Here is a 143,614-nt window from a genome sequence, read left to right on the forward strand (position 1 = left end):
AACTGAAAAACGGAGCTTCCCAAATTCCACCAACATGTTTCCTGCAATACAAGAGGGAGCAAAACCCTGGACCATGTTTACACAAACATCCGGCAAAACCCCGCCCCCACCTAGGACAATCAGACCACCTTTCTTTGTTCCTCAATCCCAAGTATTCATCCCTCATCAACCGGGCGAGGCCGTCAGTGAAGACCATCAAGGTGTGGGTGGCAGGGGGAGACTCTGTAATCCAGGAGATGTTTCAACCAACAGACTGGAGTATGTTTACTCCCCAGGCCAGCTGTGGCTTACATGCCGACATTGACAATCTCACCTCATCTGTTTTGGACCACATCACCACCACTATAGACGGCAACGCAACCACGAAGCAGATTAGCACATACCCCAATCAGAAGCCATGGATGAACAAGGAGGTGCGTCTCCTGCTGGGGGTGCGTAATACTTTCCAAGATGGCGCCGCACGAGTGGCGGCTTGTTACAGTAGCTCCGAGCGTGTTTACATTTTTTAGTGTGTTTTTATACTTTTTTCGTGCGTCCTTTTGTACCAGTCTCGGTCGGAAGTGTGCACCTTCGGGTGTACAACTTGTGAGACTATCTTTTTGTCTTTTCATCCTTCTGGGACTATTTAAATCTACATCGGCTGACCCCTTCAACCATGACTCCATTGTTTACACCCGGGAACAGCTGTTAGCACTGAGCAACATGAGGGTACTCCCCGCGGAAATACCGGTGATCCCCACGGAATTAAGGAGACGGAGAAGGGGATGCAGAGCAGGGACGTTGCGTCGGGAGAAGAAAAGACGGTATAAACCATCTGTACCATCGGTCATCATGGGCAACATAGATGAGCTGTCGGCGCTAACCAGGCTACAGAGGGAGTACCGGGAGTGTAGCCTCATGTGCTTCACAGAGACCTGGCTGAATGGACTGTTGTGAATCTTCTCCTGGTGGTTGCCGAGATGTGTTGATGAGGAAGGAAACTTCGCAGACACCGACTTGGTTATCAAAGATGTTTATTGGAGAGAACAGTCAGGCATCAATCGAACACTGCAGTTTGTCCGAGGGAGGTCTCGAGGTCCCGATGGTGAAGAACTCCGGGGAGTCAACCTCAATTCCCCCTTCTTATAGAGCCGAGTAAACACATTCTTTTCTGATGACCTCACACTATACCGTATGGTCAACCCAATGGTCTGGTGTTCAGTTATGACCAAAAAAGGTAATACTTGAAGATGCTTCATGATATACATCCTCCTAGTGAGGAGTATCAGGGGCCCCCAGGCTCCAGTGTTGTCCTTTAGCAGCTCCTATTACCTAAAGGAACCAGACACCGGACACACATGTGGAGGATGTCCTGATATTGTGCTTAGGTTGGCAGTTAAACACATTAAGGCCTTACAGACGTAAAGCCTGCATAGAACAGGTCAGATACTACAGGACTCTCGCTGGATTCACACGTAACCCTGGACGGTTTTCAACTCGTGAGAGCGGACAGGAAAGCTAATGAGAGCGGTAAGAGGAAAGGAGGGGGCATTGTGATGTTTGTGAACGATAGATGGTGTAACCCAGGGCACATCAGGGTGAAGGAGCAGTACTGCAGCAAAGACATTGAACTGCTAGCGGTTAGCATTCGGCCATATTACCTCCCGAGGGAATTCTCGCATGTTATCGCGATAACCGTTTACATCCCTCCATCGGCCGATGCCGCTGCTGCCTGCGAGACTGTACACACCATAGTTTCAAAGCTTCAGACATCGCACCCCCAGTCCCTCATCATCTCTGGTGACTTTAATCATGCTTCTCTGTCCTCCACTCTCCCAACCTTCACCCAATATGTGAAATGCCACACAAGAGACAATAGAACTTTGGATTTAATGTATGTTAACACCAAGGATGCATATACCCCCTCCCCCCGCTTGGCCGTTCTGATCACAACCTGGTTCATCTGTCCCCTGCATACATACCTATGGTGAATAAACAACCACCCACCAAGAGGTATGTAAGGAGCTGGTCTGAGGAGACCAGCATGGCTCTGAGGGACTGCTTCGACACCACAGACTGGGATGTGTTATGTGAACCACACGGGGAGGACATCGACGGCCTGACAACCTGCATCACGGACTACATCAACTTCTGTGTGGAAAATATCGTGCCTACCAGGAAGGTTCGGTGTTTCCCCAACAACAAACCCTGGGTGACCCCTGATCTAAAAGCCCTGCTGAATGAGAAGAAGAGGGTTTTTAGATCTGGGGACAAGGAGGAGCTGAGGAGAGTCCAGAAGGAGCTGAGAAGGGGGATCAGGAGAGGCAAGGACAGCTACAGGAGGAAGCTGGAGGAGCGCCTCAAGGGGAGCAACGCCAGGGAAGTCTGGAGAGGCCTAAAAACCATCTCAGGCCACACAAAGGACAGCGGGAGGGGCCCTGAATCTGGGGGCCTGGACTGGGCAAACGAGATGAATTCCTTTTTCAACAGATTCGACTGTGCTGCCCCTGCCTCTCCCACTCATCAAAGCCCAGACCTGACTGTGCTGTCACATCACCATCCCCCCTCTTCCCCCATAACACCTCCGGCACCGGCAGCCCTCTCCTCACACCACGCCACCTCCCTCCACCCCCTGCCAGATCGACCCCCACAGTCCAACCCCCGTCCATACCAACCAGGAGTCACACCTCGCCTCTCCATTACAGCTGATCAGGTGAGGAAGGAGCTGAGGAGGACCAAGACAAGGAAAGCTACTGGCTCTGATGGCATCAACTCCAAACTACTCAAGGACTGTGCAGATCAGCTCTGTGGAGTACTCCTGCACATCTTCAACCTGAGCCTCAGTCTGGAGAGAGTTCCACTACTGTGGAAAACATCATGTGTGGTTCCGGTTCCTAAGACTGCGCACGCCAGGGAGCCCAACCACTTCAGGCCAGTGGCTTTAACCTCTCACCTGATGAAGACCATGGAGAGGATTGTTCTCACCCACCTCTGACAGCTGGTGGACAGCAAGATGGACCCTCTACAGTTTGCTTATCGACCGGGCATTGGTGTGGATGACGCTGTCATCTACCTGCTGCACCGGTCACTCTCACACCTAGAGAGCACCGGGAGCACTGTGAGAGTCATGTTCTTTGACTTCTCCAGTGCCTTCAACACAATCCAGCCATCATTGCTGAGAGGGAAGATGGAGGGAGCCGGAGTCGACTGTACCTGTACCTCACCAACAGACTACAGTACGTGAGGCTCCGTGACTGTGAGTCCGACGTGGTAGTCTGCAGCACGGGGGCCCCGCAGGGTACAGTTCTCTCTCCCTTCCTCTTCACTCTCTACACATCGGACTTCAGCCACAACTCGGACAGCTGCCACCTCCAGAAGTTCTCCGACGATACAGCCATCGTTGGACGTGTGTCGGAGGGGAACAAACTGGAATACAGGGAGGTCATCACCAACTTTGTCGCCTGGTGTGAACTGAATCATCTGCGCATCAACGCCAGCAAGACAAAGGAGGTGGTGATCGACTTCAGTAGGAAGGCTTCTCACATTGCACCCGTGAACATCCAGGGTTTGGACATTGAGATCGTAGAGGAGTACAAATACCTGGGTGTTCATCTCAACAATAAACTGGACTGGACTCATAACACAGACGCCCTGTACAAGAAGGGCCAAAGTCGTCTCCATCTGCTGAGGAGACTGAGGTCCTTTGGAGTGTGCAGGTCACTGCTTAGGACTTTTTATGACTCTGTGGTGGCATCGGTGATATTCTACGCTGTGGTCTGCTGGAGCTGTGGAAGCTCAGAGAGGGACAGGAAGAGACTCAACAAGCTGGTCAGAAAGGCTGGCTCAGTCCTGGACTGTTCTCTGGACTCCATTGAGGAGGTGGGTGAGAGGAGGGTGTTGGCCAAGCTGACATCAATTATGGACACCCCCTCTCACCCCCTACACGAGACTGTGGGGGCCTTAAGCAGCTCCTTCAGCAGCAGACACCCACGGTGTAAAAGGGAACGTTACCGCAGGTAATTCATCCCAACTGCAGTCAGAATTTACAATATTCACAACTCTTAATGTAGCACCAATAACCTAGGGTTGGCATATTTGCACTAACAAATCATCCTACCTCTGGTATGTCTTATTTGCACATCTCATTTGCACCTTATTTTTTTGTCTTCACACTGTCTGACACTCCTCCTGTACATAATTTTTTATAATTTCTGTATATACTGTACAATGTACATAGCAATGTACATAACATACAAGTCTTTTATTTTTATTTTTTTCTTTTAGTACTTTTCTCTATTGTACACCACGGTCATTTGCTGACTTCAGCTCAGCTTTTAACACTGTCGTCCCTCCAAGCTGAACACCAAACATGGAGACCTGGGCATCAACTCCTCCTTATGTAACTGGACTATGGACTTTCTGACCAACAGACCACAGCATGTTAGGTCAGGTCACAGCTGCTCCACCACATCACACTCAGCACCGGTGTGCCACAAGGCTGTGTGCTGAGCCCATTCCTTGTGCTCTACACCCACGACTGTGTTGCTCCTCAACACCAGCAAGACCAAGGAGCTCAAAGTGGACTTCAGGAAGGCGAGAGGAGACACATATGATCCCATCCACATCAACGGGTTGGCCATCGAGTGTGTCTCCAGCTTCAATTTCCTGGGGACCCATATCTTGGAGGACCTATCCTGGACCACAAATACCTCCAGCCTGATCAAGAAAGCTCACCAGTGCCTCTTCTTCCTGAGGACACTGAGGAAGAACCACCTCTCTTCAGCCATCCTAGTGAACTTTTATCGCTATGCGATAGAAAGCATCCTAGCAAACTGTGTGACAGTCTGGTAGGAAGCTACACTATTTCTAAGCGCAAGGCTCTGCACGAGTGGTGAAAAAGACCCAATGAATCACAGGGACCCCACTTCCAGCCATCGAGGATGTCCAGAAGAAGTGCCGCCATCATTGAGCACGCAGCATCCTTAAGGACTTCTCCCACCCTGCCCACAGACTGTTTTCCCTCCTGCCCTCAGGTAGGCGCTTCAGAACCTTCAGAACCAGGACCAGCGGACTGAAGACCACCTTCTTCCCCAGAGCTGTGTCCTTGCTGAACTCCAGCTGATGGGGGGGTTCAGCAAGGACACAGCTCTGGGGATGGAGTGCAGTGAGATGTGAAGTGGTGTATCCCCCAGTACACCACTTCACATCTCACTGCACTATATTTACACAACTACACAATAGCTTAATATCCTACATAGCTACAGTTTAAACTTATTTATGCACATTTCTGCACTTAAGCCTGACTTTTCATCTGTAGATTCCTGATTTATCATTTGCACATTCCCTCTAGCCTTATGTAAATAGTCTCTGCACTTATAGGCATTTAAGGTACATACCCATCTGTAAGATACAGTATGTCCATATGACAACCTGTAAATCATTGCAAAGTACCATAACATTACACAGCACATAATTTATTTATTACTCATTATATCTGCACTTGCTGCTCTTTTTGCACTTCTGGTTAGATGCTAAACTGCATTTTGCTATGTACCTGTACATGTGCAATAACAATAAAGTTGAATCTAATCTAATCTAATCTGAATCCAACCCCCACCCCCCACTACCCCACCCCACCCCAGCCACACAGACAAGGAATAACTCCCTGTTAACAGGTAAAAACCTTCCACAGAACCTGTCTAATTCAGGCCAGCTGCATTGGGAGAGACAGAAAAAAGAGAGGAAAACCCAACAAATGCAGCACATCAACAAGAGAGGTTCAGAGACACCAACATGGGATGACCTCTCTTGCTTATTCCTGTTAGCTTGTTTACAAAGACCTTTATTATGCAACTCAGTTTTAAGTTTGAGCATGTGATTGTAATGACAGCATCTCTGGAATGGGGTGACCCACTTTTTATCAATAAATCATCTGTGTGCGGCCCTGCAACCTCTTTGTCACAGGATCTTTGAGTAAAAGTGATTGTGCACAACTAGAAATAGTGAATAATTACTCTCCTGAGACCTGAACGTGTTCTGTTGATGCATAACCTGAAACATCTAGATTTGGCAATACAAAAAAAAACTTGAGAAAAGCAGCTATTTTATGTATTTAGACAGCCCATTTCCCTTTAAATGAAACACCACATTATAACTTTGAAATATCTAAAAGGAATTTTAAAAGCAGTGCCTCTAAACGTTTCTGGTGCATGGTCAAAGATCAGAATCAATAAAGATTCTATATTCAATAATTTACATTGGTGCTACTGAGGTGCTTGTTGCCACCAGTGATTCCAGTTCTCTTCTGGAGTTTTGGCAGGCTTTGCTGATTTTGGGCTGGAAGTAGAATTAAAGTCAACTAAAGATAAACAGTCAGCGAGGCTTTATTGTCGATAATTTGTAGTTTTTGCTTTACCTTGCTAGCATGGAGACTTTGCATACATTTGGGATTTGGAAACATCTGCCAATAGATTATGTTGACGTGGAGAAGCTAACATTCCCGAGGCTGCTAAAATTCTCCTGTAGTAATAAATATATATACAAAAGCCCAGTCTTTCAAAAGGCTCACTTATTAAAGAGAAATACACCGAGTGCATGTGACAGTACACCCAAATGCTGAGAACAAGAATGTTCTCAAGGTTTTTTTCTTCGAACACATCATGTGGTTCACGGACTCAGTGACTGAAATTATTCCCTCAGAACATCTGATTACTCCTCTGGCAGTTTCTGCTGCAGAGATTCAATAGTTCCCATTGTGCATGTTGACGTAGCAGCTGGGGAACTTTGACATCCATCAGAAAAGGCCAGTGACTTGGTTTTACTAGGCAGCATTAAAGAGATTAGGCCAAATGGACCAAGACAAAGTGTAGACAAACGTTATTAACCCTCAGACATGAGGCAGATCTTTTTCTTACTTATTCGTTTCGAGGTAAATTCTCAGAAGTCGAATTTGGTTAATCTCCATCCATATATTGCAGTTCGGTAGCTGAGGTCCTGCTGTGACGCCATTGTTATGATCCTCTCTGAATTAAAGCCATCCAGAATCTCCATGAGCCCTTTACCCCAACAACCTAAATCTAAACAAGGTCAGCTATGTGGCGTCAACCCTCCTTCCTCCACAACATCAAAAATGAAGGATGGCTACACGATCTCCACCTGTGCACAACTTACTGGTAAAAATGGAGAGTTTACATCATCGCTTACGTAATGCACACAAATCTATAAGCAGTCCAAGGGAGTCTCTGGATAAAAATCCAACCTGATTTCATTCCAAGCGTACAACAGCCATCCAGGTGCATCCTGTCTGCATTTGTGACTCCTGTTTCCTGGATGCAGTGATGAAGAAGTAGCGGGTAGAAGTGGTGCCAACCTTTCCTCCATTAAAAGCGTCCTGCTTTGTCCTCCGTCTCAGACCTGTCCACACCCTTCGCTTCCTTTCAGCCGGACCTTTTGGTTCCACACCCACATTTTTAACAGCTCTAACAAATTGTGCTACTGGTGGCCGAGGGATCAAATACACACTAAGTCCTGATTCTATTTGTGTCAAAACTAAATTAAATTCCACAGAATCCATCGGACTCTGCATGTGCTGCATGAAAAGAGTTTATCAATGAGATGTCTGTGTAAATTCAATTTATCAATGAGTGATTGAGACTCATCTTTGTGGGTAAAATGGAGCATTTCAACAGTTTAATGTCGACATCTGTACGGCTCTGAAAATGCAGGCTGGGATTTTCAAAGCAGAGCAGATTGCTCCAGTAAGACCAGATCATGCCAGTCCCAGGAGACGGGTTAACAACACAAGATGCTCCTCAGAGCGTGCGATGCTCTCTGTGGCTCTGGCATTAGCGCAGCGTCAGCTGTGATAAACAACAGCAGAGCGCCACACATGCGTTGGCGGCACCCTCGACAGCAGCGGCAGCTGAAAATGGAATTGCACCTGCATTTAGCATGTTAGCAATAACAATATATTCGTGCAGAACGTGTTGCTCTGTAAGTTGACACAGGTGCTGTTGAAAAACTTTCTACTTCAAAGTCACGGTTGAATGCGCCGAAACTTCCAAATGACGAATGTTCTAAATAGTGATTATTTAAAAACGGTGTTGCACAAGGTTCTGTGCGGGGGTTGAGCCCCATAGCGTGCAGGAACAAGCTCCCAAGGCCATTTCTCAATATGTGTACTTCTTGGTCCTTGCGTTCTAGTGCCCAGTCGGGTTCCATTTCAAAGTTGGCACCCTTTCAAGTACTCTCTAAGTTTCCCTAAAACTTGTACTTGCTCGGCCTATTTGATCAAGTATGCATCAGTTGTGACTTGTGTGGACTTGGGACAGCTCGGTATCCCACAATGTACGTATTTTACCTGTTAAGCAGAAGAAGAAGCTGCAATGGCACAAAGTGTGTACTTCCAAGTAAAGTGTGTACTACAGCTGTTCACAAAACCATGCCTACTTACTGTGAATTGAGAAATGGCATTTTGTGCATCCTACTCCTACACCTTTTCCCTGGAACAGGTCATTGCTGGGCTGACATGGGTCTCTAATGATCCTGGTGGTTCTGGTCTCTGGTCTTAGATGGCAGTAGCAGCCCAGTGCAGCCATTTGTTTATCTTCAACACGCAGGCACAGTCTTGTGAACTTCTGTAGTTCATAGATAATTGTACTTTGAAGTAGAGACCTTTCACCACTGCTGCTGCTCCCACTAGCCAATGGGAAATTCACTGGGGTATAAATATTTGTCCCAGGTCCAGTGAATACTTGATAAAACAGGCAGAGGGAAACTTGGTGCGTACTTGGCTGGTTGCCGGAGATGAATTGGAACCATACGAGATCGAGAAGTACGCATGTGTCCTGACCAGAGCTGTTCCCAACCAGGAGGTGAACGTCTGGGTCAGGACATTGTACAGCACCGGTGTAGAACATTCAGCATTCAGCATTTTTTACAGTGAGCGTAGTAAACACTGGGGCACGGCGCACCTGGCAACAGCACAAGGCTCAAACACATGCACAGTCCACGTCTAAAAGAAGACGTTTTCCCCCTGATGCCCTTTTCTCTTGCCGGGTTCGGTGTTCAGAGGCCAGCGGACTGGGTCTGGGCAGATCTGGGTATGTTTAAGGCATGCTCAAGGATAAAAACGCCTGTAAAACCGATGGTCAGTTTGGATCAAAAACAGCAGAAGCAGTGACAAAATAATGGTTGTTGATGCCATTTGAGGCCTTCGGTACCAGGACCAGGAGTCTTGGGAGGTGGTTTGGAACAACATTTAAGAATTTGAATTGCTTTTCATTGGTTAAAAAAAAAAAATCTAAAATAGTTATTTGTGCATTTTATTCCACTTGTTTCCGCAGTAAAGAGAACCAGCACAAACTGGCTCTTTAATAGCGATGCATCAAACTTTGTGTTTCAGACGAACTAACCATAAAATCACACAGACGTCAAGCTGAGTTTTCAGAAATTCCAATTTTTTGGATAACTGTAAGTGTAATAACCGCTGTGTGGCGGACTTTTGGAGCTAGAGACCTGCGGTCCACCCGCTGAGCTTCTGGTAATTCCTCCCATAAAACGAGCAGCACTCAATAGCCTGACGATTGAACCTGAGGTGTTGTGGACTGACTGATGTGCAGCTCTGTCTGCAGGAACTTTGTCACTTTTGTTTGTTGCATGTGACGTGTTGACAGGTGGCAGGGGGCAATTATGGATTTGACACACGATTAGTGAAAGTAGATTAAACTGAAAGATCTTGAGTTACTTTGAAGAGCCCAAGCATTGATTTCCTGTACATCACTGTCTCTGCCTTCAGTAGCAGCAAGAAGCTCCAAAAGAGGCCACAACGTGATTTCCTCTATCATGCTAATTTCTGGGAACCGTATGGATCAAATCTAAGCAGAAGCAGCATAGGCGTGTCTGATGTGTGGATCAAGGACATAATCTGTGCAGTGAAACTTTATTTAGGTTTGAAGATTTTCTTAACTATATCTAACCAGAATAAAGCACTAAACAGCAGCGACATGGGCAGTAGTAAAACAACGTTAGCGTAGTAGCTTGTCTTTGATATTTGTAAGGTCTTTCATATATTTGGAAGGGTTGGAAGGTCAAAGTCCCTCCAGAATCCAGGATGTACTGTGATGAAAATGTAATCATTGTTTTCTTGGTCCATGATCAATATTTTATAATAATTTCATGAAAATCCGTTTAGAACCTTTTGAGTTATTCTCATATCCTTCTTGGTGGAGGCAACTATACTGTCCTGCATTACACCATACTGTGCTATACGATATGAGGGAGCACCTAGGAAATAATCATACGCATCTTACACACATACACATCAACACTTGCTCTTTTACCGCTGTTTACTATAGTTTAAACTGATTTAGTTGTTGGCTTTCAGTGGTGATGTCATTTTCAATATGTGTCTAATAACTATAATGTTAACTTTTATTTGCCTAATCAACAACTGCAGCTCACAACTGGACACAAGCTAATGCTGCTGCATGTGATGGTGTACTGCAGGCTCCCTGATGCTCCCTGATATCCACCCTAAACAGGAACGCCCCACAGGTGAACTCCATGCTTAGAAAACCAACCTGTTACATGCGGCGGCGGCTCTAAACATAGGAAGACATCAACCAATCCCCCCCCCACACACACACATGCACACCCTGCATGTAAAATCACCTCTTTAACAAATCAGGTTCATGCAGGCTCTGTTGCGTGTGTGCTGAAGTTGGGTGAATCATTTGCACTGACATCTTCACCCGTCTCTCATTTCCAACAGCAACAACTGGCTCAACTGTAACGTGATAAGAGATGGTAATGTTGGCTACAAAAGGCACAGCATTCCAGTCCTGGGGGAGGGAAGATGTCTGGTTTGCTTTATACAAAACTCCTTTCTGGTTTGAAAGTGGGACATCTGGTTATGTGGAATAACCCAAGATTAGATGTTTTCGCTAATGCAGCATTGCATTCATTTGGCACTTAAGTGGTTCTGTTGCGACAATGATTATTTACACAAATTAATGGAGAGTTCTGATGACATTGATGATTAAATGAGCCCAATTGGGAGAGAACGTTCTCCATTAAGGTCAAAGTGGATGGGGCTCTTGCTGCTGGCCGACTTGTCCTTAAAAAACAACGACTAAAGGAATTTTCCTTAATCTGCGAGGTCGGCCTTCATTTGCATGGTGCCTATCTTCAGCTCTAGTCAGATACAAATATATTATATTGTCTCAGTACTTTATATGTCAATGTATTCTGCGACAGCAGCATCAATTACATCTTAAAGCACTTGTTAATGACTGGACATTAATGGGTAAATGTTTAATGATAAACTAGTGTTGAGTGAGCTTTAAGCTGCCCAAAACAGTCAAGTCAGAGAGGCGTGTGCTGTCTCTTCCTCTGAATCTGTGATCAGCAGCTTTGACGTACAGACAACTTATGCAACATTCTCTTGTCTTTGCTTTTCATTATTCAGTTCGGATGTCGGTGCTCAGGCAAGCGTGCAGTTGGTGCCGACTGAAACATTCAACATTGATGAAAATGACCTTCAGGCTTTCTCTTCTGTATGGGGTTTTTCATACCGCTCCATACTGGCTCGGACGCTACGCTCCTGAATTGCTGGCTGTCTGTGGATCTTTGCACGTGGCTGCATCCATCTGAAACATCAGAAGTGCAACAAAAGCCACATGTCGAAATACTGCAAATTCCCTTTTGGCCATTGACATGTGCAAATGAGCAGGTTTGCTTCCTCGCACATACACACTGGAGTCCTGGATAAATTAGTGCAGCTGCTGTTTAATCACAACAACAGCTCGCAGACAGTGGTTTTATGGATCCCCTCCAATCATTGCATGTGTGAATACTCTTAAAGGCTGTTAATCAACAGAGAAGCTCATCACAGGGGGGGTAAGCCCTCGAATCCATTAAGGAAATTTGGGGCCCCTGCCCTTCACGCCACGCTGGGCTGGTTACATTAACGCTATTATATCTTCTGGAATGCCCACGCTGCTGTGACATAACGGATAACTACTCAGAGGATGGTCCAGGGATTAGCATCAGCCATCCAAGCAAAGTGATGAAGCGGCAGGAAAATGCTGGTTCCATATTTGGTCGGCCACCAGTTGCTCCAGATCAGGATGGGAAAGCTGTCCCAGAACTCACTGGGAGAGGCCATTTACGTACACCATCATTTCCATAAGCATGCACGTGTGTTTGCACCATAAAGGAAACATAATGAAACTTGCACGTCCATCCGACTGTCCTCGTCATCCCTCAGCAGGGATGGAGGGGGGCCTGGAGCCCAACTGTCCTCAGGCAAGGGGACGCCCTTGACAAGTGTCCAAGACGTCCCTGATAGTATTCATTAAAGGGAGTACATGTAGAACAGGTCTTAGAACCACCTGTTGAATGGTGCACTCCCCCAAACCCACCCCTAAGGGTTTCCATTGAGCCCCTTGAACACCAGCGTAGGGTAGTAGCAGAGGGTAAATACTGAGGGGACGTGCTGGAGCTCTGCCAAGGACAAACCGAAGTAGAGGTCACACCATCGTAACCTCCATCTCCATCTGAGTGGCAAGAAGCTATTACTGGGCTGAGAAGGCGGACGGTTCCCGGTTCTGTTCCCGGTGTGGACAAAGCTTGGGAGATGTTCCGGTAGCAGGTGGAGGTGCCAGGAATACCTCAGAGCGCTGCCGAGGTACACTTGAGCAAGGTACCTCAAGGTGCTCACACAGCACCCTGCTTAAGAAAAAAAAGATTAAGAATGTTATCAAATGTATGAATTGTGCAGTTGGACTACTATCATTGTGAGGACTTCCACAGACATAATGCCCCTTAACTTAACATCACAACTAATGCTAAACCCAGACCAGCTCCAAGCTCAACCTTAAACCCAAGTCTTAACCATTAAACGGGCCTTTAAAGATTTAAGGACCAGGTTAAAGGTCCTTGTGCTCACTGTAGCATGAACAACACACACACACACACACACACACACTCACAGATTGAAAAAAGAGCCCTAAGCCAGAATCCTGCAGATTTCTTGTATCACCCTGCAGCAGATAAAATGCACATGGGGAAGCAATTCTTCCTTCATCGCCATCCTTCCAAATCCTGGTACAGCTTAAAGATCTACATCTGACCAGTTAGAAGAATGGCCCACCTGGGTGTCTGTGCATCACCTATCTGACAGTCCTCAGCTCAAATGAATGGGCTGAGGTCTGCGGCACCACGCTCCCACTCAGGCAGCATGAGGTTCCCACCAGGCCCATCACAACTGCATCACACACTTATACAGACGACCATCCTGACAGTCATCCGCAGGGAGCCGCCGGCGTTTCTGACACCTCTGCCCGGCACCACAGCCACAAACCCGTGTGCTCAGGAAGGAGGACACGGTCACTAAGAACACCACCTTTCAGGACTGGAACTACAGGATGGGTTCTGCAAAGTCCCATTTGTCTAAAGGATGAAAATCTTGTCTTTTTATGTTCTGCATGGCAAAACAAAGAGGCGGAGGTAGCTCAGTCTGTTGAGAAGCGGAGGGTTCTCGGTTCGAGTCCCGGTGTGGACAAAACGTGGAATGCGTTCTGGTAGCAGGAGGAGCACTGCCGAGGTACCCTTGAGCAAGGTACTGACCCCCCACAATTGCTCCTATAGGGCCCTTCCAGGTCTGAAAACAGGCACCCAATGGAGAAATTAATTTCAGCTGATTTGCAGTCGCATTCCTGCCGTCACTAGAACTCATGACCACGAGTCAGACATGAACTGGAGTGATGGGCGGAAAGGCTTCCCCTCCGGTCCAACTGTCTGGTGCCACACCCCACAGACAGGAGGCCGATACAATAACACACACCGCACATCATCCAGAACTCCACTCAAGGCAAAAGGATTTGGTGGAAACCTTCTCTGAAATGATTTTCAGTACTCAATATTACTGAGAATGCTTCGCATTTTTTAGGAATGGGAGCATGAAAACAGGAAAACCGCAGGGTTGTTGGGCAAAAATCCACGAGAGACGGACAGTAAATAAAGATTTATTTATGTATTTGAGAAATTTCTCAGCTCATGCATGGATACAGCTTTTGTAAACAAAAAAAAAAAAATCACTTGAAAATATAGTCTAAATGTGCACAGATTTATTTATGGTGTCAAACTCTGGAATGTGGAAGATTCCTGGTTATTTCTCCAAACTGGTCCCACTTCCCCTGTAGATTGATCCGTTTTTTAAGGGCCGCTGTGCTTAATGCAAGTTTACGCCAGGCACATTGTAACAGCTGGTCAAATAGAGACACACTGGAGAGCAGACTGCCCTCTAGTGGCGGGCTGCGGCAACAGCATCCATGCCTGTGCACCCTTGATTCATCTTTAAATGGTCCAAGAGTTAAATAGCACAGCTGCAGCAGAGGACAACTGGGTCTAAACACTCCAGAACCAGGCATCATGGATGCTTTTTATACTTGTATTACAAGTAAATACCAGAAAACACGCAGCTAAGAAGGACTGGAATGCATCATTTAGGATGTTTGAACATATCGGATAGATACAAAGAGATGATTTAGAGTAGCCAGTAGTTGTGGTATGCAGGACGCCGTGTGATGCACGTTTCCCCCCTTCCAAGTACACAAAATACTGCGTGAGAGCTACTTGGTTGTGAACACGAGAAGCAGCATCGACTCCACATCTGTGCCGAATGAGCTGGGCTGCGTTTTAATCAGCGAGCCAAGATGTCAAAAAAAAAAAAAAAGTCGTTCAAAACAATTGAAATCAAATTCTTAGATGTGCAGGAGTCAGGACACACACTTGAGTGTGTGTGTGCAGTCAGCTCTGGGAACGTCAGGGTGGTGCAACTATGAGAAACAATAGTTGCAGCTCCAGACCACCGTCCTTCCAGGTAAACACTAACTGGATTTTAAAAAATGCATGACCAGCTTAATTTTAATTTGAACCTGGGGCAGGCTCAGAATCCCAAATCACTCCCGCAAGCTTCTTTTAAACTTAATTTAGATAATTATTGGTGAAACCACCAAGGCTGATTGGGAATGTCAGGATTGGGTCACATACTGGGGAGATCAGTGTGTTGCTGGGGAGGTCTCCTACAGGTGGAGAATATGTGTCCTGACTTCACATTCAGTAGATGTTGCTCAGATGTGCACGGGGGAAACTTGGTGAGGCCAAGCTGAGGCTCGAGTGCTTGTCTGGAGAGCCAGGCGATCATCGATAAAATGAGAACAATTCTCTCTAAGGACATAATTACAGATGCTTGACTGGGTGGTCAAAGTCGTTAATAATCACCGATTCTACGCAAAGCTTTCAATCCAATCTTTATCGATCCATAGTTTCAATCACCATTTCAGTCCACATTCCCAACAGGTTGACTCCCATTTCCAGTCTATGCTTCCAGTTAAAGGTCGCGGTTGCTGGGAGACCGACCAGAGATCCTTCTGCAGCTCTGCCCACTTGCCTGAATACAGCCATGTTTGCTGTCACCTACCCAAACAACTCCAACATCTCCAGAGCTCTGACGCAGATTATCAGGGTTCCAACAAAGCCCACCACCACTAACCCCCCCCCCACAAAAAAACAACAAACCCCAGCTAAACATGGATGAGAGAGGGGTGCGAGTTGGAATTAAGAGAAAGCTTATTTAGTCCGATTGATGGCGTGTTTCTGTACGCCAGGCCTTGGAATGCAGCGAATAAGACGGATGCGAGTTTGGAGGTGAAAATGAAGGCAGGACAACAGATGAGTGGAGCGCAGGCTCACGCACACAGCAGCACACATGCAGCTGAGGCGGGGAGGAGCCCCTCTGAATGACGTAGCGGGTTACAACAGAGAAGTGGAGCTGGGCTGCAATTAGAAAGGTGTGCTGTCAAATTCATTCCGACAAAAAGAAGAAAAAAAGTGTTGCATGTGCACAAAGCTGCAGACATGTTGGTGAGCGCGTCATGGAAGATTGCAGCCCTTTGCCGGGGTTTCTGGAGCTTTTTGCGTGTGTTACATTCCCTGTGGGTCAGACAGGTTCCACAGAAGAGACCAGCACAATGAGAGGTCCTGGACTGGTTTCTGTCTATTCATGTCAGTAGATTTGAAAAAGATTTCCATGTTTCCAGACACCAAACAGAAGCTCTCATTCGAAACAAATAATATCCTTTGACTTATTTTTGTTATTCTCGAACAGGCACAGTAGTGTTACCCTGGATAGCAAAGCTCGTATAAAAGACAAAAGAAAAGGTTCTCTCTGTAGGAAATTCATTTGCTTTAACGATTTCGTACTATTAAAATCAAACATAAAAAACATGAGAAAGAAATCCAGGCGAGGAAAACAAGCGCCCCCTGCTTTATACAAAGTCAGTAGTACTGAGGGTGACCCCCCTCCCTGAGGGGTTCGAAGAGTGAGCAGACTTGTCCTGTGCAGTAGTTTGAAGTAAGGCCTCGGGTTTGTGGAGTCGTGTTGGCAAAATAAAAAAAAAAAGGAACATATACATCTCCAATTAATTACATTTAGAAGACAAAATGCATCTGTGCAAATGGAAAACTTACAAAGAAGAGAAGGATTATTTCTGAAGGTAACTGTTAGAGGATTGTGCTTGAGGTGGATCATTGCAGCCTCCCCCCCACCCCGCCCAACCCCCGTCTGCCCACCACCGCCCTGGTTGTGCCCCTGGTTGATTGACAGGCCACCAGCCGAAGGTGAGGCTTGCTGTAGATGGAACGCAGGGCTTCATAGCGCCTGGATGGTCCGCTTCAGCTTTTCTATTTCGCTCTGAGGGGATACAAACACAAGACTCCATTACATCACAGATCCAAAATGCCAGTTTACAAGTACAAGTTTAAAAATGGTTCTCTGTGGCCTAATGGGAACCACAGGGCAGCTAGAAGGAACGGCCACTAGGAAAGGTGGGGAGAATATCGGCTGAAGGGTCAGAACGCCACTGGAGCCGTCAACACCTGCGCTTTGCCATTGATGAAACACCCAGTAGGTGAAATATTAATAACATTTGACATCTCTGTCTAAAAGAGAAATCAAGCCAAGTTAGTGCCCAAGACCCTCAGGGGACCTGAGAATATACAAAAATAATAAAACAGAAATCATGTTAGCAGTTTTATTTGTTCTCCATGTGTTTTTGTTATGGTCGTGACACTTATTTTGAGTATTGCAACAGCAGAAGGTGATTCCGAAGGAGGGTAAAACTCTTATTGTGTTTGGCTGGGAGGCCGAAAGTGTCATGTTTTAAACACACAAGACAGCCCAAGTCTGGATTCAGCCCTTTATTCTTTCAGCAGGAGCCAAATTCCTTGGCGTTCTGAATGTTCCCGTTTCTGTAATTAGCTTAGCTCAGTTAGATTTGTGTAATTAGAAGTGTGTCGGCCCATCCTGATCCTCCTCTTTAGTCTCATATTTCAAAGCAAATCAGAAGTACAGCCCTCATTTCCTTAAGGGGGAAATAAGTGTGATTGAAATCTCAAGATGGTCTTCATCATCTCCTAGTCGCCATTTAAAAAAAAAAAATCTTTTTCCACGTGATGAGCAAGTTAAGTGTAGGGGGCTTTAAGAAGTCTGTGTTGGGTCTGTAGATGTGTAATCCCAGGGCACTCCGCGGGGGGCTGCCTTCACATCACAGCATTTGCCAGGAAGGATACGCTCACGGAGCCAAACCAGCAGGTGGCTCCCAGCTCTGCTAACAAGCCAGCATGGTGGGCGGCCACCTCTTTGGGCGTGACGATAAGATCTTGGATGGAATGAGGTTTAAAAACAGAACTGAAAATACAAAAATGATCCAGAGCGTTTCAGGATGCGGCGGGATTCTTCGCGGCGGATGAATCGGACAATGTACATGTTGTTCAGTCCTGGGCTCATCCTACTAAGGAAAGAACCTCGGAACTGCACAGACGCCGTCGAAGCCCTGAACAGGCCGGTTACGAGACGTCATCTGTCTCTTCCACAGTGTGACGGTGCTCCGCTCATCAGGCCTAAACACAGAGCATCGCTACGTAGCTAAACGAATAACCAGCGTTAATAATGGGCATTACCTGCAGCGCCACACGCTTCATCTTCTCCTCGTCCAGCTCCTCTCGCAGCTCTGTTAACTCTCTCCTGCAGACAAAAACACACAAATGTGACCCCGCCCCCTTGAGAAATGATGCATATATGTATACATTACTGTCAGCTGGGGACATTTTCAACTAAACAAGGACAAGAAACAGTGAAATTTCTGAGTTAAGTAATTTCTCCATATACAGAAGGCGAAGTACCAACATAGATTCTAATGTAATCAGTGTTCAAAACAGGTTTTATTACATTTGCTGAGTCTTCAGCAGCTCCACAGTCAACACGAGCTCCTTCATCTGGTTCCTCAGCTCCTCCAGCTGGCTGCTGGCCTCATCATGCTCCAGTCGGAGCCTTCCCCCGAGGAACGCGCCCTCCGGGTGTGGCGCCGTTGTTGCCAAGCTTGGCTTGGCCTCTGCGGCGGGCATCGTGGGCCTGTGGAGCGATGGCGACGTGGATAAGGTATTCATGGAAGGCTGCAGAAGAGAGAGGGAGAAGAGAGATGGTCCTGCATGACAGAGCGTCTCCAGGGACTAATCATTGCACAATACCGATTACAAACTTTGGGTTGACAGCTCCCCTCAGGCGACAGATATAAAAATAACATACATGCTGAGAAATGATTTGATTATATGTTTGAATTATTTCCCTCAGCTCTTTTTGAGCAGTCTCTTTTCTGCACCGCTTCTCCTTTGAAACCAAGTCGAGTTTGCATGAGCAAATCCCAACCATTTGCATAACAGTCTTCTCCTTACAACCGTATGTGAGATTTGACTTGAAGCAGCCTAAAACGAATGGCGAAAGGGCCGAAGTGTCAGGTGATACATCCCCAGCCACAGCTATGGGTGACGTTGAATATGTAGGTGGGGTCGCGTGTGTGATTAAGGTGAGCGAGCAGTTGTTCAGGTGTGAGGATGTGCGGCGCGGCATGTGTGACTGAAGCAAATTGCCCTTTCTACTTGATAATTAATGACGTCCACCAGTGGACAGTAGGACAGTGTGTCCACGGCGTGTTGACATAAGGGCAGTTTGGCCCGACGCTGCAGGTGTGACTTCATCCCTGGGGGTAAATAAATCTGTCTGAACTGGTTACATTCAACTGTATTCTCAGTTGTATGAGCAACAGGGGTCAAAACTTCTTGGAAGCTGGAGGGTATTTACTCAACTGTATCACGGCAAACTGGGAAATGAGCAGGTTAAGAGATTTTGTTGCGTTCTTAAGCTTAAATAATAGCTGTGACATTATACAACTTCATCACATCGCCTTGCTATTGTCGACAGGTGCCAGTTTTTTTATGTTACATAAGCAGCGCCGGTCATCCCATTTCATGCAGAATGAGCCCTTTGGTTCCGGGGGCCCGCATTGGCCCTCTGATCCTCCATGGGTCAGGAGGGATTGGAATCTCATTCAGAAATTAAGAGACAGTATGAAAGACAATATTTTGAGCTGATACTGAGAGCCCCAGGCTGACGTCAGGGTTAAACATGCAATTTGCCTCCCACTGGGGGGGAGTTTGACAAGTCATGACCATGACCAATCAGGACAAGACTGCAATCAGCAGGATGAGTGATCAGCAGGTGGGCGTCCGTTTCCATTGGGTCAGACACCAACTCAAATCTCGTCAGAGGATTTGCACAGTTTAAGGTCCTCAAACTACAGCAGATGTAGGCTCACAGTTCTATTTGAAATGTTACGCCAACTCATTTCAGTGCGGATGTCTCTATTAAAACGGTTTTAGGAGCTGACGGGCTGTTGTCCTTCTCTTGATTCCTGTATTTGTATTTGCTGCACCAATAAGAGCAAATGGCCTCTCATCATCAGCCTGATAGAGTGAAGACGATCCCTTCTGAGGGCTTGTCACTCAGGCAGAGGTTATGAAAATGAATATTCTCCAGTCCGCTACCGTCGCAAACAGCCGGAGAGAATCTCGCTTGTGGTTCCTCATTTAAAAAAACACAACACAGATGAAAACAAGAATAATCACTGACAGGAGTTTCTATTGACAGTGGCGAGATGATATTTTGCGGTCAAGATGGTTTCATTCTCACTTGGCGAGGAGACTTCAGGCTGTTTATCTTATTTATTTAAATATCTGAACAACAATGACATTAACAGCTCTCATGTGGACCCGCGGCGACCACAAGGTGGAGCGATTTAATCCGTTAAATGCAACAACAGGATGCTTTTCCATAAGATTGGACACTGAACGACCCTCCAGTGTCAGAAAAGTGAAATAAGTTATCTTCCTAGTTTTAACTGGCACCTATTTATTTAGTTAATAACACACCGCAACTGAAAATAAAGTGCTGAAAATAGAAACTAATGTTTGTTGTAATACTGCATAAAGCGGTTAAATTGCAGCACTGTAATATTTGTTATCTTGAGATAACTAATAGCCGTGTTGAGCTCAGTAAATTACTACTAAACTGTGGAGAGAGATTTGAATGAGAGGATAAACAGTAGCCACAAAGGTCAGTAGTGAGAGCTGCTCACTGTCAAGCTTCTTTTCGGTGTGGGACTTCACTGTTCCTTGATATACAATATTCTTTACATCCATGCTGCAGTTTAGACTGCAGAAGCTTGGAAACACCAGTGTTCCGAGTTACCTTCCTGGTTTCTGTTAGCTTTGGTTTGGCTCCATCCTCCTCATCTGTCTTGTGAGTTCTCTCGGCACTCACGTCTTTGTTGGGCTGCAGAGGGAGATGGTCGATAAAGATGTATCAATGTTTGTGCTCTGACTTTTCAGCTTATACCTTCTCTGACTCACCGTCGGGTCAAATTGAGCGAATCATCCACAGAGAAAGATATTTGAACTGTGACTATTGTGACAGTTAAGTGGAGGAGTGCTGCCGACTGGAAGCCTGACGCACTCAATCCTCTCCCCGCTGATTAGATGAGAATGGGGGTGAAGGTCACAACCGCAAGTGGCGTAGTTCATAATTCAAAAAGAGAAACCTCTTGTTCTAATTAAAGCAATCACGGCCAAAATGGGGGAAAAGGGGACGAAAGAAGCATAAAGGAGCAAGTAGGTGGAAAAGACATGGGCGGGGCTTTGGGATCTGTAAGCTCCTTTAATTATCTTTATATTTTAGAAGTCAAGATCTTCTCAGCTGATACATTTTTTAATTTAATATGCTTCGAAGTTCCTGCTAGTATTTGAGATTCACAGGAAAATGAAGCAGTATTATTTAAGATTTATTAATATCCCTGAGTACATCTTATGAATCAAGCCACACCTGAAGTTAGTGGAGGATAATCATACATTAAAAATAGAGCTGTTGCACTGTGTTTACTAACCGATTGTCCACCACCAAACTGGGCAGGCAGCCTCCTGCCGGGCATCTTTGGTCTGTTGGCGGTGGGGTGACAGAGCTTCTCAGAGGTAGACGACAACTCGTCAAAACTCATCAGATCTGCAGCAGAGACAAAGTGAAGAGAGTTACATCCATGGCTAAAAGTTTGGATCATCCCAGCAATCATGGCATGCCGGACGTTGTGCACAGTATAATGTAACTCTAAAAGCGATTTTAACAAGTCAAATATCTTGAGAGCCTTTCCTACTTTTAAGTATCAGCTGCTGGGAAGCTTCTGAACTTGTTGTGTAACAGCACTTAACAGCTGCTCGCTGGTACACAGCCGCAGCTGCCACTGACCAGGAGGAAAGATGGAGTTTTCATGTTTCCCGGCTGTCTGGCACACTGACTGTCCGATGAGAGGTGTGAGGATTTTAGCAGCTCTTTATCATCTCTCTCATCTGTGATGTCCCCTCAGAGCAGCTCTATTAAACACACCGTAGGCGTCTTTACTTCGTGACCTTCCAGCTTTCCTTTGCGTTCCCATGTGGCCGCTGTTCCCAATATAGTAACATAATAGTTACTATATTGTTATTTTTATTATATTTAAATTATTTTTGAAGGAAAAATCTTTCCACATACTTCCATAATACAATTTAACAAAATTTCAGACTCGTCGCAGGGCCCTAAATGAGCAGCCTTGTACCTTGGTACGTCAGCAGTGCTTTGAAAGTATCCGGGCTCCTTCCCCTGCTAACAGAACAACTTCCATGTTTTGTCCACACCGGGACTCAAACCAGCAACCCTCCACTTCTCAGCCCAGTACCAGACAGACTGAGCTACCAACTACTTAAACCAACACAATTTCCTGTCATTGGACACAAAAATTGCTATAAAATCAAACAATTCTACACCGACATACACTCACCGGCCATTTTATTGGGTACCTCTGTTCAGTTGCTTGTTAAGACAAAAAGCCAATCAGCCACTCACATGGCTGCAGCTCCGTGCATTTAAACACGTAGATATGGTCAGGAACACTTGCTGAAGTTCAAACCGAGAATCAGAATGGTAAAAGAATGGGATTTAAGTGACTTTAAACATGGCCTGGTTGTTGGACGGGCTGGTACTGGGATTATTACACACCAGCATCTCCAGGGTTTACAGAGACTGATACAAAAAGAGAAATATCCAGTTAGCAGCCGATGAAAATGCCGTGTTGATGTGAGAGGTCAGAGGAGAATGGGCAGGCTGGTTCAGAGGCTGGCTAGTGTAGTTTGCATGTGTGGGAGCAGTCAGGTGTCACGTACCATTATCTGCAGACTTCTCTCCATAGTCCACAGATGCTGTCTTGACTTTGGTAGGAGGTAACTGGTCACTTTCTGACTTTGGTCGTGGTGAAGGCACCTCCCCATTGTACCTAAAGATGCGAAGGAACAAAAGTCATCAGAAAGAAACGCCTCTTGAATAAGAACAATACAACAGTGAGAGAGAATATATGTAATTTAGGGATCGCTGGTGTAACTGAAGCTGAGTCACAAGTGAAAGGGCACTTGGGAATGTGACTGCTGACAGAAACAGCCTGATAAATTGTCGCATGTGCACACGATCGCTCTGTTCATAGTCAGGCTAATAATACCAAAGTGACTCGCAGGTGCTTCCCAGTGCAGAAGGTCAAGTAGTGTTTCCTCTGAGGGATCCTGCTCAGTTCTGCACTGGAACACATACATCTGGACCACATACATCTACACGCATTAGCAATATTGTTCATTATCCACCCAAAGGCAAAATGTCCTTGTATTTGCACATGACGGCATCTTTTTAGAGAGGGGCTCACTTGAGGCTTGGTGAGGGAACGAGAGGCTTATCAGGCCTTTTTGGTGGGAAACCTCCTGGTTTGCTTTTCCCCGGCGGAGGAATGGGCTTCTTGGGCGGGACCACTGGCGCTGCGGGTTTGGCCGGTCTGTGATCCAATGACGGCCTCTCACCTGTGAAGAGACAGAAGATCTGAGTACCATAGTTCCCAGAGTAAAACCTATTACACATATTATTCACAGGCCCATCCAGTTTTCTCAATGCCCACTCACCATGAAAAGGTTGATGCCCTTAATGACTTATATGAAAAAACTTTTAATTAGCTTTTTAAATGAATACTTAGCAGTAAAATTACTTAGTTTTGTTCTGCAAACTGCAAACCTTGCCTGTACCAAGGCTGAAGCCAATGATTAACAAATAAAGCCAAGAAAGCTTAAAAAAAATCCCATAATTCAGTGACACGGGGCACTTCATCCTAGTTCAGCTCGCTATCTTCGTCCCAGTCTTTAGAAACATTTTCAAGTTCTCCCCACGATTCACTGATGCCGTTTCCTTCCGTCAAAGCCGGATCGATCGCATTTAGCTTAAAAGCTGCATCAAAGGAATCTCTTCCTTTATATTCCATGATGAGGGTGCGCGTGCACAAAGCAACAAATTAAGGAAATAATTGACCGTACCGTTGTGTGAGTGCGTTCGATTGGCCCATTGTGACCGCATCTGTAAATTTATTGATGTGATGTTTTTTGGAGGCATGAAACTCCTGAGCGGAAAAAACACTTAAACAAGCCGCAGGGTTCGACGTGTAGGTAGCGGCTTATACACCGGAAATTAGGTTAGTTGAGAGGGAGAAAAATAGGAGTTCGTGAGAATATATCGATAAAAGGAGACAAAAACAGCAGGGACGTTCAGCCATCCTGAACAATACTTGATAATTAGAGCGGCCAAATGAGTGACTTCCTGGTAAATTCCAATGTTGTGTATTCAGAACAGAGGAAATTAAAGCACACTCATCATATCACAACTTTAAGCTCATGTTTAATACTGATTCAAGGGTCCTTCTCTTTTCTTACACCTAAAGCCATAAGGTGCACCAGCTGGTTGTTTTTCACATTTTTGTCCCTCGGTTACAACGTGATCAGCCAGGCAGCACCTGCAATAACTGTGTAAATTAATGTATTCTTGACACAAAGTCAGACCTCTTATCTTTGGGAGCCCTAATATAAAGTGTAATATAAAATCACTGGTGGCAGAAACATCAGTCTGAGTTTTAAAGAGTTTAATTACGCAAAGACACAGTTTTTTTAAATGATTCATACCGACTTGTGACTGAGCCTTGGTTTTTGCTCCGTGAGACTGAACCTGCACTGATTGAACTCGTGGCTCATTTCACTTTGTGATGTGATCACGGCCAAAAAACACCAACCGTCAAGATGAATCAAATGCACATAAACCGTATCAAATTTGTGCCCCATTGTTTCTGTGGTAACTTAAAAAGGTGGTAGAGGTTTGTTCGCCGATGCTAGAATGGCCTGACTCATTATGCAACCTCTCAAAAACTTTCCAAAAAAGTCCATAAATCCATAAAAGAAAATGCAAATTGACCCAAATACTGGCAGAGTGATGCATTTAAAGGTCTTTATGAAATCATTACCACTATGGGTCTAAAATTACAAATTATCATAGCTTTACTACTGATAACGTTCTCTTTTGATGGGCAGAGCACAGATATGAGGACAGTTTCAGTTAAAAATGGCAAGTAAAGCTGGCAGAAGGAAGGCGACTCCTATTACCCTTGTCCTCTGTCCTGGGGGGATGGGGCTTCTTGTCTGCACTGGGGACATCAGGCTTGAGAGCTGGAAAAACAAATCACCATCCACATAAAGACACGGAGTGACAGACTGGCAGACTGTGCGTGTGGAAGAGAGCTGCGGCTTCCACAAGAAAAAGTACCTCTGCTTGGCCTCATTGGATGGAAAAGTATTAGATCCACACACCAACGTAAAATGTCTCCACGTAGCTCTCGATGTGTGTGTATTAATGTATATAATGTTCTCTGGCGCAGAAATATTGACAAAATCCTTCAAGTCCTTGACAGGAAGTCTGAGAGGCAAACGAGCTGATGTCTCGAAAAGAGCAAAACCAACAAAACCCCTCGGCTGTGAGGTTCAGCGCTGATCTCTGCTGTGCTTCCTGTGCATGTGCACATGTGCAGGTAAGAGCAAGACTTTTGCACACCGAGCAACTTCTACTGTAACCTGTACAGACAGTTCCTGCAGGCTGAGAGACAGCGGGCCCGTCCACAGGGACGTTGTTATAGACCGCATTATTAATATTGAACGTACATAAAGGAAGGACTGGCAAATGCACGCAGGACCATTAATAACCGACACCTCCCACGGATTTTAGCGAGATAAAGAGCATAAAGTGTTCCTTACGTATGTTCTTTGATGGTGGAGGCGGCTTTTTCGGCTTCTGACAAGAGAAGAAAGACAAGAATAAGCAGGTGTGGGTGGACGTGGTGTAGAAATCATCAAAACAAATCATTAATCTGGAATTATTCTGCTGCCTTAAGGGAAAGAAGTAAAACGGACATTGAACGCAATCACAAGCCAAACTATACTGTATAACTGTAAAAGATATACAATTTGAGAGCAAACTCTTGACATCATACTAATATAATAATAATAATAATAAAGATTTATTATTCTAAAATACCCATCACTGACTCCCAGACACCCATGGGGCACAATTACCTGGAACTACTCAGTGGCTTAAAAAATGAATTGTCAAATTTCAAAAGGCCTATAGGGACTCAGCTAATGATAAGTCTGATATTTGTAAAAAATATGATTTCACAACAATGAATCATCAACTCTTTAGAATTAATAATTAATTTTTGTTGTATACAAGTTAGAAAAACCAATAAATTATTTCTCATCAGTATGCATCCTCCGAGGACGCTGTGATCACAACGGAAACTAGAAACTGCAACTCAATCCTGTGTTATCGGCAACAACTGCAAATTAAAGGATCATCGAATTAACACACCAAACCACATCAACACACCAAACCACACAGCTGAAGCCTTGAAAAGGACGCAGGCACCTTCACTGCCACATGCGTCGGGAAAGTCATTCTCCATCAAAGATTTGAGGGAATATAAATGACAGCTGCCATCCTAAAATTAAACAGGAGGAATCCGACTGTTTTTGACAGCTTACCTCCTCCGAGTCCAACTTGGTTGATAGCCTCAGAGATCCCCTGGACATGTGAGTCTAAAACAGAAGCATAACAGTACGCTATAAAACGAGTATCTGCGACCTCAGAGCTCAGGAGTCCTCTGGAGGGACGACATGTCAGTCCCAACTCCCACATGTCAGACACAGAGGAACGTGGGACATGAGGGAATAATCCTGACACTTTTGAAGGTGAAAGGTCAGAAACCCTAGAGGTCAACATCCAACATAAGAGCACTTGTTTCACACTTTGAGAATTTTGACAATGCCATCTTAGCAATTTAAGGTTTCAGCAGTCGTATGATTCATTTTTGCAGGACAATAGTAACACTTAGTAGCACACTAGTAATAGTAACTAACGGTGTCACAACCTTTATTACTTTAAATATGAATCAACTTACAAAAACAAGTCAAATGCAATAAGAAGTGACAGTCACAATATGCAGTTCTGTAATGGTAGCAAGCACAAATCTCTACAGTACATTGGGAAAAGCGGAATTATTAATAATCCAGTTAATAAGCGTGTGACCTCACCTCTCTCTCTGCTTCAGACAGCTTGACGACAAAGTTGTCAGGAAAAATACCTTGTCTGCCCCCGATTTCCCCCCTCCACCAGCCAGGCTCTCCCGTGTCCTGGAGACAAATTATCAGTGTGTGATGGCAGCAAAATGGATCACAATAATCTTGGTGCACTTCTCAACAGTCTCCACTAGATGGCGGTAATAATTCTTAGTAGGATTTGTCATTGTGAAGAAAATATTTAAACATTGTCAATCCACAACAAACAATGTGAATTAAAAATATTTTTTACATTTTTACTGTATGGCACAATCTGAAATATTTGTTTTTGCTATTCTGTTGAACACATGCACACAAAACACACTTTGAATACAGGATATCTGAGTATCACGTGTCATTTTGTCAGTGTCATGTCTGCGCGCTGCGTCACCACTCAGTTTAACCTAATAGTTTTAGTGAAGACTTCAAACAGGCGGGGTGTTGATCACTTTGCTTCATGGGCTGAAATTTAACGCGTCAAAGGTGGAGCTTTGCACACATACGACTGCCAGAATAAACCGTTTTAAAACGGTACGGTGAGCTGCGTCTCGCACACACACACACACACACACACACACACACACACACCTCAAAATCACAATTTTTTGCAGCAGGTGGATTTATGAAAGATAATAGGCCAATGTGCATTATTGGACAGACAACTATGCAGATTTAAACTCTACTGGGTGGATGCCAACAAACAAAAGGGGTTACATTTTATAGAGCGCCTAACTTCTGTAATCTGTGCACAGGAAATGTTCTGCAAACAGTGAGGTGTCAGAAATAGCAACCCACACTGGACGACGTCGTCTCCGATTCACTTTTGGTTTCCTTATGTCATAACTTTAACGCACTCAGTGGTGAAACTGTACCTTGCTCAGGATATGGACAATGTCACCCTCTTTCAGATTCAGCTCATCCTCGTTTGTAGCATCATAGGTAAATGTGGCCCTGCAGTACTCTTTAGCTGGGGAAATATTGGACATCAGTTAGAGTCAGAAACAAGGAAATCTAAAATAGTTCTCAAAATCCTCTAGAACACATCTCAAACTTTATTTGCAACATGTCCAAATCTAAATGTGTCTAAATATCTAAATATTCTGGTTAACATGCGAGATACAAACTTTAAAATCAACCATTCAGTACATCAGCATGGTGCATTACCTTTAGATCTGCTGTCTCCCTCTGTCCTCTGAGGGTCTGTCATGTTGGGAAGGGCGGGCTTTGCAGTGGATGGTAATGATGGGATTGGCTAAAATGAAGCAAACCACACAAATGGAGATGATTTATCGCACAAGTGGAACTTCATGTGGAAGCTCCCCTAGAACGCCGTTCATGGCTGTAATGTTTATGAAGAATGCTGTTAATTATGGTCCTAACAGAAGATTGACTGGTGGATAATGGAGTGAAGTAATAACTACTGAAAAAAAGCAAGTCTGGGCCACAAAAGGGGCGTCAGGAGTGGCTCGCTATAAGTCCAACACGGAACAAGAGAAAATCATTAGAAGAGAAGAGTGATTGAAATGTCCTAGAGAGATAGTGAGAGCATGCAGCGTGTCGAGGGGTATGAAGAGTGAAGGCAGCCCTGTTAGTAGTGAGGGAGTCTGAGTGCTGGGGAGAGAGGAGAGGAGGGACAATCTCAGAAGAGTGACACTGGGAAATCACTCCTCCAACTGCATATGAGCCTCTGAACAATACATGTAGTCACAGGGTCATGAGGAGGGCAACTACACACAAAGATGTTTTCAACACCTTTGGCAGTGGACTGTGCTTATATTGCTATTAATGTGACTGATCTTTCAAGTATTAGAGCCTTTTTGAACAAATGACAGCAATTTTGAATGACTATTTCCCCCAAAATGTGTCTACTAAATGTCTGTTAGGTTGCTGCACAGTCTCACCTGGACTGAAGCTGCTGTGAGGAAGGTTACCATTAATCCCACAGGAGATATTGGAATCAGCCCATTTAAAAAAGATCAACCGCACCTGTTATCAGTCAACACTTTTCACGACGTTGACTCGCAGGAAACATGAAAATGGTTGATATTTGTTTGACGCAGTCCCAACAGCAGAGGTTAAAGAGACACCATTGAGGGTTATGGCTCCCACTTGTATCATACACTCACTCGCTCCTTCTTCTCCTCGGTGTCGGGGCTCGGCAGTCGGACCTTCAGCTTGAGCGACCCTTCGCTAAAAATGTCTCCGAAGCCTATACCCCGGACCTTTTTGGGCTGAGTGATGACTCCGTTTCCAGAGGCCGGTGGAGGTGACGTTGGGGTGCTGCTGCCATCCATGTTGCTTCCATCTGCAGGTGGGGAGTCGAGAGAGTCAACAGAGGCGTGTGAGATCGTTCCAATTGTGACACTTCTTCAGTAGATACACATCTGATCAGATGTCATCAATCAATACATGTTATTAAACAGTAATTACATCTTGAAATGTGTCTCATTGTATTGTTCATATTCGAGCATTCAGAATTTATTATTATTATTTTTTTAATTAAAGCACAACAGCTGTAGCTGTCGAAGCAGGAAGTCAAAGGCTGACAAACACGTAGTTGCGTGTTCAGGCTTGTTTCACCTGGGATGGGATCACATCTCAGCAGCTCTGGGTGTGGGAAAAAAAAACTTCTACAGTGTTCCAACATGTGAGGTGGATTTTACTCCACGTAACTGCAGTTGAGTCTGACAGAAACTGACATGTGCTGTGAGCTATATTCTTGTATTCCCTCTGAGTAAACACACACAACAAGGCCCCCGTCAGCAAGGCTCTGCCGCTCCCTTACCGGCCTCATCTGCTGCCGTGCTGTTGGACTCCTGCTCGTCTCCAGCTGCGTCCAATTCTTTGACAAAGTTTGAGGGAAACACCCCTGACTTGCCGTTGTAGCTTCCACTCCACCAGCCTTCTTCAACCTGCGAGGAGAGCTCGGACGTTACGACAGCACATCTGGTGTGAAAAATACCCACTCTCTACTGATGCATGATGAATCTAGTTGCAAAAATTGTCTGCAGTTATAATTAGTTTCACACGGTCTCCATGAAACCTGCAGCTTCTGGTGTTTATCTGAAAAACTGAGCCAGCTGACCCACAGTAAACATGTTTGGAGTACCTCTTCTAGAATGTCCACGATGTCGCCCACTTTGAGCTCCAGCTCATCTTCGTTGACAGGATTGTATTCAAACAGCACCTTACACTGTCGCTTCTTTGGTTCTGTGGAGGGGAGAAGGGAGTGAATTGCAAGCAGCAGGCGCTGTGCCCTCCAAGTGCTAGTGAACAGGGCTACGCTGAGCTGCGTATACCCTCCTGGGCCGCCATACGGTTTGACAGAGCAATAACAGTCGAAAAACCAGGCAAGCTGCAAATCCAGGAAGTGGGAGGGAACTCCTACCGATCAGGTGACACACCCAACTAAACAAGCAGAGCCGCTTAGGTAGAAATTGGGAGACGGAAGTGCTGCCATGTTCGCTTAAAGCAAATGAACCAGGCATGTGAGAACACAGAGCATATTAGTTTAGGGCTTGGTTAACAGCATCTGAACTAGTAAAGCTTCTATAGTCCCTTAAGATCAACAACCAAAAGCTCAATAAGTCATCTATAATAATCCTACCAGTCCTGCTCCTGCTGAGCTCAACACTGAACTTTTCCACAAACGTTCAGAAACACAGTAACGCCGTCATGTGGCTGAAGACAACGTGCGGCAAATCCAAGAGAAAACACTGTCTGTCACACAACAGGACCATTACAATCTTCCAACGGTCACATGACAACTCAAAATCCATCACGACAGTTTCAATTTTAATCATGTTCACGGTCTCATTATGTCGGCACGACTTTTTTCTTCTGACGTTTCCATCCGTAGACACAAACGTGCACATTAGGTTGATTGGGGCGCCTAAATTGCTCCAAGGGCTGAGATTGTCACAGTGCCTTATCTGATACATTGAGTGCACTAAATAGGGTAAAGTCACGCTCCAACACACAGAATGGTACACAACCTAGTGCACTATATAGGGAATAGGGAGTGATGGGCACAGCAGTTGTTTACAATATGCACAGTATGTATAGTTAATTATTCTGATGGTCATATATATATACAGTGGGGCAAAAAAGTATTTAGTCAGTCACCAATTGTGCAAGTTCTCCCACTTAAAAAGATGAGAGAGGCCTGTAATTTTCATCATAGGTATACCTCAACTATGACAGACAAAATGGGGGGAAAGAATCCAGGAAATCACATTGTAGGATTTTTAATGAATTAATTGGTAAATTCCTCAGTAAAATAAGTATTTGGTCACCTACAAACAAGCAAGATTTCTGGCTCTCACAGACCTGTAACTTCTTCTTTAAGAGGCTCCTCTGTCCACCACTCGTTACCTGTATCAATGGCACCTGTTTGAACCTGTTTTTTTAACACTATGGCCAAGACCAAAGAGCTGTCAAAGGACACCAGAAACAAAATTGTAGACCTGCACAAGGCTGGGAAGTCTGAATCTGCAATAGGTAAGCAGCTTGGTGTGAAGAAATCAACTGTAGGAGCAATTATTAGAAAATGGAAGACATACAAGACCACTGATAATCTCCCTCGATCTGGGGCTCCACGCAAGATCTCACCCCGTGGGGTCAAAATGATCACAAGAACGGTGAGCAAAAATCCCAGAACCACACGGGGGGGACCTAGTGAATGACCTGCAGAGAGCTGGGACCAAAGTAACAAAGGCTACCATCAGTAACACACTACGCCGCCAGGGACTCAAATCCTGCAGTGCCAGGCGTTTCCCCCTGCTTAAGCCAGTACATGTCCAGGCCCGTCTGAAGTTTGCTAGAGAGCATTCGGGTGATCCAGAAGAGGATTGGGAGAATGCCATATGGTCCGATGAAACCAAAATAGAACTTTTTGGTAAAAACTCAACTTGTCGTGTTTGGAGGAGAAAGAATGCTGAGTTGCATCCAAAGAACACCATACCTACTGTGAAGCATGGGGGTGGAAACATCATGCTTTGGGGCTGTTTTTCTGCAAAGGGACCAGGACGGCTGATCCGTGTAAAGGAAAGAATGAATGGGGCCATGTATCGTGAGATTTTGAGTGAAAACCTCCTTCCATCAGCAAGCAGCATCACTGCTCTAGAGGAGATCTGCATGGAGGAATGGGCCAAAATACCAGGAACAGTGTGTGAAAGCCGTGTGAAGACTTACAGAAAACGTTTGACCTCTGTCATTGCCAACAAAGGGTATATAACAAAGTATTGAGATGAACTTTTGTTATTGACCAAATACTTATTTTCCACCATAATTTGCAAATAAATTCTTTAAAAATCAGACAATGTGATTTTCTGGATTTTTTTTTTTTCTCATTTTGTCTCTCATAGTTGAAGTGTACCTATGATGAAAATTACAGGCCTCTCTCATCTTTTTAAGTGGGAGAACTTGCACAATTGGTGACTGACTAAATACTTTTTTGCCCCACTGTATATGACTTATAATAAATGTCCTATGATTGAAGGATGAAGGTTAGGCTGTAGTGATTCATTTCTGGGGGTGGGTTTCCCTACAACTATAAAAGGCATAAACACAGCAGGCAGAGGAAATGCTGCCATCAGCAGCATGTGAGCTCCACAAACAGCTTGGAAAAAACAGGAGGAAGTCAAATATTCCCATAATCATAATTACATGCACACTTTAACCTTCTGTCACCTGGAAAAGGAAGAGGGGTTGTTAACTGAAGATGGTAAGACAAGCAGCTTGTTTGTGATTTTCATGTAGCCATGGAAAGATAATAATCTTTTCAAGCCCACCCTGTAAAAACACTTACTTTTTGATGCTGGAGGGGGCTGCGGCAGAAAGCCCCCTGTAGGGATGCCGATTGTACTCATCCTCTGAACTAGGTTGGCCACATTTCCTGAACTCTTCTCCCTCTTTGTGGCCTGAGACAGCTCTTCTCTATGTTCATTTTTTGTTTCCTTCACCTCTTTGGCATCCTTCTTTAATTCCTACACAAAAAGAAAAGAAGCAGCTTAATGAACTGAGACCATATAAACTATTACTCCATGTATAGGGAGAGTCAAAGTATTAATAATAAATGCTGTCTTCAGTCTCCCCTCTGTTCCTCAGAAAATGGGTTTCGGTGTCACGTTCGTGTCTGAATCAGAGGCGATGGTGCATGCACCTCCATCCACCACTAGGGGCAGTCCTTGTACCACAAGAGGGAAGTTCATACAGTGCAGCATCTATTTTCTATTTTTTTCTTTTGGAATCATGAGGAAGCATTATGATCCCTGTCTAAATCATCCCAACCAGAAAAAAGGGAACTCCCTGACACCAGCCTAACACCCACAATACACATTTACTACATGGCAAAGAAATATAGATGAGAACAGAGTTAGTCATTATTTCATTTTGCTGATTTTTACTATGATAAAAGTTTCTTTTTTTTCTCTGGCGATACAAACATGACTTTTTTGTATTTGTATACTTTAAGCACAAGTGTGTGTGTGTGTGTGTGTGTGCGTGTGTGTGAGAGAGAGAGAGAGAGAGGAGTACGATGACAGGGTTCACAATTCATTTCCTGGTTGGTGTGAGCTGATTCAGCAACTCATTAGCAAAGTGAGGATGTTTGGAAACTGAGGAGACTTTCAGAAGTGATTACCTTTAACCGGCTCCTGCGGGTAAAGACGTGTTTTTATCAGCAGAAATCAAGAGAAAAACGAAATCAAGATAAACGGTTCTTAAACATAAAAGGACAGAAGTGAGAAGCTTCACAGCTCAGTTTCTGTTTCTAGAAACTAACAACACGTTAAGCATCTGCTATGTGAAATTCCCAAACAAAGCTAAAGAAACTGACATTTTTCTTAACAAGTCTTTTTCTCAGAGCCTCAGCGTGAAGGCCCTTATTTCCATGCCTCACAACTCATTAGCAGTTTCTTAGGATGAATATCATCTTGGCCATATCCCCAAATGTCCCTATCACAATAAGTTCCAGCAGATCCTGCGATGATTCATTAAATAAAAATAGCATTTACACAAGCTAGGAGTTGACCGACTGGCTCGGAGGCAAGCGATAACTATTCAAAACAGCCTGTCGAGCAGCTTTCTCACCGTGCAAAACAAGAAGAGTGTTTCCTCACGGGCATCTGTGGCTAACACTGAATATAAGGTAGATGACAAATGTCAGCCAAGCCCACCTCACCAGGAAGTCAGTAAAGTTCAGGAACAGCTGTACAAATGTCTCTCCTTCCTGACCAATTCTGCAAGGGTTTTTTCCTCGACTATCCTCGTTATTGCTGCTAGCCTCATGAACCTGCGGGCCTGCTCCACCTCCTCCAGGATGGCACATGGATGAGTACAGTATCTACTCATGTACAGAAGAGAATTAGAAAAGCCCTGCAGGATTCCTCAGGAGCCCACCGGCTCCCTGACTGGGACCCTGCCCAGATGTTGGACGGGAGCGTCCGCAGGCATGTAGCCATTCCAGATTTTTATGAAGGGCCAAGGTTTAGTTGAGCAACTCCACTTCTAACAACACAGCAGGCTACACAACACAGACAACTCCTTTTGTTACAGAATCCCATAGAAAGGTCAATGTAAGAAGGCACCAAGAAATGACACCAAGAAATAACAATGACCAGGGTGTCATAAACTATCACACTGTCCTTAAATTTATGTACATTTTCATAAGAGGTAATATCTAATGATAAAGAACATTGAATACTTTCCTGCTTCTGTGCTGTAGCCTTTAATCCCAATTTGTCAAATCCAAAAATGTAATGTATACAGAAATAAACAAGCAGGACGGTTATGCAGCCAAGGGAAAAAGACATTCCAGCTCAAAGCCCTTCGTGTCTTCCTGATAAGGTTCCCCTTGAAGACACATTCCTGTAGGTTGAGAGGAAACGAGGCACAGAAAAATCCTCAAAAACGCCTTACCCTCTCACTACCTGGCATGTTGTCCAAGTGCTTCACTTAAAAACACCATTTGGAAAAGCTCAGACAGCAGGAAGGCTGTCGGGAGCAAAGTTCAACAGGCAGCAGGCTATTCAGAGGATTAAGTCAGAGAGGCTGCTTAGCTGATTATCTATCTCAACGCAGATGATTACAGAGTAAAGGAAACGCAGGAAGCAGACAAGAGCAACGTGACATCACCGGTGAAAAGGAGAAAATTGGAGAAAGTCCTTCCATTAACAAAACAGGCTTCAATCTAGCCACTATAACAGATATCAGATGTAACCTCAAAACCTCTAGGTTTAACTTTTCATCCCCTGCCACCTCCTCAGCCCACAATTCTGCAGGAACTCTGCAGCCTGTATCACACCATACAGGAGGGAAGCCCTATAGAAAATAAGGACATCTATAAACCTGGCAGTCAGCTGAGTCACCGGGCTTTCGCCACTCTGGGGCGAGGGTGCGTCCTGCCGCTATCAGTGACCACATCTCTAGCAAACACTCAGCAAGATACTGCTGTGGTTTGGTGACGTTTCTTGCTTTTACGCAATTATTGCAAATGGACCGGCCGACAAAATGCATCAGGGAGCTGGGACCATGAGCAGAGGGGTGACGTCCTACTTCCAGCACTGGCAGAGTCCCAACCATGACTCAGCACTTCTGCACCACGACGTAAAGGTGTGAAGGCCATCGTATGTATTTCCACCTCATCCTGTCTCGGTGGAACGGTGCTGACATTCACACATGGATTAGATGAATAGTCATCAGTCGTTTTCATCAATCAGCCAAAATACACACGCAGAACTTTCCAGAATTAATCTCTGTCATCCACAAACGGGGTGACATGGAAATTTCCACACACATTTGAAATAAAATGACACTTTCTTGTTGATCCAAGGTAGTTTTCTCTGTCAACTGGACTGGGTTTCTTCTCTTGAAGACGTTTCGCCTTCTATCCAGAAGGCTTCTTCAGTTCTGAAATCGCTGGGGAGAGAGCTTGAAAATATATAGCCCCTGTGGACCATTAGCATGCTAATGATCTGGGTGGTCACCTGAGAGTCGTTAGCAGGGTCGTTCGTTGGGTCGTTCACCTAGTTTCTGTTGAGGTGTCTCCCCCTTGTCTGCTGGATCACATGGTGATGAGTCACTGGGTCTCCTGGAATGGTGTGAATGTTTGTTTTGTTGTTGGAAGGAGTGGAGGACTGCATTGTATGTGGGTGACAGGAAGTGCCTCAGGCCACCACCTCTGTTTAAGGATGGTTTTTCCAATTTAACATGGACAGCTTCCTTGACCCCCCTTTCAAACCAGCGAAACGTCTTCAAGAGAAGAAACCCAGTCCAGTTGACAGAGAAAACTACCTTGGATACAATGACCTGGATGACTGAGAATTTACACAGATTTCTTGTTGATCTTTTCATATTTCCATTGTTGTCATCCTCATCTTCCGGTTTAATTACAGATGACAGCGTCTCCAATAGGTGCAACAACACAATTCCATCAAAATTTCTATTAAAATATCAGGAAAAATTCATTTATGTCCAATAGTATCCTTGATAAAGCCTAATAATTGTAATTACTAAAAGAGGAAAAAAAGAGGACGCTTGTTTTGTCATTTGATTTTAGTTTGTTCTTGGTTTTTTACTCGAGATTCAGTCAAAATGTAACAGTAATTGTACTTTTGCTCCAGTTTTACCTTAACAAAGTTGTCTGGGAAGAGGCCCCTCTTCCCGTTCAGGTCTCCCTCCATCCAGCCGTCCTCCTCGATGTGCCGCACGTTCTTGATGATGTCACCAGGCCGCAGCGTCAGCTCGTCATCGTGGAGCGCCTCGTACTCGTACTCCACCAAGACCTCTGTTTGGAGGAAGAAAGGGGGGAGGAAGAGGAAGAGGAAGACAATGATCAGCAAAAATGGCCCAAAAGTTGAGAGAGAGCGGGAAAATAAAGAGACAGGAAAAGACGGTAACAGGAAGGGCAAAAGGTGACGCCAAAAGGAAGCACGCGGAGAAACAACAATTAGCACTAAATTAGAACTAAAGAATCTTTTAAAAGACGTCTTTTACATGAAAGTATTTCTGACAGCCGCTCCTTTAAAAGTGAATAATAATAATTAATATTACTGTGAGGGAGCTGACTGCTCTGCTTCCTATCAATCATCTAATGGTGTTCTTCCTATTTAGGCTACATCTGATTTAGCACTGGGCTATATATGAAACATCGTTTCCAACTCAACCGAATCTAAAGGTGTATGGAGCAAAACTACAGTGCAACATAAGAAACCACACCTGCTTCTCCCTTCTTGCATCATCAGGCTTCACAGTGTTAAACTAGCGCTGCGAAATGACACAAAGGTGTTGTGTTCTCACGATTAAGGCTAAGCTGAAGGCTGCAGGAGTGAAATTAAAATCACCATTTCCCAGGAGTTCATCTGCTTCTGTGCAACATGTGAACAAGTGGCGATGAGAATAGTTCAGAGGAGGAAGTGGAAATAACACTTTTGACCACATGGCCCGATAAACATCTTGTCCCAGACACACTGATCAAGGTCGCGTCTCAACGCGAGACGGTAAATACAGGCTCCAGAACTTCATGCCAGAACTTCTGGCACTCCGGGGGATCCTTTGACGGCCTCTGTGGCTGCTTCCTGCACCTCGAGGCCACAGACCATCCTCACGGTCACAGTTAGTGGGTTACAAATCCCAACGGAACCCAGCTGAGACCCCCCGGACAATCATTTGAGTCTGCCGCTGACACCTGGGCCGGACCTGAGGGTTTATCGTGAAGCAGAGGGACGTTCAGTGCCACACACACCACTGGGTCCATTATTCCACACACACCTGTATTTGGAACTGATCAGCAGTGAACAGAACACGCCTTCGGGGGGGGGAGGTTAATGTTTAAAGCTAAATGTCACCGTTCAAGTTTAGAGTGTCCACTGAAAATTGGATTTTTGCTCATTTGGAATAAGACAGGAGTCGAGTTCCTCATTATCAAGTCCAACAGACCCCGATCCAACCTGGCAAGATCACCACAGACACAGGTCAACCCACTCGCTCCTCAGGATCAATCACCCACAGGAAGGGCAGGAGAAGTTCTTTTGTCAGATTATTGATTGGTCGGTGGGGTTAAATGCCCCGCTTCAACCAGCCAGGCTCGGAAGTGGACTTTGGCGTCTCGTCATGCTTTTCAGGTGTCCAGAAACTCCTCCATAAAAGCATCCTGACCCAACAGTTCTGCTCTTCATTCCCAGCCAGGACACAAAAAGATATTCACTGAAGTGAACATTAAAACACTCTTAAATGGGATAATAAATTCCACCCGTTTCCTGGCGGCGCTACTGTCCTCCTCCAAACCCTGAAACAGCTAAATGTCTCATAGTCATGGTCTCATCATCGAGCATGGTGCCACACTGAGTCGACGGGAGCTCCTAAAATACCGCCACCAGCAGCATCGTTGGCTCTTTAGCCGGGACAGCGACTGTAATCAGAGCCTCTGGAGGCCGCACGGCTCCCCCAACAGTCTGAAGTCGGTCTCCATGCAGCTCTGTCCGTTCCTCATTCCTCTATCATGCCCGGTCTTGCTCAGCTTTGTTTGACTCTTATCAAATACTGGAGACTTTCCTGAGCTCCCCTCCCGACAGCCACTCCAAGGAGCCCGACTATGAGGAGGAATGTTGAACATTCCCACCCTCATTCACAGCTTCCCAGAGAGAGAATGGAGGAAAACTCCAACACGTGGGGACTGTGTGTGTCTTATGTGAGAGAGGAGAGGATGTTGGGTGGGGAGGGGGGGGGGGGGGGAGGAAGCGGAGGCCGCGCAAGGCTGACTGCCAGGCAGACACTCGGAATCTCTGCGCTCCTGTCGCACAATCAGCAAAGAGGAAACTCATAACTGTACCTCTGCATCGACGTATCAGCGCTGGCTGATATGAGGTGATAACTCGGGAGGGAAAACAAAGGTTCCCGTTGTTATGGACAGCTCCAGCTGGGAGGACAGCACATCCTGGCCCACGATCAACACAGCCCACCTTTCATTCGGTCCCCATAACTACACAACTTTTTAATTTAGAATTTCTGAATCACAACTTGGGAGTATTTGGCCGTTAAAGCCTCCTCATCTTAAACACAGGGGAGTTTACTAGTTTAAAGTACGTTGTTATGGTAGCGTTAGCGCTCCCCAACTCGCCCATCTGCAGCTGTGTAATTACCAGTTAGTTACAACATGACCTGCCGGTGATGTGCTGTGCAGGCCTGCGAGGTCAGAACGTGGAGTCACGGCTCGGCTCAGCGACACGTGCAGCTGTTTGGAGGCGCTGCATCCATACGACGTCCGACACACCCTCCGTGCAGGAGATCCTCCCGACTGCTGATCCCACCCACCCAGCACGTACGCACTGACATGACTGTCTCATAAAGCCAGCCGTGAACCCACCACCTCCAAGTGCAGCAGGATGTCCCAACATGTCCAGAAGGTCCATTTCTCCAGAACCCACTGCTCAAAGAGACAGTTGACCCTCTATAATCTCTCATCTGATCCACTTCCTACTGTTGTAGTGGTTAGTGAGCACAACCAACTGTCCTTTAACAGGTGTTACTGACTTTTCCAGGATATGAGGGCAAAAAGGTGATAAAATGTTGTGTTTACAGTCTTAGATAATCCCAACACTTTTGATGATGGAAAGCTGCTTCCAGGATCAACATCTGCACTGATTTAAACCTCCTCTGGGGCTTCAGACTACTTTCCCCACTCGTATCCTGTTCGGCTGGTGGAACTCGAACCTAGCTCTTAACAAGTTCCTGGATAAACTAGATGGGAAGTAGCTCTGGTCCTAGGCCATTCCTTGTAAGTCCCATCTTTTTATGTACAAATTCCAATGAAAATGGAGGAAAATGCTGATTATTTGTTGTCGTAGTTTTTATTTAACTAAAGGATTCCACTGGTTGTTGACAATGCAAACACAGAGGTTTTAACCACTTAACACCAAAACAAAATCAAAGTTTGGCGATTTCAGCCATTCGGGCAGTAGCGGGCTGAATGTAGGCGACGTTGTGAGAAAGCAAACAGCAAGAGGGAGAGCTGGGACATGTTCAAACAAAGCTTAGATCCCCTCGGCAGAGAGAGATCTGCAGGAAAGTAGAAGAAAAGATCAATGTGCTGCACACAGGAGAAGCTAATGATTATACAACACACTTGTCAGGCCTAGCTGGCTGGATTCTAATCTGGATCCAGCAGACAACTTCGATTTTGAGTTCCAGCGCTGCAGCTTTTGCTGTCAACCTTGCGTCTTCTCCCCCGTTCCGACGCTGTGGTCCTGGGCGAGGGTCCACAAAGCACCGTCTGAGGCAGCGACCTCGCCTTCAGAATGTCAAACCAAGCCACAGCCTGCAACCTTCCAGCCCAGATGACTGAAACCTGTTTTGCAACATAGCAGAAGTCGAACTGTGCGCAACCACACAAACACCAGACTTTACATGAGAGCTGCACGCCAGGCAACCTTTATTCTGCAGGTTTGTCTCGTCCACAAGTGTGACCTTCCTCCAACCACATCGGATTGTGCTCATTTGTCGTCCCATTTTACAGTCAGAGAATGGGGCTTATCAGACATCAGAAGCATTGTTGATGTCGCAGAAGAAAATGTGTGCAACGACAACTTTGGCTTCCAACAGAAGCTGTCACACTGTGGGAATGCTGAGGAGATGCTAGCTCTAAATGGGAACTTTTAGCTCGCCTGTGAAGTCCCGACGTGCAACACCAAATTACATCCCTTGGAGAAAAAGCAAGCCAGGAATATCAACCTCATAAAGTTGTTTACGGTGGACGGACTGTTTTTTTTTAAACTAGCCCCATCGAGTCGTGTTAAAATTTGAAAGAAGTGGAGCCAAATCCAAGGATGGATGTGGCGTTATCCTGTTAGGCAGCCAGCTAGCTGGCTAGGCTAACGCGCTAACTACCTGGAGTGCTAACTTTAGACTCCCTGCTGGCTAAAGCTGACACCATGACTTCGGTTCCTGACACTGTTTTTAGGATATTCCAGACGGATTGTCTGTCAAGTTTTAGCTTCTAAAAAGAAGGTGTTGCGCCCGGCGTATACATACACACATATATATCCCAACACAAGCGCCACATCATGGAAAACTCACCCATTCCTGTCCTTCGCCTCGATCTCAAACGCTGGGAATGTCTTATCCAGCAGCCTCGCTACTAACCGCGTTAGCCACTAGCCAGGTATGTAATCGGTCGTTCTTGTCCCCCTTTACGGCTATTCAGTGCGGCGTGAAAGGTGCCGTGGGCCGTGTGTCCATTCGCGCTCGGCTCGGCTCGGCTCGGCTCGGCGGCTCGGCGGCTGCAGCCTCCCGACTTTCTCTCGGTGCAGCTTCAAGATTAGAGTGCAGGAAGTTGAGCAGGAGTCTCCACCTTTCTTGGACCTGCCTCAGCGGGTTCCTCCTGCTGCTGCAGCTGCTGCTGCCGCCACCCAAACTCCCCACCACGCACGGAGATAGAACCAGGGTTTGGGTTCGAACCCTTCAACTTTAGCCTGCAAGCCCCCCTCTCCAATAACTACTGCACCACAACTCACGCACGGCGCATTAAAAAGGAGATAACTTGATGTAGATGCGCCGATAAACACTTGTTTATCATTTATCCTGCATCATGCGTCTAATCTATTTCTGTTTATGTTTGAAGAAATGAATGAATCCCGCTGACATGTCACGGTTCGAGTGGTCCAGTCAGCGGAAGCAGTTGGGGGGCAGTTGAATCTGATACGATCCATTTAAACCAAACGTCAACAGCGCGTTTAAAAGCAGCCTTTACACAAATCTATGCAAAAGCAGCCACAGGCGGCCCGCAGACCGTGTGCGCGTCCCCATTTAGTCTCATTAAATCAAAAGCCGCCTCCTGGTTGTCATCAGTGCAGGATGGAGAGATGCAGAGTGCGTGTCGTCAGCACGCACGCACAGTCGTGTCACTGCAATGCTCGTATGTCGTCTCTGCCCATGCTGGCCCGATTCTGCAGCAGATGTTTGGGCCTTTAAAGATAAACGCTGAAACACTCCTGGATACGGGGGAAGGGGGGGCATCCCATAATAGTCTTCACTGTTCCACAGGGATCCGTTTATCAGGTGTTTTAACTTTGGATGGATGGATGGATGACGGATGGATGGATGGATGACGGATGGGTGGATGCATGATGGATGGATGCATGATGGATGATGATGGATGCATGATGGATAGATGATGATGAATGCATTATGGATGGATGGGTGGATGCATGATGGATGGATGGATGGATGGATGCATGGATGATGATGGATGGATGATGGATGGATGGATTGATGGATGGATGGATGGATGATGATGATGGATGCATGATGGATGCATGATGATGAATGCATTATGGATGGATGGATGGATGGATGGATGGATGGATGATGGACGGGTGGATGGATGGATGCATGCATGCATGCATGCATCCATCCATGCATGCATGATGGATGATGATGGATGCATGATGGATGGATGCATGCATGCATGCATGATGGATGATGATGGATGGATGATGATGATGGATGCATGATGGATGCATGATGGATGATGATGATGGATGCATTATGGATGGATGGATGGATGGATGGATGGATGATGATGATGGATGCATGATGGATGATGATGGATGGATGGATGGATGGATGATGATGAATGCATTATGGATGGATGGATGGATGGATGGATGGATGATGATGAATGCATTATGGATGAATGATGGATGGATGATGATGATGGATGCATGATGGATGCATGATGGATGATGATGGATGCATGATGGATGGATGGATGATGCAGATATTATGTGTATATATAATATTCCTTTGTTAACGGTTCCAGAAGGCTTATTTGATACGCTCTTTTTTCCTCAGTAATGGTATTTCCGCAGCACAGATTCATGAATTAGTGGGAAAACTGGAAAAACCATTTAGCTGCCAGCTAATTAATGGAAAATAAGAAAACCACTGGTGAAGATTAATTCCCCCTGCATTCGCAGTTGTGTGTAATTGATTTACTCATGACATTTCTCGTTTAGATTGAGATTAAAATTCCCATTAGCGCGTTTTCCTGTGACGTGTCTGGGAAAATAATCACTCTAAAAAGGTGGAGAATGAGGAAAGAAGCCGTGTGGCGCCCCCTGTTGGCCGGACGGCGCCACAGTCCGACGCAAGAGTTCAACACAAGATGGAAAGTTGAAAGAAAAATAAACCCTACAACTGTATTGTTTCTATATTTACTGAAGTGATAGTTGCTATTTGGGTGCTAAATAATTCACTCATACATGTTGTCATGGCAACAGTGAAATGTAAAAGAAACTATCAGCTGTCTGCATTATCATTCAAACAAAATAAGTGGACAGTCTGCCAACATCTAACATCTATAGACGTCCTACTAAGATAAAGATCAGCTGTAATTGTCACACGCACAGTTATTATACACGGACCATGTACAGTGAAATGTTTGTTTTTGTGGTAGTTACACGTGTTATTTTGTTCATTGAAGAAATTCATTTGTGCAGGGTAGTTTTAAAATGAAAACAGCTTGATTATTTACTTATTTAGTCCATAAAGAGTCCAGTGACCCACTGCTGGTCGGGAAGAAGAAAAAACTAACAATATTTATGGATCACAGCCAAAATGAATGTAGTTGGTCTCAAGTTCTATTGACCTGCAACAAGCGCATTTGTCCACTAGAGGTCAGGCTGGTGGCGTTTCCACGCATCATTCCTTTTGCTCTCGCTGCCCGCTAAAGCCAATTTCCATCGTTCGGAAGCCAATGCAAACTCTTTCTGTAAAGTTAATTATTTAAACATGTTGATAGAAAAGAAATTCAGTGACTTGGCCGCCTGAATTCTAGTTTTAATTTGTTTTTGTAGGATTAGTTGTCGAAAAAAGTGGCAGGAGGGTAAAGCCAAAAAGAAGTTTAGTTCTCACACAGGATGGGGACATGTGGTTAACTGCAGTCACACGAAGGCGGCAGATGCACAGATGCCTACTGAGAACAACAGGAAACTGATTCTGCTCTCTCACGTGTGGATAGAGGTGTCACTGAGCCCCCTCCTCAACCAAAGGAGAGTCCCCCACTGGCTCAGTTGGTGCCTCTGTGCTGGATAATGTTGTGTTTAGTTTGTCCTGTTACTAGGAGACGTCACTCAGCAGCTGCTCTTGAAGCCTAAAATCTCCAGCATATTTATGCTAAGGAGCTTCACTTAGGTGCTCTGAGCGGCGCCATTAAACAAAAAAAAAAAACCAGAAAAAAAACAGTGAAGGAACCAGGTTTTGAACACACCACACATCTGGCAGCTGAGTGGCGGACAGAAAGAAAAACATTAAAAGATTTTTTTTTTTAAAAATTGCTCTCCTCCAGCTCTGTCCATACATGCCTGCCTTCTATCGGGGGTGATTACCTTCACTGACCCATTTATGCTGGACCCGTGTCCCCTCAGCAGCAGAGCAGAATCATCCCCCGTGCGTCCACTCGCTTCTGCTTTGGGCAGATGGTCGTCCAGTCTATTTACAGCAACATCAGAGGCTATCACCATGTTGGTGTGTGTGTGTCTGTGGAGACTGTTTACAGACAGGCTGCCCGGTCAGCCAACACCCTGCACGTGTGTTGTGTCTGCATATCTGGACTCCTCTGAACAGATGACTAAGCAACTCAACCCTCATGTTTACTCCATGTTATTGTTTATCCAGCTGGTTTGAAACTTCAGAATTGCCCTAAAATTAATTAGACCTTATTTAAGCGTGATGGCATGATAGGATCAGTGAACACCCCACAGTCATTACATTTTAATAGTAATTCAATTTAAAAAACAAACAAACAAGAAAACTGTGCTGGCATCTTATAATACAGGCCTTAATGCATCTGTGTTGCCGTTCCAAAAAATGAAATAAATAAATCCCCCACCCTGGTGAAAAGCTGTTCAATTATTCATGCTTCTGAAGATTACTCAGCACTTTCTAAAAACGGAAAAATGCGAATGGCCTCTTGACAGACGAGAAAAAGAGAAAGAAGCCAGGAATGGAAGCCAGACTGATGATTGAGGCCTGCTTAGCTCAGTTAGGCCACTTGGTGGGACACTGACAGGGGCCTCGAGGTCACGTGACTGGCAGCTCTAGGCTCATACAAACAGCTCAGACAACCTGTGTTTAATGGAGGAAATCATTCAAGCGCCTTAATCAATAAATGCAAATAATTCTTCAAACCATAGTCTAAGAACTGTCCAAACACTTACAATACAGCAAATATATATATGTTATTATTAAGTTTAACTTTTGCTCATGAATATTATCTGACATGCCATTAAGATCTGTATTGATTATCTTGCATCACTGATTCAAAACACGGGGATCAAAGCAATTTAGAAGCCTGTTAAATGTGTTGCATATTTATATGTATTTTCTACGTCGTGTGAAATAAACAGTCAAACAACAACAAGACGTCATTCTTTATTTGAACCAGTCTCACCTGTAAGCCACGCCCCTCCTCCTTGGGCCCGCTGGGCTTCCATACACGTGCTCGCTCTTCTGCGCATCGTGATTGGCTGCGGCGCGCCACTAAGGTCCGCCCATCTGCCTGACGTCACCGCGGCAGTGCCTGTGGCGCTCGGCAGCGCGACAGCAGAGCCGCACTGACGAACCTGGTCTGGGGCGAGGCGGCGCAGCCACCGTGGCCCCTCATCTCTCCCCGCTATGGGAGTGAAGCGAAGCCTCAGCCCGGACTCTTTGATCGCGGTCCGCCCGGAGACGCGGACGATAAAAGGCTGCAGTTGAGAGCGAACCTGCTCTGCCGTCTCACCTCCGATAAAGCTCAGGGAAGAGGAGGAGGAGGACCATCTAGAGATGAGAAGTGGTTCTCCAGAGGGCAACTTGGTCAAGGACGTTCGCTCGAACCGCGTGCGTGTTTTCTGAGCCGGGACAATGTCTGCAGTGTGTGCGCGCGCAGTGGTGAGTCCATCACAGTTACCTCAGCCCCGCTCACTTTGCCTTCTTTATTCTAAGGACTCCTCCAGCAGGTTTTCTATTTAAAGGGACAGTATCTGTTTTTTTCCTTTGTGCCCCAAAGTAAACTTCCCCAACATCAGATCATATGCAACCATCCTTTAAAATATACTATATATATATATATATATATGTATGTATATTGTTAACCTAAAACAGACTTCATCAGTTCGTCCTTTCTGAGTAAGTAGGAGGAAAAAATAACCTCCACTAGAAGGATGGAGCAAGAGACGCCCAGCAGTCTTTTGTTGCCAACACTCTCAGAAATGTCATTTAACTAACTCTTGTTTGTTGTCAGTCAAATGCACGCTTGGCTAACAGTAGGAGAAAACAGTATTTTAGATGTAACTCCAAGTTCAGCCACATTCGGGGCTTCTGGGATGTTGGGTGGGCTGGTTTATACCAGGAATCATGGTGATGCAAGGCAGGGTTTCCTTTGTTCACGCGATGGAGGTATCCTTCTGTTCCTGCCAGTGACGTTTCGGAGCGATGCCTCATACCGCTTCATCACTCTGAGTCAGATGAGAGTTTGGCTCCATGCTGAGAACTTTCTGTATTTTTTTATATTAAGTTCAGATTCTGTCATCAGCACTAAAGGTGACTTCTGGAATCCTGAAGCTTGTCCGGTCACACTGGCAAAATAGTGAAGAACATAGAGCAGTATTCTCTCTGTTTTGAGGTATTGATGACTGTGTCTGTCAGCCAAATTCCTGAAATGAGATATATATTTTTTAATGCTTGCAAATCTTTACATAGATAGCTCTTTAAAACAACAAACAAGCAATCCATGAGTTAGCCATAACTTGTGTTTTGGCCCAAAGGACATGAGTTAGCAGTTAACGGGACATCTGCCCTCTGATGGCAGGCTGCTGAAATCAATGAATTAATTTTGATTGACTCTCACGCATGGTGTCTCAGAAAAATATTAGCTATACTAATGAGGACTACGCATTTAAAATACATTTTAATTTTCCTTGTGACAAACAGCCTGAAAAAGCTTTGACAACTGAAATGATAGTAAAGGATCTCATAGAAGCAAGCTGCAGTTTAAATCTTAATGTGCTTTTCTAAAATCCACCTCTAATCAAACAAAGTGGCCTGGGCTCCAGTCGATGAGCCAGAAGAGGGGGTTGCAAAAGCTAAAAGACCAAGCTCTCTGGATGAGATCACTCATGTTCCAATCAAGTTCACTGGGTTTAGCGTTAACAGAAGTATGAAATTGTTCTGAGAACATCTTCATCACAGCAAAACTGACCGGTTGTGGCTATTTTAGCCACCTTTTTAGACAGAAAGGTTTGAATTAGCTTACAGGCGTCAGAAAGAACAAGTCTGTCTTATGGTTCGCCATCAGATATGCAACAGAAAAATGTGCTTAATGGAGGCTTTAGGGATGTTGCAATCCAACAAGGATCAGTGTGTGTGTGTGTGTGTGTGTGTGTGTGTGTGTGTGTTGGTCATTAGCAGCTAACTCCTCTCAGTTCTCTGAAGGTCATCACGCTATTGTCCGTGATGCATTCACTGACCCAACAGAGCCTCTTTCTCTGAGCTGCAACATGAAGACACGCAGCAACAGGTGCTGTGGCTGTGTGTCATCATGTAAACATCCTCATGTAAACGTATGTGTGGCACAAGAGTTACAGTAATAGCCTGGAGAGTGTGTGTGTGTGTGTGTCTGTGTGTACGTGTGTGTGGTGGGTACAGCTTAATATCTGGCCCCCACACATACATTCCACCCACACCCACACACATGTTTACTGTCATAAACTACAGGGTTTATTCATTTCTTAACGACCAGAAACTATCGTGAAGGACTGAGACATCTGATGCTCCTGCTGTGCGTCCTGCCTTCACTGTGGTGGAGCTTGATGTTGCAGGAGCCTGAAGTCTTTTCACAGAGAGCGTGAGCGGAGTCCTTGCCAGCAACCTTCCCTGATGCTAACCTAATTCATGTGCTAGCAATGTGTCCATCTGCCCGCTTGCTGCTTACGTTAGCGCCACGAGGTAAAACACAGAAGAAGACAAAGGTGCCGATGTCTCAAAATCAGCTATCAATTGATTTTCAGTTCAGTTCAGTTCAGTTCAGTTCAGTTCAGTGGATGGATGGATGGATGGATGGATGGATGGATGGATGGATGGATGGATGGATGGATGGATGGATGGGTAGATGATGGATGGATGGATGGATGGATGGATGGATGGATGGATGGATGGATGGAAGGTTGGATGATGGGTGGATGATGGATGGATGTTTGGATGATGGGTGGATGATGGATGGATGGATGATGGATGGGTGAATGGATGGATGATGGGTAGATGATGGATGGGTGAATGATGGATGAGTGGATGATGGATGGGTGGATGATGGGTGGATGATGGGTGGGTCATCTGCATCATGATGGACACTAGTTGTGGACTGACCAGTGATTGTTTCACTTGCCAGTACTGGCTGGGTAAGATGTATTTATTGTAATACAGGAGAAGCTTTTTAATGAGGGTCGAAGCTTTTGGCAGGTGAACGACAGCAACACAACAAAAACTACAGCAGAGAAACTGTTTGTTTGTGTCTGGTTTGTTCCGTAGCTCTTGGTTTACTGAAAAAACCCTCTGAATAATCTGTTCCAGCTGCTCTGCATGTGCAGAGATCAAAAGAGATCTGGCACCGTTCAAAGAAATTATAATGTTTCATTTCCTTGACGTTCAGAACTGCTTCAAACCATCTGAAATCAAATATGGGTCCGATTAAAAGCACAAAAAGTTATCTGACAGCTTCATTTGCAACAGCAGCCCTGAAGCACGTGCTATCTTCTTTAGAAAGTTATATAATATATATCCTTTTCTTATTTAATATGCTTATTTCCTTATGTGGCTGAAAAACGCGTATTCTGCCATGTTCCAAAGTCATCTCAGAAAAACCTGCTGTAACAACTGCAGTAACAAAATAAGTCTGATTGCTCCTTTTGAAAAACAGCCATGTTCAGTTGTTGGCCTCAGTGCTAGCATAGCTTTAGCTTGTATCTGGGTACTCGTGCCACGGCTGTGACTTACTGTCACATTACTCAACCATCACAGCGTGTTTAATATTCTTGGAACTGTGGCTGATAAGCACTCCCAGGCCAGCTCCTTTGTCATGACATGCTGAGTTCATGCCAGTCGGGCAGTGGAGGAGCAGCTTCTCGTCTGCATGGGCAGGAAATTAAATCTTTATATGCCCATCACGTAAAAATGTCTTGTTGGTTTCTGGTCCCTGGGTGTGTCTGCTGTAGCCACTGCAGGGGGTGGAATTACAGACTCATCCAACGGCTCCGTGCGTGTGTGTGTGTGTGCGTGCACTTCTCCAGAACCTGCTCTGCACCACACTGGGGCCCATTTGGAGTAAACAGCACTCCCCCCTCAGATTTCTCCCTTCACTCTGTTGCTCCCTCCTTGTATTTGTTACTGACTCGCTGAAGCAGCAGCAGCGAACTCCCCTCAGATCTGCAATGGGAGGAAACGGTAGATTCCACGGCTTCATGTTCCTTCGTATGGGCGGAAGCAAAGCAGCCATCTATGAGAATTTAGGAGAAGTTTCATTTTGGTACACAGATCGGCTTTCAGCATCATCATGTTGGTTTAATCAAAGCCTCAACACCCGCCGATGAGCTGGCCTACTTTGACGAATATAAGATTGGTCCATTTTTTACCCTGACTTCCTTCAGAATATTAATAAAAGTTGTGACCATCAGACTGGAGGGGCAGTGCTCGATGAGGCTGCATCTGATAATAGAGATGAGTTGAACAGCAGATGCACGCCCACCATCGGTTTGGCTGCCCTTAATGTGTAACGCAGTCATAATCCTTATTGGTTTAAAGCTGCAGCGGCCCACAGAGCAGCTGCCCAAGTCAGGTGAGACCCAGTATGTTAAAACCGGAGGTAAACACAGGCGCAGAGCGGACGTCCCCTGGTCCATAACACAAATCCCCATGACTGGAAATAACTGGAAGGTCAGCCGTGATCATTCCCTTCACCGCTCAACCAGCACCAAACAGAACTTTTAGAACTTTTGCATGCCTTCATTTTTGCTTTGTATCATTCAGTTTTCCTCAAGCACAATGTGGTGTGCAGTGTAAACAGTGTAAACAGTAAACAGGGAAGGCAGCATGCTGCAGAATGACCTGTGGATGCTCTCATTCTGACGGTCATTATGCTCTCAGGAGATGCTCGGTATTTTTTAATGAACCAGGTTCCCCGACGGAGAAGAATAATCAGCTCGGCGGGTAAGGGCATGAAATCCACGACTCTTCCATACTCAGCAATCAGAAGGCTCGAGGGTAACGCCACAGCATGCCTCCTCTTCCACAGCGTAACATTAAATAATGAGCGATACACCTCAATTACTGTATTGTAATGTTCGGGCCATGCTGTTTCTATAAAGTTCCACAAATGAGCAGAAAGAGCCAAAGGAGGGAGCATCTTTTGTCCTGTAAACGGCAGAATGTTCCCATTTGCTGCTGCCTCCACTGCCCCCCCCCCCCCCCCCCCCCGCTGATGTGAATGAATGCATTGATGCCACTGACGCAACAGTTATGTGTTGACAATTCACTCTGATGTTTATGGATGAGGTTCTGGGAAAAGAGCAGCGAGAGCTGAATGGGTGGCGTGGCGAAAGGGCAGGGGGGCAGGCCAAGAAAGGGCTAAATGTGTAGTTAGCTCAAATCATAAAATCAGCCCCAACGGGATTGTGGAAAATGCCTTTTTGAGCCCCTAATTTTCCCTGCCATGGATCCGATTCCAACATGAAGGAATAATAAAAATCACACTGTGTTCGCCGAGAGAAGGGGGGGTTGTGAGGAGGTGCAGACGCTCAGAGCTGGACCTGAATATAAACACTGTGCTGCACAAAACCCACAGGGTGGGATGAGAAAAATAATGCAGGAAATGATCGTTTTTTTAAATGAAGAACTGAGTATCTGGTTGTTGACAGATTAAACTGATGAACTGGCGACAAACTGGGCCCCTGCTTAAGAGTCTCTTCTTCATGGACATGACCTCCAGTCAGACTGTCTGATGTTACACAAGCTCTCCAACCGGACTGACATGACGCAGCCCACCAGCAAAGTGGGGTTGGTTTGTCAGTTTGAGGGTTGGTTTTATGGTTTATGGTGGAGTTAGGCGGGACAGTGAGTGTTGGGGGAGGGGCTGTGGGGTGCATTATTTAAGTTTACACACTCTGTATGTGTGTGTGTGTGTGTGTTTTTGTGTGTGTGTGTGTGTGTGTGTGTGTGTGTGTTTAAACTTAAATCAACATAATTGGGTTATTTCTGTAAGCCCGGGGGGTTGAGAATGACATGAGGAGCCCAGAGTCTGATGAAAAATCTACAGCTGTTCTGGTGCCGACAACAGTCTGGACTGCAACTTGATGAGTCAGCACAGCAAGTAAATTAAATACAATTTTGAATGAAATTGCTGTCTTAGAGAGATATTTGCTGGCAAATCTAATTAAAGTGGGCTTGCACACAGGAAATGGTGATATTGAAACCTCCCAGTATTTTAGGAAAGGAAGTCTGAAATTTAGGACTCTTATCTCTTAGATTTTTGGAATGTAACATATTGCTGGAGGGTGAAAACCAAACACACAAATGTCAATGTGTCTCACATCTCTCCTCTCCTCTCCTCTCCTCTCCTCTCCTCTCCTCTCCTCTCCTCTCCTCTCCTCTCCTCTCCTCTCCTCTCCTCTCCTCTCCTCAGCTCTTGTGCATGCTGCTGGTGCAGGTCTCAGTTCGGGTTTTGACCACAGGCAGTGCGGCCGAGCGACCTGTCCTGTCTCCTCGCCAGTATCAGCACGTTGATGCTAACTCAGGCACCCAGCTGGTCTGTGACAAGTGTCCAGCAGGCACCTTCGTGTCTGTCCACTGCTCCCTGTTAGTGGTGAGGGAGTGCAGCCCCTGCCCCAACGACACCTTCACACATGGTGAAAACGGCGTCGAGCAGTGCCATCGCTGTCGGCCCCCGTGCCCCGAGGGCCTTGTTGAGAAATTGCGCTGCACAACCACCCAGGACCGCACCTGCGTGTGCCCCCCCAACAGCTTCCTGTCGAGAGACGGAGGCAGGAAGTGTCAGCCCCACTCGCTGTGCCCTCCGGGGACAAGGATGAAGAAGCGCGGCAGTGAAACCGAAGACGTGGTCTGCAAACCCTGCAGCAAGGGGACTTTCTCTGCCGTGGAGTCCCACTCAATGAAGTGCCAAGCTCACACCAACTGCCAGGCTCAGGGGCTCCTGCTGCTCTCACCAGGGACAAGAGACAGAGATAATGTTTGCGGGCCACCTTCCTTATCTTCTGTCTCCACAACCACTCCACTGGTACCAACGCAGGGCGTGCACACGCCTGACCCACTGACCTCCTCACATTTATTATCATCTCTAATTGGACCTGCTCCTCAAGGTAAGACCAGAAATTCAGCAGTTTTTTTTTCTTCAATGTCATTTTATGCTTTTGACATTACTGTTTTCCCTTGTTATCTTTATGCTAATGTGGAGTTTCTGTCTCATTTTGAAATTAATTTTAAAATTCTGGTTACCTGGTTACACATAGTGTTTTATCATTCAATGTACACCCTAATGTACGTTAAAGACATCTAAGTAGAGTAGCCTTGCGATCTTTGTTTGGAAATACATCTTCTGAAGCTAGTTACTTGTTGGCTTTAGTGAAGTCTTGCTGTATATGCAATACAACTTTGGGATTTAAGAGGTTTCAAACTTGTGTTTTTTGGTTTTTGCTGCAGCTGTTGGAGAATGACACTCTTCTGTGGGGTTTCCTCTGTAAGCAGGGAAACCTCGTGGCGGCAACTCCCCGTCTGTGGAATCCTACTATTTGCGGGTTGGAAGAATTATGGGCGTTTGTGTCTCGATCCATCACCCTGCCTTTTCTTCTTTTTCCACCTCTTCTCACTGCGAGGACGACCCTCTGACGGCTCCATTCATTTCCCTTTTGTGTTCCTGCTCCCGTCACCTCAGGCTGAGGCAGAGAGTCATGTCTCCAAATGGGCCGTCCTTTGCATCAGCGTCCCACTGACATACGTATAACACTGTCCCCACAGTTGATTGATATTGCCTTAATGAGGGCCATTCTGGAATTCTGAGTGGGGGTGGGGGTGGGGACAGAAAAAGCATCCTAACCTAAATGCTTTATGACAATGATGACAGGAGTGAAATCTAAACTTTCAATGCTGTATTTTACACCATGTGTGACAGCTGATGTAATTAAGTTACACATAAAAGCAGAATGGATATCGTGAATTTGGAAAACACCATTTGCAACTTGACAGGACGCATCAACATGCCAGCAATTGCACATTCATTATGAAAAAAGGTTCAGTTTAGAAGGTTTTATAGACCAAAGATTTTAAACAATCACCCCTCCAATATTGAATACTCTCCTTCTTAATAAATCAGTTAAATGCACCTGTATCCAACAGCCATAACCAAAGATTTCAGGTTCTACCCTGTAGATATGACTTTAACGGTGCCCTAAATATAATTGTTTTAGCTATGTCTTCATTTGTGCTGGACTTTTATGTGGCCATCTAATCCACTCAGACCCTGAAGCCTGGTAGCTTTTCTAAACCCAGTGTTTAATAAGGCCCCCCTGGATTTTTTAGAACCACAGATACTATAATCTCATTACAAACGTTATACGAGAGGAGACTTGCCAAGCAGATACACAAAAAGATAAATGACTTTATTCTGTCTAGCCTCTGCTTTTTTGTCCATTTTGGCATCTTTTCAACTTGGAAAAAGATTAGCTGGCTACGGTAAATGAAATTTATAGGGACTGATGGGAACTTTTGTCAGTTTGATTGGGATATTTAGTTGATTAAGTCTGCACTTACCATTGCTGTAAAGGTTTGCATCCTCTGAAACGCCTGAATCCCCAATGTTTAAAGCCTTTTGTACTGCTGACCCGAACAGCAGATGTTTAGGGATTAGCACTGCACCTGTGTCCCTGTCTCCTGATAAGAGGATGAATTGGATTAACAGGCGTTCAACTGACAAGCCTAAAAGGCAGCAACTCATTAATGATTTGTTGTCATTGTACAACATTAAAGCAGGGTTAGAAAGCAGGAAGTAAGCAGTAGGAAGGTTGTCACCGCCATAGTAGCGATTAGAAGCTCATTAACCATCATATTTGGTTGCTTGTCACCGTTGTTGTGATGGTGATTAGCAGCTCACAAATGATTTCTCAGACACACCTATTTGAAATTGGATGTGCACCTTAGCAGGAGCAGACCTGTGATGTTGTTGGTTGCCTGTGCTAAAATGTATTGGACGTAGAAATTCAGTAGATGTCAAGGTTGGCGTTAACCAACATGCAAATGGAATGCAATGGTTCCACGGCCATTGCTCAGGTGGTGGAGGGGTTGACCCTGACATACGAAGGTCACTGGTCTTATCCCGGACTCCTGGTTCTTCTCCCCGTGTGTAAATGGATGAATGCGATCTGATCCAAGATGACATGAAAGTGGAATATAAATACAGCCCATTGAAGATGGAGTAGCACTTCTGTCATCACACCTTCTGTTTTAAGAGCCAGATTGCTCACATGGATTAAGGTGTTAGGCCTGGCTTTCCTGATACCTTCTGTCTTTGTTGTCTGGAAAGCAAAATCTCAAATTAGTAAATTCAATATCCTCAGGGTGCGTCTGCTCTCCTCTTTTGAGCACTTTGTTCGGATTTATCTCACATCTCGTTCCTTGCTCTATCTTTGTCTCCATCAATCCTTCTGTCAATCATCACAGGCACCTACAGCCAGTCGGCGTCCATTCAGCTGAGTGGAAACCCTGATGGTGAAGACCTGCCTGGGGAAGTGCTGCTGCTGAACAGTCCCGATATGCTAACAACACCACGGCCGACACAAAAACAACTGCCGGAGAACCAGCAAGGCCAACAGGGGTCTGACCTCCTGCCAGATCCCAGGAAGAGAACAATGGATCATCTGGAGGACGCAGAGACAGTTAAGACTAGCAACAACAAGCTAGCTGGACAGGATAGTGTTTCCAGCTACTACAGGCCCACCCGCAGAGGTTCCCCGAGGCCGAGCACCCACAACAACTTTGACATCAACGAGCACCTCCCCTGGATGATAGTGCTGCTGCTCCTGCTAGTCCTGGTGGTGATTGTGGTGTGCAGCGTGAAGCGGAGCTCTCGCGTGCTGAAGAAAGGCCCCATGCAGGACCCGAGCAGCATCATGGAGAAGGCGATCCAGAAGAAACCTTCTGCCCCTCCAGCTCAGGTCAAAGAAAAGTGGATCTACTATTCTAACGGACAGGGTGAGTGTGGTGTTTCCTTTAGCAGTGTTTCACGTGAAAGATAATTAATGCTAAATTTATTGTGCTGCCACATACAGTACATTGCCTTGTTAAAATTAAGACCTTTTCCTTGGGACACCTACAATAACGATACTAAATTTACCACTGCCTAGGCCAAAGCGCTGGGGAAAAAAGAGGGGTGTTTTGAAAACAGGCCAAGGCCCTGACCTTTGCCCAACAAGTTTGCACAGCGCTGCGGCTGAACATACTGTTCAGACACCTGGTTGAAGCTTCATCCTTCTAGGCAAAAGCGTCCAGGCAACATGAAGCCAAAGGTGCTATTTTCAGCTCTGACCTCTGGCCTCACAGCAGCCTTGTGGCCGACCTTTGCCCTTAAGAAGGTTGCAGCTGAGTGAGACCTGGGGTGCTGTCTGTGGATGTGTTGGTGCTGGATGTGTGAGAGAGTAACACATGTGGTGTGCATGGAGCTGTATAGGCTGCTTTAATGCTCCCAAACACCATGAAACAACATCAGTTTGTTGAAGGTCTTTTTCATCAAAAGGTATGATATTTTTTTAAGAAGTGAGCGAGAATTTGTGGGTTGTCTCGCAGAAGAACGGCAGTGTCGAATTGTAATGCTGTGGACAAACATTGTGATATGAGAATGGTTGCAATGCATTATGGGGACTGTCTGCAGCTAACATTAGGGCCCAGAGGAGGCTGCCATGACGTTGAAGACCAATCTGTTAATGCAATGGTTCTGTGTGATCCGATCGATCCCCCTCCACTGTGAACAGGGTGGACGGCTGTGGTCACACGAGAAAGGATGTGACCTACGACAGGATCAGACTGCATTACACATAACTGGGTTACCTTACTGGTTTCTGCTCTCCAGTTTCGGCCTGATGTCTTTCCTCTTCATTAGCCCTCCTTCTTCCCTTACACGTTTGCTAACTTTACTGCGTGAACATCGACAGGAAGAGTGGATTTCGCCCGTCAGGGAACTCTTGCTTTTATAAAGATGTCCAAACCCAAGAGTGACGTCCAATCTGAGCCGCTCTCCCTGCTTTGAAATGTGTGCGTGCTGGGATAATGCAGACTTGCCGTCAACATTTTCTGTGCTGCGTGTCTTTCTCTGCGTCCAACCACTGTGAACTGGAATAATCTGGTTTTAGCTGCATCACGGTCGCTGTTTGGTTGGCAAAGCATATTAGTGGGTCAATCGGTTCTTTTAGAGGGGGACAAAGGCGCATAGACAGAGATGCTGCTGGAGAGAGTGTGTGTGTGTGTGTGTGTGTGTGTGTGTGTGTGTGTGTGTGTGCGTGTGTGTGTGTGTGTGTGTGAGAGAGAGAGAGAGAGAGATGATGACTTTCGTTTTAGGGACCCTGACCCAGATCTGTCTGTTTGACCCGATGCAAATTGTCATGGTTAAATATTGGATGGAAGCGTCGGCTGGTCTGAGAATCATCTTCCCAGTTCAGGAAGGCCGGTTTGGGTGAGGTGCTGATGTCTAGTCTGCATGGGACCGTGAAAAATGGGCCGTTGACACTGGTGAAGATGAGGATTGCTCTTTTAAAACATCAGTGAATATCAAATGCGCTCTTTGGTGGACAAAATCTTGGTGGTTTAAGTCAGTTTAAGCTGCTACCTGTCAACAGGTCATTTTAAGGATTTGATTTAGGCTCTCGGTAGGATATTGATGTCATTTAAAGATTGTCTTGTGTTCCGCTGACTACTTACAAATCAGGCTGCCATATGTATGTATTTATGGGGAGATATATGCAACCCCATTTTACACCAATATTTACTCCCGGTAAAGTTAAGCAGAGCTGCTTCTTAATCCTTCCAAGGTGCACGGCTGGCTCCTCTTGCTGGTTGTAATACCCTTTTACTAGACCCGTTAAAACCATGGCCAAGAGAAGGGAAACGTCAAAGCACAGATCACACACACACACACACACACACACACACACACACACACACACACACACACACACGGTACTTGGAATCTGCTCAGATGCAGTCAGGAAGTACTGAAATCTGTTACTCCTCTGCAGCAGCAGGTCTGAATGGGGCTCTCCAGGGCAATTCGCCAGGCTTTTATTACACAGACCCCCAAAATAAAAATACCTGAAACAGTACAAGAGTACAACAATAAATTTAAATAAAGGGGAATCACAAAAATGTCGAGCAAAGGTCATCTTAAGGATATAAGATACTTTAAGAGCTGCTGTAACTGCATTTGACCTAAATTTTTGCCATCAACCTCTGTGGCTCTATGTTTCTTGTATTGTGTGGAACACTGTTAACTTTTAAGATTTAAAGAATCCATTTAAAGAAATAAAAGATCCAAATTCTGTGTGTCCTTACCATCTTCCTTGTTAGGTTATGAATCACTATTATATGAGACTTGTTTGTTTTGCTTAAACACATGTCAATCAGATGTGTGTGCGTGTTAGTGTTGTGAATTTAAGCTCAATACCAAGAAAACCTGCGTCTTCTTCTCTTGCACCACTGCAGGGTCTATGTGACCTGACACACCTGCATTTTTGGAGCATGGGGGGGTGGCGTTGGCATTGTTTCCTCGTGTGAGACGACCAGGAGTTGAAAAGAAAAACTGACATCAGATCTGTAGTTCATGACCCCTGTCTTCACTCAAGGACATCAGGGTTCCACATAAATTAGAGTAAATAAGTCAGTAGGAGTCAAGCGGTTTCCAGTTAAACACGATATACATGGAAAATCGCAATAACGACCCTTTAAAAGACCTTCAGATAGAAGCAGATTGTGTTTGGTCACCAGCCATATTATTTACAACATACGTTCTTCAAGTGGGATGTGGACTGTAAAGGAAAGCACGAAGGAAAACATCCTTCTACCTGCCCACCATCCCATCTCATTAAACATCCACAACATTAATGACGCCAAATTCCCCCATTCAGGCCCAGCGGGGAGCCACATGTTCCAATACACTGCAGCCTGCAGTACCAGGGTGGGCTGAGGGAGCTGTTTTAACCTGGCTTTGATTGCGAAGTGTAGGGTCTCTGGGCGGGCGGGACGGGGAAGTGGGGGGGGGGCATGGTTTGGATGTATACAGCACACACACACACACACAGAAACACACACAATTTCACCGATTCCTCATTGTGTGTTGAACAATGTGAGAGAACAAATTTTAGGACACATTAAAACTGGTGAAAGCTGCGGGAAGGCATGTGAGGAGTCTCACATAGGAGTCCACATAGGACTCCGCTTCGGAACATTCTTAATTATTTCTTTTCCTGTGCTATGATAAAATGTCATTTTCTGTTTAGCTTTGGTCTAGCTGGCCTGTTTTGACATTGTACTAATGTCAGAGCAACATTGTGATTCTTCTTTTTTTTATTAAGATTGCTTTATTAACACGTTTGCTGCGATGCTAACTGGTTTCTAAAAAAGCCGAGAGTTCAAGTTACAAACTCTCTGCCAAATAGAACATTTTTACACATTTTATGTTGCATTGTATGGTGTTATACTGGCACGCCAGGCCGGTGATCACACGTTCAAAGGACGCGGTGAAATACAAACCAGGGCGAGTAGAAGTGTTCAAAAATATAATAATAATTGCACTCACACGCTCAGAGAGGGACGCACACTTGATCCCACCACTTTCAGATGAAAAGACACAAACACATCCGCAGGCTGACATACTGAATCATCACGAGACTTATATAGGTCATGAGTTAGCAATGAGGCATGCGTAGCGGGGGGGAGGGCGGGGGTTCCTCCATCCCCGTGTGTCATGGATGAGAGTCGACAGAGGCTCTCGACCCAGAAGGCTGGCACGCGAGGTCTTCTGGTGCCTCTGGGATTCACGCCACTTTATTAGTGTCAGGGAGGAAGAGGCTGTGTTGTCGCTGCTGTGTGTGTCCAGTTGGAATGAGTTGGGAGACGAGGTCAATCCCGTTTCAGGAATTTAGTGTAGTTTGATGGTGAAAATGTAAGAATGAGATTTCCGGTGGCATTCCAGAGGGATGTGTGCGAGTGTGTGTCAGCGGCAGCATGTGTGAAAGCTTCACATGTCTGTTGTTACTCGGCCTCTGACATTTTTGTCCGTGCAAGTTTGTCCACGTGATGGTGTCTATGTGTGCTCGCTCGTGGGCCTGCCTCCACTTAATCTCCCTCTCATCCTGGATTTATGTACTTTACATGTTTACTGCTCCGTTAACAGTAATCAGGCATCCACGCGCTCCTCAGGAGCGTTGATATTTTCTGTCTGAGCTGCTTCGGGGTTCAGGTTGAAATGAGCTCAAAGAATAATTAGATTGAGCCAATAAAATGACTACGACGTCCTTGTTGTTCATCAGTTGTTCAATCAGTTTTTTGACAGTTCTGCACTCAAACCAAAGACCTCATTTAAAGTATTTTAATATTATGCCATTCCATAGTAAAAGCTTCCCGTTCATCCAAATTTAAAAGAGGTTTTAATAAACCTTGTGGGATCTCAGTGCTTTAATAATCCCCATCAACATCATTGCTGTAGATTATCCCGGCAGAGCACTAATGCATCCAAAATATCCTCCATCCTTTAAGCCTATTGTGTTACCAGCCATATCAAAGTAGCATGGGGCTACGCCTCACACACAGATTCCAGCCATATATGCTTCTGGTCCTTGATGAGGCAGCGTTTGGAATTCCACCAAGTCATTGCTGAGTCACGGTGGTGATGCAGAGCAGAGAGCGTGCGAGGAAGCGACTGGATTTATGAGCAGGAAAGCTGCTTGTGACAAATTAGGGATTCATGGCTGATGGGAAATGAGAGTAAGGCCCAAAACGAGACGCAAGACTGTTAGAGATCCAGTGTTTACTGTGACGGCGGTGTAGGTAGGAGGAGATTTCTTGTTCATTCTACCCGATCTTGAAAGGTTTTTTTTTTATTTCCTAGAGGCTGCAGATAATTGGCCTCAGTCTAATCTCCAGTTTCTTCCAGTTTGGGCCATCGAGATCTCTGAAACACCTGCAGTTTTAAAAGAACGGGCCGACTTGTGTTGTCACTGCAGTGCTACATGTGGCCCAAGTCAATATTTCTGTAGATCTTGGAGTAAAGATGGAAGATAAAGAGGTTGTAACAGTTCTTTAATGCATGTTCTCAAATTAGCAGCAGACCAATACCTCCCTCTGACCCCACCCTTGTGAAGACTGGCTGCCTCTTCTGGGGTTTGGTCATTTGAACTCCCGATAAATAACAAGTGCAGACAGGTCTTTCCAGCCATCATACATGGCACCCGACTGCGGGCTTTGTTTTGACTGCTCTGCATTCACTTTTGAAATTCCTTCCTCCCTCTTCTGCCAACACATGCGCGTCCATGTGACTTCTGTTTTTCCTTGAAAGAGGTTTGTGGCAAGTGAAGCATCGAGCGGCCTGGAAAGCTATCCCAGCCACTGCAGCAGTGGGAATGTTGACGCTTGGTGGCCGGGATAGCTAATTTAAGCTTGTAATGTTATCTATGGTCCTCAAAACCAAGCAGCTAGCAGTCTGAATTGTGACATATCTGTACCTTTCACACGGCACACATGCTCGATAGTGATCCAAGGATCCCACGAGGGTATGGAAATATGAGCTCCGCACACTTGGACAACCTGAATATGGGGGGGGGGGGCTCTCAGCCTCTCAGCCTGATAGTCTCCCAAAGAAAGTTGATTTCATAACTGCTGGTCTACAAAGACTTCAGTGTACTTCACAGCGCATTGTGCACTATCCCAAACGACGTAGGTCAGACTCTTATGTAACCTTATAGATGTTCAAACAAATCATTAGGTGTCATAAATCATCTGAAATGTTTTCACTTCACGTTTCTCTTAAACTGTGACAGCAAATAATTAAAATTCTTAAAAAGCATGACTCAACTCATTTTATGTTGTACATTACATATTAGTGCTCAAAGTCTCATAAATATAGCTTTCGGAGTGCAATCTTTTGGTGTTGTGTGTTGTTTGGTGTGGAAAAGCTCTGAGATTGTCCAACAGCATCAACCCTGCTGTTCTGGCATCAGAGTAACATTTCCCAACTTCTGTTAATTGTAGTTCTGTGTTTGAGGTTTTTATTATTAGCCTGTCTTGGAAGTAAGCTAGCTACAACATCTCTATTTCCAGCTGGTCACGATAACCTCAACACTATTCAGTAATTCCTTTGATCAACTAGTTTATGCTATCAATGCAAGCCAGTGACTTCAGGTAGGTTTAATAATCCTTTTATTGTGACCCACACCAAGAAAAGGATTGCCATTGATGGCGCTCCCTTCCCTTCCTCCATGCATTTATTGTCCTCTCTCTGTGTTCAGGGGTTGATATCCTGAAACTAGTGGCGGCCCAGGTGGGAACCCAGTGGATAGATGTGTACCAGTCCCTGGCCAACGTCACCGAGAGGGAAGTGGCGGCCTTCTCCAACGGTTACTCGTCGGACCACGAGCGGGCGTACGCCGCGCTGCAGCACTGGACCATCCGCGACAGCGACGCGAACCTGGCCAAGCTGATTAATGCCCTGCACCGTCAGCGACGCATTGACGTGGTGGAGAAGATCCGCTGTGTGATGGAGGACAACCCTCAGGTAGGCTGGGCTCAAGCCTCACAACATCCTGATTTGAATCTTGAAAGTTTGTTGAGACTTTTCCCACTTTCCCCGGGACTCCTGCTCAGTTTCTGCCAACATGCCACGTTTACCTGGGGCATTTTCTTTCTAATAATCTTTGCTGGTGAAAATTTGTTGCAAACAGTAGAAATGATTTCTGCCACAAACAAATGCTGACAAATTGCTATTTTTTGATTGGAAATAGCCTTTGTTTCTGGTTTTCTCTCCAGTTTCTACTCCTCCTGCAGTCTCTGCACTGCCGCAGAACCTTTACATGGGCCACTGTCTTGATTTCAAAATCGACAATCAATCCAAATCTATTCCAATTTTTTGTATCCATATAAGCAAACTAAGCAAACAAGCTCACAAAGTAAGTACTCATCTTAATTTATTTTGTATTTGAATACATTGAGTACTTTATAAAACAAACTGGAACGACACAACTTATATAATAGTTATATATATTGAACCTCACCCACAAAGTCAATAAGTCAAGGGACACAGAATCCATCATCACCGTTTACTCTCCTGGTTCTTTTTTTATTGATTTATGTTGCCATGGTGGCCTTGGTGGGACTCGCTAAGGTCAGCGCTACATACGCACCCTTGTGTTTCGTTTTACGTTATTAATTTGGTCATCTGAGGCACTTGGGGAGTCCTGTCACATACCTCAACCTTTTGTCAACACTTGATAATAAGCAGATCCTGCCTATTTGTTCCTGGATTATTCTGTGTCCCAGATGATCGGACAATAGGAGAAAGTCAAAAGGTGCCCCAGGACACTGGCCATTCTTCTCCTGGTAGAGGTGAAAGGTGATGTGGTGCACACACAGTGGACACACCACATGCACGGCCGGGGGGGGGGGGGGTTCTGTGGTTTCTGTTTGTTCTGTGCTAACAAGAGAGCGGCGGCGTCTTGAGGAGAAAGCTCCATAAAGAACACCACTGGTATCCAACTATTAGCCAACTTTTTTTCTACAATGGTGTTATCGCCTCCCTGCTCTTTGGGTTCTCTACCGTCCCGCACGTTCAGAACATGCCAGTGGGTGTTACACAACACAACCCATCACAGAATCAATAGTTCCCCAGTTGGAAAAACTGAATGTCAGCTGTCTCGTGGATGTTTCTATTTATATTTCTGCTGCAGCATGAGCCAGAATCCAAACTGCAGGGTGACAGATGTGACTCCCTCTCTGTTTAACTGCTCTGGTGCTTCTCATTGTGATGTGACCGCCTTTTGAGGCTTTTAAAAAGACCCCAAAAATGTGCATAAAAACTATAATTCCAGACCTGTGTTCTTGCTGCTTCTCGGTGAAACTCAATCAGACTTAGATCATTAGTTACACGTCCACATCACTAAAATGACAACTGTCTTATGATGTATTTCAAGCTCATTAAAGCAATGTTAATTAGCACATTACCGCATTGTCAATAAGAATTAAGCCTCAGTTGAATACAGCAGGCTATAGTTTGTAACCATACGCCCTGATCTGGCTGGTGTTTCCAATGCAGAGTGTTTAAAAATAGAAACACAAATGGCGTTGACCCCCCATCCCCAACCCCCCCAACTTCCAGTACACTGTTCCTGGAACCCCAGTGGAAGAATGTAAGTAACGGGATGTATGGCTGAGTCACATTTGTATTCGTCTGTGTTCTACAGGTGAACTGAAGCATCTGTATCTGTGTAGCATATGGCAACGCTGCAGAGGCCCGCAACAAACCGCACGTGTCTGACTCAGAGGTTCAATTCAAATGAGCAACAGTGGTCATGTGACATATGTGTTCACACCTAAACACCGGCGGCCAATAGAGACAATTTTTTAACTGCTTTTCTAGCAAGTCATTACAGACACGTCTTTGGAGGACACGGTGATGCGTCTCCTGCTGATTTGGAAATAAACCGATCAAGATTTGATTGAAGTGCAGACTTGGAGTGTTAGCTGGAGGCTAAAATATTGGCTTCAGAATTGAGGGATTAACGGCTATGGTTGGCAGGTGCTTCAGCTTTCATGAGCTGGAAAAGGCTTTGATTTATTCTGGAACGCTTCTCTCTGAAGTCAGGGTTGAGACTAAAATTCAGATGGCGCATTAACCTGATTTCCACAGAAACAATAGTGCAATAACTTTATAGAATTAACCAAAATAAAATGATAATCGATTGAGTAGCAGCAAAGAAACACGGCGGAGAACGCCACAAGGATGACCTACACCTGAAAGGAACGACACCACAAACGTGGGAAGCAACAGTCAAAATCAAGCAGACAGGAGAACTGCCTGGAGAACTGGAAATGGCAAGAGACCCTGGGAAAATGAGAATGTGAAGAGGCTTGGGGCAAATAACAGCACCAAGAGACTCTGGGGAAGCAGGAATTCTGTGAACACAGGAAACCCGGGTCCTGGAAACGGCTGTCCCAAGCCACCAACGCCATCAGCTGCCACTCAAAGAGAGGTCACTGACTAGCATAACACGTCCCATCCTGAAGCTGCGATGCTCCAACTGGAAGGGTTAGGGAGGCTAAAGGCTGATAGGTGCTGGGCAACACTGGAGATGGCAAAACAGGACCAGACCCAACCCAAACGGAACAAATCATAAATCCCAAAAGATACAAGAGCGACAGAAAATTCCTACTTGCACTCACTTAAGCAGAGAATAATTGCAAACAAGAAACAAAACACTGAAATTCCTGAACACACCTAATGAAAATGTTACATTTTCATTCTTCCCTTAGATTTAATTTGGTCTTTGCAAACTAAAAAAGGTTTACTCTGATCGGATCCACCGACGCCGAGATGGAGGCTCGTTTAGTTCAGACCACAAAAGGTCTGTAGGTCGGCTGCATATTTGGCCTCAGGATTTGTCTCAATTGTACATGTGGCTGAAAGTCAGCACTGTCTTTTGCAGATCTTCTGTCTTTTTCAAACAAGCTTCATTTTGATCACATCAGTCTGATCCAAAACCATCATGGTTCAAGTTAAGCCAAGGTCACCGACGTATTCTAACTGGACTCCCTCTTTTCCCATTAATGGAGTGACCGCGGAACCCCTTTATCACCATAAATATTGCTGCCTTCAACTGTCACTCAGGATTTTAAGAGCACCGACTAAAAAGAGAGCAACTTTTTCTTTGCTACTTCCTCGTAAATCATCACGAAAGGACTCAGCGTCCTCCAGAAGCAGATTGTCTCTCACTCAGTCTGTTCTCGTCTTCTTTCCTTCCTTTCCTACCCCTAGAAGCAACAACACCCTCCAACATACAGTAACCATTTGGCTGTGTGCAACTTAACAATGCCCTATCAATGCAATTTCTTCCCCAATTGGGTGTTAATGACTCAGGCCCCATTAGCCTCCTTTGGGTCCTCTGTAATGAGCTTCATGAGACAATAAAACCGAAACCACAGTCGGAGCTTTCTGGGTGAAAGGACAAAAGTTTCCCAGAAACAGCATTGATTCTATTAAAGGTAATTTAGGGAGATTATCTGCAAATGTTTCGGAGTCTGTTTGACATCGGATGTTCTGCGCGCCGGCCCGGCAACAGCAGATCCCCTGCATAGGCCAGGAGGTGAATTGGATCAGTTAGACCTCACCTCCATCCCGGTTAATCAAGAAAATTACACTTTGGAGTTGTCAGCGTAATGTGTGTAAGCCTTTGCCAGTGGTAAAGTGGAGATGAGGTCAGAGCTGGACTGAGGCTAACAGACAGATGCAGGATGATACAAATCGATGAAGGTCTTTCAGATCTGCAAAGTTCAATTACAGCGGCGTGAGATTCTTAAATCTACATTCTTGATTTAATTAATCCAGATAATCCCGCCGTGCATGCCCTTCATACCTCCGCAGGCTCATTTGTGTGTTCATTGCAGGACTTAATGACGTGCTGACAGAGCTACAGCTACCTGCACCCATCTGTCTGCAGTAGCTCAGCTCAGAAATCATCAGGGACATCAGATTAAATAAAAATGAAATCAGATAACACGGAGTGTCGCTCAGGGCAGGTCCTGCAACTCAGCTCAGTGCCTTCAGAACGACACGGAATGCTCTGGATAATAGATTCCATGCATTTATTCTCACCGGAACAATGTTATTAAATATGATGAGATTTTGCTGTTTTCCGTAATCCACAGAACAGGAGGACAACGCTTCCATTAAAGCCCACCCAGTAGAAAACTGCTGACTAGGCGGGGGTTTAATATGAGCGAGGTGCATTCCTGGGCCACCGTTGAGTCCGAATCTCAGAGGTTGCTTCTTTATAGGTGACTTTTCTTTATCTCTCTCCTGACGCTTCACTTTTGGAGATCTCCTGGAGCCGTTGCATCAAGAAGGCGTTCCTTGATTATTGATTATTTACTAGCAGTGTTCTTCTGTTCCTCATCTCAAACAGATGCTAACAGGCCTGATGCGCCTTCAAAAAGGCTGAAAAGCCAGGTTTTGTTGCAGGAGATCTGCTTAATTATTTAGAGGATATTGCATTACTTGGTCAGATGTAATTAACACCCAGTGTCAGTCGTTTATGGAGATAAATACAGAGTATTGAGGGGAGTAATAGAAGTGTGAAAGAGTCTATGGTTTTTTGCGAAAGAAGAGTTGAGAGAGGGAACACCTACATTGTGGTGATTCTGTTTCAGGTTATGTGCAATTGGGCTTTTTTGGGGCCACCTCTCGGTCCTCTTGGGTTTCTTTGTTGTTTTCTACATTCTTCTGTTTGTTTAGCTTTCGAGAAAAAAATGATTTGTTCCATTCAGCTGTGCTGCGGTGTGAAGAGCCGGGTGCTACTGTGGATGTACGAGTGTGTGTCTGCGCCTTTGTTGGAGAGACAGAGCCCGTTTGTTCCGACAGCATCACACATGCTGGGTCACACTGCGGCACCCTGACCTGAACTTCATGAAACACAGGAAAAAGGGGAACAAACACTGCTGGTTCTGTTGGAGGCCCTCCATCATCTGTCAGAGCAGCACGCGAAAAAACAGAATTGAACTCTTAAAACACTGGACGGGTGAACAAAGTGTTGATTTCTTGTCAATGGAAGTCCTCACGACAATAGCAACACAAGGATGTGTGTGTGTGTGTGTGTTCAGTGACCTTTTTGCTCCTGTGACCTTCATGTTCATGCTGTGCAAAACAAGACAGGCTCCACTCTAAACCAGTTACTACTGGTTAGAACCACACTTTCATTATAACACAGAAGGAGAGAGAGAGAGAGGAGGAAGCACCACTGGGCTACCCAGGCGAGGGCAAATGGTGAAACATGAGATTTATGAAAAAGAGGCAGATTTTGATGGCAGCTATGAAAAAACAGATAAAGTGAACATGAGCAGAGCTAAAAACTCTGTCACATTTAAAAAGATGGGGAATAAAATGAAAAGTTACCAATGTGAGCTGGAAGTGGTTGAAGAAAAACTACCATGGTCTCAAATATTGACATTAAATTTGCATCTCCATCAGAGGTGTGTGCGTGTGTGGGGGGGCAGATTCTTTCCCTTCACATTTGCTTCTTCTTCTCTCCTGCAGCTGGACATCAGTCAGCTGATGATGACCTCGGTGAATGGAAGCCAAAGTCTCAGTCCCATCCACCGCCCAATGGAGTCCCCAGGCGGTGGCGGTGGCAGCGGCGGCGGCGGCAGCAGCAGTGGTGTGGGCGGGCCCGGCGGTGCTGCAGTGGAGCAGTCCCCGGTGGACCGCACCAAGGGCTTCTTTCCAGATGAGTCAGAGCCACTTCTTCGTTGTGACTCCACCTCCAGCAAAGACTCGGCCCTGAGCAGGAATGGATCCTTCATTACCAAAGGTAAGAAGATCTTGACGCTAATGTGCACGGCTGCTAACAAGCACAGGTGACAGATAACACGTGTGCAGCAGGTCTGGTCCCCCACAAGCACCATTTCTGTCTAGCTTGTCTTTTTATTGGTAGAGTTTTTTACTATTTTTTCTGTTATGGCTCCTCCACCCCACACAAAAATCTAACAGCACGTCAATAACTTACTGCATTTCCATGCAAATTCACATGATAGAGTTTGATTATTCCCTAAGCCGATGTTCCATAGTTGACACAATGTCTCGTTTCCTCGGCCAGACCTGGGCTTCCATTCACACATACTTCCCACTCACTGTTTGCTTGACTGTTCCCACCAGATGCAGGCTTCACCCTTCTAATCTGATTACTAACGTGTCTCTCTAATGACTGCACGTTATTACAATACTCATATATTGTGGGAGCCGACTGCCCCCAAGTGGCCAGGATAGGTATTGTTAAAATCACGTGAGAATTATGTTCAATCCACAGATAAAACTGTTTCTACTTATTTTAAAAAACAACTGGAACATATTTAAACCTAAGATAACATGAGGGTGTCACCCTCTAAGAAGAAATTTTAAAAATCCTCCATCACAGTAGGGACAAACCAAATTCTACTACTAAGTAATACTGCAGTTTCACAATAGGCCACTAGAGGCAGAAGTGATTTTCACATTGAATCTAAAGAACACAAGATTTAAAATGAACAGAGTTATTTTAGTGTTTCACACAATGTCTAACTTACTGAGGAGTATTGTGTCAGGAGTATGAGCTCATCACTCTGTTCTTCACTCTTTTCTTATCCCCCCACCAGAGAAGAAGGACACTGTCCTCCGTCAAGTGCGTCTAGACCCGTGCGACCTGCAGCCCATCTTTGATGACATGCTGCACATCCTGAACCCGGAGGAACTGCATGTCATCGAGGAGATCCCAGCCGCGGAGGACAAGCTGGACCGCTTGTTTGAGATCGCTGGTGTGAAGAGTCAGGAGGCCAGTCAGACGCTGCTGGACTCCGTCTACAGCCACCTCCCAGACCTGTTATAGCGGAGCCACCTGGGCGCGACACAGATGAAAGGGAGGGCTAAGAGGTGCAACGATGGTCACGTGGTCAGGTTGTTTGGCGGCGTGCACTGAGTAGATCCTTTCTGTGACTGTTTTTCATCATTACTGCTACTAACCTCCACCTGTTGTCTCGTGTGTATCATCACTCCTGCACCTCTTCCAAAGGTTGCCTCTCGCTGTTGCTGGAAGACCGTTCTTTCCACTTCTCTTGAGTAAGCTCAGCCTTGTTTGAGGTTATGTTATTGGAGCCATGTGACCTTCACGTCGAGGTTTATAAGCCTCAGAAAAAAGCACTTTCGGAACTGCACGATGCCTTCGGTGGTTCAAGGGTCCTTTCGCCACAAGCTCGCAGCTCTCTCTCACCTGTAGTGCTGTTTATTATGAAGATACCTTTACTGTGTGCTGCTCAGTTAGCATTTCAGTGCTTATGATATGGATGGATGTATCCCTGATACTATAGCATAAGTTCTCCTCCTCTTCTGCATGGTGCTGCACTAGCTATCAGCACCTTTCACTTTTCCACAGCGACAAACATGTAATATGACTATTATTATTATTATTATTATTATTATTATTATTATTAAGAGATAGACACCATGCAAGGGAAAAGCTATAAAAAATACTTTCTGCATGTTCAAAAAGTCAAATAAAAAATGTCAGTATTTCCAAGCAGCACTACACAACAAAGGGAATTGCAGGGCTGAGCTGTCCCTTTAATGCTAACTTTGGTTATCACCCTGCTTTACCATTGCAGCAGTGTTTGCATTAGCTGAATTAAGTATTTTTTGCTTAGTGATGCAAAAAAAACAAAAACAAAAACCCAGAAACCACACAAACGGTTAATTTGGAGCTGCAACTGACACATAAGTATTCAATCAGCTTCAGAGATGCCCACATATGTCCTCCAGGTTTGACTGGCTTGTAAAGTTGTGCACCTGAGCGTCGTAAATGTCTCTGGTTTTTCACCTGCAACAGATCGTCTCTTATCGCTGCTATGTGTATCCATCTCTTTGGCCACCAGGGGGCGATTCCACAGCCATCTGAAAACCCATTTGTAGACATTTGTTGAATAACATCAATACCAACATAAGCTGGTATTGCAATACTGATATGTAATAATGATTAGCATCACATTTTTCTTTATGTACCCCTGCCTCAATCATCATCAAATCATCCCATTTTAATGTTTTTGATTCGTTCTTTGTCACCGTTGGGCTACTGGACAAGTTAACACATTTTATTTTCTGTTTATTAGCTGGTCAGCTGGACAAACTGTAGCATTGAAATGATTCTAGGCACAGATTTGATTTAGTTATTTCTGATGCATTGAAATGTTACCGATGCTACCTGTATGTAGGTCATACTCAAGCCTAATACTGTTGTCCGGTGGACATTCTGTGTCTATGACTTTATTTACTGTTAACCACCATTTTATTCTGTTGCGATGTTTTTCTACTCCTTTATGTTACGGTGAGGTACCCTTATTATTGATGCCGATGTATTTCATGTTTTCACGGGCATTTGAGTAATTCTCCCTCGAGGCGAAGCAGCCTGCTGCGGCTGCTATGGTATGCATACTTCAAATTTAACTGGGACTTGTGACTCTTGTGACTGAAATGAGGAAGAAGTAACTCTCTGCTTCATCACCGGCTGTTCTCGAAAGAATGAAGACGCTGAGAACTACCAAAAAAGGAATAAAGACGCTTCAGATGCTCAGATTCTTGGCAGCAGCGGGACTCCAGTGGTGCTAGTTGTGAACTCTCACCAGTTGGCCTGACTTTCAGGGATGTTGAACCTTGGACTAGTGATTATTTAACATATTCCAGACCGAGTGAGGTCAAAATTATGTTGCCGTGGATTATTGAAGTGTGAAGTCACAATGAAGGTGACGATGACGATGATGATGATGAGGGAGTAGGATGTTTTGTTGCCTGAGAGGATGAAGGTGAAGTGAGACGCACAAGCCTCTTGAATGAATGATTTCATTAAACCTGTGTAACAAGTATGTTTATTACTATGTAACCTCCTTAAATCAATAAAATAAAGCTCCAGATTTGTCATAACAGCATGTGTCCTTGTTATTTCCAGCCAATTACAGAGGACATTTTGCCCCCAGTAGTCCAAAAGACCATACTATTGAAATGGGGTATAAAACATTTCCCCAACTGTTATGACACATTTTTTTGGCTGTTGTCCTTTCACAGTACTTGATTAGGATGATAATAACGATGATGAAGGCTAAAATATCCACAGCCGTTTTCCCAATGATGCTTTCCCAGTGATGATAGTTCAAGCCCTGGCAGCAGAGGGGGTGGTGCTGCACCATCAGAACACTGCCAAGGTAACCTTGAGCAATCTACCAAAACCCCAAATACTCAAATGAGCGTGAGACTCATTCAGGCCTGCAACCAGAGGCAGCTGGGATTGTTTGCTGACTTTAGTGTGTGTGTGTGTGTGTGTGTGTGTGTGTGTGTGTGTGTGTGTGTGTGTGTGTGTGTGTGTGTGTGCATGTGAGTGCATGTGAGAAATTTCCCAACCCTTGAAGAACAGGTGTGAATTAAAGCCACAAAGGTGGCAAATCCAATGAATTGACAAAAGTTGTGTAATTGAGCAGCAGAATGGAGGCGTGCAGGTGAGGTAAAGGATCCACCAGCCGCCATGTTGGACGTCTCAGGAATCAAAGCGTGATTGAAAGAGGTTGTGCATGAAGCATTGTATTTTTTGCGGCTACGTCTGCTTTTGTGTTGTTGTGTAACTGTGATCACACCTCCCGAAAGCTTGAGATCAAGAGCGAACTTAGCTAGGAATGACGTCCTGTGATGTCAGTGTACATCTGACCTCCCGCTCTGACACGTTCCTTCACCTTTATTGTCTGGTGATCCTATCTTGGGCTCTTTTACTCACATCGTTTTTATTTTGGTCAGTGGCTCCTGTGTTTCCTCACGAGTGTCTGGGAGGGGTCAGGCTGCTCCCCAGCACGTCCTGTGGCCACAGGCAGAGATAGCTGTGGGTGTAGTCGGCTCCTGGGGGCGGACTTTTCCTCACCTGGGTCATGAATGATGCGCTAGGTTAACATTTTATCTTATTGTGTGTGTGTGTGTGTGTGTGTGTTCCTGTTCCTTTTAACTGCCTGAATTGTATTGTTTTGTTAGCTGTTTTTAGCTCTGTGAAGCACTTTGTGTTGCATTTGCATAAAAAGTGCTGCACAGAAAAGCTGACTGATGGATCCACCCAGAAGCAATAAAGAGTAATACTTGTCCACACACAGAGCAGCATCGATATTTCCAGTCCCACACAGACACATTTCCCTAGAAATGGCAAGAATTGTTTCCCTCAGGCCAAAAATACCTCTTCTGATCTCTCTCTCTCCCTCCCCCCCCCCTCTATCTCTTTCTCACCCTCTGACATCAATACAAGCCCACGCTTTCTGTTTTTCTCGAGATTTTCCCACCAGACGGAGGACTGTTCCACTCTGCCACATTTGTCCAGCAACAAATGACTCAACTGTGGTGATACTGCAAACACAGAGAACACAATTTCCCTCGAGCCAGTGAGAAGACTGGCTCTGCAGGTTTTCACAGCTCTTCCAAGAACACTCTGAAAGATGAGGCATCGTCCTCCAGTGTCGGCCACAGCCTTCCTGCTGCATTGTTCAGAGCCTTTAAGTTGAATCACTTCGGTTTGTTCCATGAGACAGAATTCAGAAACTTCAGCCGCATTCACAACATCAGTCCATCCACAGGGATGTACGACAAATCTGTCTGTCTGTCTGTCTGTCTGTCTGTCTGTCTGTCTGTCTGTCTGTCTGTCTGTCTGTCTGTCTGTCTGTCTACTTATATATATATATTAAAAAATCTTTTTTTTAAATATATGTGTGTGTGTGTGTGTGTGTGTGTGTGTGTGTGTGTGTGTTCCTGTTATTCAGCTCCATCAGCCTTGAATTGTCAGCCTGCCTTGTTTGAATTGTCACTTGATGTTTTTGAATCATGCCATTGCCCGGATAGGCTGATTTAACAGGTTGTTCTTGTTTTTAATCTTGTGTACTTCCTTATACCATTAATATTAACTGTTTAATCTTCATGCACATGTCTCTGTTTTACGTCTTATTTTGTTTCATTGCCATTAGCGTTGTGTTCTGGAATGCATGGCTGCCTGTTGTAGCCAGGTCTCTCTCTCAAAATGAGACTTTTCCTGACTTTAAAAACAAACAAATGAGCAAGCAAATGAAGAAAGTTGCAACAGAAGATGTGGTTCCTGCGCTGGCAAATAAACCTTATTTTTGTTTGTTTGTTGTTCGGTCCACTCTCTGGGGATACTTGCACAGGTTAAAGGTTGAGTCATGACATGTGGGTTTATTTAAAGATCACATGTGTGGCACCCTGTTGATTTAAAAGTGTGGCTTAAAAGGGCTTTCTGTAAAGTATCTGCTCTGTCATCATGTTGTGATGTGTAATGCACCCCCCCCCCCCACACCCCCCCACACACACACACACACACACAATCCTGACAAGGAAGTTGAGGATTTTCCAAAAACCTGTTGAGCCACTGCCCGTAACATGCCCCTTCCTATATTTCAGGAAGCTTCTCGCTCGTTCTCTCTCTCTCCCTCTCTGTCTCTCTCTCCTGGCGCAGCATGTTTCCAATAGTTACTCAGAAAGTCAGGTGTCGCTCCGCAGTCCGTCGTCTCCTGTGGAGAAATGTGATTCTAGAAATCGTGATTCTAGGATCGTGAAAAAGGGAATATGGTGAGTTAAATCTCTGATTTAAAGTAATCTGTTGCTTCTTAGAACCTGAATGCAGTGTTGTTGTGGCCTCTTTGTTCCACTGGGGAGATAGATGGTTTTACTAGTTTTTGGATAACTTTATTGTGTGTAGAGTTTTGACCCAGTCACTGATCCATAATTCTGATTTACCTCACTGATCCAGATGTGTCTCTATATTCTCATTAAACCTAGACAGACTTTTTCAATCAGATTTACATCAGCAGGAGGAACAGAACAAAATCTGAAAGACTAAAATAAATATTTATAGAAAAACGATAAAAATACAGAGAAAAACAGGAGAACTGACAGTTTCCACTGGTGTTTTATAGAATTGTCTGGAACACTTGATGAGAAATAAAACTGACAAAAACAAGATAAAGCCGTGAAACGCAACGTCGAGATGAAATGTCCCTCTGAAACAAGACATTTGTTCTGGTAATAAATCTGCCTCATGTGAGCAGGCCTTTAATTATTGCTCAGCACATTAAACTCTTACGTAATAGTTTTTGTCTCGTTAATGATCAGCTAAAGGAAGTATGCTAAAAAACAGTTCAGTTTTTTTAGTCCAGTTAATGTTTATTTTGCTGATTTCTAGTTCCTGTTGTCTTTCTAATGTTGCCCTTCGAGCAGGCTAATGACTGATATTATACATGATAGGATGTGTTCTGTTCCCAGTTTAGTGATACTCGATAACTTTATCTACCCTCATGTTGGAGCTCAGTCTCTTCGTTCTGGCCTCTCAAATTCTTCCCACAAGTTCTGCCTGTGTGTCTGTTTCAGCTGTGCACCATGGTGTTAATGCATGCGTGCACATCAGAATGTTGCCTTGCTGTCTGCGGTTAACATGGACGCTCTGGTCCTGTCTGGGGTTGCTTGGGTTTCTCTTCACATCCTGAAAACGTGCACAGGCTGATTGGAGACTCTAAATTGCGCCTAGGTTTGGAGTGATGGAATGACAACCTGCCCTGGTTGCATTTCTGCCCTTCTCAAGGTCAGGATGTGACCCTTCTATATTCTCTTTTAGCATATCATCTTAACTACCGGTAAATGTTAAACATTTCTTACATGTACGTTTTCAAATATATTTCCCATATTTTTTTCATTTTATGCACCAAGATAATTTAGTCTCTTTATCACAGAGAGAACTGTGTGTTTTCAATGTCTTGAAACTAGTTGTCCAATATAAAATAGACTAATTTAGTTAAGATCACATTAAAATGTCCATCTGACTAATCTGATCACGCAGGAGCCAGAGAAATCGTCAATATAGTGCCCGTTTGGAATATACTCCTGTACCATCTGGCAATATGTTGAAACTGTTGCGTGTTTTTGGATGAATTCTGCCTCTCATAAGACAGACGGCTGAACCACATGTGGATCTATCTATCTATCTATCTATCTATCTATCTATCTATCTATCTATCTATCTATCTATCTATCTATCTATCTATCTGTCTGTCTATCTGTCTGTCTGTCTGTCTGTCTGTCTGTCTGTCTGTCTGTCTGTCTGTCTGTCTGTCTGTCCATTCGTCCGTCCCGAATGGACCCGGAACAAATCTTCTCTTTACAGTTAGTTAATAACTTAAAAAAGTAAGAGTATAAATATTTACTGGGCTCACTGTCAGAGTTACTGCTCAAACTTTTGCCTGTTTAGCAACAGTTAACTGGTGATTCATACTGTATAAGATGTTTTCTTTACAACTATGTAGGTTTATAAAGTAAATCTTTTTTCCTGTCTTGTAAGGAATGGAAATATCTAAGAGTCGGATCATTGTTGCCTTTCTAGTGACCTTCACTGTTGTGGAAATAAACAACTTTGTTGGGATTTCGAGTCCAGGTTCACCAGTAAGTTGATTCAAGATTCAAGATTCAAGATTTACTTTATTCATCCCCGTAGGGAAATTGAATTGTAGTAGCAGCCTAAACATGGATTAATATAACTGTAGTGTAGGTATTGTATTTGCAAGGTATAGAAATAGAATAAATAAAATACAAATAAGATTAGAACGTTATAAGCATTATAAGCATATATACAGCATATATTTTTAGCATATACACATACACACACACATATATACTGTATATATATATATATATATATATATACACACACACATATACATAAATACAGAATAAAATAGAAATAAAATTGCAACATAAACATTAAACAATTATTGTTCTTGGCTGGGTTTGGATGAATTATAGAGTCTGATGGTGGACGGCAGGAATGACTTCCTGTACCGTTCCTTAGAGCAGCGAGGCTGCAGGAGTCTGATGTTCATCGAAACGCGAATAAACCCAGCTCAGTGAGTTGAACAGGTTTCTACAGGCTTTTAAATAAAGATGTGTTTTGTCAATTCAGGTACATAATGAAGAGAAGCTCCTGCCTCACGCAAGGGAAAAAAGAGACGGTCAGTGTGATCATTTGTAAAGGAACAATTTAGCACGTTTGGAAAAGCCCTCGCGTTCTTTCTCAGAGTAAGAAAAGACTCACACCCTCACCCTGGCGTGTGTGTTCACGCTAAACAAATGGGATACATTAACTTCCAGAATGCTGTTAGGGGAACTTGTTGGTTGGTGGCTTGGTTTTACATTAAACCTTGTAAAATGTCACCTCAAGGCAGTTCAACTTTGAGCTTGAGCGTTAGAAATTAAAACAAAGGATTTTTTACCAAATATAACTGCTTGGTCACAAAAATTGACATCATTGTATTTTTGTTATCTTTGCAGCCCTTCCACACCAGTGGAACTACATAGTTGACGTTGTGGTGAATGCCTCTGATGCGGAAACATTCGGGCTCTTTCGGGACTCCTTGAATGCCGTCAGCTTTCCCCAGCAACTCGATAATAACACAGACATCACTGACATCAGCATCACAACTGGTATTGAGTCTATTTCACAATAAAGACGCTGCCAACATTAATACTGCAGGATATCAGTGATGCTCTTCTTTTCTGTAAGTCTGTTCCTCTACCAGCGCTGGATTTGGCTGTCGATGTGCGGACCAGTTTGCTTGGCCCTACAGTAGCTGTGTTACATACGGAGCCTGTGGCGATATTGCCGAAGGCATCTGTGACTGCATCACTGCCATTCCACCCGATGGCCAGTCCTGTCAGCCATTTGCCGGTAACTGAGTTTGGTACCCAATCCAATCATGGTGGCTTCTTTTTGGTTCTGCAGTTTATTTAACGTTAGTAAAAGAGGGTTTAGTTGAAGTCTGAGTTTAGGGTTTAGTAAATTCCTGTGGGACACTCCAACTCACTTTAACTGAGACAAAAAATGACTTGTTTTGCATATTAATACACTTTATATTGTCTGATGCTGAATGATGAAAAATGAGTCTATCAGTCCAGTCTTGTTCCTATGAATGTTCCATCCATTCATTTTGAATGACTGAAATGAACATGTCAGTATGTGGGAAGGAGGATAAACGTCAGATATTGTGAGGATTGATGTTATGAAAGTACAAGATTGCTCTTTTGTAATGCTGTTATTGCAAATCCTGTCTTTCACCAGATTTGCAATCTCAGGTTGAATATATCGTGGATGTGGAGCTGAATATTACAGACATCACCACTTTGGACTACCTCCGGAACATCCTGAGCAATGTCAGCTCTGTTCAGGCTCTGTATGGCATCGTGAATATCACAGACATCGATGTCACCACAGGTTAGAACGGAGCTCACTCAGCTGAGACCAAGTTACTGCAGGACATCGTTCCGTGTTAGCTCGATTCATTGCTCAAGGGTGCCTCGGCAGTGCTCAGAACGTGTTCTGGCACCTTCCAATACTACCACAACACCTTCTGTAATTTGTCCACACGTGGGCTTGAACCAGAAACCCTCCGCCTCTCTGCCAAGTCCCCAAACAGACTGAGCTGATTTTGTACAAGTCAAAGGCCATCATAATACAGTATTTTTCAAAATTGCTCTCTAGAATCAAAGCAGAACTATAAACTCCAAAAATAATTTAGGAAGGGTTTTTACAGTATTGTCGGTGCATCAGCAATCCAAAAGTTGCCATGTTGGGGATAAGCAGCAACATAAACCCATTAATCGCAATTGCAGATCTTAAGCATCAGTCAATTATTGTAAGGCAAACCAAGAAAAAATATCTAGAGTTTTACACAAAACTGCCAAAGGTAACCAGATCAGGGAAAGCAAAACAGAGGAAAGGAACCAGTTAGCTAATTTTCTAGTATAAGTTGACAATTGTGCCACATGGAATTAATGTTGGAGGCAGGAGAGCAACAGATGGGTGCCGTAGCTTTACAGGAAGGTAACATCTACCATCAAGCTTGAGATCTGTGGCCAAGCTCTGCTCCACACCATCAAAGACAATGGGGACTAACGAGTGCTGCACTCAGTGGGTGTGGCTCATGACAAAAGACACCATCTGGGCCCAAATGTGCTGAGGATACACAGCCAGGTCTGATCAACTGAGATGGGCCTGCCTCAGCAGGGGGTATATTGGGACTAAAACAACGAAACACCAGACGATTCTGAGGTACTCTACTCATGTGTCTCTAGCCTCTTCTTCTAGCAGATAACATTGTGGCCAATCTTATGTGGAGGACCTTTAAATGGAAATGTATTATTTATTAGGGTTTGGGTTTTTCCAGGACCTGAAATCAGGCAAAGCACAGAGATAAGAAGTCCAAAAACTAGTCTTTAACAAATCTAACTGACAGTCCTCCTGGACCGCAGGGAAGCACTCATCAATCTTCTGAGCACACAGACAGCTCCAGAGCAGAGCCAACACAGGAGTCAAGCCCCACACTCTCTCCACTCCCAGAGGGAGATATAGAGACCAGGGAAACCACCAAAAACTCTCCAACACTAGTAGACAGGCACTCTGCCCTTAAATAGGTGGCCTGATGTAGATTGCGACAGGCGCGTCCGCCTGCAGCGCCAGCTGCAGCAAATCATCAGCTCCTCCACGCCCCCTGCAGGAAAAACCAAGCAACACAGGACCTGGAACCCTGGACCCCAATATTTTGCATTAAAAAATGGTTAGATAATTCTCAATATTGAGATCTCTTATTGACATCTGCACTCTCAAATCCTTCTTTTATGGTGCTACGTATCTCCAATATAGCAACTTGTGAAATCCGTCTATGTACAAATGTTAATGAAACAAGTGCAGGTGCAACACAAAAACGGACTTCTGTGTGAAAACTCACATCCAGAGAAAGGTTTACAACCACAGTGGATAAAGAGTGCAACACTCGCAGCAAAGCTTCAAAAACCTGGAAGCACTTCTACAATCACAAACAATCACGTTCAACAAAGACCACTATAAAGTCCCACACTCAAATTACAAATTAATGATGAAAAAGCCAGGGTAGAAAATGTTTGATATTTTTATTCTTATAGCTCTCAACACTTTCTCCTTTTCAACGTTTGAAATGAATCTTCAGTTTGTTACCCAAATGGTACAAACTTCCAGTGCAGATGCGAGGATCAGTACACCTGGCCATACAACAAATGCAGCACCTATGGTACCTGTGATGGAGTCAGCAAGGACACCTGTTCATGTATCCTTGGCATTCCCACCGATGGGCAATTCTGCCAACCTAAAACAGGTGACTATTCTACTCATCCTGGGAGTCTTACTGCAGTGCAATCCTTTTATTTCCTCTCTCATATGAAACAATGTTTTATAGCTTTCATTTTATAAAGGCAGACTTAAAAATTTTAGCCTTCCTTTTGAACACTGGTGCTACTAACGCCACGTTCCGTTTGGACAGTGCCGGCGGTTGTGTATGAATATGAGATTCTTATTGAAGTGAACACCAGTGATATAGACCAACTGAGGAATGCACTGAAGCGCATCACCTTCCCTGCCTCAGTCAGCACACACACAAACATCTCAGATGCTACCATCACGACAGGTAAACCTCCTCGACTCTTCCTGTGCCTTTGAGTCAATTATGTGCCTGTGGTTTCTTTTCATCAAATATTATTGTTTTTAAGTTTGCGGACCAACTGGAGGCAGCTTCCAGTGCCAATGTGAGGCTGGCCATCTATGGCCATGTGACAAGTGTGTCATGTACGGGAAATGTGACAATGACACAAATACATGTGGCTGCATCAGAGGTTTCCCCACAGACGGACAACACTGTCAGGCAGTACACCGTCAAAGTAAGCTTCATTCCATATGTGAATGGCTTAACATGTGATTTAATGGTAAAGCTTTCATGCACTTTTGTTTGGTTTCGATTTTGTTTTCTTCTAGACTATTCAACATGTCAATCGCCAACAGGTAAAATGAGTAAAACTCTGGTTGATGCTCCATTTGTCACTTTTCAGAGCTGTTTTCACGAGTTTTGTTTCGTTTCTTGTCTCCTTCAGGTCTCCAAGAATACCTGGTTTCTGTTGAGCTGAACTTCTCAGATGTTTCTGCATTAAATCAGCTGAAGACCCTCCTGAACAGAACTGTTTTCCCCTTCAGTATCAATGACTCCATCAAAGTGTCTGACGTCAACATCACAATGGGTAGAGAGCAAACAAATAGGACAAACGTGTTCACACCAAAGGTCGATTTTTGTCTTTCCTCAAATGAATGTCTTTGTACTGTGTCTGGAAGCTGGACTACCTGCTGTAGGAGGAATCCATGCAGAGACAGGGCGAACAAGCTAACTTCACACAGAATAGCCTCCCTGCCCCCTTCTAAACTGACTTTTGGGATGGTGATAAAGGTTATTTCTCTTAAGGCTTTAATGCTATTATAAAGCCGGTATTCAAGGAGAGGAGAGGCAGCCATGACCCAGCAGGGTGCCAGCAGCCTGGTGATCAGGTGATCATGTTTCTGGACCCTGGCAGCCTCGGCCTCTAGCAGCATAGCTAATATTAACCTAATAATTAGATGTCCCTCTAAATATGATAACCAGTGTGTCTAGAATAATGCCTAGAACTGCAATAAGCATTGCTAAGGAGATACCATGTAGAGTGATCATGTGATCTAATCTATTCCTGAGAGGTTCAGGACCAAACACCATGACTTGGGTTTTGTCTTACTTAAGGAGGAGGAAATTTGAGGGGATCTTAGACTTTAGGTCCTTAAGGCAGGTCTGAAGCTTCACTACTTGCTCTGTCTCCTCTGGTTTCATAAATAGATATAGCTGAGTGTCATCAGCATAACAATGAAAATTTATTCCATGCTGCTGAATAATGTTTCCTAAGGGAAGCATGTACAAGGTGAAAAGGATTGGTCCAAGTACAGAACCTTGTGGAACTCCATGGCTAACCCTACTGTATGAAGAGGGAACACCATGGACATGAGCAAACTGGTATCTATCTGAAAAATACAATCTAAACCAGTCTAGTGCTGTCCCTTTAATCCCAATCATATGTTGCAATCTATGTAACAGGATGCTGTGATCAACTGTATCAAAAGCAGCATTAAGGTCCAGCAGAACCAGCATAGAAACCAGTCCATGATCTGAAGCTATAAGATCATTCGTAACTTTAATAAGTGCTGTTTCTGTGCTGTGATGAGCTCTAAAGCCTGACTGAAACATCTCAAACAGGCTGTTTCTTTGCAGGTGCTTCAGTAACTGAGTCACCACCACCTCAAGAATTTTAGAGATCAAAGGAAAGTTGGCTATCGGCCTATAATTTGCTGACACATCAGGATCCAGTGATGTTTTTTTTAAAGCAACGATTTAATTACTGCCACCTTGTAGTAACCGGGGTACAGAACCTGTCACTAAAGAACAATTGATCCGGTCCAGAACAAAGCTGCCTATCATTGGTAAAACATCAACCAAATGGGTTGGGATGGGATCTAAAAGTCACATGGTGAAATAAAAAAAAAAGACATCTTATAAAAATTTATAAAGGTAAAGGACTTTAAAGGCTCGTTGGAGATCCTGTATGATCCTACAGTCCCAATGACTGCTAATGACTGTCTGGCCTGATCAGTGTTCCCTCTTTATTAATGAGGACCAAATAAATCTCTCAAAATGAAAAAAATAAACCAGTTATAATCGTTTGGATTTAAAATCCTACCTGGAGGAGAAAAGACTTTTAGACTATAAACCAAAAATTCTCCAGACCAGAGGATAACCGAACTCAACAAAAATTGACGAAATAAAATGCATTTCAAAACGGAAGTTACAAAGCACGAAAGGGGTCAATCAAACAATACTCCCAAAGGAGGCAAGAGAACGGCTGTGGAAACTGAGGTTGCCCATGATTCTAAAACTAAATTAGAGAAATTACAAACAAAAACTCACATGAAGGCTAAAAGGAATCTGACAATGGCAGCGGGAGACCAAGTCTGGTCGCTTTGATCGAGGAGTTTGGCTTAGAAGTCATAGCGATCTTGACTTTTAAGATCTAGAAGACACTATTTGGATCAGAGGGCGGAGCTGGAGGAGGAGACAGGTGTAGGCGTAACTTTTGACCTTCTCATTGTTCTGTATATAAAACCACTACTGTCGACAACACTGCCGGTACAGTACCAACCAAAGACTGTATACAACAAGCTACCAACAAATTCACATAGGCTACTATGGGAACACGGTAGCAGACAGTTGCTCTTCTCTAACACAGTGCCATGAGCAGGTTAAAATATCATGACTTTGTTCTAGTTTTTTGTAAAACTGTGACTTTATACTCAAGGTCTGTGTAAAATAATTTTGTCAATGTGACACTGATGCTCATTGTACATTTTACTAATGCAGTGCATTTTTTTAATCATTAGCTTGCAAAATTCAGATTGGGATCAATCTATGATTTGGATGCTAATAGTTAGCAACTTTTTAGTTGTTAAGTGCACCAATATTATATAATTGTAAGTTGAATAAATAAATTAATAAAATTATCAATAGTGGAAAAACATCGACTTTTCCAAGTCCTGGTCCCCCTAGCTGAAATTACCGGTGAATGTTATGCTTGGTAGTTGCTGTCAAGCTCATGGTCCCCAGTTTTTAAGGATTAATGTCTAATTTATTATGACTGTTGACACAGTTGTGAATATTTTTTAAATGAGTATTTCATGATTGAAAATTCATAGGAGTGGAGTGGACAATGGGCTTTTTGGAGCCAGTTCCAAACTGATCTCGGTGGTGTCGTTCCTGTAAAGTTCCTCCTGTGTTGGCTTTACTTTTGACACAGGGACAAGGGACGACGCAGACTGTGCACATGAGGGCATTGGGGGATGGGTGGAAACAATCGGGAATCAGGGAGGACAATCAGAGACTTTTCAAAACAAAATAGGAAGTCATGAGGAAAAAAGAGGAACCCCACTACAGTGTGACACTTAGTACATGACATAGTGGATTTTAGCTACTGTTATAAAACGCAAAGTAAAATCAATCTGCCTACATTTATGCTTCCCATCAACAGTTTGCTCTCTGAACAGTGGTGGTTTCCAGTGCAGATGTGAGAATCGCCACCGCTGGTCATGTGACCAGTGTCTAAAGTACGGCCATTGTGACACCATCATCAATGACTCTTGTGGTTGCATCAATGCCCTTCCTCCAGATGGACAATGTCAGCCTGTTGATCAGCAGAGTCAGTATTATCATAATATTTTGTGAAGATTCTCATTTATCCAGTTCATAGTTATCCAAGGCAGTTTTCTGTGTCAACTGGACTGTTTTTTTTCTCTTTTGAAGACTTTTGGCCTTCTATCCAGAAGGATTCTTCAGTTCACTTGAACTGAAGAAAACAGTCCAGTTGACACAGAAAACTACCTTGGATCATTATATTTTATTTTATTACATCATATGATTGGTAGTTTACTTGGTATCATCTGCAAAATAATTTATCTTCTCCCCCATACAGACTTTGTTCCTTGTCCATCTACAACACTCTCTCCATCAACAACCTGTAAGACATCTCATCACACATCACAAGCTGATGTCTTTTTTAAAGCCAATTTCAAATATTTCTATGTGTGTGGATCTTTGTCCGTTTTTCAGATCCGACCGAGGGAACCACAGAACTGAACACAACAACACCCCCAATGACGCCAACAGCTGTGGTTACAAGTAAGAATGAAAGGAACCTGGTTCATTTTAAACTTTTGAGTCTTTCCCCCTTAGAACCGACACATCTTTCAGACCCAAACACACGTGAAGACTTCAACATTTAAAAAACAGTTAATGTTGTTTGTTTTGTTGGAATTGAAGGCCTGGTCTTGCTCAAGGGTTGTTCGGATTAGCACTTTTATGTTTTTTTAACTTTATTTTACAAAGATGAAAAAAAATTGATTACAAAAAATGAATACTCAGATTTTCTCTGTTTTCGTCTTCCTCACCTCCATTTTTTGATCTTATAGACTCAACATCAACGACAGATCTGAACACTACAACACCACCAGTTTCATCAACAACTCCTTTTACTAGTATGTTTTCTATAAATTATCATGAAGAATCAGTGTCTCTTCTGTGAATTTCTCTCTCTATTTTCCCTCAAAACTTTTGAATCTTTTCCAGATTCAACACCTCCAACAGATCTAAACAATACAACATTTACAACTGTTGTTGTGACGAGTAAGTGCAGAAGGATTTTCCATATTTTATATCTTTATAGATTCTTCTGAGAGCACCACCCATATGTTATCTGTTGATCACGACATATCATATGTTATAACAATGAGGAATATGTTATAACAATGAGGAAATGTTTGAGCTGAGTAACAGCCTAGCTTTCTACTGTGCATAATAGCTGTTGGTTGCATCCTGATTATTCTATGTCAAGCTGTACTGACGTAAACATATGATACATTTTCAGATTCAACACTGACCTCTGCGACATCCCTGAACACAACGATAAAGGCCAATAGGACCACAGGTATATATTTAGTAATTTTTATTATTTCCTAAAATTCTTATTGAAGGATCTTATTTGGCATTTCATTTTTTTCAATATCTTCATTGGCTGTAGCAACAACATCAGCAACAACAGCAGCAACAACATCAGCAACAACAGAAGCAACAACATCAGCAACGACATCAGCCACGACATCAGCAACGACATCAGCTACGACATCAGCAACAACAGAAGAAACAACATCAGCAACAACATCAGCCACGACATCAGCAACGACATCAGCTACGACATCAGCAACAACAGAAGCAACGACATCAGCAACGACATCAGCCACGACATCAGCAACGACATCAGCAACAACAGAAGCAACAACATCAACAACAACAACAACAAGAACATCTGCAACAACAAGTAAATGTTAATCTTACTGAAACTGATACGAACTATTGACAAAAAACATTTTACACTCATAATTTTTTCCAAATACTTGGGTAAATAGAACTTTAGCACCTTCTGTTGTTGACCCTATCAGACCAAAGTATAGATCCTTTGCTAGCTACCTGCCTCCGCTTTGAAAAGGAACAGAACTAGAGAAAATCGTAAGTGCAGGAATATAAAATAGAGTCAAAGCTGTCTCCTCAATCCAATATTCATGTTTTTAGAGAAATAAAAACTTGATGTGATTGTTGTCTTTAAGATGTATTCCAGCATTGTGGAACTCCTAAAACTGTTAAGTTTCACACATCTTTATACCAATTTGGAGGAAGGTAAATAGAGGAAAGGATGTTCTGGTCCTAATACTTATATTTATTATTATCATCCATCTTAAACAATATAAAGACAAATTGAAAATTTGTGTTTTATGTACAGTTCTTAAAAAATAGAAATAGGCTTTTTTCTATCATTACAAATGTCATACGGCCACAGCTACCACTGTAGGACACTGTACAACAAAAGTTAAGAAAATCTTGGTGAACTTGATTTTATATAATTTAGCTTTCTTATTTGTAATAATATTTGAATGCAGTGCCACTGTTCTATTACATTATTTAGATTAAATGTATTTATATTTAAATCAGCGATGCCTCTGTATCACTAGAGGGAGCCCGAGTACCACTAATGGGCCGCGAACCACACTTTGAAAAACACTGCGTTAGATATCCACAATCACAGGAAGATTTAATGAAACTTTTCAAAAAAATGACATGATTGCTATTTTTTTTATAGGGATTCATTGAAAATATACACTTTATAACACTTTGCTGTCTGCAATTTCAGCTCCCAGTGAAACGAGCACAGCATCAGTTTCAACAACAACCTCAAGGCCTGCAAGTTTAACCACTACTCCCATAACCACCATCACTACAACCAGTAGACCTGTGGCCAGTTCTTTTTCCACAATTATTCAGAGTTCAACAGTGGCTCCAACAGTTTTTACAGGTATTATAATAAATAAATACCTTTTTCTACGAATCTACGAAATCTATGTTATTTAATCCTTATATAAGTATAAAACATAAGTGTTATGACACCATATCTTAATTTTGTACCAATTTCAAAATATCTCAACAAGCCACAGTTGTGAGAACATGACATGGCCAACTCTTAGCTGCAGTTTGGAAGTCTTTTCATTTAACACACAACAGCCCATAAATAACATGAATACATAAACATAAAGAAAATACACCACAGTTTGGTTAATGCTTTAGCCAACTCTTGACATACTAAATGATTCAGTGCAGGACGTTTATACTTTCCTCAGAAATGTATGAGAAAGGTTTGAGGAGTTATTCAACAGGTTGTTTTTTTTGTCTTACCTAATTCTTATTTTACCTGTGTCTGTCCTCTTTAAACCAACCAGGATTTGATCTGGAGATGTCGGTCACACTAGACAAAGAATTTTCAGCAGATTTGAACAACCCATTGAGTTCGACATACAAAGAACTTGAATCAAAAATCAATCTGGTGGTGAGTTCAAGGCCACATTCACCTTTGAGCTTTAGTTCTTTGTATCATAATGTTGCTCTCATTTCCCATCTTTTCATCCACAGTTAAAAGACGGGTACAGAGGAATCTCTGGGTTTTTCAATGTTTTTGTGAAAGCCTTCCGGTAGATATTGCACTTTTAATAATATTCAACTGAGGGATTTAAAATAGATGCAGTTCTTGTTGTTGACATTTGTTGCTGTCCATTCTTCCAGACAAGGAAGTGTCATTACGGACTATGTGGTGCAGATGACGGAATTTGATAAGGATGAAATTGCTGGTGCAAATAAGCAACTGGCAACAGCCTTGGGCTCTGTTGCCCCTGTCATTGGCAACGTTGCTGCCGTTTACAAAAGCAAGTTCAGTGAAACATTACTGAATTAATATTGTCTGGAATTAGTACAAGTGTTTATGCAGCATATTAACCTTTTACTATTTCTTTGCATTGTGTATTTTAAATTTAAGCAACTCTAATCAAGCCTTTTTTTTTATTGTTATAGGTCCAGCTTCAATTAAAATTCCAGCCATTATTTATACCGGTAACAGAATGACTTTTACCTGTGGTCCTCCAAGCATTCAGATGGGGCAGATTTCTGCGTCTGAATGGACTTTTAATGGACAGAAAATTAAAAAAGGCACGAGGTTCGAAATAACCTCTGGATCGATATCCAAACTTACGGTCAACAACGTCATTCTTGCTGATATCGGTAAGTTGGTAACCCTACTGGAATTCTTTTTTATTTTTCTTTATTTTGAGTATGCTCGTGATTAACCTGCTTCTCTCAATCACAGGGACTTATGAATGTGCTCTGAGAGGTCAGACTATTGATTTCATCCAAGTTGGCCAGGTAACGAACAGCATAATCAGAGAGGCTCCAGTGGTGCGGCTGCAGAGTAGAGTTAATGCTGACTGTCAAGAGAGGCAGTTCCAAGAGCTCCAGTGCTGTGTGCAGCTGCCATATAAAGTCAAATGGTTCCAAGATGCAACAATTTTGCCTTCAAGTATGTATGAAACAAGTTTTGATACCAGTTCTATTTTTCACCTTGACACATCTATGAAGCAGCTCAAAAGAGCACTGACAACTTTTCACAGCCGTGACCAACAACAGGAACTCCTACTGCATCAAGCACGACTACGAGTTCAAAAGCTGCAGCACATCAGAGCAAACTAAATTCTTTACATGCACAGTGGACCAACCTGCAGGTTATAAAGGGTTTACGTCACTGATCATTTTCAAAGGAGGTGAGAAATGTCACTATGATGTGTGTTTCTTGGATATTTTGTCTCTGGATGGTAGTAATGTTTCATCTGACTCTTCACGCAAAGGCATCAGCTGTCAAGATGATCGCTATGGGACTGGACGGGAAGAGGACACGTCTACTATTGGGTGTGAGGAAGGTCTGGAAGGGAGCAGCACTGCAGTCTGTCGGGCAGGAAAATGGCAATCTGTGGAGGATACTTGCATTGTAACAGCAATCAAGGAGTTATTAATATTCTCAGAGGTATCTACACTCGTGTGCGGAAGTTCCTAGTTCATAAATTATATCAACATGTTTACCAGTGATGTAATATAGTGTAAAGAAAGGTACCCTGGTCAATTTGAGCGGACTGTTTCTAGTAGCAAAAAGAAGAAAAGATAGAAGGGCAGAAGCTTTTTCTAAATAGCTCCCAGTCTTGATTAGTGGAGATTGGGAGGAAAAGGGATGCTGAAAACTGGCTAGAATTGTGTAACTGCATATTCCTGAACTGCCCAGCAACACAACACAGCCGAATGATTCTTAGCTTTTAAATTGTTCATCCAGGAAACTCGAACTTGTAACGAAAACAGCTCAAATTTGGAATCAATACCCTAAATAAGGTGTAAGCTTGATTGACAGGCCACATTCCTTGGTTGGCTAACACCTGGGACAAGTCTGAGTGATTCTGGCCAGTTTTTATCAGATCCAGTATGTCTCTGCTTTTGTTTTAGTTACATTTGAAATTCCATTCTAGAATTGCCTGTTAACAGGTGTAACGCCAACTGTTTGTCTGTATTTTTTTCTGCCAGCAACTGACTGAGGAAGGTGTACCGGAGTTTGCAGACAATCTCAATGCAGCTGTTCAGAATAACAAATCAGAGATCGTTAATTCATCGTCAACTATATCAGCTATCGTTAGCATCCTAAACACAATCTCAAATGTTTCCCCCACTGTGACCCAAACTGTCATGAAGGTGGGTCATTTCTTAAATCGGGCACTTAAGTATGTTTCTGTAGTGTCTCTTCAAATTGAGCCCATGTGATGTGAAATTTCTCTTCCTTCACAGGATGTACTTGAAACGGTTGATATCATCATTACCGAGGATTCAAGAGACTCCTGGATAGTTCTAAACAGAAATGAAACCCTAAACTCCAGCTCCAAACTGTTGGGCTCTTTGGAGGATCTCTCTGATAGGCTGACGGGGGAGTTTGAAATTGTAACTGAACGGATCAAACTTAACAAAACCAGCTTCGACACATCCTTCGCGGCTAATCTGAACTCCAGCATCAACATAAACATTTCCGACACAGCCTCTGCCAGAGTCTCCATAACCACCATGATTCTCTCCACCCTCAATAACGTGATGCCTGCGCGGAATAAGAACTTCACCGTCAGTTTCGCCCCAACCAATGAAACTGAGGCTGACAATGCGATCAACGGTGCGGTAGTCCTTGTCAAAATTAACACTACCAACCAGAACATCACTCTGAGCTTCGACAAGCTAAACAATTCATTGAGACTGAACCCGCAGTGTGTTTTCTGGAACTTTGCAATCTTTGATGACTTGGGTGCCTGGGATGATGAGGGCTGTATGTTTCTTTCTGATATAAACAACATTGTAACCTGCAGCTGCAACCATCTCACCTCCTTCTCCATTTTGATGGCAACGGGCATCCCTCAGAACCTTATCGTTGCTTTAGATATAATCACTTACGTGGGAGTTGGAATATCACTGGCAAGTTTGGTTATATGTCTGATTATTGAAGGGTATGTCTGGAAAGCCATAACAAGGAACAGTACGGCATTCATGCGTCATGTTTCCATCATCAACACCGCCCTGTCTCTGCTGATCGCCGACATCTGCTTCATCATTGCTGCCTCTTTTGCTAAGAACCCCCTCGAAAACCCAGGGGAGGACTATCAAGTTCCAGTTGGACCATGCAGCGCAGCAACATTCTTCATGCACCTTTTCTACTTAGCTCTTTTTTTTTGGATGCTTGTTTCAGGCCTGCTGCTCTTTTACCGGACAGTCATGGTCTTTTCCAACATGTCCAAGTCAGTCATGTTGGCCATTGGGTTCTGCTTAGGCTATGGCTGCCCTTTGATTATAGCTGTGGTGACTGTTGCAGTAACAGCAGCGGGTGGGGGATACATCCAGAAAAATGAGGCATGTTGGCTCAACTGGTTGGAGACAAAAGCCCTGCTAGCGTTGGTGATACCAGCCTTGACCATTGTTCTTATCAATATTTTGATTTTAATTGTCATCATAGTCAAAATACTAAGAAGAGGCGTAGGTGAATCTGTCCAAACAGATGATAAGCATACGCTTGCGGTCATCGCAAGGTGTGTGATCATTCTGACTCCTTTATTCGGACTGACATGGTCTTTAGGAGTGGGGACTATGATATCACCTACAAATGAAGGAATCCACATTGCTTTTGCATTCTTCAATTCACTACAGGTACATGGATTCCATTTTATGATTATAGGCAGGATTTTGCCCAGTAGGCTAAAGAAATGCACATTCTGTCTTTTTTCCACAGGGATTCTTCATTTTAGTGTTTGGGACACTGCTGGATTCAAAGGTAAGACATATAAGGAAACAAGACAGAAGAATACAATAATCTCATATTATGCCCTTAGTCAAAGTTGGGTGGTTTACTGTTATTAATGATATTCTCCAGGTACGTGGTATCCTCTCCAAAAAATCATCTACCACCACCACAGGCTCCAATCCAACAAAAGTAAGTCAGCTTGAACATTCTTTTTCTTGTCCCATCTTACATTGTAAGGCAGAAAGCTGTAAAACAATCCTCCAGAGATTATCACAGCACTTCTCGGAGAAATTATAGAGTGAACTAGAGATTTCTTTATTTTAACAGTATATTTTGCATTACAGAGTACAAGCAGCAGTGCTTTATCTGTGCGAGCAATGGAATGGATAAATCGCCTGCGCAGGAGAAGATGTAAGTTGCTCCAACGTTGCAACTCATTTGAATGGCAGACTCATCTCTTACCGTTTGTCTTTGTCTTTAAGATGTGTACCATGTTTCACAAGCTGCAAACTCTAGCAGTGGTCCATCAGAGTCATACTCCAACATTTGAGTCAATTCAACATCCTGCTTTCCTCACCATAAAGATTAGTTAAAGCTTTTGTTGATACAGATTGAAATAATTGAATTTATTGTGTAATTGCATGTGCAATAAGTCATTGCAGGAATGAGACATTCTCATTTGTTTAATAAAAGGCCTTATGAAGGCGTGATCTATCTTAAAAATATGCATTTTTAAATAAAGTTTAAAAAAATTGCATGATAAAATAAATGTGAACACTTTGTAACAATTTGCATATTTATCTTGGTAATTCAAATGTTGTTAAACTGTCAAAGAAATAATTACTCACTGATGATGTGTGCTCCTCTCTCCCCCTTCTTACTGCTGTTATTAATTTTCAACATTTGGCTTTACTGTTGTAATAAATTGTGTGTTTTATAGACATGCCTGTTTGCTACATCCTACTAACCAGTTAATAAAGCCCATTCCCACAATCAATCAATCTATTGTGTCTGTTACAATGAAAATTGTTTCTAGGCGCCTTACAGTATCCCAGGGCCTGACCCCAAACAAGCAACGAGCAAAACTCCCCTTTAACAGAAAGAAACCTTGAGCAGGACCAGGCCTATATAGGGGGACCCTCCTGCTGATGGGGGGGCTGGGTAGAGAGAGAGAGGGGGGGGGGGGGCACGTAGAGGAGAGAATAGGTAGAACATAGAAATACATTATATTAATTAAAATAAGCTGCCGGTCGGGTTGGGTGGGTTAGCGGAGTCGGAGGTCAGTATACAGCTTATGAAGGTGGCAATACCTGTAGATGAATACACAGGGGGAAGAACAGAAGCAGAAAAACTACACAAGAAATAACATTACTGATCTACTTGGTGAGAGAGGAGAAAAGAGAAAAGATTTTGATTTTTACAAAAACACTTTATTTACAAATTACACAGGGACACAAAAAACACCCTGCTTAAAAAACACACAGAATAAATAAATAAATAGATAAATATTAGGGAATAGCAAATACAATTCATCCAACTAGGGGTTGTGCAAAAACCAAATGGTTCTCTGCACCAATACACCTTGGTGGCACCATACATTGCAGAATTGGCTGAGGTCATTTATCATTTTATAAAAGGCAAACTCTCACCTCAGCCTACAACGGACGTTACAGCGCCACACAGAGGCGGCCTCACAATCCCCAGATTTAGCAATTTTGTTTTTCCTTGATATGTACAGTATATAGCCATTTTGGCTTCTCCGTAAATAAAATTAAGGAGCTGCCACTTGTTAGCAGCTTTGTTGTACCCTGCATAAATAAGAACTTTTACCGAAAAGGGTTTGTTAAAACCATTAAAAACAGTTTTCATGACGTTAAAAAGCACAGCGAGCCTCTCACATTCACTGCACGCATGATACAGTCTCTCGCTTGGAAAAAAACGGGCACTGGTCCGACACAGCAGTGTTCATTCTGGAGAGGAGAGCGTTCAGGGCGACGGCCCCGTGTAAGATCCTCCATTGGAGGTCTCCGGTTCTCTTCTTCAAGGGCGGCTTGTAAAGGACCCGCCAGCAGGGGCGGGCTCTGTCCCTTCCCAGCCGATCAGCCCACACGCTGGTGCTCCCGTTTGACAGTCCTGTTTAGTACCCTCACACAGTCGTTGTATAGGGTCTTCTTATCGACTGCTACCAGGGAGAAGGTCTTTGCTGGTCTGAGGAGAGGACCGAATAGATTCCCGAGGTGGGCAACCAGCCTGATCTCCGGGAAGGGGTCCTCGCTGTCGGGTTCGGTCCCCTGGCCGTAGTCCTCAAGAATACGCCTCTCTCTCGTGCCGAGTCTGTTCCTCCATAGCCGAAGCACCCCCTCAGCTGCCTGGGTAGAGCGGATGCCTAACAGGGAACCCACTGCCTCCGCGCCCGTTAGGTCTGGCCCTGCCACGGCCACTACGTGCTGGAGGAGTAAGGTCCGGGTCCGCCACAGCTTCAACTTTAAAAAGGGCCCATGCCTTAACAACACTTTGATAAAATGGAGGTAGCCCATTTAACTTTGCAAATTTAAAGTCAGTTAAAAACAGAGCATCATCCAGCCCCAAGTTACTCACCCGTCTGAAGACACATCTGGCCACATCTCTCCACATCAGGTTTGCCAGCCCTGTTAAAAACCTCTGTACAAACTGTATTCTAAAAGCGGCGGTCCTGCTGGCCAGGTGGATGAGGCCCTGTCCTCCCTCCTCTGTAGGTAAGTACAACAACCCCTGCTGGACCCAATGCATGCCGTCCCAAAAGAAGGCCAGAACTCTTGTCTGCAGTTGTGCTAGTAGCCCCGAGGGTGGCTCCATGCAACTGAGCCGGTGCCAGAGCACAGAGGCCACCAGGTTATTAAGGACAAGAGTTCTGCCTCTGTACGACATGCGGGGGAGGAGCCATTTCCATTTTTGAATTTTTCCGTCTACCTTTTCCAACGTGTCGAGCCAAATTTTCTTTTCAGTTTCTTCATCTCCAATAAAAACACCGAGGTACTTTAGGCCGCCACTCCGCCAGGCAAGGTCCTGGGGAAGGACCGGCAGACCATTTGTCCACCTGCCAACGGCCAGGGCCTCACTTTTCTGCCAGTTGACCCTGGCCGCGGACAGGCGGTTGAATAAAACTGTTAAATTAGATAAAACATCTACGTCCCTCTGGCTGCGCACCATTACTATTGGATCATCTGCATAGGCAGATAAAACAATTTTTCTGTAAAAGGACGGTAAAAACAGGCCATCCAAGGATCCTAGAGAGAAGGGGTTCGAGGGAGAGAGCGTAGAGCATTCCAGAGAGGGCACAGCCCTGCCGGACGCCTCTACGCACTCTGAAGGGAGCACACAGACTGCCATTAAACTTCAGCATACTCGCAATGTCACAGTACAGGATGCGGATCATCGCTATAAAGCCAGGGCTGAGCCCGAACCTCTCCATCACCTTCCAGAGGAACTGGTGTTCAACCCGGTCAAAAGCCTTTTCCTGGTCTAGCTAAATGAGACCAGTATCAACGTCCAATGATCTAGAGACTTCCAAAACATCTCGAATTAGGTGGACATTATCTACTATGGACCTGCCGGGCACACATAAAGTCTGGTCCCGGTGGATGACCTGCTCCATAGCTTCCCTCAGCCTGGAGGCCAAGGTCTTGGACAGAATCCTATAATCCACACACAGTAGATACACAGGGCGCCAGTTCCTGATCTCCTGCAGGTTGCCCTTTTTTGGCAGGAGGGTGACCACCGCTCTCCTGCAGGACAATGGCAGGGAACCCGAGGCCAGGCTTTCATTAAAGACCTCCAGCATGTCGTGGGCCACAATGTCCCAGTAGGCTTTAAAGAACTCTACTGTGAGCCCATCGACACCTGGAGACTTCCTTCCCTTCATGCTGAGCAGGGCGGCGTGGAGCTCATTGAGTTGCAACGGCCTGTCCAGCTGCGAGTTTGCCTCCTCAGAGACCCGAGGAAGGTCCCCGCAGAACTCATGGAACAGGCCGTCATCCCTGCGATACTCACTCTCATACAGGGAGGAAAAGAACTCCACCGCCCGCTGCCTTATCTGGCCCGGCTCCACGAGTTCCTGCCCTGTGCTCGAAAGCAGTGAATGGATTATTAGGTTCTGTCCACGCTTTTTCTCCAGCCCAAAGAAGAAACTAGAGGGAGCATCCATCTCAGTGAGGTCTTGAATCCGGGACCTGACCAGTGCACCCTGTACCTGACTGTCCAGCAGGCTGGTCAAGGTCATTTTTTTGGATTGGAGGGTTTCAATACACCCTCGATCTCCTGTGGAGCTGCCAATCGCCTCTAGCTCCACTATCTCCATCTCCAGGTCTTTGATCGACCTGCGTGTGTCCTGCGTGGCATTGAGAGTATACTGCTGGCACAGGAGCTGTATCTCTACTTTTCCACGGTCCCACCGTCTTAGGCACGTAAAATCAAAACTGTTGTCTTGAGCTAAGCTGGAATTAAAATGCCAGTATGCACTCTTGGGCAAGATGTTCTTCACGGCGACTTCTCCTAAAACCAACGAGTGGTCTGTAAAGCTGGCGTAATGCTACAGCTCCTAAAAACACTAAAATGATGTTTTATAAAATCGGTGTTTAATAAAGTCTGGCCAAGGAGATCCTACCCTCACTCAAGCGGGACCAAGTGTATTGCCTGTTGTCTGCGTGCATCCTCCTCCACACATCCACCAGGCCATGAGAATAGGCCAGCTGTCTCAGACAATGTTGCGAGGCTGGATGAGGCTCTGCATGGTTGCGGTCTAAAAAAGACTCGGTGCAATTAAAATCTCCACCCAGGACCCACAACCATTTAAAACAGTGCCGACTTTTTCCTAAAAAGCTCTTCCTCTCTGTACCGTTGGTGGGAGCATAAATATTAATAAAAACCAAGGAGCGGTTTTGGAGGCATGCTTTCACCATCAGACACCGTCCCCTCACCACATGCTCCACCTCCAGGGACGATGGAGTGCAGCCCCTTGAAAAAAGGAGGCCCACTCCACCACTGAGGGTGGTGTTGTGGCTCAGCAGCACCTGTCCATCCCCACTCTTTCTCCCAGTCCGCTTCTATGCCGCAGTCGCTGTGGGTCTCCTGGAGGAACAGGACATCAATGCGTTTTCTTTTTGCTGTGTCGAACACTAGTGCCCGTTTTCTTGAGTCCCTGGCTCCGTTGACATTCAACATTCCTATCTTGAATGTGTTCATGCTGAGGGGAAAGATTAAAATCAAAGACGGTAAATAAAGAAAAGTACAAGAAACCATGGTAAAAAAAATTTTTTTCAATTTACCGGTAGCTGTTTTCTCGCTTTGCCTATGTGCTTCCTGAGCCTGTAAATTTCAGGGTCGGTGAGGCCTGACGTTGCCTTATTTCTAATTAAAAAGCTCGCTGACCGGATAAAACGGAGCCTATCAGGAAAATATGTTTGTATTATCGTGAATTTCACATTGACTTTCACAAGAACATGGTACTTGATGGGGTTTTAACAGGTTTCTACTGTTAAAGCACACTGAGTTGTTCAGGAAAATGCAGCAAAAGGCTAAAACACTGTCATATTTACAGAAGATAGAGTGGCAAACACCCACCTGGACAGTTAAATTAACACAACCTAGCAATATTCAACTATGAGCACACGCCCACCTTGAAAAATAAAAGAATATCACTCCGCTTTACAGACCCCCTAACCCAGGGCAGGTGGTGCTGGCTGCTTAAAAGGCCTGCTAATCAACCTGATCAGCTGCAGGTGTAGAGGCAGCCAGCGCTGAGGTGTGTCACCCACGCCCCTAGTGGAGAAACAGAGTACCACAGACCAAACACACTGATCAGACATAGGATCATAACAGTGTCAGCCTGACTGAGAAACAGACTCAGTGTTGCAGTCAAAGTTGCGGGGAATATGTAGGAGAACACTTGGTTTACAAGAAGTATTTGATAAGTAGATAAGCCAAGTAATGTGAAACATCACTGCTATGGATGAAGTGGCCGACAAGAGGGTGGTGGCCAAGCGGGGGCACATTGCACATTTTTTTTACCTGTTCTGTGTGTTCCTTTGCATTACTGAATTCATGTAGCTGCAGTATTTCAGGATTTAGATTTGCCCAGATGCTTGTAAAAGTAATTATCAAGTCATCAAGGCTGGTGCATCCAAATTAGAGTCTTTCCCAGAAAACATGACAGTGGCGTCTGTCAAACAAGCTGACATTGAGTTTATATGCAAGTCCAAGGTTGAAATATGTCTCAGCTAAATGATGTATCGCCATTTCCATACATCAACACTGTAGAATGACACCAAATACCGACCTACAAGTGAAACATAGAGTTTGTGTGGGTACAATACTTTCTCCTGCACAAGAGAAACATTTAAACTGGAAGTATCGTGTGTGCACAAGAAAATTTTACTGCTAGAATTAAACTTTTTTTTTCCTTCTTTAAGGTGTTCTTCAGATTGCTTGATGAATTTGTTCAGCATGTTTAAAGTGAAGGCACTTTTGAAACAAGTAGATTTATTGTGAAAGTAATACAAATACACAGGATTAATTTATTTTTTAATAAGATTGGAGAAGAGCAATAATAAGCACGTGGGATATATGCTTCATTCACATTCTGCACACTCATTGAAATATATTTGTTACCACAACATATGGGACTAAAACATACATATTAATGACAAAATATAATAATGATTTCAGCAGATCAAAGAAGTCAAAAGAGTTTAGAATTCATGAAATCACCTTGAAATATCTGCCCAGAAATGATCATTTTAAAAGCTGAGCGGAACCAGCTGTAAAAGAAAGCATAGACAAATGGATTGAGCATCGAATTTGACCATGCAAGCCACTTAAAAAACTCAATCACAGACACAGTTAAAGTGTTGTAGTTCAAAGGGTTAAATGTCAGACAGAGAATAAAAGGAGTCCAACACAGGAAAAAAATTCCCATCACAATGGCCAGAATCCTGGTGGCTTTTCTTTGTGTCTTATTGAGCATCTCTCCAGGTAGTCTGCTCAGAAAGGCTGCCTTCTTGATGGCCCGTGCCTGCCTCTGTGCCACTATTAGAATCTTCAGATAGGTTGTGAGTATTATCACAGCTGGCAGATAGAAAAAAACAACAGTTCCTATTATCACAAGTATTAAACTTGGGTTCTGAAATAAAAGACATCTTGTTTTGGATTGTTTTGGGTTCCGGTCATTCATTGTGACTCCAATTCCAATCAGAACTGGAAGAGTCCAGCTCACAACAATCATCCTCACAGTAACGCGCACATTTATGATCATTCTATATTTCAGAGGTTGACATACAGCATGATATCTGTCAAGTGAAATAAAACACAAGTTCAGGATAGATGTTGTAGATAGAAACATGTCGCAGCTGTTTCGCACCTGACAGATGAACGTTTGAAGGTAGAAGCAAGGTTCAACAATCAATACTGCACTGAAAGGCAAAACCAAGACACCAACAAGCAGGTCAGCTACAGCGAGAGACAGGATCAGGTAGTGGGTGGGACTGTGGAGCTGCCTGAAGTAAAGAATAGCAGTTATCACAAGAAGGTTTCCACACACAGTGATGACTGATAACAACCCGAAAATGGCACATAACAAATAGGGAGAGACAATATTTGTTATTCCAAATCTTGATGATGATTCATTGCAGTGATCCTCAAAAACATCAGACCTGTTATGGAATAAGTGCAGGTCCATACAGAACAGTTCAGAATAACTGAGACAACAAACAAACACAAGAGAGCAAATCTATTGCAACAGAAACATTAAATCAGTTCTCACTTCTCCCTGTTCAGTCGTACTTCTGACGAGCTGAACTGTTGGAGTAGCTCAAAACGTGATGTTTATAGTCTTTACTCTGGGATCATTTGCATATGATGCATGAAGGAGGTACCTTGAAAAGAGAAGATTACAGGTACTAACAGCTGCAGTACTAACATACTAGTCGATTAAATATAAAAATTTTGTTTATGAAGCAATTTTAAACCTGATAGACTATGTTCAAGATAAGTCACTATTTAATACCAACACAAAGTCCAGCTTAACCGTTCTTGGTCAAATTGTATCATTGCTCCTCAGATCCTCACAAGTGTTATGGAAGATGGTTAAACCATTATCAGTTACCAGTTCTTGTGAGGAATGTGACACTGCAACCATCATTCACATCTATTAGTTTCTTTATATCTGGATATTTGACCGACATGTGGAGCTCAACACCAAGGAAATAGGACAAAGAACTGTTTGTGAGAAGTCCAGGAAGAAGTACAAGAGCATGTCAAAACCCACATGACATAACACTCCCCCACCCCCCTTCCCGGCTGTTCATTGAGCCCTGTATTGAGCTAGATATGAAGATATTATCTCATAAATGTGCTGGGAAACTCACTAACAATCACAGTGAAGCAAAAACATGACAGACAAACAAGTACCACAAAACAAGGCCTTAACATGAAAAGAAGAGGGGGCAGAAATTCCCCTGGAACACGGAGGGGCTGCCTGAAAACCAACTCTGCAGGCAAAGCGTCCAGGTCCTCCTTAAGGGTTGAACACAGCCCGAGTATCAGCCAAGGCAAACGGTACACAAAGTTACCATCCAAGAGCGCAGCAGACAATGCTGCCTTCAGCGACCTGTGAAAACATTCACACAAGCCATTAGCCTGAGGATGGTATCATGGATGTGGTGTACTTGTGTACCAAGGGACTTTGTGAGTGCTGACCAAAGCTCCAAAACGAACTGGGGTCCCCTGTCAGAGGTGATGACATCTCTACTTTTAAGATTAGGCTTAAAACCTACCTCTTTGAAAAAGCTTATTGTCACTGATTCTGTAGTTCCAGTTACTATCCTAGACAGACAAATTATCAAATCAAATAAAATCAATCTTTATTTATATAGCATCTTTTACAATCAAAATTGTTTCAAGGCACTTTCCAGAATCCCAGGGCCTAACCCCAGACAAGCAACAGTGGCAAGGAAAAACTCCCCTTTTAACAGGAAGAAATCTTAAAAGGACCAGGCTCATGTACGGGGACCCTCCTGCTGATGGCCGGCTGGGTAGAGAGAGAGGAGAAGGGGGAGGACAGGTAGAGGATAGAATAGGTAGGAGAGGAGAGGAGAGGAGAGGCACAGAGCACAGAAACACACACAAAAATACACTATACAACGGGTCAGCGGGGCCGGAGGTCATCATGCAGCTCCGAAAGGCGGCGATACCTGTAAATAAACAGAGAGGGGAGGGGGGGGGGAGAGAGCAGAAAAACTACACAGGAATCATCATAACTAGTCTGCTTGATGAGGAGGAGGAAAGGAGAGGAAAGGAGAGGAGAGGAGAGGAAACCATGACCCAGTGGGGTGACAGAGGCCTGTCAGGTGATCATGTTTCCGGACCCCGGCAGCCTTGGCCTACAACAGCATAGCTAGAATGTGAAAAGGATTGGTCCAAGTACAGAACCGTGTGGGACTCCGTGGCTAACCCTACTGTATGAAGAGGGAACACCATGGACACGAGCAAACTGGTATCTATCAGATAAATATGATCTAAACCAGTCTAGTGCTGTCCCTTTAATCCCAATCACATGTTCCAGTCTATGTAACAGGATGCTGTGATCAACTGTATCAAAAGCAGCATTGAGGACCTTACCTGTGTCTGTCCTCTTTAAACCAACCAGGATTTGATCTGGAGATGTCGGTCACACTAGACAAAGAATTTTCAGCAGATTTGAACAACCCATTGAGTTCGACATACAAAGAACTTGAATCAAAAATCAATCTGGTGGTGAGTTCAAGGCCACATTGACCTTTGAGCTTTAGTTCTTTGTATCATAATGTTGCTCTCATTTCCCATCTTTTCTTCCACAGTTAAAAGATGGGTACAGAGGAATCTCTGGGTTTTTCAATGTTTTTGTGAAAGCCTTCAGGTAGATATTGCACTTTTAATAATATTCAAATGAGGGATTTAAAATAGATGCATTTCTTGTTGTTGACATTTGTTGCTGTCCATTCTTCCAGACAAGGAAGTGTCATTACGGACTATGTGGTGCAGATGACGGAATTTGATAATGATGAAATTGCTGGTGCAAATAAGCAACTGCCAACAGCCTTGGGCTCTGTTGCCCCTGTCATTGGCAACGTTGCTGCCTCTTACAAAAGCAAGTTCAGTGAAATATTACTGAATTAATATTGTCTGGAATTAGTACAAGTGTTTATGCAGCATATTAACCTTTTTTTTTTTTACTGTTATAGGTCCAGTTCCAATTCAAATTCCAGCCATTATTTATACCGGTGACAGAATGACTTTTACCTGTGGTCCTCCAAGCATTCAGATGGGGCAGATTTCTGCGTCTGAATGGACTTTTAATGGACAGAAAATTTAAAAAAGCACGAGGTTCGAAATAACCTCTGGATCGATATCCAAACTTACGGTCGACAATGTCATTCTTGCTGATATCGGTAAGTTGGTAACCCGACAGCCCCATATAGGATCCTCCACTGGAGGTCCCCGGTCCTTTTCTTCAGGGGCGGCTTGTAAAGAACCCTCCAGCAGGGGCGGGCTCCATCCCCTCCCAGTCGATCAGCCCACACGCTGGTGCTCCTGTTCGACAGTCCTCTCCTGTTTAGTACCCTCACACCGTCGTTGTATAGGGTCTTCTTATCTATTGCTACCAGGGAGAAGGTCTTTGCTGGTCTGAGGAGAGGACCGTCTAGATTCCCGAGGTGGGCAACCAGCCTGATCTCCGGGAAGGGGTCCTCGCTGTCGGGTTCGGTCCCCTGGCCGTAGTCCTCAAGAATACGCCTCTCTCTCGTGCTGAGTCTGTTCCTCCATAACCGGAGCACCCCCTCAGCTGCCTGGGTAGAGCGGATGCCTAACAGGGAACCCACTGCCTCCGCGCCAGTGGAGCATCATCCAGCCCCAAGTTACTCACCCGTCTGAAGACACATCTGGCCACATCTCTCCACATTAGGTCCGCCGGCCCTGTTAAAAACCTCTGTACAAACTGTATTCTAAAAGCGGCGGTCCTGCTGGCCAGGTGGATGAGGCCCTGTCCTCGCTCCTCTCTGGGCAAGTACAACACCCCCTGCTGGACCCAATGCATGCCGTCCCAAAAGAAGGCCAGAACTCTTGTCTGCAGTTGTGCTAGTAGCCCCGAGGGTGGCTCCATGCAACTGAGCCGGTGGCAGAGCACAGAGGCCACCAGGTTATTGAGGACAAGAGTTCTGCCTCGACATGCGGGGGAGGAGCCATTTCCATTTTTGAATTTTTCCGTCTACCTTTTCCAACGTGTCGAGCCAATTTTTCTTTTCAGTTTATTCATCTCCAATAAAAACACCGAGGTACTTTAGGCCATCCCTCCGCCCGGCAAGGTCCTGGGGAAGGACCGGCAGACCATTTGTCCACCTGCCAACAGCCAGGGCCTCACTCTTCTGCCAGTTGACCCTGGCCGCGGACAGGCGGTTGAATAAAACTGTTAAATTAGATTAAACATCTACGTCCCTCTGGCTGCGCACCATTACTATTAGATCATCTGCGTAGGCAGATAAAACAATTTTTCTGTAAAAGGACGGTAAAAACAGGCCATCCACGTTTGCACGGACCCTAGAGAGAAGGGGTTCGAGGGAGAGAGTGTAGAGCATTCCAGAGAGGGCACAGCCCTGCCGGACGCCTCTACGCACTCTGAAGGGAGCACACAGACTGCCATTAAACTTCAGCATACTCGCAATGTCACAGTACAGGACGCGGATCATCGCTATAAAGCCAGGGCTGAACCCGAACCTCTCCATCACCTTCCAGAGGAACTGGTGTTCAACCCGGTCAAAAGCCTTTTCCTGGTCTAGCGAAATGAGACCAGTATCAACATCCAATGATCTGGAGACTTCCAAAACATCTCGAATTAGGTGGACATTATCTACTATGGACCTGTCGGGCACACAGTAAGTCTGGTCCCGGTGGATGACCTGCTCCATAGCTTCCCTCAGCCTGGAGGCCAAGGTCTTGGACAGAATCCTATAATCCACACACAGTAGAGACACAGGGCGCCAGTTCTTGATCTCCCGCAGGTTGCCCTTTTTTGGCAGGAGGGTGACCACCGCTCTCCTGCAGGACAATGGCAGGGAACCCGAGGCCAGGCTTTCATTAAAGACCTCCAGCATGTCGTGGGCCACAATGTCCCAGTAGGCTTTAAAGAACTCTACTGTGAGCCCATCGACACCTGGAGACTTCCTTCCCTTCATGCTGAGCAGGGCGGCGTGGAGCTCATCGCGTTTCAACGGCCTGTCCAGCTGCGAGTTTGCCTCCTCAGAGACCCGAGGAAGGTCCCCGCAGAACTCATGGAACAGGCCGTCATCCCTGCGATACTCACTCTCATACAGGGAGGAAAATAACTCCACCGCCCGCTGCCTTATCTGGCCGGCTCCACGAGTTCCTGCCCTGTGCTCGAAAGCAGTGAATGGATTATTAGGTTCTGTCCACGCTTTTTCTCCAGCCCAAAGAAGAAACTAGAGGGAGCATCCATCTCAGTGAAGTCTTGAATCCGGGACCTGACCAGTGCACCCTGTACCTGACTGTCCAGCAGGCTGGCCAAGGCCATTTTTTTTGGATTGGAGGGTTTCAATACACCCTTGATCTCCTGTGGAGCTGCCAATCGCCTCTAGCTCCACTATCTCCATCTCCAGGTCTTTGATCGACCTGCGTGTGTCCTGCGTGGCATTGAGAGTATACTACTGGCACAGGAGCTGTATCTCTACTTTTCCACGGTCCCACCACTGTCTTAGGCATGTAAAATCGGATTTTCTCTCTCGAAACCCCAACCAGAAGTGCCGTAAAACATCTCTAAAACTGTTGTCTTGAGCTAAGCTGGAATTAAAATGCCAGTATGCACTCTTGGGCAAGATGTTCTTCACGGCGAGTTCGCCTAAAACCAACGAGTGGTCTGTAAAGCCGACTGGCGTGATGCTACAGCTCCTAAAAACACTAAAATGATGTTTAAAACAATAAAATCGGTCAAGTCTGGCCGAGGAGATCCTACCCTCACTCAAGCGGGACCAAGGGTATTGCCTGTTGTCTGCGTGCATCCTCCTCCACACATCCACCAGGCCATGAGAATAGGCCAGCTGTCTCAGACAATGTTGCGAGGCTGGATGAGGCTCTGCATGGTTGCGGTCTAAAAAAGACTCGGTGCAATTAAAGTCTCCACCCAGGAATAAAAAATCATCCCCACAACCATTTAAAACAGTGCCGACTTTTTCTAAAAAGCTCTTCCTCTCTGTACCGTTGGTGGGAGCATAAATATTAATAAAAACCAAGGAGTGGTTTTGGAGGCGCGCTTTCACCATCAAACACCGTCCCCTCACCACATGCTCCACCTCCAGGGACGATGGAGTGCAGCCCCTTGAAAAAAGGAGGCCCACTCCACCACTGAGGGTGGTGTTGTGGCTCAGCAGCACCTGTCCTTCCCACTCCTTCTCTCAGTCAGCTTCTATGCCGCAGTCGCTGTGGGTCTCCTGGAGGAACAGGACATCAATGCGTTTTCTTTTTGCTGTGTCGAACACTAGTGCCCGTTTTCTTGCGTCCCTGGCTCCGTTGACATTCAACGTTCCCATTTTGAATATGTTCATGACAAGGGAAAAGATTAAAATCAAAGACAGTAAAAAAATAAAAATAAGTACAAGAAACCATGGTAAGATATTTTTTCAATTTTGCTGTTTTCTTGCTTTGCCCATGTGTTTCCTTAGCCTGTAAATTTCAGGGTCGGTGAGGCCTGACGTTGCCTTATTTCTAATTAAAAAGCTTGCTGACTGGATAAAACAGAGCCTGTCAGGGAAATATGTTCCCAGATCAAGACCTTTCATGCCCTTGGTCTGGGTAAGGAATTTTTTAAACAAGCTTGAGGGGTACAGGTCAATTTCCTGCCCCTCTGGCATTGTGCCGGACAGTTCGCTGCCGTCCGATATAGACCCGCAGTCGCTGGTGTCTGTATCTACTGCTGTATCCTCCAGCCTTCCGGTCTTGCCCCCCTTGTCCTTCATGGCGCTTTTCCGCTTGTTCCGCCGCTTTGCGGGAACAAGCCACCACTCGGACGCACCACTCGTGCCCTCACATGCGCTCACTGCTTCCTCACCACGCTCCCCTGTGCTCACTCCTCCCTCACCTTGCTCCCCTGTGCTCACTCCTCCCTCACCCCGCTCACCTGTGCTCACTCCTCCCTCACCCCGCTCACCTGTGCTTACACCTCCCTCACCCCGCTCACCTGTGCTCACTTCTCCTTCACCCCGTTCACCAGCCGCTATCCCTGGCCCATCGAGTCCACCCATCACCTGACCCACTGTAGCCTGCTCACCCGTTTGGATCCTGTCTCCAGTCTCTCCTGCCTCACCAAGTTCGACTGTTTCACCCATCACCTCACCATTTTCCCCCAGTTCATTTGAATCACACACCACCTCACTCATCACACCACTCAGATCACACACCTCCCCAGTTAAATCCACCTCACCATCTGCGAATCTGCTGTCGCTCCGTCCGGGGCAGCGGAGCTTCCTTCCGCGCTGAGCCACCGACGCCTCGCCGCCGGAACGGCCCGCGGGGCCGGAGGCGCCACGGGCGTGGTAGCGGCGGGCTCCGCCGCCTGCGCGTCCGAGGCCACGCGGCTCGGACAAGCCCTGGCGAGATGACCCTCCTCATTACAATTAAAGCACTTGAGGGCGGAGGAAGTTGCAAAAAGGGTATAATCAAAATCATCTACCCGAACGATGAAACGATAATTAAATTCCTCCGCCCTATTGTTGAGGATCATGTGCACCTGCCTGCGGTGAGACACTACGTGTCTTTTTCGGATGGGAGACACCACTTTCCCATGCCGAGACAGCTCCCGTACCAGGAACTCATCGCTAATGAACGGCGGCACATTGGACAGCGTAATCCGTGCCGCCGGCTGTGTCAGCGGAGTTACCTGGACGAACTGTCCGCCCACGGTGATCCCCGTCTCCACCAACATATTTACCTGCTCCACCTTTGCCAGGAAGAACACCACCGCCCTATTCATGCGGGCGGCGGATTTGATTGAGCTGTGGCCAATTTTCTGGCCCACAGCCAGCGCCACCTCCTCCACACTAAGCACGGAGCCTGCTCCCACCTTGACTCCGTGCTTCTGACTCAAGCCGGTTAAACCGGCGTTGGCCGCCATGACGGCCGCACGTGGTCGGTCGCCTCACACACTCACACAAACACTCGATAAACTAATATAAACTTGCAAACACCACAATAAATTAAACTATATTATCTAACATTCACTCGCACACAAGAAAGAATAGGAAAAATAGCGCTTTTGCACGGTTTTCCACTCGCTCGCTCGCTCGCTCCTCCGCTCTCACACGTCTCACCCAGAGAAGACAAGAGAAGAGAAGAGAAGAAGCCATGACCTAGTGGGGTGACAGGCCTGTCAGGTGATCATGATTTTGGACCCTGGCAGCCTCGGCCTATACCAGCATAACTAAGATGTTAACCTAGTGATTAGACGACCCCGTAAGTATGATAATTTGTCTGTCTATGATAATAACTGGAACTACAGAATTAGTAAGAATAAGCTTTTTCAAAGAGGTAGGTTTTAAGCCTAATCTTAAAAGTAGAGATGGAGTCAGCCTCCCGTACCTGGACAGGGAGCTGGTTCCACAGCAGGGGGGGCTGGTAGCTAAATGCTTGGCCCCCCATTCTACATCTAGAGACTCTGGGGACCACAAATAGACCAACATTCAGAGAGCAGAGCGGTCTATTGGGATAATAAGGTGTCACTAGCTCCTCCAGGTAGGATGGAGCTAGGCCTCTGAGGACCTGGAAGGTCAGAAGAAGAATTTTAAAAATTATTCTAAATTTAATGGGCAGCCAAGTACAGGAGTTATAGAGTGATATCTTTTGTCAATACCTGTAAGAACTCTAGCTGCAGCATTTTGGATCACCTGGATGCTTCTTAAAGAGTTGTTTGGACACCCTGATAATAAAGAATTACAATAGTCCAGCCTGGAAGTAACAAATGCATGGACTAACTTTTCAGCATCATGCCGCGTGAGTAGTTTCCTGATCTTTGCAATGTTCTTCAGGCAAAAAAAGTCACTTCTCGAGACTATGGTGAACCAGTTGATTAAACGGTGAACCAAATGTCCCATGGACATTTAACTCTTAGAAAAGTAAAAATCCAGAATTGGATCAATTTTCAGTGACGCAAATTGTAGACTTGGGCGATTCCTGACAGTGTCTTCCAAAATAATTACAGCTACGTTGGTGAGTGGCAAACACCCACCTGGACAGTTAAATTAACACAACCTAGCAATAGTCAACTATGAGCACACACCCACCTTGAAAAATAAAAGAATATCACTCAGCTTTACAGACCCCCTAACCCAGGGCAGGTGGCGCTGGCTGCTTAAAAGGCCTGCTAATCAACCTGATCAGCTGCAGGTGTAGAGGCAGCCAGCGCCGAGGTGGGTCACCCACGCCCCTAGTGGAGAAACAGAGTACCACAGACCAAACACACTGGTCAGACATAGGATCATAACAGTGTCAGTCTGACTGAGACACGGACTCAGTGTTGCAGTCAAAGTTGCGGGGAATATGTAGGAGAACACTTGGTTTACAAGAAGTATTTGATAAGTTTGCCAAGTAATGTGAAACATTTCTGCTATGGATGAATCAGAATAATCAGAATCAGGAGCAGATTTATTGCCATTGTTCATGTAATACACAGTATTACACAAGCTAGGAATTTGTCTTGGTGTGATGCTGCGACATTCAACATAAAGTAGACAACACTAGAATAAGATAAATAAAATAAAATAAGACATATATACAGTATATATATAAATAGTAAGAAATAGTGCAGGTCAATGCAGGAGTAATGTATTGTTCGTGAGTCCGACTGACTGCTGTACATGGTGCTTAAGTGATAAGTCACTTGGTGTTCAGCAGCCTGATGGCAGAGGGGAAGAAGCTGTTCATGTAGCGGGAGGTTTTGGTCCGAATGGACCGTAGTCTCCTGCCTGAGGGGAGGGGGGGAAACAGTCCGTGACCAGGGTGGGAAGGGTCGGCCGTGATCCGACCTGCAAACCTCCGGGTCCTGGAGATATACAGGTCCTGGATAGATGGAAGCCTGCAGCCGATCACTTTCTCGGCAGCGCGCACGATGCGCTGCAGCCTCAGTTTGTCCCTGGCGGTGGCACCAGGATACCACACGGTGATGGAGGAGGTGAGGATGGACTCGATGATGGCCGTATAAAACTGCGCCAACATCCTGGGAGGCAGTTTGAGCTTCCTCAGCTGCCGTAGGAAGAACATCCTTTGCTGGGCCTTCTTGATGAGGGAGCTGATGGTTGGCTCCCACTTAAGGTCCCGGGTGATGGTGGTGCCCAGGAAGCAGAAGGAGTCCGCGATGGTGATGGGGGAGTCCATGAGGGCAAGGGGGGGCAAAGGGGCTGTGACTTTCCTGAAGTCCACAATCATCTCCACTGTTTTCTGAGCGTTCAGCTGCAGGTTGTTGTGTCCGCACCAGGACACCAGTCGAGCCACCTCCCTCCTGTAGGCAGTCTCGTCTCCATTGGAGATGAGCCCGATGAGGGTGGTGTCATCCGCAAACTTGATCAGCTTGACAGACTGGTGGCTTGAGGTGCAGCAGTTTGTGTACAGGGAGAAGAGCAGGGGGGAAAGTACACAGCCCTGGGGTGATCCAGTGCTGATGGTGATAGAGTCCGAAACAGTCTTCCCCAGCCGCACATACTGCCTCCGATCCGTCAGGAAGTGAGTGATCCACCTGCAGAGGGAGTCAGGCACACTAAGCTGGGACAGCTTGTCCTGTAGCAGAGCGGGGCGGATGGTGTTGAACGCAGAGCTGAAGTCCACGAACAGGATCCTCGCGTAGGTTCCCGGGGAGTCCAGGTGCTGCAAGATGGAGTGAAGGGCCAGGTTGACCGCATCGTCCACAGATCTGTTAGCTCTGTAGGCGAACTGCAGTGGATCCAGGAGGGGAAGGGGGGGGGGGGGGGGGGTGATGGACTTGAGGTGTGGCAGGATCAGGCGCTCTAAGGACTTCATGACTACAGAGGTGAGCGCCACAGGTCTGTAGTCGTTAAGCCCAGTGATCCGTGGCTTCTTGGGGACAGGGACGATGGTTGAAGTTTTGAGGCAGGCTGGCACCTGGCACGACTCCAGGGAGGAGTTGAAGATGTTTGTAAAGACAGGGGTCAGCTCCTCTGCGCAGTGCCTCAGGGTGGAAGGAGACACGCCGTCCGGGCCAGGGGCCTTGCAAGTGACCTACAAGAGGGTGGTGGCCAAGCGGGGGCACATTGCACATTTTTTTTACCTGTTCGGTGTCTTCCTTTGCATTACTGAATTCATGTAGCCGCAGTATTTCAGGATTTAGATTTGCCCAGATGCTTGTAAAAGTAATTATCAAGTCATCAAGGCTGGTGCATCCAAATTAGAGTCTTTCCCAGAAAACATGACAGTGGCGTCTGTCAAACAAGCTGACATTGAGTTTATATGCAAGTCCAAGGTTGAAATATGTCTCAGCTAAATGATGTATCGCCATTTCCATACATCAACACTGTAGAATGACACCAAATACCGACCTACAAGTGAAACATAGAGTTTGTGTGGGTACAATACTTTCTCCTGCACAAGAGAAACATTTAAACTGGAAGTATCGTGTGTGCACAAGAAAATTTTACTGCTTGAATTAAACATTTTTTTTCCTTCTTTAAGGTGTTCTTCAGATTGCTTCATGAATTTGTTCAGCATGTTTAAAGTGAAGGCAAAGTAGATTTATTGTGAAAGTAATACAAATACACAGGATTCATTTATTTTTTAATAAGATTGGAGAAGAGCAATAATAAGCACGTGCGATATATGCTTCATTCACATTCTGCACACTCATTGAAATATCATTGTTACCACAACATATGGGACTAAAACATACATATTAATGACAAAATATAATAATGATTTCAGCAGATCAAAGAAGTCAAAAGAGTTTAGAATTCATGAAATCACCTTGAAATATCTGCCCAGAAATGATCATTTTAAAAGCTGAGCGGAACCAGCTGTAAAAGAAAGCATAGACAAATGGATTGAGCATCGAATTTGACCATCCAAGACACTTAAAAAACTCAATCACAGACACAGTTAAAGTGTTGTAGTTAAAATGGTTAAATGTCAGACAGAGAAAAAAAGGAGTCAAGCACAGGAAAAAAATTCCCATCACAATGGCCAGAATCCTGGTGGCTTTTCTTTGTGTCTTATTGAGCATCTCTCCAGGTGCTCTGCTCAAAGAGGCTGCATTCTTGATGGCCCGTGCCTGCCTCTGTGCCACTATTAGAATCTTCAGATAGGTTGTGAGTATTATCACAGCTGGCAGATAGAAAAAAACAACAGTTCCTATTATCAGAAGTATTAAACTTGGGTTCTGAAATAAAAGACATCTTGTTTTGGATTGTTTTGGGTTTAGGTCATTCATTGTGATTCCAATTCCAATTAGAACTGGAAGAGTCCAGCTCACAGCAATCATCCCCACAGTAGCGCGCACATTTATGATCATTCTATACTTCAGAGGTTGACATACAGCATGATATCTGTCAACTGAAATAAAACACAAGTTCAGGATGGACGTTGTAGATAGAAACATGTCGCAGCTGTTTCGCACCCGACAGATGAACGTTTGAAGGTAGAAGCAAGGTTCAACAATCAGTACTGCACTGAAAGGCAAAACCAAGACACCAACAAGCAGGTCAGCTACAGCGAGAGACAGGATCAGGTAGTGGGTGGGACTGTGGAGCTGCCTGAAGTAAAGAATAGCAGTTATCACAAGAAGGTTTCCACACACAGTGATGACTGATAACAACCCGAAAATGGCACATAACAAATAGGGAGAGACAACATTTGTTAATCCAAATCTTGACGATGATTCATTGCAGTGATCCTCAAAAACATCAGACCTGTTATGAAATAAATGTGGGTCCATACAGAACAGTTCAGAATAACTGAGACAACCAACAAACACAAGAGAGCAAATCTATTGCAACAGAAACATTAAATCAGTTCTCACTTCTCCCTGTTCAGTCATACTTCTGACGAGCCGAACTGTTGGAGTAGCTCAAAACGTGATGTTTAAAGTCTTTACTCTGGGATCATTTGCATATGATGCATGAAGGAGGTACCTTGAAAAGAGAAGATTACAGGTACTAACAGTTGCAGTACTAACATACTAGTCGATTAAATATATAAATGTTGTTTATGAAGCAATTTTAAACCCGATAGACTATGTTCAAGATAAGTCACTATTTAATACCAACACAAAGTCCAGCTTAACAGTTCTTGGTCAAATTGTATCATTGCTCCTCAGATCCTCACAAGTGTTATGGAAGATGGTTAAACCATTATCAGTTACCAGTTCTTGTGAGGAATGTGACACTGCAACCATAATTCACATCTATTAGTTTCTTTATATCTGGATATTTGACGGACATGTGGAGCTCAACACCAGGGAAATAGGACAAAGAACTGTTTGTGAGAAGTCCAGGAAGAAGTACAAGAACATGTCAAAATCCACATGACATAACACTCCCCCACCCCCCTTCCCCGGCTGTTCATTGAGCCCTGTATTGAGTTAGATATGAAGATATTATCTCATAAATGTGCTGGGAAACTCACTAACAATCACAGTGAAGCAAAAACATGACAGACAAACAAGTACCACAAAACAAGGCCTTAACATGAAAAGAAGAGGGGGCAGAAATTCCCCTGGAACACGGAGGGGCTGCCTGAAAACCAACTCTGCAGGCAAAGCATCCAGGTCCTCCTTAAGGGTTGAACACAGCCCGAGTATCAGCCAAGGCAAACGGTACACAAAGTTACCGTCCAAGAGCGCAGCAGACAATGCTGCCTTCAGCGACCTGTGAAAACATTCACACAAGCCATTAGCCTGAGGATGGTATCATGGATGTGGTGTACTTGTGTACCAAGGGACTTTGTGAGTGCTGACCAAAGCTCCAAAACGAACTGGGGTCCCCTGTCAGAGGTGATGACATCTCTACTTTTAAGATTAGGCTTAAAACCTACCTCTTTGAAAAAGCTTATTGTCACTGATTCTGTAGTTCCAGTTACTATCCTAGACAGACAAATTATCAAATCAAATGAAATCAATCTTTATTTATATAGCATCTTTTACAATCAAAATTGTTTCAAGGCACTTTCCAGAATCCCAGGGCCTAACCCCAGACAAGCAACAGTGGCAAGGAAAAACTCCCCTTTTAACAGGAAGAAATCTTAAAAGGACCAGGCTCATGTACGGGGACCCTCCTGCTGATGGCCGGCTGGGTAGAGAGAGAGGAGAAGGGGGAGGACAGGTAGAGGATAGAATAGGTAGGAGAGGAGAGGAGAGGAGAGGAGAGGCACAGAGCACAGAAACACACACAAAAATACACTATACAATGGGTCAGCGGGGCCGGAGGTCATCATGCAGCTCCGAAAGGCGGCGATACCTGTAAATAAACAGAGAGGGGAGGGGGGGGGGAGAGAGCAGAAAAACTACACAGGAATCATCATAACTAGTCTGCTTGATGAGGAGGAGGAAAGGAGAGGAAAGGAGAGGAGAGGAAACCATGACCCAGTGGGGTGACAGAGGCCTGTCAGGTGATCATGTTTCCGGACCCCGGCAGCCTTGGCCTATAACAGCATAGCTAGAATGTGAAAAGGATTGGTCCAAGTACAGAACCGTGTGGGACTCCGTACTGTATGAAGAGGGAACACCATGGACACGAGCAAACTGGTATCTATCAGATAAATATGATCTAAACCAGTCTAGTGCTGTCCCTTTAATCCCAATCACATGTTCCAGTCTATGTAACAGGATACTGTGATCAACTGTATCAAAAGCAGCATTGAGGACCTTACCTGTGTCTGTCCTCTTTAAACCAACCAGGATTTGATCTGGAGATGTCGGTCACACTAGACAAAGAATTTTCAGCAGATTTGAACAACCCATTGAGTTCGACATACAAAGAACTTGAATCAAAAATCAATCTGGTGGTGAGTTCAAGGCCACATTGACCTTTGAGCTTTAGTTCTTTGTATCATAATGTTGCTCTCATTTCCCATCTTTTCTTCCACAGTTAAAAGACGGGTACAGAGGAATCTCTGGGTTTTTCAATGTTTTTGTGAAAGCCTTCAGGTAGATATTGCACTTTTAATAATATTCAAATGAGGGATTTAAAATAGATGCATTTCTTGTTGTTGACATTTGTTGCTGTCCATTCTTCCAGACAAGGAAGTGTCATTACAGACTGTGTGGTGCAGATGACGGAATTTGATAATGATGAAATTGCTGGTGCAAATAAGTAACTGCCAACAGCCTTGGGCTCTGTTGCCCCTGTCATTGGCAACGTTGCTGCCTCTTACAAAAGCAAGTTCAGTGAAATATTACTGAATTAATATTGTCTGGAATTAGTACAAGTGTTTATGCAGCATATTAACCTTTTACTATTTCTTTGCGTTGTGTATTTTAAATTTAAACAACTCTAATCAAGCCTTTTTTTTTTTTTACTGTTATAGGTCCAGTTCCAATTCAAATTCCAGCCATTATTTATACCGGTGACAGAATGACTTACCTGTGGTCCTCCAAGCATTCAGATGGGGCAGATTTCTGCGTCTGAATGGACTTTTAATGGACAGAAAATTTAAAAAAGCACGAGGTTCGAAATAACCTCTGGATCGATATCTTACGGTCGACAACGTCATTCTTGCTGATATCGGTAAGTTGGTAACCCGACAGCCCCATATAGGATCCTCCACTGGAGGTCCCTGGTCCTTTTCTTCAGGGGCGGCTTGTAAAGGACCCTCCAGCAGGGGCGGGCTCCATCCCCTCCCAGTCGATCAGCCCACACGCTGGTGCTCCTGTTCGACAGTCCTCTCCTGTTTAGTACCCTCACACCGTCGTTGTATAGGGTCTTCTTATCTATTGCTACCAGGGAGAAGGTCTTTGCTGGTCTGAGGAGAGGACCGTCTAGATTCCCGAGGTGGGCAACCAGCCTGATCTCCGGGAAGGGGTCCTCGCTGTCGGTTTCGGTCCCCTGGCCGTAGTCCTCAAGAATACGCCTCTCTCTCGTGCTGAGTCTGTTCCTCCATAACCGGAGCCCCCCCTCAGCTGCCTGGGTAGAGCGGATGCCTAACAGGGAACCCACTGCCTCCGCGCCAGTGGAGCATCATCCAGCCCCAAGTTACTCACCCGTTTGAAGACACATCTGGCCACATCTCTCCACATTAGGTCCGCCGGCCCTGTTAAAAACCTCTGTACAAACTGTATTCTAAAAGCGGCGGTCCTGCTGGCCAGGTGGATGAGGCCCTGTCCTCCCTCCTCTCTGGGCAAGTACAACACCCCCTGCTGGACCCAATGCATGCCGTCCCAAAAGAAGGCCAGAACTCTTGTCTGCAGTTGTGCTAGTAGCCCCGAGGGTGGCTCCATGCAACTGAGCCGGTGCCAGAGCACAGAGGCCACCAGGTTATTGAGGACAAGAGTTCTGCCTCTGTATGACATGCGGGGGAGGAGCCATTTCCATTTTTGAATTTTTCCGTCTACCTTTTCCAACGTGTCGAGCCAATTTTTCTTTTCAGTTTCTTCATCTCCAATAAAAACACCGAGGTACTTTAGGCCATCCCTCCGCCCGGCAAGGTCCTGGGGAAGGACCGGCAGACCATTTGTCCACCTGCCAACAGCCAGGGCCTCACTCTTCTGCCAGTTGACCCTGGCCGCGGATAGGCGGTTGAATAAAACTGTTAAATTAGATTAAACATCTACGTCCCTCTGGCTGCGCACCATTACTATTAGATCATCTGCGTAGGCAGATAAAACAATTTTTCTGTAAAAGGACGGTAAAAACAGGCCATCCACGTTTCATGGACCCTAGAGAGAAGGGGTTCGAGGGAGAGAGCGTAGAGCATTCCAGAGAGGGCACAGCCCTGCCGGACGCCTCTACGCACTCTGAAGGGAGCACACAGACTGCCATTAAACTTCAGCATACTCGCAATGTCACAGTACAGGACGCGGATCATCGCTATAAAGCCAGGGCTGAACCCGGACCTCTCCATCACCTTCCAGAGGAACTGGTGTTCAACCCGGTCAAAAGCCTTTTCCTGGTCTAGCGAAATGAGACCAGTATCAACATCCAATGATCTGGAGACTTCCAAAACATGTCGAATTAGGTGGACATTATCTACTATGGACCTGTCGGGCACACAGTAAGTCTGGTCCCGGTGGATGACCTGCTCCATAGCTTCCCTGAGCCTGGAGGCCAAGGTCTTGGACAGAATCCTATAATCCACACACAGTAGAGACACAGGGCGCCAGTTCTTGATCTCCCGCAGGTTGCCCTTTTTTGGCAGGAGGGTGACCACCGCTCTCCTGCAGGACAATGGCAGGGAACCCGAGGCCAGGCTTTCATTAAAGACCTCCAGCATGTTGTGGGCCACAATGTCCCAGTAGGCTTTAAAGAACTCTACTGTGAGCCCATCGACACCTGGAGACTTCCTTCCCTTCATGCTGAGCAGGGCGGCGTGGAGCTCATCGCGTTTCAACGGCCTGTCCAGCTGCGAGTTTGCCTCCTCAGAGACCCGAGGAAGGTCCCCGCAGAACTCATGGAACAGGCCGTCATCCCTGCGATACTCACTCTCATACAGGGAGGAAAATAACTCCACCGCCCGCTGCCTTATCTGGCCCGGCTCCACGAGTTCCTGCCCTGTGCTCGAAAGCAGTGAATGGATTATTAGGTTCTGTCCACGCTTTTTCTCCAGCCCAAAGAAGAAACTAGAGGGAGCATCCATCTCAGTGAAGTCTTGAATCCGGGACCTGACCAGTGCACCCTGTACCTGACTGTCCAGCAGGCTGGCCAAGGCCATTTTTTTTGGATTGGAGGGTTTCAATACACCCTTGATCTCCTGTGGAGCTGCCAATCGCCTCTAGCTCCACTATCTCCATCTCCAGGTCTTTGATCGACCTGCGTGTGTCCTGCGTGGCATTGAGAGTATACTACTGGCACAGGAGCTGTATCTCTACTTTTCCACGGTCCCACCACTGTCTTAGGCATGTAAAATCGGATTTTCTCTCTCGAAACCCCAACCAGAAGTGCCGTAAAACATCTCTAAAACTGTTGTCTTGAGCTAAGCTGGAATTAAAATGCCAGTATGCACTCTTGGGCAAGATGTTCTTCACGGCGAGTTCGCCTAAAACCAACGAGTGGTCTGTAAAGCCGACTGGCGTGATGCTACAGCTCCTAAAAACACTAAAATGATGTTTAAAACAATAAAATCGGTCAAGTCTGGCCGAGGAGATCCTACCCTCACTCAAGCGGGACCAAGTGTATTGCCTGTTGTCTGCGTGCATCCTCCTCCACACATCCACCAGGCCATGAGAATAGGCCAGCTGTCTCAGACAATGTTGCGAGGCTGGATGAGGCTCTGCATGGTTGCGGTCTAAAAAAGACTCGGTGCAATTAAAGTCTCCACCCAGGAATAAAAAATCATCCCCACAACCATTTAAAACAGTGCCGACTTTTTCTAAAAAGCTCTTCCTCTCTGTACCGTTGGTGGGAGCATAAATATTAATAAAAACCAAAGAGTGGTTTTGGAGGCGCGCTTTCACCATCAAACACCGTCCCCTCACCACATGCTCCACCTCCAGGGACGATGGAGTGCAGCCCCTTGAAAAAAGGAGGCCCACTCCACCACTGAGGGTGGTGTTGTGGCTCAGCAGCACCTGTCCTTCCCACTCCTTCTCTCAGTCATCTTCTATGCCGGAGTCGCTGTGGGTCTCCTGGAGGAACAGGACATCAATGCGTTTTCTTTTTGCTGTGTCGAACACTAGTGCCCGTTTTCTTGCGTCCCTGGCTCCGTTGACATTCAACGTTCCCATTTTGAATATGTACATGACAAGGGAAAAGATTAAAATCAAAGGCAGTAAAAAAAAAAAAAATAAGTACAAGAAACCATGGTAAGATATTTTTTCAATTTTGCTGTTTTCTTGCTTTGCCCATGTGTTTCCTTAGCCTGTAAATTTCAGGGTCGGTGAGGCCTGACGTTGCCTTATTTCTAATTAAAAAGCTTGCTGACCGGATAAAACGGAGCCTGTCAGGGAAATATGTTCCCAGATCAAGACCTTTCATGCCCTTGGTCTGGGTAAGGAATTTTTTAAACAAGCTTGAGGGGTACAGGTCAATTTCCTGCCCCTCTGGCATTGTGCCGGACAGTTCGCTGCCGTCCGATATAGACCCGCAGTCGCTGGTGTCTGTATCTACTGCTGTATCCTCCAGCCTTCCGGTCTTGCCCCCCTTGTCCTTCATGGCGCTTTTCCGCTTGTTCCGCTGCTTTGCGGGAACAAGCCACCACTCGGACGCACCACTCGTGCCCTCACATGCGCTCACTGCTTCCTCACCACGCTCCCCTGTGCTCACTCCTCCCTCACCCCGCTCACCTGTGCTCACTGCTCCCTCACCTTACTCCCCTGTGCTCACTCCTCCCTCACCCCGCTCACCTGTGCTCACTCCTCCCTCACCCCGCTCACCTGTGCTTACACCTCCCTCACCCCGCTCACCTGTGCTCACTTCTCCTTCACCCCGTTCACCAGCCGCTATCCCTGGCCCATCGAGTCCACCCATCACCTGACCCACTGTAGCCTGCTCACCCGTTTGGATCCTGTCTCCAGTCTCTCCTGCCTCACCAAGTTCGACTGTTTCACCCATCACCTCACCATTTTCCCCCAGTTCATTTGAATCACACACCACCTCACTCATCACACCACTCAGATCACACACCTCCCCAGTTAAATCCACCTTCCCCCCTGATTCACCACTCTCACCATTCATTTCTACCACCATCTCCACAATCTCGCTCTCTCCACTCACCTCACTCTCACGCACACACTCGTCCCGCTTCTCCTCCATCTGCGACTCTGCTGTCGCTCCGTCCGGGGCAGCGGGGCCCTCCTCCGCGCTGAGCCACCGACGCCCGTGGGCCGGAGGCGCCACGGGCGTGGTAGCGGCGGGCTCCGCCGCCTGCGTGTCCGAGGCCACGCGGCTCGGACAAGCCCTGGTGAGATGACCCTCCTCATTACAGTTAAAGCACTTGAGGGCGGAAGAAGTTGCAAAAAGGGTATAATCAAAATCGTCTACCCGAACGATGAAACGATAATTAAATTCCTCCGCCCTATTGTTGAGGATCATGTGCACCTGCCTGCGGCGAGACACTACGTGTCTCAGCAGCGGTGACTTACAGCCAGACACCATTTTGCGGATGGGAGAGACCACTTTCCCATGCCGAGACAGCTCCCGTACCAGGAACTCATCGCTGATGAACGGCGGCACATTGGACAGTGTAATCCGTGCCGCCGGCTGTGTTAGCGGAGTTACCTGGACGAACTGTCCGCCCACGGTGATCCCCGTCTCCACCAACATATTTACCTGCTCCACTTTGGCCAGGAACAACACCACCGCCCTATTCATGCGGGCGGCGGATTTGATTGAGCTGTGGCCAATTTTTTGGCCCACAGCCAGCGCCACCTCCTCCACATTAAGCACGGAGCCCGCACCCACCTTGACTCCGTGCTTCCGACTCAAGGCGGTTAAACCGGCGTTGGCCGCCATGACGGCCGCACGCAGACGGCCGCCTCACACACCCACACAAACACTCGATAAACTAATATAAACTTGCAAACACCACAATAAATTAAACTATATTATCTAGCATTCACTCGCACACAAGAAAGAATAGGAAAAATAGCGCTTTTGCACGGTTTTCCACTCGCTCGCTCGCTCCTCCGCTCTCACACGTCTCACTCAGAGAAGAGAAGAGAAGAGAAGAGAAGAGAAGAGAAGAAAAGAAGCCATGACCTAGTGGGGTGACAGGCCTGTCAGGTGATCATGATTTTGGACCCTGGCAGCCTCGGCCTATACCAGCATAACTAAGATGTTAACCTAGTGATTAGACGACCCCGTAAGTATGATAATTTGTCTGTCTATGATAATAACTGGAACGACAGAATTAGTAAGAATACGCTTTTTCAAAGAGGTAGGTTTTAAGCCTAATCTTAAAAGTAGAGATGGAGTCAGCCTCCCGTACCTGGACAGGGAGCTGGTTCCACAGCAGGGGGGGCTGGTAGCTAAATGCTTGGCCCCCCATTCTACATCTAGAGACTCTGGGGACCACAAATAGACCAACATTCAGAGAGCAGAGCGGTCTATTGGGATAATAAGGTGTCACTAGCTCCTCCAGGTAGGATGGAGCTAGGCCTCTGAGGACCTGGAAGGTCAGAAGAAGAATTTTAAAAATTATTCTAAATTTAATGGGCAGCCAAGTACAGGAGTTATAGAGTGATATCTTTTGTCAATACCTGTAAGAACTCTAGCTGCAGCATTTTGGATCACCTGGATGCTTCTTAAAGAGTTGTTTGGACACCCTGATAATAAAGAATTACAATAGTCCAGCCTGGAAGTAACAAATGCATGGACTAACTTTTCAGCATCATGCCGCGTGAGTAGTTTCCTGATCTTTGCAATGTTCTTCAGGCAAAAAAAGTCACTTCTCGAGACTATGGTGAACCAGTTGATTAAACGGTGAACCAAATGTCCCATGGACATTTAACTCTTAGAAAAGTAAAAATCCAGAATTGGATCAATTTTCAGTGACGCAAATTGTAGACTTGGGCGATTCCTGACAGTGTCTTCCAAAATAATTACAGCTACGTTGGTGAGTGGCAAACACCCACCTGGACAGTTAAATTAACACAACCTAGCAATAGTCAACTATGAGCACACACCCACCTTGAAAAATAAAAGAATATCACTCAGCTTTACAGACCCCCTAACCCAGGGCAGGTGGCGCTGGCTGCTTAAAAGGCCTGCTAATCAACCTGATCAGCTGCAGGTGTAGAGGCAGCCAGCGCCGAGGTGGGTCACCCACGCCCCTAGTGGAGAAACAGAGTACCACAGACCAAACACACTGGTCAGACATAGGATCATAACAGTGTCAGTCTGACTGAGACACGGACTCAGTGTTGCAGTCAAAGTTGCGGGGAATATGTAGGAGAACACTTGGTTTACAAGAAGTATTTGATAAGTTTGCCAAGTAATGTGAAACATTTCTGCTATGGATGAATCAGAATAATCAGAATCAGGAGCAGATTTATTGCCATTGTTCATGTAATACACAGTATTACACAAGCTAGGAATTTGTCTTGGTGTGATGCTGCGACATTCAACATAAAGTAGACAACACTAGAATAAGATAAATAAAATAAAATAAGACATATATACAGTATATATATAAATAGTAAGAAATAGTGCAGGTCAATGCAGGAGTAATGTATTGTTCGTGAGTCCGACTGACTGCTGTACATGGTGCTTAAGTGATAAGTCACTTGGTGTTCAGCAGCCTGATGGCAGAGGGGAAGAAGCTGTTCATGTAGCGGGAGGTTTTGGTCCGAATGGACCGTAGTCTCCTGCCTGAGGGGAGGGGGGGAAACAGTCCGTGACCAGGGTGGGAAGGGTCGGCCGTGATCCGACCTGCAAACCTCCGGGTCCTGGAGATATACAGGTCCTGGATAGATGGAAGCCTGCAGCCGATCACTTTCTCGGCAGCGCGCACGATGCGCTGCAGCCTCAGTTTGTCCCTGGCGGTGGCACCAGGATACCACACGGTGATGGAGGAGGTGAGGATGGACTCGATGATGGCCGTATAAAACTGCGCCAACATCCTGGGAGGCAGTTTGAGCTTCCTCAGCTGCCGTAGGAAGAACATCCTTTGCTGGGCCTTCTTGATGAGGGAGCTGATGGTTGGCTCCCACTTAAGGTCCCGGGTGATGGTGGTGCCCAGGAAGCAGAAGGAGTCCGCGATGGTGATGGGGGAGTCCATGAGGGCAAGGGGGGGCAAAGGGGCTGTGACTTTCCTGAAGTCCACAATCATCTCCACTGTTTTCTGAGCGTTCAGCTGCAGGTTGTTGTGTCCGCACCAGGACACCAGTCGAGCCACCTCCCTCCTGTAGGCAGTCTCGTCTCCATTGGAGATGAGCCCGATGAGGGTGGTGTCATCCGCAAACTTGATCAGCTTGACAGACTGGTGGCTTGAGGTGCAGCAGTTTGTGTACAGGGAGAAGAGCAGGGGGGAAAGTACACAGCCCTGGGGTGATCCAGTGCTGATGGTGATAGAGTCCGAAACAGTCTTCCCCAGCCGCACATACTGCCTCCGATCCGTCAGGAAGTGAGTGATCCACCTGCAGAGGGAGTCAGGCACACTAAGCTGGGACAGCTTGTCCTGTAGCAGAGCGGGGCGGATGGTGTTGAACGCAGAGCTGAAGTCCACGAACAGGATCCTCGCGTAGGTTCCCGGGGAGTCCAGGTGCTGCAAGATGGAGTGAAGGGCCAGGTTGACCGCATCGTCCACAGATCTGTTAGCTCTGTAGGTGAACTGCAGTGGATCCAGGAGGGGGGGGGGGGGGGGGGGGAGGGAGGGTGATGGACTTGAGGTGTGGCAGGATCAGGCGCTCTAAGGACTTCATGACTACAGAGGTGAGCGCCACAGGTCTGTAGTCGTTAAGCCCAGTGATCCGTGGCTTCTTGGGGACAGGGACAATGGTTGAAGTTTTGAGGCAGGCTGGCACCTGGCACGACTCCAGGGAGGAGTTGAAGATGTCTGTAAAGACAGGAGTCAGCTCCTCTGCGCAGTGCCTCAGGGTGGAAGGAGACACGCCGTCCGGGCCAGGGGCCTTGCAAGTGACGTGAAATAGCAGGTGGTGGCCAAGCGGGGGCACATTGCACATTTTTTTTACCTGTTCGGTGTCTTCCTTTGCATTACTGAATTCATGTAGCCGCAGTATTTCAGGATTTAGATTTGCCCAGATGCTTGTAAAAGTAATTATGAAGTCATCAAGGCTGGTGCATCCAAATTAGAGTCTTTCCCAGAAAACATGACAGTGGCGTCTGTCAAACAAGCTGACATTGAGTTTATATGCAAGTCCAAGGTTGAAATATGTCTCAGCTAAATGATGTATCGCCATTTCCATACATCAACACTGTAGAATGACACCAAATACCGACCTACAAGTGAAACATAGAGTTTGTGTGGGTACAATACTTTCTCCTGCACAAGAGAAACATTTAAACTGGAAGTATCGTGTGTGCACAAGAAAATGTTACTGCTTGAATTAAACATTTTTTTTCCTTCTTTAAGGTGTTCTTCAGATTGCTTCATGAATTTGTTCAGCATGTTTAAAGTGAAGGCAAAGTAGATTTATTGTGAAAGTAATACAAATACACAGGATTCATTTATTTTTTAATAAGATTGGAGAAGAGCAATAATAAGCACGTGCGATAGATGCTTCATTCACATTCTGCACACTCATTGAAATATCATTGTTACCACAACATATGGGACTAAAACATACATATTAATGACAAAATATAATAATGATTTCAGCAGATCAAAGAAGTCAAAAGAGTTTAGAATTCATGAAATCACCTTGAAATATCTGCCCAGAAATGATCATTTTAAAAGCTGAGCGGAACCAGTTGTAAAAGAAAGCATAGACAAATGGATTGAGCATCGAATTTGACCATCCAAGCCACTTAAAAAACTCAATCACAGACACAGTTAAAGTGTTGTAGTTAAAATGGTTAAATGTCAGACAGAGAAAAAAAGGAGTCCAGCACAGGAAAAAAATTCCCATCACAATGGCCAGAATCCTGGTGGCTTTTCTTTGTGTCTTATTGAGCATCTCTCCAGGTGCTCTGCTCAAAGAGGCTGCATTCTTGATGGTCCGTGCCTGCCTCTGTGCCACTATTAGAATCTTCAGATAGGTTGTGAGTATTATCACAGCTGGCAGATAGAATAAAACAACAGTTCCTATTATCACAAGTATTAAACTTGGGTTCTGAAATAAAAGACATCTTGTTTTGGATTGTTTTGGGTTTAGGTCATTCATTGTGACTCCAATTCCAATTAGAACTGGAAGAGTCCAGCTCACAACAATCATCCTCACAGTAACGCGCACATTTATGATCATTCTATATTTCAGAGGTTGACATACAGCATGATATCTGTCAACTGAAATAAAACACAAGTTCAGGATAGACGTTGTAGATAGAAACATGTCGCAGCTGTTTCGCACCCGACAGATGAACGTTTGAAGGTAGAAGCAAGGTTCAACAATCAGTACTGCACTGAAAGGCACAACCAAGACACCAACAAGCAGGTCAGCTACAGCGAGAGACAGGATCAGGTAGTGGGTGGGACTGTGGAGCTGCCTGAAGTAAAGAATAGCAGTTATCACAAGAAGGTTTCCACACACAATGATGACTGATAACAACCCGAAAATGGCACATAACAAATAGGGAGAGACAACATTTGTTATTCCAAATCTTGACGATGATTCATTGCAGTTATCCTCAAAAACATCAGACCTGTTATGGAATAAGTGCGGGTCCATACAGAACTGAACTGAGACAACCTGAGACAAGAGAGCAAATCTATTGCAACAGAAACATTAAATCAGTTCTCACTTCTCCCTGTTCAGTCGTACTTCTGACGAGCCGAACTGTTGGAGTAGCTCAAAACGTGATGTTTATAGTCTTTACTCTGGGATAATTTGCATATGATGCATGAAGGAGGTACCTTGAAAAGAGAAGATTACAGGTACTAACAGCTGCAGTACTAACATACTAGTCGATTAAATATATAAATGTTGTTTATGAAGCAATTTTAAACCCGATAGACTATGTTCAAGATAAGTCACTATTTAATACCAACACAAAGTCCAGCTTAACAGTTCTTTGTCAAATTGTATCATTGCTCCTCAGATCCTCACAAGTGTTATGGAAGATGGTTAAACCATTATCAGTTACCAGTTCATGTGAGGAATGTGACACTGCAACCATAATTCACATCTATTAGTTTCTTTATATCTGGATATTTGACGGACATGTGGAGCTCAACACCAGGGAAATAGGACAAAGAACTGTTTGTGAGAAATCCAGGAAGAAGTACAAGAACATGTCAAAACCCACATGACATAACACTCCCCCACCCCCCTTCCCCGGCTGTTCATTGAGCCCTGTATTGAGTTAGATATGAAGATATTATCTCATAAATTATTGTTGGATCCCGCCACATGTTGAATGTTCATCAGAGATGGCCGCAAGGTAGCGCTGCTGTCGAGCAGACCAATTACCTTGGTTGTGGCAAAGAGTGGCCTTCTAGCAGAAAGCGGAAATGGCGTGTAGCGAGGTACAGCACCAACAACTCCCCCTATTGAATGCGCTGTACTTCCGCTTGTTGTCCTGTAGTTTTTGGCTAAAGAATGTGGGGGGTTGCCATACACCAGGCCATGTGCTGCTCTACCACCGTCCCCACAGTCACATCTGATGCATCAGTCGTAAGAGCAATGGATGCCCGTTCGGGAGTCCAGTCAATCTGGTCGTTGGTCTTCCATAGCCGAAGAGCACCATAAAGCAGCTGCAGAAGTTGGGCTGCGTGACGGAGGAAACGATTGAGGAAATTCACCGCGTACAAAAACTCCTGCAAGGTTTTATTGACACCTGGACGTGGAAAGTCTCGCACCACCTGTACTTTAGAAGGCAAGGGAACTGCGCCTTCTGACGAAAAGCAGTGGCCCAAGAAATTCTGGCTGTGCGGGATGGGATAAGGGTCGTGCGCAGTTACGTCATTGAGGCGGTGAAGGTTGCTGCATGGGCACTAAGACCCATCCGCTTTGGGCACCAAATGGAGAGGCGAGGCCCATGGGCTGTTTGAACGCCTAACTAACTAACCTTTCTATCATGGCGAACACTTCTCTCACTGTAGCCAACTTAACGGCATCAAGTCACTGCGCATGTACAACAACTGGCGGACCAGTCGTTGGGATGAAATGTTCTACACCGTGCTTACCAACCATAGCAGAGAACACAGGCATTGCCAGCGATGGAAAATCAGCCATCAAATGCTGAAAATCATTACCCAAAGCTGAGAAGTTAGCATGTGTAAAGGGCCCAGATCCCTGTCTGACATGGAAAAGTAGCAAAAGACATAGCATCAATCAGATGGCGGTTAGCAACATCTACCAGTAAATCATTAGCACACAGAAAATCTGCTCCTATAATGGGAACTGGGATGAGGCCCTTCTGGGAGCCAGAGTCTACCAGGAAGAATCTACCATACATGAAGTCCTTGACAAAAAGCTGCTCCTTTTGCTCACTAGTGCTCACGGCTGCTACTGAGCGCTGGCTTTGGCAATTCCCGTCACCTCAAACATGCATGAAGGGACACAGCACCGAGCCTTGAGGCCTAAACGCTGGTGGAAGACGCACAGGTCTCCGTGCCGGGTCCCCATACTCGATCCGCTTCTTTGGCCAAACCACAGAAAGCACTAACAGCCAAGCATGGAGATTTTGCCAGGGCTGCGCGAACCAGAGGTGGGAGTTGGTGCAGAAAAATGTGGGGAAAGGAAGCCACCTTCATCCGAGCCCAGCAACGACAGCAAATCCTCCATGAGATCAACTGCTGATCCCAAACCAGGTAGAGAAAGTAGCTTATCCGCATTTTCTGCAGCAGACGGGCTGTATCTCCGTAGCAGGAGCTGTTGGGGTGCAGCGTACTTCCTTCTCTGTGGTGGAGCCCATAGCAGGTGCATGGTGCAGCCGGTGGGCTGCTGATCCAGAGCTGCAGCCATCAAATAATACTTGAAATTGTCGGCAGAGATTCCACTCAGGTGGAAAAGTGCCTCTATATGTTTAAACCATTCTGACAGATCTTGGGAAGCTTCGCTGGTGCAGCAAAACCGGCCAGCTGTTGGAGCTGGGTCAACATGACTGAAGAGGAGACACTGTCTTCTGTTGCCATGAACATGTCCAATGCGGGGTCACCAATGTGGCAAGATGAAGAATGACTCAATTTTTTTCATTATTTTCTTTATTCACCTCAACACTCAACTCAACGAATGCTAACAGTGCACAAAAACATAAGAGCATGGAATATGCCTCCCCCCCCCCAACCCATAATACACCTGGGTGAGAGGTACCTGCGTGCCCGCCACAAGACCATGACTTCAACAACAGTAAAAACTCCAACCACTTAGACCAGGCATGTCCAAAGTCCGGCCCGGGGGCCAATCACGGCCCGCGGTAAGATTTCATACGGCCCGCAACTTCAGTCTTACAATGTATTATTTATGGCCCGCTGGCACTAACAGAATAAATAAATCACTAAAATGTAATTCCTCCTTTCTTGTAGATCTTGTAAAAGACAAGAGCAAAATTTACTTGTTTTAAACTTGAATGATAACAGACAACTTTGCATTAGATTTATCAAACTCATGGAAATTTAAGGTATTCCATACAGTTCAGTGTTCAATGTTATCTGACTCTCCAGATATGAATTGAACGCAGAATTGTGTTTTTAGAGTTGTTCACGTCTGCCTGAGTGGCTTATATTTGGTTACACTGCCATTTGAAAAATAAAGAGAATTTTGACAATGAAAATTGTTTTATAATAGTGTACATTTGCATGTAACTTTTCTGGTTAAAAAAATATCAGAAGGATCTACTGGCCCCCAGGCATCTTCACGTTATCAAATCTGGCCGTCTTTGCAAAAAGTTTGGACACCCCTGACTTAGACCCATGTCCTCCTGTGGCTGTGAGGTGTTTTCTGCCTTCCACGGAGTTCCATGATTACTTTTGTTCTGTTGTCTGCAAGTCATCAATACATATTTATGTAAATATAGATACCTGGTGCTATGTGTTGATATTAACTAGAAGATATGTCTGAGGGGAATGTACAGGATAGAACAGACCGAAAGGTTAACCATCTTGAGGACAACCACAATCCCACCCACAGAGCAGACCAGCAAAGGGCCACTGAAGGACTCCTGTGCAGCAAAAGGTACCAGCACCGGGTGACCAGGGACAGCACAAAACCCAACCCACCCACCAGAACAAAAATCCCCCTGCTCCACCAAGAGACATGGCAACCCCAACTGGCGCTTCTCCAGTGTGACATCTGGGCATCTCCAATGCTCTGTCCCCAGCTGCAGCCTTCGTCCTTACTGGGATGGAGTAGGAGACAGTAGAATTCTTTTTTGTAAATGAACATGGAGGAAGCACATTTTCCATTGGAGAAGCGCAGGAACAATGATAATTAGGTGACAGAGATTAGGATGACATTGGAGAATGAGACAAATGGACAGGGCCCATGTGCCTGACTGGGAACTTCGTTGAGAAATGATGATTCCAAGAGGTCATCGTGTTGCAGTGGGTCAGGATAGTAAAAAGTCAAATGTGTACTAAAAGGGTTACTGGATCAGATCAGCTTTTGATATTCACAAAGTTCCGGCTACACAGTTGAATCCCAAGACTATATTTATCTGGAAAGGAGTAATGACAGAAATAGGTACCGTGTTTTCCGACAGTGTGCTTTATAATCTGGAGCACTTTATATCTGGATTAATTTGGATTGTATTTACTGGCCTCGGAGCGATTTTGTGTGGTACACAGCGCTCATGGCGCTCTGTCAAAATGTTTTATTACGACTGTGGTAAACTACAAAGCCGCACCATTTGCAGCATTACAGCTACTGCAGTCAGGATCTCTGTGGAGTAATACATACTGTGCTTCACCATATTACTCTGTGTGTGTGTGTGTGCGTGCGTGTGTGTGTTTGCGTGTGTGTATGTGTGTAAGGACCCTGACATGGCACCTTTCAAGAGACATGCTTACGACGCGGACTTAAAATTCAAAGTTATCAGTCATACTGTCGAACATAGGAATAGAGCACCTGCAAGAGACTTCAACATTAATGAATCAATGGTACGGAATTGAAGGAAGCAAGATGATGACCTGTGGCAAGTAAAGAAGACCACCCAGTGTTTCAGAGGTAACAATGTGAGCTGCCCAGTTAGAGATAGAGGACAAAATTGAACACTGGGTTGTTGTTGTGGTTTTTTTTTACTTTTTTAACACCATGGAAAGGTACCTCTGTCCTATTAGAGGTGTGAAGGACTGTTGTCTCTAAGGAGCAAATGTGCTGCTGATCTCAAAATCCCTAAAGGAAGCTGTTCATGCCAGCTCTGTAATTATCATGGGCCAACACATTATGTAACATGTTTGTTAAAAGGTTTGGACAAAACAACTGGGAAATACAACTGTCCAATAATAACAAACAACAACAAAGGACGGCATTATGCAAGAGGACAGAGGTTAGACATACAGTACAGTACAGTTTAACATTTTCTTTCTACATAGTGTTGACTGATCAGGGATGATCTCTGTAAACAACTGGGCAACAAATGAACATTGCTTGGAAGATGGATGGATGGATGGATGGATGGATGGACGGACTGGATGGACTGGACGGATGATGGACTGGACGGATGGACTGGGACGGACGGACGGACGGGACGGACGGACGGACGGACGGACGGACGGACGGACGGACGGACGGACGGACGGACGGACGGACGGACGGACGGACGGACGGACGGACGACGGACGGACGGACGGACGGACGGACGGACGGACGGACGGACGGACGGACGGACGGACGGACGGACGGACGGACGGACGGACGGACGGACGGACGGACGGACGGACGTTTTGTACTCAAAGTAGGTGTTTTGTTACCATACATAAATATAGGTGGTCCTATCCAACAGATGAGCAACTCTAGCTTAAACTCTTTAGGAAGTAAATTCTGATCCTTTTATAAAGGTGTCAGAATAAGCAGTTTAGTGCAATCTGCTGCATGTGGGGCTGCATAGATGCTGGCTAACCATGGTGCTGTTGCTGGCCCTTTCAGAACTGGACCATAGAGCAATTGAAGAAGGTGCTGCAGTCCTGATTTCTTTTACATTATGTGGATGGACATGTGTTGCTAACCTCAGAATGCATTTTACCAGGATGGACTATGGGAAGAAGAAAAGACAGTAAAACCATTATAATGCATTTGGAAATATTCAGCTGGAGAATTCTGAGCAACAAACAACCATTTATACTTTAATTCACACCTAAGTTCAATTTAGCATCAGTATACTGCCTATCCAGCAAATGCATGTCTTTGGACTGTGAGAGCAAGATGGAGTACCTGGAGAGATCTCACGGAGACAAGGGGAGAACATGCTAACTTTAACAAAACCCTTACCCTGGGTTCATGGCAAGAAAGTAGAAGGTGTCACACCAAGCAGATTGAAATTCTGATGCAAACTACGTTTTGGTTGTCTAGCTCATTTTAATAATGCTACCCCAGGCGGGTGTTGCTGGGTTTGAACTGAACCGGTATGTCGTGTTTCTGGAGGATCCTCCTAAATTTCTCAGAGACTCCGGACAGATAGGGGATCGAAACGCTGTGGCGTTTGTTTCTCTCCTCCTCTTCTTCTGGGGTCTCGCTTTCTTGAGGTTTTGGTGAAGGCCCAGTCTGGGTAGCCACATGTTTTGAGAGCTGTCTTAATGTGGTGCTGTTCCTTCTTTCTGCCTTGGGATGTGGTGGGTATTTCTCTGGCCTGGTGTTGGAGAGTTCTGATCACTCCCAACTTGTGTTCCAGTGGGTGGTGAGAGTCAAACTGGAGGTACTGGTCAGTATGTGTAGGTTTTCTGTAGACTTCGATGGTGAGATTTCTGTCCTCAGTGATCTTGACTGCGCAGTCCAGAAAGGCCAGACTGTTTCCTTTTATATCTTCCCGGGTGAATTTTACATGCTCGTCTGTTTTGTGGAGGTGATCTGAGAACGCTTCCAATTCTTGTGTTCGAATTTTGACCCAGGTGTTGTCCACATACCTGAACCAGTGGCTTGGCGCAGTTCCTGTAAAGGATGTCAGGGCCTGGGATTCCACCATCTCCATGTATCCTCTCAGAAGAAGTAAGTAGCATCAATTCTGTAACATACAACATTTCCAAATTCTTGGCCTCCATCTTGTCTCTCATGGTGGGCAACACCCCACACCACATCAAATACTCCCAAGACTTTGCTCAAAAGGTCAGTGGACTCACACTACTTCCAGAAGAGACTATGGTATCTTACGATGTCACGTCACTCTTTACATGCATCCCCGCAACCAGCGCCATAGACACCATCCACAAGCACCTTCTATTGGACAAGAATCTTCCAGAAAGAACAACCTTAACAGCAGCCCAAATCTGCACCATGCTGGACCTGCGTTTGAACACCACCTATTTCCAGTACAGAGAAGGCTTCTACAGGCAGAAACATGGCTGTGCCATGGGCTCACCAGTATCCCCCATAGTTGCCAATCAATACATGGTTTTAAGTCCAATAAGTTTGTCCCAGGGCAGTTTCAGTTACACTTTGACAAACGTTTTCAAAAATGTTGTTTCCTGTCGTTGTAGCGTGCATTTGATTTAATGTCCAATATTTCCTTTGTAATCCGCAAATTGGAGTCCACTCCATGGATGAAGATGGCTAGCAAGCCAGGGCTAGCTACAGCAAGAGAGAGCGCAATGAAGTCTTTGCTTCTTTCAGTCAACTGTAATCTTAAATCAGTGGCCATCTCACAAACCCGATCAGCAACCGTATTTCTACTCAGGCTTATTCTTTCCAGCATCTGCCTTTTGTCTGGATTTAAGACGGTTGCCCACCTTCTTCTTGAACTCTTCGACCTTCTGTGTCTTCTGCTCTGCATTCGAGTCTTTCAGGTTATCCTGGTGTTTTGTCTCATAGTGCCGTCTTAGATTAAATTCTTTCATTACAGCCTTATTAGCTCCACAAATGAGATACACGGGTTTACCGGCACTTCCGTCTCGTGGGCAGGATATAATAATCTCGCGGGCAGGATATCAATCAATCAATCTTTATTTATATAGCGTCTTTTACAATCAGAATTGTTTCAAGGCGCTTTCCAGAATCCCAGAGCCTAACCCCAGACAAGCAACAGTGGCAAAGGAAAACTCCCCTTTAACAGGAAGAAACTTTGAGCAGGACCAGGCTCATGTAGGGGGACCCTCCTGCTGAGGGCCGGCTGGGTAGAGAAAGAGGAGAATGGGGAGGACAGGTAGAGGATAGAATAGGTAAGAGGGCAGGGGAGAGGGGTCGAGGAGAGGAGAGGTAGAGGGGAGGGGAGGTAGAGGAGAGGAGAGGCATAGAGCATAGAAATACATACAAAATACATTATATTGAATTCAACTGAATTGAATAAGCTGCTGGTTGAGTGGGTCAGCGGGGTCGGAGGTCAGTATATAGCTCGGTGATACCTGTAAATGGATACAGAAGGGGGGGGGAAGCAGAAAACCTACACAGGAAATAGCATTACTAGTCTAGTTGATGAGGAGAGGAGAGGAGGGAAGAGGGAACGCCATGGACATGAGCAAACTGTTATCTATCAGATAAATATGATCTAAACCAGTCTAGTCCTGTCCCTTTAATTCCAATCACATGTTCCAGTCTCTGTAACAGGATGCTGTGATCAACTGTATCAAAAGCAGCACTGAGGTCTAGCAGAACCAGCATAGAGACCAGTCCATGATCTGAAGCTATAAGAAGATCATTAGTAACTTTAATAAGTGCCGTTTCTGTGCTGTGATGAGCTCTAAAGCCTGACTGAAACATCTCAAAGAGGCTGATATAACTGCATGCCTGGCCGGACGTGGCCCACAGGCCTTGAGTTTGACACATATGGTCTCCAGGTATTGTCAACGTCACTTCTGTGCACTGATCTGCTGACCTCTGACACCACTGACCCACTCAACTCCTACACCAGCACTTTGTTAGAATTAATGCATTTCCCTGATCTCTGTCTATTCTCTCTTCTACCTGTCCTCCCCCTTCTGCTCCCTCTCTACCCAGCCAACCATCAGCAGGAGGGTCCCCCTATATGATCCTGGTCCTGCTCAAGGTTTCTTCCTGTTAAAGGGGAGTCTTTCTTTGCCACTGTTGCTTCAAATCAAATCAATCTTTATTTATATAGCGTCTTATACAATTAAAAATTGTTTCAAGGCGCTTTACAGAATCCCAGGGCCTGACCCCAACAAGCAACAGTGGCAAGAAAAACTCCCCTTTTACAGGAAGAAACCTTGAGCAGGACCAGGCTCATGTAGGGGGACCCTCCTGCTGATGGCCGGCTGGGTAGAGAGCGAGGAGAAGAGGGAGGACAGGTAGAGGATAGAATAGGTAGGAGAGGAGATAAGAGGAGAGGAGAGGAGCCGAGTGAAGAGAAGAGGATGGGCATAGAGCATAGAAATACATACAAAAATACATTATATTGAGTAAGCTGCCGGTTGAGTGGGTCAGCGGGGTCGGAGGTCATTATGCAGCTCTGAAGGCGGCGATACCTGTAAATGAATACAGAAGGGGGGTGGTGGGGAGAGAAGCAGAAAAACTACACAAGAAACAGCATTAAAAGTCTGCTTGATGAGGAGGAGAGGAGAGGAAACCATGACCCAGTGTGGTGACAGAGGCCTGTCAGCTGATCATGTTTCTGGACCCCGGCAGCCTTGGCCTATAGCAGCATGACTAAGATGTTAACCTAATGATTAGACGACCCCCTAAGTATGAGAATTTGTCTGTCTATGATAGTAACTGGAACTACAGAGTTAGTAGCAATAAGCTTTTTCAGAGAGGTAGGTTTTAAGCCTAAAGTAGAGATGGACTCAGCCTCCCGTACCTGGACAGGGAGCTGGTGCCATAGCAGGGGGGCCTGGTAGCTAAATGCTCGGCCCCATTCTACTCCTAGAGACTCGGAACCACAAGTAGACCAGCGTTCTGAGAGCGGAGCGGTCTATTGGGCTGGTAAGGTGTCACTAGCTCCTCCAGGTAGGATGGAGCTAGACCTCTGAAGACCTTGTAGGTCAGTCTTGTTGAGGGTCAGGCCCTGGGACTCTGGAAAGCACCTAGAGAGAGTTTTAATTGTAACAGGCGTTATATAAATAAAGACTGATTGATTCATTGATGGATTAATTGATTGTCCTGTCACACCTGTCTGGAATTATCACAGATCTATTTTCTTCTGATAAACTTGGGATTTTAAATTCCTCATCTGCCATCAAAAAAAAGTCCTTATCACATCAAAGTGAGTGCCGAGCATACTTATTATTCATTGAGGTCTGGATGATGTAGAAAGAGCTACAGCATATGAGAGCAGACTCTGAGGACATGCGACATGTGGAAATGACCCACTGTGACTTACTGTGACCCAGCATGTCATCATTATTATTATACAGACCTCAACAATCCCGACCAAGGAGGGGAGGAGAGGAGAGGAGAGGAGAGGAGAGGAGAGGAGAGGAGAGGAGAGGAGAGGAGAGGAGAGGAGAGGAGAGGAGAGGAGAGGAGGATAAAGCCCTGTTCCTGGACAGGGAGCTGGTTCCAAAGTAAGGGGGGCTGGTAGCTAAATGCTCAGCCACAATGATTCTGGAGACCAGCATTACGAGAGCAGAAGAGTCTTTCAGGAGTTTAAGGTGCCATTAGCTCTCCAGGTAGGATGAAGCTTTGCCGCTGATTACCTTGTAGATCAGAAGAAGAATTTATATCAAAGAGCGTAACATAAGCATTAGGTAGCAATTAAACAGCCATGGATACATGACTACTATTAGGTCCCTTAAAATAAAAAAAGGTCCTTCATCTGACAAACACATGCTACAGATCAGGGGGATGAAGCTTCTCTGTGACCATGCACTTGTTGCACCACTCATATGTATGTAAATGCAGATCCCCCATCCTCTGATCTTGCCAAAGTCTTCAGTTCTACACCCACAGCGCAAACTGCTAGCTGTATACTAGCATTAGGGATTCTTAGGTGAAGTCAGATCTATATTTTGTATTACAGATGTGGTCTTTAACAAATACGGATATGCTTTGTGTGGGTGCTCTAGCCTCAGCAGAAAGACAGACCTGCGGCCCTGCTTACATGCTCTCCACTGTCTCTCTTGCCTTTAGGAGCATTGGCCTGACAGAAATCCACAGGAAACCTGGTAAAACCCAGCTTTGACATTTGGAATTATAAATAAAAGTGACTGGATGGGGTAACTTGCACTTGTTCAAGTTGGATCTTGAAAACACCTTGAACATTTCAGGAGCGTAAACTAATAAACTTCAGCACAGAATCTTTATTATCTTTATTCAGAAACTACAGATACAATATAAAACAATTTTAATATTATGTAAATCTATGTTTTAAAGCAGGCATGTCCAAATTCCGGCCCGGGGGCCAATCACGGCCCGCGGTGAGATTTCATACGGCCCGCAACTTCAGTCTTACAATGTATTATTTATGGCCCGCTGGCACTAACAGAATAAATAAATCACTAAAATGTAATTCCTCCTTTCTTGTAGATCTTGTAAAAGACAAAAGCAAAATTTACTTGTTTTAAACTTGAATGATAACAGACAACTTTGCATTACATTTATCAAACTCATGGAAATTTAAGGTATTTCATACAGTTCAGCGTTCAATGTTATCTGACTCTCCAGATATGAATTAAAGACAGAATTGTGTTTTTAGAGTTGTTCACGTCTGCCTGAGTGGCTTATATTTGGTTACACTGCCATTTGAAAAATAAAGAGAACTGTGACGATGAAATTTTTTTATAATAGTGTACATTTGCATGTAACTTTTCTGGTTAAAAAACATCAGAAGGATCTACTGGCCCCCGGGCATCTTCACGTTATCAAATCTGGCCCTCTTTGCAAAAAGTTTGGACACCCCTGTTTTAAAGCATTCAATTGTGAATAACTGAAATGATTTGATCAACAACAGATACTACATCTATGCAGTAAGTACACAGTATCTATATTGTTAGAGAGCATTTAACAACAATAACATTTATTTTATGTTGGACATGGGCTGAATGAGAAGTACATCAAAAAACAAAATAGGTCAGTAGTATAGGACAATGTATCTTCATTGCTAAATAAATAAATAAATAATCTAAAACTATAATATGCAATGAATGATTATGTTCCACATCACAGAAAAAGCTGGAGATAAAATACAATGAAAATATATAGCATTATTGTGTGTGTGTGTGTGTGTGTGTGTGTGTGTGTGTGTGTGTGTGTGTGTGTGAATAAATAAATAATAGTAATAAATTAAAAAAAACAGATATGCTTTTGGTCAGGCTTTTTCATTGCAATTATTGGACAATTAAATTATATATTAATGACTAAGCTTTAAAATTTGTCTTTTTAGTTGATTTTAGCAGACGAAAGAAGTCAAAAGAGTTTAGAATTCATGAAATCACCTCGAAATATCTGCCCAGAAATGATCATTTTAAAAGCTGAGCGGAACCAGTTGTAAAAGAAAGCATAGACAAATGGATTGAGCATTGAATTTGACCATCCAAGCCACTTAAATGAGTTAATCACAGAGGTCGGTATAGTGTTGTTACTCAAAGGGTTCAACATCAGACTAAGAAAGAAAGGAGTCCAACACATTAAGAATATTCCCATTACTACTGACAGAGTCCTGGTTGCTTTTCTTTGCATCTTACTGAGCATCTCTCCAGGTGCTCTGCTCAGAGAGGCTGCATTCTTGATGGTCCGTGCCTGCCTCTGTGCCACAATCAGAATCTTCAGATAGGTTGTGAGTATTATCACAGCTGGGACATAAAACAAAACAACAGCTCCTAGAATTAAAAACAGCAAACTGGGATTTTGAAAAAAAAGACATCTTGTTGGAGACTGGTTTGGGTCATTCATCGTGATTCCAATTCCAATTAGAACTGGAAGAGTCCAGCTCACAGCGATCATCCCCACAGTAATGCGCACATTTATGATAATTCTATACTTCAGAGGTTGACATACAGCATGATATCTGTCAACTGAAATAAAACACAAGTTCAGGATAGACGTTGCAGATAGAAACATGTCACAGCTGTTTCGCACCCTACAGATGAACGTTTGAAGGTAGAAGCAAGGTTCAACAATCAGTACTACACTGAAAGGCAAAACCAAGACACCAACAAGCAGGTCAGCTACAGCGAGAGACAGGATCAGGTAGTGGGTGGGACTATGGAGCTGTTTGAAGTAAATAATAGCAGTTATCACAAGAAGGTTTCCACACACAGTGATGACTGATAACAACCAGAAAATGGCACATAACAAATAGGAAGATGCGGTTTCTGTTAATCCAAATCTTAATGATGATCCATTGCAGTGATTCTCAAAAACATCAGACCTGTTATGGAATAAGTGCGGGTCCATACAGAACAGCTCAGAACAACTGAGACAACCAATAAACACAAGAGAGCAAATCTAATGCAATATAAACATTGAATCAGTTCTCACTTCTCCCTGTTCAGTCGTACTTCTGATGAGCCAAACTGTTGGAGCAGCTCAAAACGTGATGTTTAAAGTCTTTACTCTGGGATCATTTGCATGTGACGTGTGAAGGAGGTTCCTAGAACAATGAATGATTAAAAGTAAATCCCGTCACTAAAGCACTCGTAGGTTAAATGAATATTCTATTAAATCTATAATCTATCTTTAAATGGTTCAACATTGTTTGACAACATTACAGACACGTTGCATTCTACCTTCTATACATTCATACTGACGTCAAAACTATGATGGAATCATGTTGTAAACATAAAAAAATCCTCAGCAGACCAAAATCTGTTCAATTCGATTTTTTATCCACCATTTCTATTTATTTTGAGTCTTTCAGTCGTATCATAATCTATATCATATCATTTTCTATCCCTTTCAGCATCACAGGGAGGGTTCTGGAGCACTGTACATAGTGATTTATTTTAAGATTTTCACTTCACACTAGTATATGTAGACTTTTCTTGGGTCACCTTAAATGGCTTGTACGTTAGGCAGAAACTCAAAGATTTGCTCTTTGGCCCTGTTCACAAATTTCATTAAAATCCATTGATAACTCTCTGAGTTATTTTGCTAACAGGCAGAGAGACAGACAGATGTGACTGGCACATAACTTCTTGGTGGAAGTAAAACACATTCATGGTACTAGATGTGGGCAATGCCAAAAGTCCTGCTCTAGCTACCTCTTGGGTATGAAAAAAGATTCTGCTTTAATTGATAAAGTAACACATACGAATTTGTAAAATAAATGCACTATGTGTATTCCACTTGCGGTTGGGTTTTCTTTTGGTTTTTGCTGTGTTGTTTTTAACATTGATGCAAACAAACATTGGAAATGTGTCTCTCTCCTATTAGAGGTGTGAAGGAGTGTAGTCTCTCAGGAGCAAATGTGTAGCACAGACATCAGAAAATCTTAAGTAAGCTGTAGATGCCAGCTAGCTAATCATCATTAGTCACCTGTTGATTAAAAGAAAGTGCGACAAAACAACAGCTAGGTAACATGGGAAACATTACTGACTTCAAAAAGTCACACAAACAAATAACAGAAAGGGAATGTCCATGAGGACAAAGGTCAGGCATAGTTAAGCATATTTTTTCCACGTACAATAAAAAGGAAGATCAACACAATATTTATGCATAGGCTACTAGAAATTTTTTAAAGACTTGAATTTTACAAAAAGTGTTTGCATGGTTTCTTGCAGAAATAAGGGAGGGAAAGAATATAATCACTATCTTTTTTTTAAACTTTATTTATCTGTAGGGCCATACAAATGCAGAAGCATGTTAAAAGAGAGCACAGAAGTCACTAAAGATTCAATTACAGAGACAGGTATAGTGTTGTTACTCTAAGGGTTAAATATCAGAGTAGGAAATCAAGGGGTCCAACATGAATAAAAAACATCTGTTTCGGCGAGGTTTTCTACTGGACCCGAAAGCAGGCAAACTCAGTGGGAATAGTGTCCAACACAAAAGTCTTTATTAAAGGTCAACTCAAAAGTCCTCCTGGACTGCAGGGAAAGCACTCATCCAGCTATTCCGGATTGCACAGAGAGCTCCAGCGTGGAGCAAACACGGGAGTCCGGTCCAGCGCGTTCTTCTCTCCAGCAGGGCGGTGTGGAGACCTCGAACAGACAGGAAGAAACATTAAAATGAGTTCTATCATAAAGCAAAGGAACAGGATTCAGATATACCATTTGGAACGCTAGAAGTCCCCCACGCTGGCAGACAGGCGCTCCGTCCTTAAATAGGTGGCCAATGTAAATTGCCGACAGGTGCGTCTGACTGCAGAGCCAGCTGTAGCAGATTATCGGCTCCTCCACCCCTGCTGCAGGAAGAAGCAAGCAGGACCACAACACGTGACCCGGAACCCTGGACCCCAACAACAACAATCCCCCTGTACCATGTTGTAGGTTAAAATGGGTCATTCATGGTGATTACAATTCCCTTTAGAACTGGAAAAGTCCAGCTCACTAGTGTCATACCCACAGCTGACATACGGCTTGATATCTGTCAACAGAAATCGAAAACTTAAATTCAGAATAGAAGTTGTACACAGAAACAATTGGCAGCTGTTTTGCACCCCACAGATGAATGTTTGAAGATGTGTAAAAGGGTTAACAACCCGAAATTGTCTAATTAACCAAGGTAGACCAATTTTTGACCATCTGACTTTTCAGTGTGGATTGAAAGAACTCTATCAATGTCCTAGCCAGAATGATAACAGACTTCCAATGAAGAAAATTCATTCATAAAGAAGGATGGTATTCCCGGAGTGTAAGAGTGGCTAGAAGAGTTAATTTGGTAGCAACCCAACAGCCCAACAAGGACCAAACAAACATCTGTAAGGCACATGAGCCATGCTGCCTATAGTGTGCTCGCAAGCCCACCATATCTGCGCACATGGACAAGAGTGGGTTTTTCACTATTTTGACAACCTGCTGTCATGAAGGCCAACACAATCACAACCACCAACATCACCCAGCCTGCTCTTATCATTATCAGGATGGTTTGACCGTGACAAGCACCCCAAGTTTCTATAAATAATAATTAAATCATTTGAAATGAGTGTCCTTTCGCAAAATTCTCCAATTTTGTGGAAACCAAGCTCATATTGCACTGACCCACTCTAATAGGTGGGAAACCTACATGAAGGGGAACTTAGATTTATTCTTCTGTGTGTCCGAGCAGTCCAGGCCATTAAGCATTCACCATCATGCCCAATGCCAAAGGCCCACTGTCAGTGATAGGCCCTGGTTACCTGCGACCAGGCAAGGAGTAAAAGTAGACCAAGTTATTTTGCTCAAGATATGTGGTCCTTTTTAAATATTGAGGCTGCATGGTCACTTCATGATTGGTGTCAGAGCTTGGACTGCATGCCCCTACTGTAGTGTTTTCAGCAAGACGGACTCTACTAGGGTTGGCCCTCATCACCATTTCTGTTCATAATATTTAGAGACAGAATTGCCTGAGCTGGGTTTGGTGTTGGAGGGGTCCAGTTTGGTGGTCTACAGTACAAATCAGGTCTTTGCTTTCTGCAGCTCTTCGCTGCATGTCCATGTCCAGAGTGTCTTCTTTGTGTCAAACAGCTCTTGGCTGAATGTCCATGTCCAGAGTGTCCTCTTTGTGTCAAACAGCTCTTGGCTGCATGTCCATGTCCAGAGTGTCCTCTTTGTGTCAAAGGTGAGATCCACCCTCAAGTGAATGTTAAGTATCTTAGATTTACCAAGTGAGGTTTTTAATATTAAAGCTTTAAATTTCAAGAATTTCCTTGACATTCTAAAAAGAAAAGCTTTAAGCTGTGTTATTCCCTGTGCTCTTCCTGGTAACGTATTGCATCACTTCCTCTCTTCTCAACCGTTCGTTGGTTGCATTGTGCACGGGGGTGTTGTAGTCACTTAATATTGAACACTTGGTGTGTTGTATTCACTTTAATTAAAATGTGAACACTTGGGACATTGTAGTCACTTGATAACAACAGTGAGAAACAACCCATATTGAACAAATACAGGGCTTCGCCGATTATTAGCGCTAGCATGGCCTCACCGTCTGTTTCACCCGGTGTCTTTGTCTGTTCAGTGCGTGAAATGTTTAGTTACTCCTCTGCCTCCCTTAGTGAAGGGAATAGGTGCAGAAAGTATAGTTTATCTACGGCCATGGAGGCAAGACTTAGCGAGCTTGAGACGCGGTTCTGCAGCTTGGAGTTAGCTGGAGTTGCGTCAGGTAGCCAGGAGAAGCTAGCTGCTGCGGAGCCGCCTAGCGTAGCTTCAGTTAGCGGTCCCCCGGCAGCAGCCGGCTAGCCAGGGCGGCTGGGTGACGGTTCGCAGGAAACGTAGCCCAAAACAAAGGCCCACGGTGCACCACCACCCGCTTCCCGTGGCTAACCGTTTTTCCCCACTCGGTGACACACACGCTGAGAAACCGACCCTGGTAACTGGCGACTCTGTTTTGCATTACGTGACTCCAGCGACCATAGTCAAGTGCATTCCGGGGGCCAGAGCGGGCGACATAGAAGCAAATTTACGGCTGCTGGCGAGACGTAAAGGTAAATTTGGTAAAGTTATTATTCACGTCGGAGCCAACGACACCTTCGTCAGTCGGAGGTCACCAAAATTAACTTGGAGTCGGTGTGTAACTACGCAAAAACTATGTCCAACTCCATAGCATTCTCTGGTCCCCTCCCCAATCTGGCCAGCGATGAGATGTTTCGCCGCATGTCATCGCTTCGTCGCTGGCTGTCACGGTGGTGCCCCGAAAACCAGGTGGCCTTTATAGACAATTGGAGCACTTTTTGGGGAAAACCTGGAGAGACGGTGTCCATCCCACACAGGATGGTGCCTCTCTCATTTATAGTAATTTGGCTAATTTTATTAGACCCAAAGTGACCTGACAATCCAGGGTCCAGACCAGGATGCAGAGTTGTAGTCTTACACACCTCTCTGCTGCTTCCATAGAACCCTCATCTACCAACAATAACATATTTAACACTATAGAGGTAGTCTCTGTTCCACGGTTAAAAGTTCACCAAGCACAGAGCAGGGGAGCGGTCAATCACCATAATCTTATTAAAATTAATACTAAAGCACAAGTTGGAGAAACTAATATCACAATTAAGTGTGGACTGTTAAATATTAGATCTGTTTTGTGTAAATCCCTGTTGGTGCACGACCTGATAGCGGATCATCACATTGATTTATTTTGTTTTACTGAGACCTAGCTTCAGGAGGGGGAGTATGTTAGCTGAAATGAATCTACTCCTACTACCCATCTTAATTATCATATTCCTCGTGTTACTGGTCGAGGAGGGGGAGCGGCAGCAATCTATCACTCCAAGTTATTAATTAGTCCTAGACCAAAACATGGTTACAGTTCATTTGAAAGCCTGACTCTTGGCATCACCCATCTGAACTGGAAGGCAGAAAAGCCACTTCTGTTTGTAGTCGTATATCGGCCCCCTGCTGGGCCACATTCAGAGTTCCTGTCTGAGTTCTCTGATTTCTTATCTGACTTGGTCCTTAGAACGGACAAAGTCATTATCATTGGAGACTTTAATATCCATGTAGACGTTGTAAATGACAGCTTTAGATATGGCTTCATTTCATTCCTTGAGTCAGTTGGTTTCCTCCAGCAGATAAACCAACCAACTCATAACTTCAACCACACCCTAGATCTAGTTCTGACTTATGGTGTTGAGGTAGAACATGTGTCAGTGTTCCCTCAGAACCCACTCCTGTCAGACCATTCTTTGATCACTTTCACATTTATGATTAAGGATTCTTCTATCCTCAGAACAAAGTCTTACTATAGCAGATGTCTTTCAGATAATGCTGTAGCTAAGTTTAAGGAAGTGATCCCTGTGCTAATCCCAGGACCACCGTGTGTTTCCCCAGGGATCAATCATTATAATCTTAGCCCTGCTGAGGTTGACTCTATTGCTGAAGGTGCAGCAACCTCACTGAGAATCACGCTTGATTCTGTTGCCCCCCTGAAAAAGAAAATAGTAACTCAGAGGAGGTGTGCCCCGTGGTATAATTCATATATCAGGACACTCAAGCAGAAAGTGCGAAGACTGGAAAGGAAGTGGCATTCTTGTAAAATAGACAGCTATCATGTAGCCTGGAAAGACTGTCTATTAGTTTACAAAAAGGCCATTCGCAAGGCTAGAACAGCTTACTTTTCTTCTTTAATTGAGGAAAATATGAGCAACCCCAGGTTTCTTTTCAGCACTGTGGCCAAATTAACTAAGAGTCACAGTGTTGTAGACCCACATATACCTTCTTCCCTTAGTGGTGAAGACTTCATGAGCTTCTTCACTGATAATGTTCTAGCTATCAGAGAGAAAGCTAACCAGGCCATCGCAACAACTGGACCATCACCAGATGTGCTGACTGTGGGAACATACAGCTTCTCCAACGAGCCCTTAAACTCCTTCATCCCTATATATTTTTCTGAGGCGTCATCGCTAATTCAAAAATCCAAGACCACCACGTGTCTTTTAGATCCCATCCCAACACACCTGTTGAAGGATGTTCTACCAATGATAGGCAGTTCTATCCTGGACCAGATCAATGGTTCTTTAGTGTCAGGTTATGTACCCCGGTCCTACAAGGTGGCAGTGATTAAGCCGTTGCTTAAAAAGCCATCACTGGATCCTGACGTTTTTAGCAAATTATAGGCCAATATCCAACCTTCCTTTTATCTCTCAAGTTCTTGAGAAGGTGGTGGTGACTCAGTTACTGGAGCACCTGCAGAGCAACAGCCTGTTTGAGATGTTTCTATCAGGCTTTAGAGCTCATCACAGCACAGAAACAGCACTTCTTAAAGTAACTAATGATCTTCTCATTGCATCGCCAGAGTTCTGACAGGTATTGACAAAAGAGATCACAAAACTCCTGTAGTGGCGTCGCTTCATTGACTGCCTGTTAAATTTAGAATAATCTTTAAAACCCTTCTTTTGACCTACAAGGTCCTCAGAGGCCAAGCTCCATCCTACCTGGAGGAGCTAGTGATACCTTACCAGCCCAATAGACCGCTCCACTCTCAGAATGCTGGTCTACTTGTGGTTCCCAGAGTTTCTAGGAGTAGAATGGGGGGCCGAGCATTTAGCTACCAGGCCCCCCTGCTATGGAACCAGCTCCCTGTCCAGGTACGGGAGGCTGACTCCATCGCTACTTTTAAGATCAGACTTAAAACCTACCTCTTTGAAAAAGCTTATTGTTACTAATTCTGTAGTTCCAGTTACTATCATAGATAGACAAATTATCATACTTAGGGGGTCATCTAATCATTAGGTCACATCTTAGCTATGCTGTTATAGGCCAAGGCTGCTGGGGTCCGGAAACATGATCACCTGACAGGCCTCTGTCACCCCACTGGGTCATGGTTTCCTCTCCTCTCCTCTTCTTTCCTCTCCTTTCCTCCTCCTCATCAAGCAGACTTGTTATGCCGATTCCTGTGCAGTTTTTCTGCTATAAAAAAAACTCTCTGCAAACCACATGGGTGCATTTGCTGTTGATGGTTACATCAGCAGCCACTTTTATCCACCACATGTTTGTACAGTGTGTTTGCTTTAGGACATTTGAAGGCATGCTGCTGGTCCAGAGCTGCAGCCATCAAATAATACTTGAAATTGTCGGCAGAGATTCCACTCAGGTGGAAAAGTGCCTCTATATGTTTAAACCACGGAGCCGGGTCATTCTGACAGATCTTGGGAAGTTTTGCTGGTGCGGCAAAACCGGGCAGCTGTTGGAGCTCGGGCAACATGACTGAAGAGGAGACACTGTCTTCTGTTGCCATGAACATGTCCACCAATGTGGCAAGATGAAGAATCAACCACAATCCCATCCACAGAGCAGACCAGCAAGGACCACTGAAGGACTCCTGTGCAGCAAAAGGTACCAGCACCGGGTGACCAGGGACAGCACAAAACCCAACCCATCCACCAGAACAAAAATCCCCCTGCTCCACCAAGAGGCATGGCAACCCCAACTGGCGCTGCTCCAGTGTGACATCTGGGCATCTCCAATGCTCTGTCCCCAGCTGCAGCCTTCGTCCTTACTGGGATGGAGTAGGATACAGTAGAATTCTTTTTTGTAAATGAACATGGAGGAAGCACATTTTCCATTGGAGAAGCGCAGGAACAATGATAATTAGGTGACAGAGATTAGGATGACATTGGAGAATGAGACAAATGGACAGGGCCCATGTGCCTGACTGGGAACTTCATTGAGAAATGATGATTCCAAGAGGTCATTGTGTTGCAGTGGGTCAGGATGAGTAAAAAGTCAAATGTGTACTAAAAGGGTTACTGGATCAGATCAGCTTTTGATATTCACAAAATTCCGGCTACACAGTTGAATCCCAAGACTATATTTATCTGGAAAGGAGTAATGACAGAAATAGGTACCATGTTTTCCGACAGTGTGCTTTATAATCTGGAGCACTTTATATCTGGATTAATTTGGATTGTATTTACTGGCCTTGGAGCGATTTTGTGTGGTACACAGCGCCCATGGCACTCTGTCAAAATGTTTTATTACGACTGTGGTAAACTACAAAGCCGCACCATTTGCAGCATTACAGCTACTGCAGTCAGGATCTCTGTGGAGTAATACATACTGTGCTTCACCATATTACTCTGTGTGTGTGTGTGCATGCGTGTGTGTGTTTGCGTGTGTGTATGTGTGTAAGGACCCCGACATGGCACCTTTCAAGAGACATGCTTACGACGCGGACTTAAAATTCAAAGTTATCAGTCACGCTGTCGAACATAGGAATAGAGCAGCTGCAAGAGACTTCAACATTAATGAATC

At 44.9% G+C, this 143,614-nt stretch overlaps 6 protein-coding genes across 11 annotated transcripts; 2 read left to right on the forward strand and 4 right to left on the reverse strand.

The window, feature by feature from the left end:
* Nucleotides 1–13,990: 13,990 nt before the first annotated feature.
* On the reverse strand, nucleotides 13,991–41,391 carry cd2ap (CD2-associated protein). 2 transcript variants are annotated; one of them, XM_029849436.1, is made up of 20 exons: nucleotides 40,996–41,391; nucleotides 40,046–40,267; nucleotides 36,552–36,709; nucleotides 32,732–32,909; nucleotides 30,032–30,132; nucleotides 29,708–29,834; nucleotides 29,049–29,227; nucleotides 28,087–28,174; nucleotides 27,795–27,889; nucleotides 26,899–26,997; nucleotides 26,350–26,403; nucleotides 25,564–25,600; nucleotides 24,919–24,981; nucleotides 23,151–23,301; nucleotides 22,624–22,733; nucleotides 21,318–21,433; nucleotides 20,627–20,710; nucleotides 18,272–18,495; nucleotides 18,004–18,067; nucleotides 13,991–16,735 (listed from the first exon to the last, which is right to left on the reverse strand). In XM_029849436.1, the coding sequence occupies exons 3-20, from the start codon at nucleotides 36,603–36,605 to the stop codon at nucleotides 16,694–16,696; spliced, it is 1,866 nt and encodes a 621-aa protein (XP_029705296.1). In that variant the 5' UTR covers nucleotides 36,606–36,709; nucleotides 40,046–40,267; nucleotides 40,996–41,391; the 3' UTR covers nucleotides 13,991–16,693. The 2 variants fall into 2 exon arrangements, with proteins under 2 accessions (XP_029705296.1, XP_011616763.1); XM_011618461.2 differs by lacking the exon at nucleotides 40,046–40,267 and having other exon boundaries at nucleotides 40,996–41,388.
* A 4,138-nt stretch (nucleotides 41,392–45,529) lies between these two features.
* Nucleotides 45,530–70,702, forward strand: tnfrsf21 (tumor necrosis factor receptor superfamily, member 21). The gene is made up of 6 exons (XM_011618459.2): nucleotides 45,530–45,849; nucleotides 51,629–52,322; nucleotides 54,676–55,206; nucleotides 61,506–61,771; nucleotides 67,298–67,571; nucleotides 68,392–70,702. The coding sequence occupies exons 1-6, from the start codon at nucleotides 45,823–45,825 to the stop codon at nucleotides 68,619–68,621; spliced, it is 2,022 nt and encodes a 673-aa protein (XP_011616761.2). The 5' UTR covers nucleotides 45,530–45,822; the 3' UTR covers nucleotides 68,622–70,702.
* A 2,536-nt stretch (nucleotides 70,703–73,238) lies between these two features.
* On the forward strand, nucleotides 73,239–90,969 carry adgrf1 (adhesion G protein-coupled receptor F1). Of its 5 annotated transcripts, XM_029849077.1 has the most exons (34): nucleotides 73,239–73,384; nucleotides 73,732–73,837; nucleotides 74,183–74,393; nucleotides 75,147–75,247; nucleotides 75,765–75,813; nucleotides 76,133–76,285; nucleotides 76,365–76,529; nucleotides 76,920–77,072; nucleotides 78,823–78,987; nucleotides 79,153–79,296; nucleotides 79,379–79,546; nucleotides 79,641–79,667; nucleotides 79,757–79,900; nucleotides 82,757–82,924; nucleotides 83,198–83,242; nucleotides 83,335–83,403; nucleotides 83,694–83,759; nucleotides 83,851–83,907; nucleotides 84,149–84,208; nucleotides 84,302–84,598; nucleotides 85,466–85,627; nucleotides 86,049–86,155; nucleotides 86,239–86,297; nucleotides 86,389–86,528; nucleotides 86,674–86,880; nucleotides 86,966–87,175; nucleotides 87,267–87,416; nucleotides 87,501–87,676; nucleotides 88,222–88,386; nucleotides 88,480–89,874; nucleotides 89,957–89,998; nucleotides 90,098–90,157; nucleotides 90,313–90,379; nucleotides 90,451–90,969. In XM_029849077.1, exons 4-34 carry the CDS (start codon nucleotides 75,149–75,151, stop codon nucleotides 90,516–90,518), a joined length of 5,037 nt encoding a protein of 1,678 aa, XP_029704937.1. In that variant the 5' UTR covers nucleotides 73,239–73,384; nucleotides 73,732–73,837; nucleotides 74,183–74,393; nucleotides 75,147–75,148; the 3' UTR covers nucleotides 90,519–90,969.
* Nucleotides 90,970–96,418: 5,449 nt separating this feature from the next.
* LOC115253069 (trace amine-associated receptor 1-like) lies at nucleotides 96,419–97,707 on the reverse strand. The gene is made up of 2 exons (XM_029849998.1): nucleotides 97,367–97,707; nucleotides 96,419–97,069 (listed from the first exon to the last, which is right to left on the reverse strand). Exons 1-2 carry the CDS (start codon nucleotides 97,677–97,679, stop codon nucleotides 96,684–96,686), a joined length of 699 nt encoding a protein of 232 aa, XP_029705858.1. The 5' UTR covers nucleotides 97,680–97,707; the 3' UTR covers nucleotides 96,419–96,683.
* Nucleotides 97,708–108,920: 11,213 nt separating this feature from the next.
* LOC115253070 (trace amine-associated receptor 1-like) lies at nucleotides 108,921–111,039 on the reverse strand. Its single transcript, XM_029849999.1, has 3 exons — nucleotides 110,963–111,039; nucleotides 110,785–110,904; nucleotides 108,921–109,791 (listed from the first exon to the last, which is right to left on the reverse strand). Exons 1-3 carry the CDS (start codon nucleotides 111,037–111,039, stop codon nucleotides 108,978–108,980), a joined length of 1,011 nt encoding a protein of 336 aa, XP_029705859.1. The 3' UTR covers nucleotides 108,921–108,977.
* A 10,368-nt stretch (nucleotides 111,040–121,407) lies between these two features.
* Nucleotides 121,408–122,608, reverse strand: LOC115252993 (trace amine-associated receptor 1-like). The gene is made up of 2 exons (XM_029849759.1): nucleotides 122,548–122,608; nucleotides 121,408–122,292 (listed from the first exon to the last, which is right to left on the reverse strand). The coding sequence occupies exon 2, from the start codon at nucleotides 122,136–122,138 to the stop codon at nucleotides 121,479–121,481; it is 660 nt and encodes a 219-aa protein (XP_029705619.1). The 5' UTR covers nucleotides 122,139–122,292; nucleotides 122,548–122,608; the 3' UTR covers nucleotides 121,408–121,478.
* Between the last annotated feature and the right edge of the window lie 21,006 nt (nucleotides 122,609–143,614).

This window comes from Takifugu rubripes, chromosome 16, assembly GCF_901000725.2.
Source record: "Takifugu rubripes chromosome 16, fTakRub1.2, whole genome shotgun sequence".
Taxonomy (NCBI): domain Eukaryota; kingdom Metazoa; phylum Chordata; class Actinopteri; order Tetraodontiformes; family Tetraodontidae; genus Takifugu; species Takifugu rubripes.

What these genes read in the sequence shown, in the direction of transcription:
- cd2ap (XM_011618461.2), bottom strand. An exon ending in AGTTTGGTGGTGGACAATCG is followed by an intron (nt 20,711 to 21,317) that starts GTTAGTAAACAC and finishes CTCCCTCTGCAG; the next exon opens with CCCAACAAAGACGTGAGTGC. An exon ending in AGCTAACAGAAACCAGGAAG is followed by an intron (nt 18,496 to 20,626) that starts GTAACTCGGAAC and finishes TCTCTTCTGCAG; the next exon opens with CCTTCCATGAATACCTTATC.
- tnfrsf21 (XM_011618459.2), top strand. Translation starts at nt 45,823, where the DNA reads ATGTCTGCAGTGTGTGCGCGCGCAGTG. An exon ending in CAGTGTGTGCGCGCGCAGTG is followed by an intron (nt 45,850 to 51,628) that starts GTGAGTCCATCA and finishes TCCTCTCCTCAG; the next exon opens with CTCTTGTGCATGCTGCTGGT. An exon ending in AATTGGACCTGCTCCTCAAG is followed by an intron (nt 52,323 to 54,675) that starts GTAAGACCAGAA and finishes CAATCATCACAG; the next exon opens with GCACCTACAGCCAGTCGGCG.
- adgrf1 (XM_029849077.1), top strand. Translation starts at nt 75,149, where the DNA reads ATGGAAATATCTAAGAGTCGGATCATTGTTGCCTTTCTAGTGACCTTC. An exon ending in GGCTCCAACAGTTTTTACAG is followed by an intron (nt 85,628 to 86,048) that starts GTATTATAATAA and finishes TAAACCAACCAG; the next exon opens with GATTTGATCTGGAGATGTCG. An exon ending in TCGCCTGCGCAGGAGAAGAT is followed by an intron (nt 90,380 to 90,450) that starts GTAAGTTGCTCC and finishes TTTGTCTTTAAG; the next exon opens with ATGTGTACCATGTTTCACAA.
- LOC115253069 (XM_029849998.1), bottom strand. Translation starts at nt 97,679, where the DNA reads ATGGACCTGCACTTATTCCATAACAGGTCTGATGTTTTTGAGGATCAC. An exon ending in CTACCTTCAAACGTTCATCT is followed by an intron (nt 97,070 to 97,366) that starts GTCAGGTGCGAA and finishes TCTATCTGCCAG; the next exon opens with CTGTGATAATACTCACAACC.
- LOC115253070 (XM_029849999.1), bottom strand. Translation starts at nt 111,039, where the DNA reads ATGTCATCACCTCTGACAGGGGACCCCAGTTCGTTTTGGAGCTTTGGT. An exon ending in CAAAGTCCCTTGGTACACAA is followed by an intron (nt 110,905 to 110,962) that starts GTACACCACATC and finishes ATGTTTTCACAG; the next exon opens with GTCGCTGAAGGCAGCATTGT. An exon ending in CTGGATGCTTTGCCTGCAGA is followed by an intron (nt 109,792 to 110,784) that starts GTTGGTTTTCAG and finishes TCTTTACTTCAG; the next exon opens with GCAGCTCCACAGTCCCACCC.
- LOC115252993 (XM_029849759.1), bottom strand. Translation starts at nt 122,138, where the DNA reads ATGTTTCTATCTACAACGTCTATCCTGAACTTGTGTTTTATTTCAGTT.